Source organism: Arvicanthis niloticus, chromosome 4, assembly GCF_011762505.2.
Source record: "Arvicanthis niloticus isolate mArvNil1 chromosome 4, mArvNil1.pat.X, whole genome shotgun sequence".
NCBI lineage: Eukaryota > Metazoa > Chordata > Mammalia > Rodentia > Muridae > Arvicanthis > Arvicanthis niloticus.
The window spans coordinates 81,148,170-81,292,348 of NC_047661.1; the positions used below are offsets into that span (position 1 = coordinate 81,148,170).

At 45.2% G+C, this 144,179-nt stretch overlaps 2 protein-coding genes and 1 pseudogene across 3 annotated transcripts; 1 reads left to right on the forward strand and 2 right to left on the reverse strand.

The window, feature by feature from the left end:
- The first annotated feature begins 508 nt into the window (after nucleotides 1-508).
- On the forward strand, nucleotides 509-61,315 carry Casq2 (calsequestrin 2). The gene is made up of 11 exons (XM_034501372.2): nucleotides 509-928; nucleotides 23,599-23,683; nucleotides 26,176-26,276; nucleotides 30,065-30,176; nucleotides 33,255-33,328; nucleotides 39,623-39,753; nucleotides 41,102-41,147; nucleotides 47,278-47,332; nucleotides 57,026-57,126; nucleotides 58,972-59,046; nucleotides 60,025-61,315. The coding sequence occupies exons 1-11, from the start codon at nucleotides 653-655 to the stop codon at nucleotides 60,247-60,249; spliced, it is 1,281 nt and encodes a 426-aa protein (XP_034357263.1). The 5' UTR covers nucleotides 509-652; the 3' UTR covers nucleotides 60,250-61,315.
- On the reverse strand, nucleotides 41,805-42,607 carry LOC117707830 (ribosome biogenesis protein NSA2 homolog pseudogene; annotated as a pseudogene).
- Nucleotides 61,316-68,348: 7,033 nt separating the features above from the next.
- Nucleotides 68,349-119,065, reverse strand: Vangl1 (VANGL planar cell polarity protein 1). Of its 2 annotated transcripts, XM_076933033.1 has the most exons (9): nucleotides 118,904-119,065; nucleotides 111,160-111,352; nucleotides 103,591-103,729; nucleotides 97,643-98,250; nucleotides 80,828-80,961; nucleotides 79,916-79,954; nucleotides 79,501-79,633; nucleotides 77,968-78,202; nucleotides 68,349-72,980 (listed from the first exon to the last, which is right to left on the reverse strand). In XM_076933033.1, exons 2-9 carry the CDS (start codon nucleotides 111,228-111,230, stop codon nucleotides 72,720-72,722), a joined length of 1,620 nt encoding a protein of 539 aa, XP_076789148.1. In that variant the 5' UTR covers nucleotides 111,231-111,352; nucleotides 118,904-119,065; the 3' UTR covers nucleotides 68,349-72,719. The 2 variants fall into 2 exon arrangements, with proteins under 2 accessions (XP_076789148.1, XP_034356604.1); XM_034500713.2 differs by lacking the exon at nucleotides 79,916-79,954.
- Between the last annotated feature and the right edge of the window lie 25,114 nt (nucleotides 119,066-144,179).

Genomic DNA, 144,179 nt, shown 5'->3' on the forward strand with positions numbered 1-144,179 from the left:
GGACATAGTGCTGCCAGCACTGGGCTTCCAAGAAGACCTAGAAAGGCATGTGGAGAGCGTGTCTGCCCTCCGAGGAACAGTGCAGCTGGGGAAAGAGGCTGCATGGCTGTCCTGGAATTGAGCAATGTATGTCTAAGTGGGATTTTTGATGCTCTAAGCATTCTGTGTTGTTATTGGCTTCATTACCCCTTCTTGCTCTCCCTTCTCACTCACCCCCATGAGTTTCCTTCTCTTCTTTGACCTTTGGTTCCCCTTTATTTCACTTGCATACAGTTCCTCCAGACCCCTCTGCCTGCTGCCCTTCCACCGCTGACACACTGTGTGGACAAATCCCTCAACGGTGTTATATCTGACTTTTTTTCTTCTTAAAAAAATTATTATTCATGACATGATTTATTTTTAGCCCGAAACAACTGCATCCTAAAAATGGAGTTCTTAATGAGACAGAGGCTGGGACAGCTATGCAAGGTATCTAGGGCTTGGCCTCCCAGCCTGTGCCTGGCTCTTGCTCTGTGCGCATGTGTGCATTAAGCCTCCACAGCTTGTTCTGAGCCCACGACTACACAGCTGCAGGACCAAGGAGGGAAGAGCAGCCTCTTTGTTCCCTAACCAAGCTTAGCAACGTCTCCGAGAACCTTTCATCCTGTCTTCCATGATGTCTGTTCTAGGGACTGAGAAACAAGACTTTTCCCAAATGAAGAGGATTTCCCTGCTCTTGGTGGGGTTTTATCTGCTATCCTTTAGTGGGGCAGAAGAGGGGCTGAACTTCCCCACATACGATGGAAAAGACCGAGTGGTCAGCCTTTCTGAGAAGAGCTTCAAGCAGATGTTGAAGAGATATGATTTGCTCTGTCTCTACTACCATGAACCTGTGTCTTCAGACAAGGTCGCACAAAAACAGTTCCAACTGAAGGAGATTGTACTGGAGGTAAGTGAGCGGGGCAGCAGCCACCTGTCTGAGTGAGCATTGGTGCCAGCGTGGCTTTCACAGGGATGTGGGAACAAGGGCAGAGAGAGTATGTGCAGAGGTCTCATGCGTGGTATCCTCACATAAACACAACTTTTCTTCCCTGCAGAAGTGGACTGTAGGTCAAACTCTTAAGATGGAAGGTAGTGAGGGGGTGCACATTGATCCTTCTTTATCCAGGGAGCAGAGCGATCATTGCTCAGGACAAATAGCTGAGGCTTACCCATGCAGCATCAGTGCAAGGCAGTATGGGAGCCTTAGCAGCCAAGCTCCAGAGAGTTGATCTAAATTTCTTCTTTCACAAGTTCTGATTTGTCAGGGGTTCTTGTCCCACCTGTCTCCTTTTTTTTAGAATATTCCATCTATTTTTAAAACCACTGGCTTAAAGGAATCTGAGGGGTTTCCTGTGAGTCCCTTCAGTGCCAGCTCCCCATGCTCTTTCCCAGGCTTTCTTTTGGATCCTGGAGAAGCCAGGGTCCTTTGACCTTGCCTCTGCTCTTGGTCAAAGGGAGAGTGACCATGTCATTTTTCCCAGTCAACTTTAGAGTGTGGGTGTGTGCTCTTCTGGCCTGTGTATTATTTAACAGACAGGATTTTTTTCCCTCAGAAAGTTTTTTATGTGAGTTTTGAGCCCACACTGAAGTAATTTCTTATTTTATCTGTATTATACAACCTGTTGGTCATCTGGCACTGGGAGTGAAGGGATTTCTAATCCTTTGCAAGTGCCACAGAAAGACTCTGCATCTCCTCCTGGACAGCTAAAGGCTACTGACACTTCAAGAACACCCAGGCTGCCAAGATTCCTTCCCAGTCCCATGGCCAGCTCAGCACACAGCTACAGGACTGTGTGAGAATTAGCCAGGCAGTACTTCCAGGACACTCCGGCTAATCGAATAATGCGATTAGCAAACTCACCATAGGAAAAAAAACAGGAAGATTTAAATTCTCAAAAAATGACTATAATAAAATCCAACAAACTACCCAAATATATCAAAGTCACATTAAAAGAGGGAAAATGCATGTCATAATCAAAATGCCCCCTAACCAGCCGAGAGTGGTAGTGTTTAAAAGTATCTCCAGAGCCACCAGCGCTGAGCACTGGAGGCAGGTCTCAGGAGCAGGAAGGAGGCCTGGACTCCCTGGGTGGGGTGGGGGTGGGGGAAGGGTACACCTTTGTAGGACACCTGTCTGATTTTCATAACACAGAACAAAAATGGCCTTGGAAATCCTGTTGGCACCAAGAGGAGTTGATGTGGGCCCCTAAGTTCTCTTCTTAGTCAAAACTACCATTTGTTCTAGGTTTTTCTCCTGTACTTCGAACTTAAACTTAGAAAGAGGTTCTTCTAGCCCTGGGGGCTGCGGCTATTCACTGCAGATGGGACAGTGCAGTCTCAGCCATGATTCTGGGGAGCTCCGGAGAGCCCAGATTCCTGTCCATCTAGTGGCTTAGGAACATAGCTTCCCACATGTCTCACTCTGTTAATCCTGCTTGAACTAGATCACACAGACATTCACAGCACCAAAACACAGGCTTCGTGGGGTGATGCTACTACTGGGGGATACTTGGATTTCTTAAGAAATCAATTTCCATTTTCAGATGGTTCTCACAGTTTAAGAGCCCAGCCCGACCTATGAACATCTCACCTTTCCATTCCCAGTGGAAACAGCTGCAGAATAAATGATTCAGGACAGGAGGGAGGAGCTCTTAGCTTATCACACGAGGGTCACCACATTCTGTTAAAACTCCACATTCACATGGGCACACATGCGTATCTTATCTGTTGTTCTTAGGGAAGACACACACACACACGCGCACACACACACACACACACACACACACACAAAAGGCCCAGAAAAAGCCCCACTCCACACAGCCTGGAGAGGGGCCCTGGAGTACTAACTACTACATGCTGTGGATACAGAGCAACTAAAACACTCAGATGGCTCACAGATTACTTAAAAGGTATAAAACGGTAACAACCGAGGGACAAGTAGTTATCGACCCTCATCTCTGGAGATGCATTTCAAGGTCCCCAGTGGAAGCCCAAGTCTGTCTGTGACAATGTGTCAAAACAGGTCCTGTGTCTTTGGACTTGGCAATTTTCTGGCCTTGCCTCCTGAGTTCTGGGGTCATAGATAATTTGCCATCTTTATAGTATGTTTTCCCATAGGTAACTTCATGCCTGTGGTAAAGTTCAGCTTAGAAGTTAGGCCCACTAAAAGATTAATACAACAAAGAATAAAATGTAACAACCACAGCAATGTTCTAAATGCTCTGTTACCATATATACTGCCCACACCTTTTCCTTCCTCCCTAGATTCTTAAGGAACCTGCCCTCTTTCACTTTACAGCACCTCTCGGGCATGTCTTGGTTGGCAGCATCAATGTTCTTTCGAGGAGAGGCCTCTAGAATGTAAGAGAAGAGTAAGAACAGAGTAGGCTACCATCACATTCAGTTTGCTGAGAAGGCTGGGCAGTAACTGGCAGACAGGTAGTGTATATATCATGGAAACACTGATTGAAGGAAGGAGTCTCCCTTCATGGGCACAAGGGAGCAGTACAATATTTCATCCCAATACTCAGAATGGCATGCGGTTTAAAGTTTATTTCTATTTAAATTGCCCATTTCTGGCTATTTACAAGCAGTGTGGCTGAGAGCTTAGAGAAAGTTAAAAAAAAAAAAAAGTGGGGGTGGGGGTCAGGGAGGGATTCCTGTGTAAGGTTTTCTGGGCATGCCCAGTAAGAGGAACTTTGTGTGGTTACATGGATGGTTTGACAGGGGAAGGCTGGTCATGAGGTGAGTAGGAATTTCCCTGTGAAACAATAAGGGGAGGGGAGGAGGGAACAGAGAGAGGAAGAGGCCACCGCTCTGAAATAGCTTCTGTGAGCTTTTCCTTAAAGTTTATCCAGGGAGCCCTGACTGTCTTAGAATAAGGGTGTTTTTGGTTTTGGTTTTGGTGTTTTGCTTTGTGGTCTGGGTCTAACTCCCAGGCTTTGGGTCAGTGCACACATGATGTGCTGCATGGCTCCCTATGCATGCTTGAATGGAGGAAACAGCTCAAAAGGAACCCTCTAGATTATTCTGCACACCTCACTTCATGGATGTGGCTGTTACTGGAGTTATGTCAGAACCTTGGCCCTGAGAGCAGTAACAACCTATGCTCAACTACCAGTCATAATTAGCCCCATTAAAGAGACAAGCAAAAATGAGAAAGAGAAAAGGGAGACTTATCCAGCGTGGCCAGACTAGGAAAAGGAACAAAGGGATTCAGTGACACCAAAATTTCATCTTTGGGGTCCTGGCAGGAGGTTTAGGTTTAAACAGAAGGCGAGAGGCTAAGCAGTCCCACTCAGGGTGAGGTCTCTCCATCATCACTGACTGAGATCTAGGCTGTCCAGCAAGGGGGTGTGGGAAGTTGTCAGAAGCATGTGAAATCACTTCCTGAGACTAGGATCCTCGCTGGCTGGCACCAGACTTCAGTGTTTTTCTTTTTCCAGACTACTATTCCTGGGGAAATGCCCGGTTTGGGGGTCCATTGTTTCAGTTGTCTGACAGTCTTCAGGAAGAATATCCCAGGCTCTTTTCAGAGCATCTTCTCCCCTAGGAGAATGGTTGTATGTCCTTCACTTAGATAGTAAGCTCATTTCCTGTCTGGTCTCTTATTAACCACGTAGCACAGGCTTCTTTAGAAATTCAAAATATAAAAAAAATTAAGTGGATGAAGGATGCCATAAAAACCCTCATGGCCAAATGAGCATGGTCAGTACTCTGACAGCTGTTCCCAGAGCTTTTGCTATGCCTAAACATGCAATTCCAGTCAGAATTGCAGTATTCACACAGCCTTGTTTCCTGTCTTATTCTACATCACTAAAAAGTTTGTGTTTGTAAACATAAAGTCAGCACCAGCATAGTATTCCGTTGTATAGCTACACACATTTCAAAAGATAGTTTTTCTATATTTTTAGGTTCTGGAACAATTTTCAAAGCATTTTTAAAAATTAGTCTGTTTAGATTTTCAAAGTTTTAATCAACATTTTTGGGTTTTGTTTGTTTGTTTTTGTTTTTGAGACAGGGTCTCACTTTCCAGCTCTGGCTGTCCTGGAACTATGTAGACCAGGCTGGCTCTGAACTAACAGAGATATGGCTGCCTCTACATCCTGAGTGCTGGAGTTAAAGGCATGTGCCTCCATGCCTGGCTTGAAAATTATTTGCCATTCATGTATTTTTTTCTTCCATAAATGATTTATCTATGCCATTTCCCCGTTTTTCTATTGTGGCATCAATATAAATTAAGGGGAGAGTTGCAGCTTTGTGTGCTGTGTCCTGTCGGGAGATCTGGAAGGTGGGAAGAAACAATAGACCAACCTACAACTCAGTTGCTAGGTGGTGGTCTCAGGGATTTCACGGGCAAATTGATGCTTTAGACAATGAAAACGAGCATTGTGGATCCCTGGATAGACATATCCATCCATCCATCCATCCATCCATCCATCCATCCATCCATCCATATTTAGTGCTCTCAGCAGACACAGAAATCTTAGTGTGTCAAAGTGAACATGGGGGTGGGGGATGGGTGATAAAGAACCAATGCTTTCCTTATCGTGAACAGTTAGAACTGGTCCATTTTTTTCAGGGGTGAACTGGGTCTTCTGGGCTGACCAGCAACCTAGGGTTTTGGCATAGAGGCCAATTGTTTCCGTGGCATCTTAACAGGCTATATCTGGGTCCAAAGATTTGGGGATGCTCTTCAGTATCTCTTCTGAGAACACACCTGTACTTACTGCTTATGATGGTCACCTTGTAAGAAGCTGTGTTTGCATCTCTCATAACAGTTAATGGACATTAAATGGTGTACAACCTATAATTTTTGGAAATGGCCTATTGTAGAGCAAGAAAATCTGTTCTGATGACTGATTTTCCAGAGCTACAATACAGGCAATGCCTGTCTACTATGGTTTTTGTGTGGTCACTCTAGCATAATTTCCTACAGGACCCCGTGGGGAAGTTGGAGGTTGGTTCTATGATCCATGGGTAAAAACAGAACATTAGTGTTAAACTGTGGATCTCAGGGTTCTGCAGCTCTTAGACGAGTCTCCTAGGCCATTTTGCCTAGTCTTCAGTATCCCTCACAGTTGAGTTCCCCCTCATAAGTATGTGTGTCAGTTCCTGTGATGGTTTGAACATGTTTGGCCTAGGGAGTGGCACTATTTGGAGGTGTGGCCTTGTTGGAAGAAGTATTTCCCTGTGGGCATGGGCTTTAAAACCCTCATCCTAGCTGCCATTGGAACAATAAGTGGGACTCTTAGCTCCTCCAGCTCCATGTCTGTCTAGATGCTGCCATTCTCCCACCTTGATGATAATGGGCTGAACCTCTGAACCTGTAAGTCAGCCTCAATTAAATGTTGTCTAAGAGCTGCCTTGGTCATGGTACCTGTTCACGGCAATAAAACCCTAACTAAGACAGTCCTCGTTTGATCTGTATGCCAGTGGAAAATCTTTAGCTTAATGTTACCGGAGTCTCCTCAGACACAGCAATGCATCTAACATCATTGATAGGTCTCAATGTTTTGGTGGTTTGAATAAAGACATCCCCCCCCCCCCCCGCCCCATGTCTCATATGTTTGAATGGTTGGTTCCCAGTTGGTAGAACTGTTTGGAAGGATTTAAAAGTGTGACTTTTTGGAGGAGGTCCAATGTCACTGGGAGTGAGCTTTGAGGTTCAAAAGCCTGCGCCATTTCAGTTATCTCTTTCTGCTTCATGGTTGTTGCCTAAGTATGTAAGCTCTCAGTTACCGTTCCAGCACCATGCCTGCCTGCCTGCTGCCATGCTCACCAGTGATGGCCACTACTTTACTCCTCTGAAGCCATAAGCCTTAAGTTAAACACTTTCTTTTGTAAGTTGGTTTGGCCCTGTGTTTTGTCACAGCAATAAAAATGTAACCAAGACACATTCATGAGCTCTAAGAACACCAGCACCCTTCTATGCCCATCCTTGTGTGCAATAAGGAAGCCAGAGAGCTTGAACTCTGTGTTGTGTACTCATTACCTGATCAGAGCAAAGCGCAAAGATTCACCCCCTTAAACCACATCTGTAAGATCAACCATATAGCTTTAAACACATTGAATTAAAAGAACCAAGTGAAAGCAAACGAGTAATCAGAAGCTCAAGTACACACGAGCTTCTGTGCTATCGAAGCTGTACGGGAATCGGTGTCTTTGGTTATGCCCGTTGCAGAGAGGGAAATTCATCCCTGTGCAATACAGCTGGTTTCACCCAAAATGGATCCTTCATCTGCTTCTGGAATTTTCCAACATCATCCTAGCCTGTTTCAGTAATTCTCAGCTAACACCTAAGGAGCTTTTATTAAAATACCCACAGTTCATGCCCTACATTCTGTTTCATTGGGATAGGTAAGGGAGGATGTCTAGACACTACATATTTTTTCATATGTATTTATTTATTTGTGTCTGTGCACACTGTGGTGTGTGAGAAGAAATCAGAAAACGACATCTGGGAGTCAGTTCTCTCCTTGGTGACAAGTGCCTTTACGTGTTGAGTCATCTTGGCAGTTTCCCGAGTTTACTTTTTATACTTAAATTTTCTCACTCTGAACAAAGTACATACTTTTAAACATTGTTTTTAAGTTTAGAGGTTTATTATATTTATTCGTGTGTGTGTGTGTGTGTGTGTGTGTGTGTTGTGCCTGAAGAGACCAGAAGACAGTTTCTGTTCTCTAACAGCTAAAGTTGTAGTTGATTTTGAGGCACACAACATGGGTACTGAGAAATGAACTTCATTTCTATGGAAGAATAGCAAGAGCCCTTAAATGTTCAGCCATCTCTCAATCCCCTTGTTATTTGTTTGTTTGTTTGTTTGCTTGCTTGCTTTCTTATTTATTGTGTGGGCACGGCCCATATTAGACAGTGAGCATGCAGAGGTCATTGGACAAAGTGTGTGAGTTCTCCCTTATTATTATATGGATTCCAGGGATGGAACTCAGGTCCTCAGGCTTGGTAGTAAAGGTTTAACACTGTGCCATCTGCCCAGCCAGACACCACAATTTTTGAGCGTGGTTACTCTTGTATGTCCAACTGTGAGTGAAGTAGAACATTCTCTGGGTGATGCTAACGTAGAGCCAAGTTTGAGGACCACCTAAGTTTTGCTACTAAACACATAAACCTCATGGCACTGCATTCCTCAAGAGTATGTTGGAAACAGAGGCTTTCAGAGCCCATTCTAGAATCAGAATGTATTTAAATGGGATTTCCAGAATATTTGTAGGCACACTAAGGTTTACAAAGCACTGAGTGGGTCTGTTGGGCTCAAGAAATTATCTATATAACCAAACATTCCGTTGCATCTGTTTGACTTCTGCTCTTTGGACTCCACTGAATGATGTCGGCCTGCTGGTATACCTCTGGTTTTGTATGTTAAGCTAGGTCTTGGGGGTACAGTAATTCAACACGACTGTGGAACTCAGCCAAGTCTCTCAGGTTTCTCCTATTGACCCCTACCTCATGGTTGGAAGAGTTTTCTCAGAAGAGAATAATATGGGTATTTAAGGAGTCTTGCCTTCTTTGAGATGTTTTCCATTGAATTGCCTGTATTTCTGGGACCAAATCAGAAGGTGACCTTCAAAGGGTGCCTTAGGGAGGACTCAGAAATTAGCTGAGAAAGAGAACATGTCCGTTTGGCTGCTGTGCCTTTATATTCCTTTCCCAAGACAGAGGAAGCATCTGAGGACAGTGGGAACATGTGCATGTAGGACATGAAGATGCCTTGATGAGTGATGGGGACATGAAGATGACATGATAACCGATGGGAATTATGGGGAGTGGCTTAGGGAAGACTGGAAAGTGCTCTGTGGTATGAAGCTAAGTTGTCCTTTCATCTCTGCATCAAGTAGTCATCTCACCTGCAGAGGCAGGTGACATGGCCTCTGATGTCTATGAAGTTCCTCTTGTGTAAATGATAAAAAGCAGTTTCCTTTAGATATATGTTTAAGTGTCACTGTCTTAGTCAGTGTTCCACTGCTGTGAAGAGACACCATGACCATGGCAACTTGTTTAAATGACATTTAGTTGGGGCTGGCTTATGGTTTCAGAGGTTTAGTCCATTATCATATGGCAGGGAGCACAAGAGCATGTCGGTAGACATGTGCTAGAGAAGTAGCTGAGAGTTCTACATCCATATCTGGAGGCAGCAGAAAAGAGAGACTGAGCCTGGAATAGGTTTTTTGGAACCTCAAGGTCCACCTCCAGTGACACACTTCCTCCAACAAGGCCAAAACTCCTAATCCCTCTCAAGTAGTATCACTCCTTGACGACCAAACATTCATTAATATGAACCTATGGGGGCCATTCTTATTCAAACCACCTACAGTATCTTATCAAAGAAGTCACCTCCCTGCTCATGAATATACACACACTCTCCAAGATGCCTCCTCTTCCTCCTCCTCCTCCTCCTCCTCCTCCTCCTTTTCCTCTTCCTCCTCCTCCTCCTCTTCCTCCTCCTCTTCTTCCTTCTTCTCTTCCTCCTCCTCCTTCTCTTCTTCTTCCTCTTCCTCCTCTTCCTCCTCCTTGTCCTCCTCCTCCTCTACCCTTCTTAATTTTTCCATAATACTTGGGTGACATCTTTCGCTCAGTGTGATACTTTCTATAGCAAGTGAAATTTACAAAGTTCAGGACTTTTTCCTGGTCACCAGTTCCAGCATCTGGATCATGGTCTAATATTGTGGGTATTCTGCAATATTTTTAAACAAATATTGAAGAAAAGGAGGAGAAGAGAAATAGTATTGAATGTGTTTTGGAGCCAGGCCCATGGCAGAGCCTTGCATATAGTAGCTTATATAATTCTTGTATTCCCACATTACAGAGAAATCAGAGGGCCGGGCGGTGGTGGCGCACGCCTTTAATCCCAGCACTTGGGAGGCAGAGGCAGGCGGATTTCTGAGTTCGAGGCCAGCCTGGTCTACCGAGTGAGTTCCAGGACAGCCAAGGCTATACAGAGAAACCCTGTCTCGAAAAACCAAAAAAAAAAAAAAAAAAAAAAAAAAAAAAAAAAAAAAAAAAAAAAAAAAAAAAAAAAAAAGAGAGAGAGAGAAATCAGAGAGTTAAGGAATAATTGCCCAAATTGCAAAGCTATGAAATTACAACATAGCATGAAGCAGGATTTAAATCAAGACCTATTTGGTTCTGACAGCATGTGAAAGCATGTTCCCTCCACTACCCCACAGAACAGCTGAATGAGATGGTTTCAGGTTTGTAAGCAGTACCAAGTTATGACAGTACGTGCCCGATACTTTGGATTTTCACCCACACATAGAAATACTAAATTGTACCCTGGCCTCTGTGTGACTGACTCCCAGGTGGTTACTTAGTGTAAATGGGTAAGAGCTTAACCCCCAGCTAGACTTGAATGAATGGATGATGATGGATGAATGGATGGACACATGGAGAAGAGATGGGAAAGCAGAGGAATTATACACATGTGTGTACACCTGTGTATAATTCTTGATTTCTTTTTTAAATTAAATTATTCATTTGGCGAGTATATACCATGGTACACAGGCCAGAGGACAACTTTTGGCAGGCTCTTTTTCTTTCTATCATGTGTGTCTTGGGAATCAAACTCAGGTCATCAGGTTTAGTGGTTAGTCTCTTTACAAACTGAGCTGTCTCTCCAGCCTGAGTGTTTGTTTTTGTTTGTTTGTTTTATTTTTTTAAGTACAGACTAGAACAAGAGGTCGAATCTGTTAGATCCTGGGATCTGTGTGCTCTCCTTTGCTTCTTCCCACTAAAAAATGGGTAAAACATGTTTTTTGTTTGTTTGTTTGTTTTCCCAAACCTTGGGACTCTCAGTCCAGCATGTATCTGTGCACACGGGCAGAGAGCCCCACGCTTTTTAGGCTGACCCTGCATTCCGAGCCTATTTAGCACTGGCAAATGTCCCAGTAGCTGCTCTTCCAAACCCCAAGGCAGAATGAAGTTGCTGGAGTCAAGTAGATCTACAGATGGAATGATGTGGGAATACTGGGCAGAGAAGAGCAACACACACAGGACTCGGGGATGTCTTCCAACTTCTCCCCGCCCAAAGACTGCCCTCTTCAGTCTCACACCTGCTCCACTCCGAACCAAATCGATGAGCTCAGGCTTATTTTGGGTTTTGGCTTTGAGAACGAGTCCTCGAAGAGAGCCTGTGCTATCCCAGGAGAATCATTTTCCCTCACCACTCCCCACCCCCAGCTCTCTGTTGCCGTGGGACTAGAGAATGGGCCTTTGCTGGGCACTTTATATAGTGTAGGTGATCCTGGGGGAGTACGGATTCAGTTGACCATAGTTAAGCCTTCCCTGTACAGAATCAATGAAGAAATAAAGATTTTACAAATGGAGGACTGGCAAAATGGCTCAGTGGTTAAGGCTGATTACCACATAAACTTAATAATCTGAGTGTGATCCCTGGAACCCATGTAAGAGTGGAAGGAGAGGAAACTGTCCTCTGACCTCCACATGCATAGTGGAACACATGAACCCCATGTGCCTCCACATGTATTGTGCACATGCACACACTAATAAAAACAATTATTGATGAATGGGAGACACTCTGAACTGACCCGCGCTGTATTTAGAACCTTTACACTGCTCCCATCCTGCAAAATTCCTCGGTGACACTCAGACCTAAGCAGGACGTGTAAATCCTGCTCTGTTCATCAGAACCATAGTTCATCTAGAAGCTTCTCCATCCGGGAACACAGTCTTGTGTTCTCAGGGTAGACACCGCACTCACACGATTTTAAATGGGGCCATTTCCGGCATCACGAAAATATGGTAAGAATTCTTATACTACAAAGCAGTCAAAGAAGAAGGCACAGGGGCTGCTGGAGAAATCAGAAGACCTTTCATCCTCGTTGCAGCCCTGCTATCTTGCAGTGGGCACTTTGCAGGTTGGTGTGGGATATGTGATGTGACCATCAGTCCCAGCGTACAGGTAAGATCACGTGCTCTCCCTAGAAAGCCAGTTCAGCCTGAAGAGCTGACATGTTTGAAGAAGCCTCAGCAGCTTCCATGGTTTCTAAGCTTCATGCAGCAGGCATGAGTTATCCATGAGAGCTGTCTCTGCTTGGACAGCCACTCAGGAAGGCATCCAGCACGCCATCTTGCAATGTAGTGGACTGGCAAGACATCGAGTGTCCAAGGTGCCTGGTTCCAGGAGCTCCCTCCTGCTGCCAGGTACCCAAACCAGGCAGCCTTTCCTCCCCATCTGCTGTGTTCTGGGCTGTCCCTACCAGGCTCATCTGCCTCGGCCTTAACCCTTCCCCACAGCCATCCTAGTTCAGCATATCAAGCTATTAGATGATCACACACCTGCAATTTACCTATGTAGCAAATGAGTTCGAGTCTGTGTGTTAGCAGTGTGGCTGCAAGCAGGACAGGATTCTCCAAGGCTGAGTACTTGTTTTATAAAATATTCCAGTGGCCACAATATAATGGTCACTTATAATGGTAAAACAGACACAAGACACATGTAAACTGTCTCACATAAGTTTGGTGCCCAGTTAAAGACTGCTTTTGAATTGTCCATCGACATCCCATAAAATCTCCCTCTCCACATAAGCTGGCTTTCCATGTTATCTGCTATCATTAGTAGATGCTATCAGAATATTCTAGTCAGAATTTGTTGTTGCTGTTGTTGTTTTGTTATTTTGATTTTGGAGACAGAGTTTGCATATGTCACCCAGACTGACCTTGAATGTGTCCATTGGCCTCAGCCTCCTGAGTGCAGGGATCCAGGTAAACTCAGCATTTCATAAATTCAGCCAAGCAGGAACAGACTTCTGCTTTTCAATGTCCACCATAGACAGAGAAGTTTAAGTCATTCATGTATGTGTAGGAGGTCTCTCCACGGGTGGGGGACCTGCTCCTTCCCTTTCTCATGAAGGATGGTATAAACCAAGAAAAAGTGATTCAGAAAGAAGTCTTCTTTATCTGCTCCCAGAAAGGCTCTGGGTTCTCTCTCTCTCTCTCTCTCTCTCTCTCTCTCTCTCTCTCTCTCTCTCTCTCTCTCTCTCTCTCTCTCTCTTCCTCCCTCCCTCCCTCTCCCTCCCCTTCCCCCCATCTGTGTGTCTGTGTCTGTGTCCGTGTCCGTGCCTGTGCCTGTGTCTGTGTCTGTGTATGTAGCATGCAGGGGACCCTCCTGCCAGACTGTTCCTCCATAGCCCTCAAGAACAGAGCTCTGCTAAGAGCATTAGGAAAGGGCATGGCCTAGTCCCATGTTATTAAATAATTAATCAATTTATTTATTATATGGTGTTGGAGATCAAGCCAGAGCCTGGCTTATACTAGGCAAATGTTCTACCACTGTGTTTCTAGCTCCAATTATTACTATAAGATTAATTTTGTAAAAAAAAATACCTTTGTTGTTAGCTTGTGTGTGTGTGTGTGTGTGTGTGTGTGTGTGTGTGTGTGTGTGTTTTAACTGGAAATCAAACCCATTTTTTTTTTTTTCTGTGAAAGGCTCTTGTTAGTATAAAATGGATAAACAAAAGCTCTGACCTCCAGGGACAGCCTTCCTCATTCTGTCATATTGGATATCACCCAAGGCTGTGCAGCGAGAGGCTGTGCTCATATACTAGAAGCCGTGTAGAGCAAAGGCTCTCACCATATGGGGGCCCAGGGCTCTGCATGAGATCTGATCAGAAATGTTTGTTCTGAGGGTTCCATCCCAGACATGCTGAGTGAGAAGCTCTGATTGGGCTCCATGAGTTGTGTTAGCATCAGTTTTCCTTGCAAGAGGTGCTGCTGTGTGCTTGTGGCCAGGGTAAGGCTTAGAATAGAGCTTCCCCTGCAATAGTCTGACAGGAAGTAAGCCATCAGTGAGCACTTGCATACAGGTTGTGCCAGCAACAGTGGCTCTTGTTTTTTTTTTTTTTTAGAAGAGAAACGTGAAGATCAAGGAAGCTATAACTTGCTCAGCTCACAGCTGGTCATCAGTAGAGCCAGGGCATGGGCTCGGTCTCTCTGGCTCCCTCTGCAGAAGTAGGTTGCAGTGGAGGAGAGTATAAGTTAAGTCTGGTTCTTCCTCCCCACCCCATGCTCCCAGAAAGAAGACTCAGTCTCAAAATATATTTACAAATACCTTGGCCATATAGCTAGGTTCTTCTCTGACTAAATTATAACTTAAAATAATCCACTTATTCTAATCTACAATTTGTCACATGGATGGTTACCTGTGCTCAGGCACTATACATTTGTCTGGTTACATTTCTCTAGGCCAATATTCCTGCCTGGCACTATCCCAGAATCCTTTCTGCCTCCTAGACGTTCCACCTCCTATTTCCTGCCTAAGCCATCAAATTTATTATTGACAGGGGTCACATCCATACAGGCACAAAATATTTTCTTTACAGAGAGCTGGGATTCTGGAGCAATGTCAGGTCTGGGCTTTCAGTGTGGTTGCTTAAAAACTCTGGACAAGTTGATTAGCCTCTCTGTTTCTCCATTTCCTCATCTGCAAAGCTGTGTCTTGGGAGACTTTTATGAAGATTCCAAAAGGTAGTTGGTGCTGTAGTTGGCAAAGTGAACACCCATTTAGTGCTATGTTTCCTTTTTAACATTAATTATCTGTGTGTGTGTGTGTGTGTGTGTGTATGTGTGTGTGTGTGTGTGTGTGTGTATGCGTGTGTGTGTGGTGTCTGAGAGGGAGTGAGAGAGAGAGTTTATGTGTGCATTCATGTGTTCATGTCATAGTACATATATGGAGATCAGAGGACCACTCTGTGGAGTCAGTTGTCCCCTTCCATCATCTGAGTACTGAGGATCAAATTCAGGTCCAGCTTAGTGACAAGTGCCTTTGCCACTGAGCCATTCCACTGTTCCCCTAATTGGTGCTTTACTGTAGTTGTTTTATAGACTTTCAGCCTGGAGAGAGACAGCAAACACACCCCAAAGTGCCAATAAAGCAAACCAGCAGCCCCCCCCCCCCCCCGCACTTCCAAGAGCTACCCAACACCAGCTTCAAAAGGCTTCAGTGCGTGCTTGGTTCTCATAAATAGCTGCCCCCTTCCCCAGCAGGCCTCCTTGGTGGACATAATGTGTGCCAACTGCCAAGTTATACATAGCCCAGGCCTTGGTTGAGAGTGGCCAAAAGTGAGAGATTACGGGAGATAAACGTGGGCTCTCATGTTTCAGGGGACACACGGATTTGAATACTTGGGCCTGTTGCCAGATAGTGTCCGGGAGAACAGGCTTCTCCAACTCTTGGCTTGCTTGGAAAGGACAGCAGTGTAGCCAGCATATTTTTAATGGCTGGCCCGAGGGGCATTCACTTTGAACAGAGATCTGCAGAACCCTCAGGCTCCTTATTTTGATGTTTGTGGAATCTTGAGACTGCAGAAAAGCACAGCCGCATCCCTCTGAGTCACCCTCTCCAGTGTCCCCACTGGTCACATTACCCGCAGCCAGGAAGGACATATCTGTTTTTGTCCATAAAGACAGGTCTTGGGAAGTGTCTTCATTTCTGCCCCTGTGTTAGAGCTGGTAAGTCCTTTAAAGGGACTTGGGATGCCCACACAGACCTGTTGGATGCCCTGTCCTCTGAGGCCCAGGGTCAGGCAGCAGGGGGGACATGCCCCGTCTCACAGCATTGCTCACTGACTTCCTTTAATGGACAAACTTCTGGAACAAGCAAGCCACACCTGCTGCAGCCTGTCCTCACCACCCACTAGACTGTCCAGTTCCCTGCTTTGGCTTTTGTCCCGGCTTTTCTTTACAAGGTCATTGGTGACTTTCCAGTTTAGAAGAGAGACCTGATGGGGGTCCTGCCCTTCCTGGACTCCCGGAGATGCCATGCCTTAGTGACTTTAGAGTCAGGGTACCACAGTGATTCTTTCATGCCTTTCACCTTATGAACAGCCTCCTTGCACAGGATAGGTGCTTCTTCAGGCACACTGTCTCTCACACAACCAGCTCCAGCCTCCGGCTTTCTCATGACTAGCCCCAAGAATGCCTCCTCCTCTCCCATCTCCATTTTGGGTAGCTTGAGTGCCTTCTGTGATCATGAATTCACTGCAGTTCTATCTGTTCTGAGAAGCTAGTCCTAGTTCTGGAACATTCTCTTGCTGTTACCGTTTGTCCTTTATTCTATTTTCTGGGTAGAGAGCCTGACTCTCCTTATGTCCCCTCTCCTTTGTTCTCTCTCCCCAATCTCTCTCTCAAGTCAGTGAAGAGCCTCTGGTGAGTCCCAGCTCACATGACCCACCACATAGGCAGTTGCCTCTCCATGATTCCAGCCCTTTGTCTGAGACCAGAGCCAGTTCTGTCTGAGACCACAGCACCTGCCAGCCACCTGGATGCCTATTCCTTCTTCTGTCTGGCCTGGGACCTCAGATCTATTTTCTCTGAACTCAGATCAGCCTCGCTGTTCTACTTAGCTCCAAATTATAACTTTCAACCACAATATCCAAAGTCTTCATTCTCCTTTTTTACATACCTTAAACATAGGATCTTATTTTATTTTACTGGTTTTTGGAAACAGGGTTTTTCTGTGTAGTCTTGGAATTCACTCTGTAGACCAGGCTGGCCTCGAACTCAGAGATCCACTTGCCTCTGCCTCCCAAGTGCTGGGATTAAAGGAGTGTGCCACCACCGCCCGGCTAACACAGACCTCTTTTTAGCTTCCTCAAACACAGTCTGCTTCACTCAGTTAGCTTGTTCTGGTCCAACCCTTAACACGCGCACCTTCAAACCTAGGCTGACACTGTTCCTAACTCCTGGATGTACACACTCCTTCTGCTTGTCCTATCCAATGTCTCACTGGCCTCTGCTCTTACAGGGAATCTCCCTTTTAATTTGCTCATTTATTTGAGGCACTAATTTGGGGATCAGCCCAGCTACTCTCCTGAGTGTTAGAGATAGCACGGGGAGGAAGGCACACACAGCCATGGTGGAACCTGCAGGAGCAAACACCAAAAGAAGAGAGACAATAATCATGGGCAAACAAAGGGATAGCTGCAGAGGAAAAGCTTGCGGCACCCGAGTAAGCACTGAATTGGGAGTGGGGGTCAGGGGACCCCTTCTGGGGAACTAACATATCCAATTGTACTACAGAGGTAGCAGCATTGGTAAAGAATGGTGAGAGGGGTCTTCCGGATGGAGCAAAGGGCACATGCAGATGCAGGGAATGGTTTTGTGTCCTTGTAGTGTACTACACAAGATGCGGTGTTCCCAGTGAGGCCGAAGGGGCAGAAGGCCACACGGTGCTGGGCTAGTCACACCCAAAGTGCATGGAAACCAAACCCACAGCACTCATCACAGCCTGCCAGGCTCTGCATGGTTTGCCAGCCCCACCCCCACCCCTGCCCACAAGCTCTCTCTTATGAGACTTCATAGCCTTTAACTTTGCCTTGCTGTTCTGGCTGCCCCCCCCCCTTACTAACTCGTCCTTAGCTAATGATTTTTACTCTTCTGATAATCCAGGCTTTGGCATCTGGGGATCAGTACTGATCCAGAACCCTATTCAGCTATCATACTACTAAGGAGGAAGTTTAGCATCTATTAAGCTCCTACTGTGTGTGAAGAACCATGTCAAGCACTTCATATGCATTATCTCAGTTAATCTTCAAAAGAGACCTGTGGCATAGATACTGATACTGCCTCGGCTGGGCAGTGAAGTCACAGCATAGGCTGGTGACAAAGTCAGCAATCCGGGAGATGACACTAAGTCCCAGGCTCTTCATCACTGGGGTCTAGCAAGCATAGTCACCCACTCATTTAAAGATGACACGCACGTGGACCTCATCATTCAAGCAGCGTGATGAGTATGGTATGATGACTATCTATAAAATATAACACCAGAGAGAGAAAGATATGCCAGAAACACACACTTAGCAGTTTTGAATTATTTATTTATCATGTTATGATAATGTTTATATGGGACTTGGTTAGAAGTCTGTTTGTGTTCAAAGAATCAGCAAAGTCTAGCCAAATCCCAGTGTTTCTGAGAGAGTGAGCAATGTTTCCATTCTGGAAGCTACACATAACCAGCCAACAGATGGGGCTAGTCCCAACGATAGACTCTCAAGTGAGACTATGAAATAACTCATCAATCAGCCCACCAGGGCAAGGCAGTTCAGGAATGGCTGTAAGGGAACAGGAGAAAATCACAGTTGTATATACGGAGTATTCCAGTTTATGGGCATTTAGGAAACATGGAGGCGACCCTTTTTCTCACATAGGACTCAGTGATAACTGCTTCTTGCCTCTCTGGCTCACAAACCATTTGAACTTGTGAAGTAGTCTCACCAATCCATCCAGGAACCCACAAAAGTGCTGACTGTCTCCAAGGAACTGCACAGAATACAGAAGGTGCTTGTTTTTCTCCTTACCGAGGAAAGGGTCACAGTACAGAATCAGGTGATTACACACTGGGTGCCTGAGTTCACTCCTGGGGATGGACCACTGGAATTCTAGGAAGGAAAATGGAGTGAAAGAGGATCTGGGGCTGCTCTCATCATTCAAGGTTGGCTAAGGCTTACAGGAGAGAAGACAAGTTAGGTGGGGGGCTGGGTGAGATGGAGGAGTGTGAGATGTGGGAGTGGGATGGAGGGAACCAAGCCACAGACCAGAAGCAACAGTGACCTGTTTGCCTACTCCAGCCTCCCCAGACATGACTAGTCCTCAGGGACCCAGTTACATAAAAGTAAGCCCAGAGGCCCCAAGTCTCCACCAGAGATACTGGCTCCATTCAGTCCCACAGTACTCTTAAGTGTCTACTAGCCCTGGCTACTGTTGGTTTCAGCTTGTTAAGGGTGCATGCTAGAGCTGATGATAATGAAGCCTAAATGGGCAGGCATTGGGTCTAGTGAGGGTGGAAGTTGGTAGTGATTCAGGTGCTGCAAGGATTGTGAGTCGGGATGCTGAGGAGGAAGAAGAACAGGGAGGAGGAAGGTACATATCAGATAATGTTTTTTCTGGCCCATCTGTGACAGTCTGTTCTGTCTATACATATATGGCATAGGACAGTGATAGGTACTTACCACTCCAGTATGCAGAAGTTCCATATAGATATTGAGATACGAAAGAGTATGTTTTATGTGCCCAGGAGAGGAACACATTTGTGCTTACCTAAAGTTGCCATTCTTTTCTCTCTCTCTCTCTCTCTCTCTCTCTCTCTCTCTCTCTCTCTCTCTCTCTCTCTCAAATTATTGTTAATATTCACCTCTTACACTACATGGTGAGAGATCAAAAGAAGCCAGGATGAGCCCACACTTGGAACAGTGCTGTGTAGCTTTCAGAAGTGACAGTCATTAATAGTTGTGCTTTCCAGAGCCTGACGTGAGAGCTGAGGCATCACAACCGCGGGTGTGGCTGTGCGGTTTAAGAGAATGTGCATTCCTGAGCCCCGCCCCAGCTCTATTTTCTATAGAAGCACCATTTTAACAGAGCCCCAGGTCATTCTTGTGCATACTGAAGTTTAATAGCTGCTGTCAGAGAGGCGCAGGCTGGAGAAGAGAGACTTTACTGTACTGCAAGGCTGGGTCTTGTGACTTTGAATGATTGACAGGGGAACATTCGTTTACGATTTTGACTTCAGTAAATAGGACAGTGTGGCTGGAAATTTTTAAAAAAGGGATTTTATTAGGAAAATAAAACACAACATGGTCTGATGGATCACATGCAATAGTTTATATACCCAGTATTTTTGCAAAAACACTGGCTTGGGGGACCTCAGGAAAGTACGCAGTGAAACACAGCACGGTTCTAGTCGTGATGACTCAGCCTTCCCAGTTTCAGACAAATCCAAGGAAAGAGAAAGCTCTAGGGTGGGCAGGGTGTCATTTGTTGCCTGCTCCTGGGGTCCACCCTGACCACCTGCATTTAGATGACATTCTGTTCAGTATCCTTAGTCTTAAGAGGAAGGGGAGTGGTTTGGAGTCAGAAAAGAGAGAAAATAAGACAGATGACTAGGAAGCATGGATAGGCCAAAACCGACCTTAGGCAGTCTAACTGGCAAGGGAGTAAGTAGAAGGAGGGGAAGGCACAGGAACGGAGGAGGGCAGAGCCACAGAACAGAGGGTACTAGGACTTAGCCCTTGCAGAGCCAAATAGTCTATGAGTTACTCGGTGGAGTTAAGGAACCCCAAAAGGGTTGTAGATTGCACAGATCAAACTGCAAAATACAAAATAGAATTAGAAGGACGGAAAGGGAAAATAGATATATCAGTAAGACAGATGCAAATAAATAAAATGGAACAAGAATAAACAAAAACACCAGATAAGAAGCAAGGTACTAGCCTCAAAAAACAAACAAACAAACAAACAAACCCCCAAAAAACAAAACAAAACAAAACAAAACAAAAAAAAAACCCAAAAAAACCCCAGGAGAGTTCTCACTGGTTGAGTAAGGAAGCCTAAGGAAATGAAAGGTCAGATGAATGGGAAAGAATCAGGTTTCTCCATGATTAGCTTTTCTTCACAGAAAGCTCCCAAAATTCCAAAGAAAGAAAGATGTCTTAGAATCAATGAGTTCAAGGTGAGAAAGCTACACAATAAACATAAAAGTGCAATGATATATTCTGTACTAGAAAGAGTACAGATTCAAAAACTAAAAATACACCACTATGGTGCAAAGGACTCCCAATATTTAGATTAAATTTAACAAAACTTGCACTAGATTTGCATGCTGAATTGAGTGTGTTGGTGCATATTAGTAGTCCCAGCACTTGGGAGGTGGGGGCGGGAGAATCAGAAGTTCAAGGCCAGCCTGGACTGCATGAGACACTGTCAAAAAACAAAACAAAACAAAAGGCTTATGTACTCGGAGCTGAAATGCTAATGGAAAAGTCATGAACAAATGGAGAGATACGGCATCTTCCCCCATTGACAGACAACACTCTGAAGACGCCACTCTATTCAACATGATAGGAGAGTTAATACAGTTATGTCTTATATACATGCATATGTACATACAACACAACATAATATAATATAATAATAGCATAGTTGTCCAAACCCTAGGAGGATTCCTTTTGTGTATAAATAAGATTATTCTGAAGTTTCTGTGTAAGACAAAAATTACCAGTCAAAGCAACCCACAAAAAGAATTGATTGGAAACACAACTCCTGTGTGTTTTTAGGACTTAACTCACAGAGGCTACATCCTGGCCTGTGTGGTGTGAACAGAAGGACAGACAGAATGGAGACAGCAGAGTTAGACACTCCCCCACCCCCACCCCACACACAGATGTGTCAACTGTGTCTTGATAAAGGCATGGACTAAGTGCAGGGGATGGAAGGTTATCTACAAATGGTGCTGGGGTCAACTAGCACAAAAGGAAAAAGGCCCAGACTGTCTCACAGCTTCTAGGACTTCATCAAAATAATCTGTGTCCCATAGAACAAAAAGTAAAGCGGTAAGACTTTTAGAGAAAAGATAGTGCTGTTCAGAATTTAGCACTTGGCCTTGACACTAAAAATTGCATTTATAGCCAGGCACAGTGACACATACTTTTAATCCCAGCATGTTGGAGGCAGAGTCAGATAGTTCGAGGACAGCCTGATCCACATATTGAGTTCAGCCATAGCTATGTAGTGAGATCCTGTCCAAGAAAAAGAAAAGCAAAACAAATGAAAAATTGCTAAATTAGACTTCATGGAAGTTAAATTCTCTGTTTGTGTGTTGGAGGTGGTGTGCATGTTTTCATGTGTGCATGGCTGCTTCAAATGCTTTCTGGCCTATTTTGTGTGTGTGTGTGTGTGTGTGTGTGAGAGAGAGAGAGAGAGAGAGAGAGAGAGAGAGAGAGAGAGAGAGAGAGAGAGAGAGAGAGAGAGAGAATGTCTCTTGCTAAATTTGGGGTTCAATGACTCGTAGACTAGCTGCCCAGGAAGCCTCAGGGATCCACTTGCCTCTGCATCCCGAGAGCTGGGGCTGCAGGCACACATCACTATGGCCAACTTTTATTTGGATGCTGGGGATCTGAAAGGGAGAAAATGAAAAGCTAATGTGCACTATAAAAAATGGGAGAACAACATGAAGAGACATTTCACAGAAGCAGACATACATAAACACAGCACGTGCTCAAATAAATGGTCTCAAAGCACAAATTAAAACCACAAGGAAACATTGCTGCTTCCCTAGGAAAAATGACTAAAATGTAACCGATGGTAACACCCATGGCTGCCAAGGTTATAGGGAACTCATACATTATTCATGAGGATGCACCACAGTTCAGCCAGGCCTGGAGAACAGTTTGGTGGTTTCAGTGAGAACTAAGCCTGGAACTCTCATATGAGTCACAAGTTATTCTCCTAGTCATTTATTCCTGAAATTAAGACTAAAGTTTAACTCAAAATCTCACAAAGCAACTCTGTTCATTAGAGCCAACGGCTGGAAACAACTCAGATACCGTTTGGTTGGGGAATGATCAAGCAAACTGGGGTATGTCCACATCATGGACATCTACTCAGCAGTGAAAAGGGTCATACCTGGTGATACATGCTGCAAAATGTCAGACCCTCTGGATGGATCATTATGCAAAGTGTAAAGAGTTATCTCAAAAAGGTACCTGCTACATGATTCTGTGTTTAGACAACATCATAGGATTGACAGCAGATGGGGGGAATTCCTGGTTTCAGGAGCTGAAGGGGGTAGGGGTGGGACAGCACACAGACTGTGACTGTGAAGGGCAACAGAGGGCCCCTTGTGGTGATGGACAATGCTCTATTTTAACTATTGTTGGCACTGTCCAGTTAGTGATATTGTACCTCAGTTTCACAAGATTTTGCTTTTATAGAAAACCAGAAACGTGTGTTTAGGAGATCTCACTTTTGTATTTCTTACAACTGCATATGAACCAAGACATTTTGAAAAGTAGTATTAGGGTTCAAAGTGTAGCACAGTGGTTCAGCTAATGGACCAGCATTTGTAAAGTTGCAGGTTCAATCCTCAGACAGCTCATATTTTATGATCTCCCCATTTCTGTCCAGCCCCCTTTTGAGATGGCAAGATGACAGAGAGACGACTCTGTATTAACTTAGAGTCCTTATTTGTTCACATCTGAATTTTGGGAAGCCTAGCTGGATACCGGTCTTACATACAGTGCCATCTCCTATACTGCTGACTGTTCAGAGTGGTTTTTAGCTAACTCTCCATCCAAGGCTCTGCTGCATCCTCCTGGATGTCAGGGTCAGTGGTACCTTCATCCTCAGACACCCCCATATAGTTCTTCCTCACTATGGCTGTAGAAGCCTCTGGATGCCAATGGGCACCTGCATCACAGCATTTCAGGGGTAGGAAGCCTTGAGTCCTCAGGACCCCTTTACTAAAAGGTGTGTTCTTTAATTGGCAACTACAAAGATAGCAAGGGTCCATACCAGGTCCCCACTGGGTGTTTGAGCACCCTTGGTTCCTTTCAGATTCTCTGTGCCCCAATTTTATCTTCTCAAAGGCAGAAAGAGCTCGTGGCCATGGATGCGTTTTTCCAGGGCTTCTCTTCTTAGCCTCTCAGTTTCCCAGCACTCGCCTGGCTCATCTGTGGTCAGAGTGGCAGGGAGTATGAATGGTACTCACACTTGTGATGGCACCTGCCATCTCTCTTCCCTTAACTCATTTTCCCTACCTATTTGTCTTTTCAGCTTGTGGCCCAGGTCCTGGAACATAAAAACATAGGTTTTGTGATGGTGGATTCAAGGAAAGAGGCCAAGCTTGCCAAGAGACTGGGTAAGTTTGAAATTTAAAATCTGTTAGGAAGAAACAAATATATCTTATATAAAAAATGAAGTTGTTTTTTATCTTGCATAGTAACTGGATTATTTTCAAACACATATTAAAAGATAGTACATACACCATTCTGGGTCGGAGTAGAGCTCATTATAAGAGAACCTAGACCTCAACCTAATGGTTTGGCTGGAGTCGAGTAAATTATCTTTGCAGTAGTATCAGGCAGAGAGAACTTCTTGCAGAAACTAATGCTTGGCACTTGAGCCCTTATTGAGAGTTCCCACATCAGCTAGAAGTCCAGCTTTTCCATCTTCGTGCCTCAGTGGCTTCAATGGACTTCCCTAGGAACATTGCTGCAGCAGCCAGGGCAAGCTGCATTTACAGCAGGGTGCGGAGGTCTCAGAGTTCAGGCTGACCCCAGCTGGGAACCTTCAGCCTGGATGGATTTAGGTCAGGGACAGTAGAGAGACAATACACTGGGAGCCTTAATCTCTCATGTCAATATGTCATGATCAAGTGCCCTTTACGACTCCTACTTCGTAATCCCAAGGAGAAAGGGCACAGGGAACCCCTCTGCTTTCCAAATACCACCCCCCAATGGTGTCCATTTAGGTTTTTCTGCATGACCAGTGGAGAATGGCTATTAAAAATAGCAGGAGGTTTTGAAACAGTACCTTTGAAGAAAGGTTAATTGAGTTTGGAGTAGTAAACACAGAAAAAGAAAAGAAGCTTGGTGGTGGCTCAGTGGATATCAGTGGTACATGCAGGTGCATTATCCCAGGTGCATGCTGGGGCATTATCCCAGGTGCATGCAGGTGCATTAGCTCAGTTCCATGCAGGTGCATTAACCTAGCAAATTAAAAGCAATTCTTTCCTATTTTATTTCTTAGAAGACCAGACATTTTTAAAAGATAAAATCTATATTATGGAATACTACTTAAGTTAGACACAAAGAAGAACTCATGCCTATAAAATGGTGGCTTACTGAGAATGGCTGGCATTTCTTTTCTTTTTTGCTAACATAATAAAAATACCTTCTCTGCCCAGAGCATGGAAGTGAAACACGTTCAAGTCTTCCTAGAGTCAAAAACAATTTAATGAGCCCTGCCTTTTTTTCCTAGCAACTCACTGATTCTTGGCCCCCCCCCCCCCCCCCAACCTGCTGCTGTTTTAATGAGTAGGTGATATTTGGGAACATTTTTAGGAAACTTTAAACAAAAATGCTAGAAATATCTAAATCTAGGCAACACAAACTGAGCAAGAGGACTGGCCAAGGGCATGATGGGATTTGGTATGTCTAAATACATTCTTCTCTAAGCTGGCCTTGGAGGGATGAAGCATCTGCCCTTTAGATATTGGATTGTAAGGATGTGGTTGTGTTCTTTGAACCCTCCCCTTCATCCTTATCTCCTCTCCTGGTTGTCTTACTTTGTCTATGGCTAAAGCTGCAGGTGAAGCTCTGACCTTGGGAGTTCATCATTTGAGACAATCCCCCAAGCAGGACCCGACTGATACTTCCTGGGACATATTTTAAGATCAGATGTCACAAAAGTCAAGAATACTCTGGGTGTCCAGTGCTGGGATGTGCTGGGATCTCCTTAGGCGGACCGGACCACGGGACAGCAGGCCATGCCCAACCCTCTTGCTCTTGAGTGTCTTTTGTAATTCATAGGAGAAAGCACTTCCTAGGTAACAGAGTCTGAAAGCAACTAATCTGAAGAATTAAAGATGCTGTGGAGTTGTCGCATCAACCTTGGCTGTTTAATACCAGCCAAAAGGACGCCGTGTCCCAACGAGGTCTGGTTAAAGTACCCTATGCTGTAGCCAGGGTGCTGGGGCAAAAGTGAAGCTGTGATCTGCCCTCCCAGAATCCGCCAGTGACCTCAGTGAAGAGGCGTGTGACTCAGAAGGGCTGTCTCTCTGCATGTCCAGGCTTTGTGCAAGAGGCTGGGCTCTGGAGACGATGGCACCCCTATCGTGAGACATTGTCTTATTAGAGCAAGCAGCAGCAAGCAACGGGAGCAGGAGGGAGACATCAGATGAAAATGAGCCCGAAGCCAGAACCTGAAGGAGTCACCAAGATGGAGTCAGGGATGGAGGCCACTCTGAGTTTAGAGAAAAGGAAAGAGGTGTAAAGCCCCACTCTATGCCTCTTGTTAAACACCCTTTCATAACAGCATGCAGCCCAGAAGGGAGGAGAGTGTCTCAGGGATGAGGAGCCCTGGCCACGGTGGGTGGAGAGGTAGGGCTGAGGTTAGCTGACTAAGGGACTTGAAGCCAGAGTAAGGCGACAGGTAGACGGAGAGCGTTATTACAGTGGAACTCAAGCAGTAGCAGAATAAAGAGCAGCTTTTGAATTCAATGCCGACCCTGACAGACTGACCTGCCTGGTAGTTCCACTGATCCTGGATCCTGACCTGACCGCCACTCAGGGCCTAATGAAGTTAAGATTTTTCTGCACCTGACTGACTTTGGCCCCTTGTTCCTTGTAGGCTTCAGTGAAGAAGGAAGCCTGTACGTTCTGAAGGGTGATCGCACCATTGAGTTTGACGGGGAGTTTGCAGCGGATGTCTTGGTGGAATTTCTCTTGGATGTAAGTATTAACAAGTGGCTTTGTGCGCAGCTGTCCCAGATAGGAGGGGCTGTAGCTCTGATTTAAAAAGAGAGGAGCCAGAGAGCCTGGCGTGACCTAAGACATTTATCAGGCTTCCTAAAGAGAGAGGAGATATGAACAGCACTTGTGTTATAGTGCAATCTTTTCTAGAAAGCAGGCCCTTAAGTCACCACAGAAGTTGTTATAAGTGACCTAAGGGTAGCGTGTGTGTTTGTGCGTGTGTGTGTGTGTGTGTGTGTGTGTGTGTGTGTGTGTTAGAACATGGTATTCTCTTTCCCGTTACATGCTGATACCCACTGGCATTCCCTTGACATTGGTACAGCGACATTGAGAGAGAGCCAGGGAAAGGTAGGAAAGAGGGGTGGAATAGTCACCAGAGATGGAAGTAGGGACCCACGGGCTCAGTCTCCCCAAGTCATCTTCTGACTGTATAAAGGAGAGACCATCTGTTGGTGAGATGGCTCAGAAGACAAAGGCACTTCCTGTCCAGCCTGGTGACCTGCATCCAATCCCTTGGTTCCACAGGGTGGAAGAGAGAAGCAAATCTCACAACTTGTTTTCTAACACTCTCCATCAATGCTCCCAGCCCCCAATGCGCCCCCCCCCCCCGCCCCGTCACTGCTGCACATGTGTGTGTGTGCACACACAATGGCATGCATACACCCTTTTACACAAAATAAGCAAATGTTAAAACAAACAAACAAAGACAGAGCTAAGGAACACCCAGGGGTCACCCTCCCCCACCACAAAAGTGTCACTTTCAGCCATGGAGATGTCACATCCTCAAATCCGTAAGTTCTAACAGAGGAAAAAACCCACTATATTTTGGCCATGTATAAAGTCACACTTCTGGTCATAGCTACGAGGCTAAAGGCTTTGGATAGAGAAATAACCCAATCCTGCCAGGAATGGTGATCTACCTGTTACCCTGGCACTGGAGAGGCTGAGGCAGGAGGATTGTAGATGAGACACCAGTCTGGGTGGGGTAGCCGGGGCTCTGTGGGGTGACTCTGTCCCTAAAATAAACAGCAACAATAACACAAAGAACTCACAGCTGATCACCCACACTGGCAATTCTCCAGTAGACACCAAACAAGTCTATCGATTTCTCTCTATACCCTCAAAAGCCAGAGAAGAAAAGAAAGAGACTGTCAACTATAGTGTCCACAGTGTCTGCTTGACTATCTTATTGACGCCCACCTAGAAGTCCTAGGGAATATTCAAGAGAAACAACATTGTAGTTGAGGCCAGCCTGGCACCATTCCAAGCTAACCAGGTGAGAGCCAGCTCCTGAAAGTAAGACTCTACATGCTTTAAACAATTAATTGTGTGATTGTCCCACAGCAGTAGCAAACCAGAGTTAGGGGCAATTTTTAGATTTACCTAACTGGGATTCCATCTCTGCAAACCACAGATAGTTCTGTTCTCAGTACGTAGTCTGTCTTAAGATTATTACTGCTGCAATGAAACATCATGACCAAAACAACTTGGGGAGGAGAAGGGTTGTTTGTTTGTTTGTTTGTTTACATCACAGTTCATGGGAAACCAAAGCAGAAACTGAAGCAGGGTAGGAACCTGGAAGCAGGAACTAATACAGATGCTATGGAGGATGCTGCTGACTGACTTGCTCCTCATGGCTTGCTCAGCCTGCTTTCTTATAGAACCTAGAACTACCAATACAGAGATGTCACCATCCATGATGGTCTGGGCCCTCATCCATCAATCACTAATTAAGAAAAGGTTCTACAGGCTTGCCTGTAGCCTGATCTTATGGAGCCAAGTGGTTCCTTCCTCTCATAATCATAGCTTGCTCAAGTTGACACAAAACTAGGGTAGCACACGGCCTTTGTCTTCAAGGTGGGTGTTTCGAGGTTGATGATGAGATGAGCCATATCAGGACCCTGCTTATCACACATCCTTACTCATATCCACGGAGAGAAGAAAACCTGTCCCCATCATTTTCTTAAGAGTAAAGAATCATTTTCTCAAGGCCTTTTGCAAACTTAGCCAGAAGAAGGCCTCTGTCCCATTCTTGAAATGCTATAGAATTAACAACTTAACTAATGAAAATGACAAAAAATGTTTTGTTTCTAAGACTCTAGGGAAGAAATTGGAGAGCATTAGGCTCATGAGTTTGGGCACAAAAGGGCACATACCATACATTGATCAGTGTGATGAACACTTGGGGGAAACTATTTATTTGTTTATTTATTTATTTATTTATTTATTTAAAGAGGATTTGCTTTGGCTCTCGGTTTTGGAGGTTTCAGCCCAAAGTCGGCTGAATTGATCATATTGGGCCTGCGAAAAGGCAGAAATCAGGTTGGCACTGACACAGGGCTGAGGCTGCTTGACTCCTGCTGGCCAGAAAGCGGAGAGAGGGGGTGGGGCAGGCTCTGGGGACCAGATTCAGCCTTCAGGGCATGTCCTCCATGACCTACTTTCTCCCCTCCTAATTCTTATCAGGACCCAACAGCATCCGCTTCATCAGAGTTTAACTCCATGAGTCATCAGAGGCTTCACACTCTAACTACAGCCCAGTGAGGGAAGCCTGAGGTGTGGACCAAGCCTTCAACACTTGAGCCTTGTGACAGACACATCATATTCAAAACACAGGACATGCTTTTACTTACATGTAGAAGCTAAATAATCCAGTGCCTTTTTAAAAGAAACAAACGTAGAGAGCCTACATAATGCTGGTTATCAGGCATGTCAGGCATGGGGTCGAACATGAGAAGATTGTGATCCGAGTCTAAGCAGGCAGGAAGAGTAAGTCTGGAAGTATAGGGTGCACAGTGTGGTCAGAATAGCAAATACAAACCTACATCCAGAATTGCTAAGAGGATACACAAATATTCTAACCACACAAACGATAAGTAAGTATTTGAGGTAATGGATGTTAATTGGCTTCATCTGATTATTTCACAGTTTATTCATAATTCTTAGCACTTCATGTTTCAGGAACACAAACAGTTATGAGCTGAGGTTGAATCTCCAAAACCTTCATAAAAAGCCTGTCATGTCTTCTTGTACCTGAAACCCAGCACTAGAAAAAATTGACAGGCAGTCCTGAGAGATGCCTGGCCAGTAGCCTAGCCAAAAAGGCAATCTCCCAGTCCAGTGAGATAGCCTGTCTCTAGGCAAGAGAATGATAGAGGAAGACACTGATATGTGCTCTGCACATCTGAACACATGGTTCTCTCACACACATGCACACTACACAGTCTCTCAGATTCTATATCTCTTATATGTTTGTATGTATGTACGTTTGTATGTACGTATGTATGTATGTATGTATGTATAGTTATAATTGTCCATTTATAACTTAAGATACAATCTAAAATAATGTAACTGGCAAGAGGAATATAATAGCCCCTAGGACAACCACCCCAAGTTAGGACCAAGTCTTCCTGGGGGCACTGTGGTGGCCATGCACACTGGAGCAGGCTGGGATGGGTGTGCTCAAGACCTTTGCCTTTGTGTCTGCATACACAATCACACATACATAATCCCGCATACAATGATGTATACAATTACACACACACACACACACATACACACACACACCTTCAAGGCTGGATGAAGAACATGGCCTGACTTCAATGTTCTTTCTGTCTCACTGTCTATCTTCTACAATTTGTGTACATGTGTCCTTTCCCTCCAAAGTGCTCTATCTTCCTACTGGGGAGAGATGATTTCTCTGGTTTAAACATCTTCATCTCTTTGTGTGTGTGCCTGTGCGTGTGTATGTGTGTGTATGATTTCAGCTCATTGAAGACCCAGTGGAGATTGTGAATAACAAGCTGGAAGTCCAAGCCTTTGAGCGCATCGAGGACCAGATCAAGCTCCTTGGTTTTTTCAAGAATGAGGACTCAGAATGTAAGTTGTCTGTCAACACAAGCCTGTGGGTCTGAGGGCTAGCTCCTAACAAGGTGTTCCAGGCTACCAACAGAGGGTGTGGCTTTAATATCTCTTTTGCTGGATTTCTTCCAGTTGCCTGTGCAAAGGGACACATGCAGAAATCGTGCAAAATAGACCATTATGGTTAGGCCATGTTCTTTAGCCCTGAATCAATCTCTCTCTCTCTCTCTCTCTCTCTCTCTCTCTCTCTCTCTCTGTATGTGTATGTGCTTGTGCATGTGATTGTGGATTGTATATGTGAATGTGTGTTATTGTATGTGTCATTATGTGTGCATGTGAGTGTATGTGTGTTACACGTGTTAGTGTGTGTAAGCATGTATGTGTTATTATGTGTATGTATTCTACTGAATAAATAAATGCCTTCTGCTTTCCTCCACTCTTCCTCCTGTCTATCTCCCCATCAATCTCTTCTGTGAAATGGACACACAGTGACTGTCTCCCTGATGTTGCCAGTTCCTATGGTCACCAGCTGAAGAATTCCCCTGTTAGCTGGAGAGGATTAAATGAACTTTGGGTGGGAATGGTCTCAGTAGTTGCTAGAGAATATGGAAAATAGCTGGCCGAGCTCAGAGCTGGCCATCAGTCTATGCTTATGATGCCATATGTATTTTGGTTCTCTCTCTCTCTCTCTCTCTCTCTCTCTCTCTCTCTCTCTCTCTCTGTGTATGTTTCCATGTATGTGTGTGCACATGTGTACATGTGCAGGTATACATGTGTGTGTTCATGTAGATGTGGGTGCTTGTGTGCATTACGTATACATGTGTGTGTGTGTGCGCGCGCGCGTGCACACACACGCGCGCTTGTACTTATGTAGGTGTGGGTGCAGCAGAGAACAGATTTTATTATTATTTTTAATTTTTTTTAAGAAACCAAGTCTTTCACCAGCCTGGGACATGCCAAGTAGGGGCCACCAACCTCAGGACTCCACTTGTGTCTGCTTCCCCTGCACCAAGAGGACAAGTACCCATGGCTGTGCTTGGTTTTATTATGTGGGTTCTGGGGACTGAACCTCAGACTCAAGTCCTGAAGTTTATCAGGTAGACACTTAAATAACTGAGATATTTGCCCAAACCTGTGACTCTTAAAAAGCAGGACCCTTTCCAGGCTCAGGCTCTTGACATTAGTGTTTGTCTTTTCAACATGGGCATTGCCTGATCTGGCCTTAATCTAAAACAATCTACGGTCGAATCTTATACAAGTCTGTTGAATTCAGGAGTGATATGAAATTCAATGAAACTGAAGAAGTCAATCCACTGAAGAGTAAACATAGGCTCAGCATTGCAGGGTTACAGAACTTCTAACAAGTCCCACCACTCTCCTCCTGAAATGGAAGGCCTGACTCCAGACACTTCATGCGGTGTAGTAAGCACAGTATTCTCACTTGGGTGTGGTTTCATTCTTCCGTGACAAATTTGGATACATGTTTGAAACCAGAGTCAAGTATAGGCTTGGTTTAATTAAAATAATCTTCTCAGAAGATCAGGATTTAAAAGTAACCCCTTTTTTAGTCTTCGAAAATTTTATAGATGTACACAATGTATTTTTCATCCCTCACTGCCCCCCTGAATCCCTGCCAGGCCCCCCGAATCATATCTCATGTTATCAAACTGGCTTCTAAATATGTATATTTACAGAACATTGTGGCACAGTATTTAATCCCATCACTTGAGATGCAGAGGCAGGTTGGATCTCTATGAGTTTGGGGCCAGCCTAGTCTACTTAGTGAGTTCCAAGACAAGTCAAGTATATATAGTGAGACCCTGTTTCAACAAACAAATCAACCCAAAACAAAAGCAAACAAACAACATAAATCTGAGAAGCTCCCAGATCTGGTCTGGTCAAAGCTTCTTATTGCAGTAGGTAAGTTCAGAGAATAAGAGTGAGTGTTCAGTGTAGACAAGGCACCTCTATGAGTTTTCAGTGTAGATGGGACATCTCTGTCAACCCCTGTCCCCTTCTGCTAGTGCTGGTCTGCATAGGTCCGTGTGCTGAGGTATAGCTGGCAGCTAGGAGACAAGTTGGGACCACTAAGCAGGAAGTGGCTGCGGTCAAGTGCAAGCACCCAGCTGGTTGGGCTGGGTGGAGGTCCAGCTTCGGGAGAGAAAGCTCTCCCCTGGAGTGAGTGTTGCAGCTCAATAAGACAGGCACTCTCAGAGGATCTTTAGTGAAATAACTCATATACTTTATTCCTTATGGATAGGACCTTATAAACATTTGGTGGTGGGTTGAGAGCTAGAGGCAGGTCCTTTCTATTGACTTGGTCTGGGATGTTAAGGATGCCTCATCTGCATGTGAAAGGACTTCAGACTGTCCCTAAGTGACTAAATGCCACAGTCCTCTCAGTGGGGTGTCATGGTCACATGGTCCAGGGCAGGAACCTGGTTGGGAGTAAATTAAAATACCTACCATTTTCAGTTATGAGAGTTGTCAGTGTTCCTGAATCTGCTGGACCTTACTTTACCAGTTTTCTGTCTGATGGCACGGTCCACTGCCCTCTACCACAGGGCTTGGGAGCATGCTGGGAAAGGGGGCAGACAATGTATGATCTGGAGGGTGGAGAGGAAGGCTATGAAACTAAACTGCTTTTAAAAAGGGAAAGCAAACATAAGAAAACTAGAAAAAAAATAAGCAAACATAAGAAAACTAGGAGCCCTCCTTTGGAGAAGCTTAAAGTACTTTACTGGGCAGTGTTTTTCTCCTAGTTGTAAACACAGTGTGGTAAGTTTTCTTCCTACCTAGGGCTCATCTATGCAGAAACTGTGAGTTCATCAGGTGCAATTTTAACTTCATGCACTTGGGTGAAAGAAGGGTTTTTTTTTTTGGGGGGGGGGTGTCCATATTTTTTTCTTCTTCTTTTTCTTCAGTTTCCTGCTTTCTGTCCACAAACCTGTGGTGGAAAGAGGCTCTTCTTGAGTCACCAAACACCAGTCAATTTCAACTCCAACTATTTTTTAAATGGTATTAAATAGCTGTCTAACACCATTCTCTTTAAGTGAGCAGTTTGCCTCTTGCAAACGTTTCTCTCTTCCCTTCTAGATTACAAAGCGTTCCAAGAGGCAGCTGAACACTTCCAGCCTTACATCAAGTTCTTTGCCACCTTTGACAAGGGGGTAAGTACCCATGAAAACCCCATTAGAACACGTTCGGAGGCGCGGGCAATCAAGGAGTGAACTTCACCATCCTTCTTAGCCTCTTTGTCAGGAAGTGTTAGAGGATGCCGGGAAAACGCTTCTGAGAATACAGTCCCTGTCTTCCAGCCCAAAATCCAAAAGGAAGGGCTAATGATTCCAATGTAATCTAAAGTCGAAGGAAGTTGCCCTGATTGGTTGAGGTTTAGAATCGATAGGAAGAGGGTGAGAAAGATCATCTCTTAAGTACTTACTATGGGCAGGGACCAATCCTATCCTCTCAAAGACCCATCAAAAGAGGGCTAGGTATTCTCACTGTATAGAGGGAATAACCAAAATAAGGAGTTCAGATGCATTCAAATGAAGTCACATAGTCAGCTACTGGTAAGACTGGGTATAGTCTGAGTCCCGACTGACATGAAAGACTGTTCTGTACAGCTGTGCTCAGAGAAGGAAGCTTCAGGTAGTGTGTGTGTCTGGAGCTTGGCCATGCAGTATATGTCAGCCAGCTATAAGAACTGCTGTCAGTAAAAAGACATCTAGACCCGGGAGGAGGTGTCTAGACAGGATATTAGGCAAGGAAGAGTGCTGAAGCCCGAATTGGAGATTCATCATGGCCTCTGGTTTTGCTGAGCCAGAGGTGACTATGAGATTGTAGGGTAAGAGATTTAAGGTCTAGGGATGTAGCTCAGTTGGTATAGCACTTGCCCAAAATGAACCAAGCCCTAGGTTTGATCTCCAACACTGCAGAAGCATTGTACTGACAGTTATCCTCAGCTACACATCGAGTTCAGGCAGCATGGGCACTTGAGACCCTATGGCAAAGAAAAGAACTGATCTAATAGAATCAGCCCAGGTGATCATAGACAGAGAAGCAGTTAAAGGAAGTGTAGAGCTGGAGAGATGGCCCAGCAATTAAGAGCACTGGCCAATTTTCCAAAGGACCCAGGTTCAAGTCCTAGCACCCATAAAGTGCATCACAATTGTCTGTAACTCCAGTTCCAGGGGCTTCTGATGCCCTCTTCTGGCCTCTCCAGGAATCAGGCTCAGAAGTGATGTACAAAACATTTAGCATCTTTACACATGTGATGGCTTGTATATGTTCAGCCCAGGGTGTGGCACTATTAGAAGGTGTGGCTTTGTTAGAGTAGGTGTGGCCTTGTTGGAGTAAGTGTGTTACTGTGGGTGTGGGCTTTAATACTCTCATCTTAACTGCCTAGAAGTCAGTATTCTGCTAGCAACCTTCAGACAAAGATGTAGAACTTTCAGCTCATCCTGCACCATACCTGTCTGGATGCTGCCATGCTTTCACCTTGATAATAGTGGACTGAACCTCTGAACCTATAAGTCAGCCCCAAATATATGCTGTCCTTTTAAAGAGTTGTCTTGGTCATGGGGTCTGTTCACAACAGTAAAATCCTAACTAAGACAAAACATGAAATCAATAAAATGATATATACACATAATAAACTTTCTTCAGTCATAAAGAAGTGTGAAGTTAAGTTCTTTGCAGGAAAATAAGACACAATTGGCAATCATCACATGAAGTGAATGGGGTCAGTCTAAAAAACACGGTTATCACGTTTTCTCTAATGCACGAGTTCTATATTTTATGTAGATATAGAAAGACCTGTAGTACACTTGACATGAAATAGAGGCTGAAAACAGAAGGGAATGCAGGGAGAGGCATTGAAAGGCGGGGAGGGGGTCAGTGAAGTATGGAGAGATTATACAGATGCATCACGGTGGCCTCATGCAACCCAATGTAATCTTAAAAAAATGTAAAAAGAGGGTTCATCTGAAGGGATGGAAGCAAGAACACTTTGTAGGTAGGTGGGCTTAGCTAATCACCAGGGCCCTGGTCTTCCAAGGGACATGCTTTTCCCAGTTCAGTTTAGTATTTGTTTGTAACTTCCAGTACACCCAGAGTGTGATTCTGTGTCTGTGGCTATGAAGAAGGAGAGGCCAGGGAACCTCCCAAGCTGCTTTACTAATAATTAAAATAGCGTCGGAAGTGTGACTGTGCATGGAGCCTTGTGTGGATACCTTTGGAAAGTAGAAAGGTCGTCTCTGCACCTCCCCATAAAACACAGAATGGGGACCAGTCTAATGCCACCTGGGACTTGAGCCATTCCTGCAGACTGTGATGCTCAGTGGGAGGTGGTGGGATTTAGAAGGCACGGCTGCAGCCTCAATAATGTCCAGCAGGGGGCAAAAGAGCTGAAGACCAGAAAAAAAATAATAAAATGGGAAGCAGAAGACAGTCCTGTTTGCAAAAAGGGCATTTGACCACCAATCAAGAGGAAAATCCCCAAATAATTGAAGATTGCAAATCTAAGCTTTAAAAAAAGACTTGAAGCTATCGAGGACATTGAAAGGCCTGGGAGAAGCCTCTGTTAGGAACACAGTTTGGGTCCAGTTTTTCACACATCGAGAAAACATTCAACCCAGTGGTTTTTCTTTCATGGATTTAACAGATTCATCTATTCATTTAACAAGTAACTTCTTGGCTCCCAAAACACAACAGCATCAATCAAGACATGCAATTGGCCTTGTAAAATTTAGAGTTTAATGTGAGAGAAAAAAATGGAAGAGCAGAAAATTAATAAAAACCCAGTAACAAATCAAGAGGTGAATTGTAAAGAGGACATGGTTGCTGGTATAGATTTGAAAGTCAATAGTTCTCAACTGCAATCAATTGATTTTCGTTCCTCTAGTGAGCTTTTAAAAGTCTTGGTGTGGGCCAACGAGATGGCTCAGCTGTAAAGGTGCTTGCTGTCGAGCCTGTGAACCTGGGATCAATCCTGGGGACCCACACAGTGGACAGAAGAACTAATTCTTATAAGTTGTCCTCTGACCTCCATATATACCCATTTCGCATACACACACACACACCCAAACATGCATACACACAAATAAATATGATAAAGAAATTAAAAGAAAAAACCCCTAATCTATGGGATTAGTCTAGGAAATTTGGGCTTTTTGTTTGTTTTTTGAGTTGTGACAAGACACAGGAATCTGAATTAGCTTTTTATTTTTTTAGTGTGTGTGTGTGTGTGTGTGTGTGTGTGTGTGTGTGTGTGTGTGTGTATGAGAGAGAGAGAGAGAAAGAGAGAGAGAGAGAGAGAGAGAGAGAGAGAGAGAGGCAGAGAGAGAAGAGAAACCCACAGACATCCAAGGCATCAGACCCCTTGGACCTGGTGTTACAGGCGCTGTGAGCCTGCTAACACGGGTGCTGGGAACAGATCCAGTCCTCTGCAGGGGCAGCACATGCTCTTAACTGCTGAGCAATCTTTTTAGCTCTAGGAATGGAAAGTTTAAAACAAAACCAAACAAACCTAAACTCTTCCCAGGAAACTTGTCAGGACCCACACAGATCCCTGTGGTATACATAGCTCAGACTACCCTAAAGCTCAACCCCTGTGAAGAGGCAGTGGGAGCAAGAGACTGGAATCTACTTTTGCAGCCAGCAGCCTGAGAGTGTCCGCTCTAACCGGCTCTAACCATCTTCAACCACCCTGGCCTGCACTTCTCCTTCTGCCAGAGGAGCAGTGAAATGAAAACTTAATCAGTTCTGAATCACACCGGAGCCCGAAGGAGCTGACAGAGAGGACAGATGTGGAGAAAGCCCAAGTTCCTGCTCAGTTGATTCTTCATTGACGACCACAGACCTAGCCTGTTAAAATGCAGCAAAGTCATGACTCAAAACCTCTGTGTGTATGAATGCCAGGGAAACGCTGATTGTCCTTGGTAGCTGGCTTGAAAGTTCTCAAATTTTATTCCAACTAAAGGAAAAACAGAAAAGTATGGGCAGTTTTCTGTTCTGTGGAACTGTCTGGTATCCGAGAGCACATGAATCATTAAGTAATTGCAACACCCATGAGCCAGGTTTTGCTAGAGTCTTGCCGTGGACACAGAATACCCAACTAAAAACATACCAACAAACAGAACCAATCCACAGCCTGTCTGTCCACTCTCCTTCAGTCCTTGCTATCTAAGATGCAAGTATACACAGCTGGAAGAAAAGGAAGTACAAGGAAAGGGCGTTCCATGGAGAGAGAGGGAGGGAGGGAGGGAGGGAGGGAGGGAGGGAGGGAGGGAGGGAGGGAGGGAGGGAGGGAAGACCCAAGAGACTGTTGGAGATCTTTACTTAGGCTCTTTCAGTCTACAACCCAAGGCCTCAACCATCCAATTTTACACGCACAGACTTAGCATGGCAGACCCTGGCAGTGGCATCCAGGGACGAGAGACGCCATGCACAGGGATATGCGCACAGACAGGCAAGCACATGCTGCTTGACACGTGGTTCTGGACAGCTCTCTCCCTTAGGAGGCCATAGTTACTTTCCCTGACTTGGGATGGATTAACAAGAAAAAAACGATCCTGTTAGTTAGAGTGTCTGCTGCCAGTGCAGTGTTTATAGAACATCTGCAGACTTCTTTCTTTGCATAGTCAAGGACAAGGGAATTCTCAAAAGAAAAAGGATGCTTGGAACATGAGAAACTAGAGAGAGAGAGAGAGAGAGTGGCCCTGCACATCTCTCCATATATGATTCTGATGAATCGCTCACCTAAGTTGTTCTTTGTATGTAGAACAGAGCAGAGTCACTGCTCTGACCATGTCCAATCAAAGTGAGCATCACACAGTCTAAGCTGTGGCCAGCACATAGCAAACAGGCCATGTGCCTGACAGTACTACAGTCTTTGTTCATATGAATCATTTCTCATTCCCTGGAAGCCTGTTCTTAGAAGGGAGTGAGTGAGGGTGTGAACTCAGAGAGCAGAGTCTTGTCATTTTCAAGCTTGTTGTACCAGAGGTGGGTGTACAAAAGATTGTGTCAATACTGGCCCTGGCCTGTGTCTGTCTCATTTGTCTCCCTGTCTCTCTATCTCTCACACTTTGTGCTGGGGACTGAACCTCACACATGTCAGATAAAGTAGGTCTTTACTACCAAACTCATTCTCAGTCCACTTTTTAACTTTTTATCTTAAGATAAGATCTTCATAAATGAAACTAGCCTTGAACTCATTCTAGTTTAAACTAGAATGAGTTAAATGTCAGATTTATGATCCTCCTGCCTCAGCCCCTCTCATGGGGCTGGGGTTATGGGCTTCCACCAAGGCCCAGCCTGACTACAGCTCCGATTGCTTTAACTCCACATAGGAGGTTGGAATTAAAATACATCTTTTGGACTATAGTGATTAATAGCAAGTGATGGTCCTTGTGGATGTGAGTGTTTCCACAGAGTGGGCCTTCTTGTGTAAGAGTTTATATAACACTTATGCCTCCCCTACTAGTCCCAACCCCTGGGTTACTGGGTCACCACACTGTGGTTGCCACCACAAGGTGTCAGCTCCGAGGCAATGCTGTGTGGTTTAAAGGGAGCCATTGTTCCATCCTGTGCTTTCTTGGACCATGGCTCTGAGCTAGAGAAAAGCATTTGGCTTCCCATTGAGCCCTGCACATTCCAGGCCTCTCAAAGCATGTCACAACGAGAGGTCCTGAGCTCAGCAACTTTGCAAGCAAACACAGCAACCATTCTGTCCTGACAACTCATTGGTGTGTGGCCTCTTTAACCAAGAGAGGCAATCTGTCAGGCCCTGGGCACTTTCTTTGAGGTTAGTTATAGTGTGAAACCATTCATCCTGATTTCCTGGGAACAATCCAGAGTCTAGCACTGAAAGTCCCATGTCCCAGGAAGCCTTTCTCTCCTATGCAAAGCATGATGGTTAGTTATTTTTCGGCTGGGAAGTCCTTAGGGCTCAACAAAACACCTAGCAAAGTTGGTACAGAGACTGAACCCTAGTATGTCCCACCCTTCAGATTAATTAGCGATCAGAGGACAGGTGAATGGATTGGCTTTGATTCTGTGAGCCTGTGTGCTCTAATGGGTTTCATCAATTGCCTTTTCCATCCAAACTAGCTCCATTAAAACCACCCAGTGAGCATGTTCTTTTACCGTCTGCTCGCTCCTCCGGCCCTGGCAAACACAGAAGAGGGAAGATAACCATGCACTGACCTTCCCCACTTTTTACTTCAACCACTCCTTGACACTCTTAGGCCCTCATTCTCCATACGAGTCTTTTTTTATTGAGCTTTCGTTGATCAAAGATAACTCCAGCCCATACCGCTACTTCAACATTTAAGTTAAAATTGCCCATAATCTTGCATGTTGTTACCAAAGCACACAAGCACCCTCTCTTGGGTAGATAGGCCACTGCTACTCTGAGCTAGCATTTGAATGAATGATCATCTGATTTCTGCTTCTTACAGGTGGCAAAAAAGTTATCCTTGAAGATGAACGAAGTTGGCTTCTATGAGCCATTTATGGATGAGCCCAATGTCATCCCTAACAAACCTTACACAGAAGAGGAGCTTGTGGAGTTTGTGAAGGAACATCAAAGGTGCTCTAGAGGACATGTGGAGGATGGGGTGGGTGGGTGTCAGGTCCAGGTAATTAATGGGTAAGAGCTTCTCAATGTTGACAATCCAGAGTCACGAAGAGCATCAACCACGTAGACACGTAAGACACCAGGTAGACACCACGTAGACACCATGTAAGACACCACGTAGAACAAAACTGGCCAACGTGGCTTTGTCCATCGTTGAGCAGTCTCAAGGATGTTACCACTTCTGAATAAGGCTCTACACTTGCAGGTAGGGTTAGAGTACCTCCTTCTGGTGCATACCCCTCACCCCACCGCAAGCAAGAGTAAGATACAGATGAAACTCTATACTTTCAGCGACAACTTCCTATATGTGAAACAACATTTCAGGTGCTTTCTGGGAGCAGCTTTGGCTACTCTCCAACCTTATGAAATGGTTATTCTCCCAACATCACAGCCGTGAGATAAGTCTTGAGTAGTTAAGTAATATAACCAGGGACAATTCCTCACACTCTACAGATAACTCCTAGGATAGCGATGTTTGCTAAGACTCAGAGCATGTCTAGCAGGGGATCCACAAACTTTTTCATTGAAGAACCACATAGTAAATATTTACACAGTTCTGGGGGCAAATGGCCTTTGTTGCAGCTGTTCAGCTCTGGGCTTAGATCACATAAGCAGCCTTGCTCATGTGTAAACAGATGGGTGTGGCAAGGTCTAGTTATACAAACAAGAGGCCTTGGCCTGGGCTGGCCCACCAGCTGGAGTCCTCAGCCTCTGCTCTGGAGGGAAGAGCTATCTGGGAATATGGGACATGGTAGTGGGTCCACTGTGTCACCTCTCCTCCCTCCCTATCATGGACAAATGTGTTCAATGGACCTGAAGCACCACGATTCCTACATTTAGACAGTCTTTGATTCCTACACTTAGAGAGTCAGTACTGGGAGGGTTAACATGACATCTATTGTGTTTTTGATGGATGATCCTGGTGACAAAACCTGGCATTCTGTATTTGAGTAACTGTTGTCTGTCCCATTTCCTTGTCGTTTGGCTCTGGGCTTTCAGGGGTGGTCTCTATGTATGAGGAGAGGACACTAGGAAGGTGCTGTCTCCCTTCCTTTTGACCATCCCCATACCCTTGGTGTGCCCTGGATCTAACAAGGCTATGAGTGGGATGACTGGGTTTGGGCCTATCTCTCTCCTGACAGGGCAGGTGGAAAAACTCTGCTTCTTTGTGGGCAGAGATGAAGTCAGGGTTCCTTAGGCTCAAGCAGAGGAGCCATAGTCTCATTTGCATGGGGGGGGGTGCTGAGGCTTAGTTTCTGCTGCGGTGGTCCTTACTCAAGGATGCTCCTCTGTTTTACAGACCCACCCTGCGTCGCTTGCGCCCAGAGGACATGTTTGAAACATGGGTAAGAAAATGGCAAAGTCTTGTGACATGTGTCATTCAAGAAGGGTGTCCCCTGACTATGAAGTCTTTCTGAGTGGGGTGGACATTTGGGAGTGAGGTGTTGGGAACATGGACAGCTTCGTCTTCATATAAAGACCAGGTTTCCATGGATTCAGTATGATCTTCCTGAGTGCTACTTACTAGGTAATATTACTCAAATTTATTTCCCTTAGCCCCTGGCTTCCACTCATGTGCCACCAGTGACTTAGGGGAGCCTAGTGGAAGAAGCCCAAGTCTACAAGGTCACAGAGTTGTGGGTTCAAGTCCAGCATTTGCCATTGAGCACCCTTGTGTCTTTATCTTGCATGTGCTCTTTTTGGCTTTTGTCTACACAGTTAAAGCAGGTTTTTTTTTTTTTTTTTTTTTTTTTTTTTTTTCATAAGGACAAGTGGGATGGAATGTCCAGGGTATAGGAGATGCTTGGTGACTGAATGGTACCTTTTATTTTTTTTAAAAAAAATGGGCAGTTTTTTATTTTCCTTTACACCTTAATTCATACTTCTTGATGACAGCACATGGGGTAAGACTGCTTAGTTGTTCAGAAAGGTCACAGCAATGGTGTTTTCCTGACAGTGTGTAGACTTCGGTAGTGAGTGGAATGACTTGTATAATGTCACTGTCAAACCAACAAGACTGCATTTATGCACCCATCATTTTCAGGATTGTTGGTAACTTAACTTGGGCATACTTTCCCCAAATAACCTTGCCACCTTGTGTCACAAGGCCCAACTCTCTCACATTCACTTCAGTAACTGTACCTTTGGTGATTATATACAACCCAGGGTTGTATATAATGGGGATGATGGATTCTTTTTCACACTGAGTATAGGCAGGCAAAAAGTCGCTTTCAGCTCAGGGTGTGTGACGTGGGCTTGTTTGAAACGTAGACCCATTGGCCTAATGAACCTGTCATATTTAGGTGGTTTTCTTGTAAAACCATCACCAACAAAGCAGACTTTAGTAACCATTCTCTTCCATGCCTTCTGTTTTCTTCTTCCTGTTGAAACAACTTTCAATGCTTCTGTTTCTCCTCAAGCACGAACTTTGGGTAGAGGGACCTCCCATTTTCCTGCCTTTTCTTTTCATTTCTGCTTAATCATGTTGGAAAGTACTTTTGCTCTCGACTGCTCCTCTCTGTCCAGCAGACAGGCAGGGACTGCTCCCTGTGGAGTCTTCTAATCATCCTTCTGCTTGGTGTTTCTCTTTTCATGCATCTTAATTGTCTTTTTCATTTGTATTTTCTCCACATGGCGCTGTTTATCGTAGAGCTTAGCCTTCAGGACAATTTTTTTTTTTTTTTTTTTTTTGCCTTCTTTGAACGTTCATGGCCTCCCGACCTTCTTTCTTTCTCTTTTTCTCATGGTAGTCCAAACGATATCCATATCGTTTGTGGTACAATTCAATATATTCATTTTGTGGCATGATGACAGCCGGAGCAGCTGTCCATGACCTCTCAGGTTCCAAAACTCTCTTAATTTCTGGGTGTCACTGACCCATGAGCCTGGTTTGCTCAGCGAATGATACTTTTTAAAGTGTATCACCTGAAGACAGTAGAAGGTGGTGAAGTTAGCCTCTCCACTAGGCTGGTGTCCTGAACTGTCACAGACTCTGAAGCTTGGAGAGGCACCTTGCTCCCACTGTACCTTCAAGTAGTGTCTATGAATAAGAGCAACCAGGGTTTGTGGGACACTTTCTAGGCCATTGCTGCCACCCTTTCACTTAGACTGACCAGCTCTCCAAAGTGATGTAGGACAAATACTATTTTAGCCCATTTTACACAAAGAAAAACTATCACCATCCTAGGTTAACTACTCAAGGACACATGACTAATAAGCATTGGTTCTTGGGGTGCAAAGCTATCTGGACCCAAGTCTCATGTCTTCTCCAGTATCTCTTCCTAAAATGGCCGTGTCCCCACAGGCTGACACTGTGGTATTGGTGTTTATGTGTGATGATGTAGCAGTCAAATGGAACTTGTAGGAGTTGGTTTCTGTCTTCCACCATGTGGGTACCAAGGACTAAATCAAGTCATCTGTTAAGTGCAAGTGCCTTTACCTGCTGAGCCATCTCACCTGCCCCAGCAGTTTCTTCTGGAGGATTCTTCCCTCTATTGTATTGGAGAATAATTTATAAGACAGGACTAAAGAGCCTTCCATTAGATGCTCCAAGGTAGTGCCACTGCATAAGAGGGCTATATCTTGTTTTCTTTATATCTGTTCATTTGCTCTGAGGAATTTCAATAAATGTGAAGGAAATATAAAAATAAGGACAGTGGTAACATAGATGGTAAGTAGTTGGTAACACTAGTTTATTCTAAGTATGGCTGTATGTTCCATTTTTCACTGAGTAAGAGTTTTATAGACTTGGGCCCTTTTGAGTTGTAGAAGCTATGTTAGTAAGACTCCGTTACACTGTGTTAAGAAAAGAGTTGGTAAAGTGAAGGCTGTTCTTCCAGCTTTAAGTACTAAGGGTTGAATAGAAGAAACAGTCTGAAAGCAGAACACCTCAGGGCAGGAGGAGTGGCTAAGCTAGGTAAGGCAATGTTCAACAGGCCTGGGAAGCTGGGAACCCTCAGAACCCACATAAAGGTGTCAGAAGAACTGTCTCCCCAAGGTTGTTCTCTGACCTCCACGTTCATGCTGTGGCATGCTCCCTTTCCCACATCATAATCAAATATAATAATAATAATAATAATAATAATAATAATAATAATAATAATAATATAAAAACCCACAACCCCAAACCTGGACATTTACTGTAAGGCAGGAACATATAAAAATCTCAGGAATCTACAGGAGAACATAGAGGGTCCCACAGCCTCTGGTGCATGGCCACTGCATATGTAGGCTCATTTTAACTTCTTTATGCACATTCACAGAACGCAGCAGCATTGAGTTTATTCAAACAGTGCCATTCACTGTTGATACCATGGACTATATCTGTATCTCACCCAAATTCATGGTTTGAAAACATGATGTCAAGTGTGGGGACTTTGGAAGTTCATTGGTCACAATGTCAGAGCCATTGTAGTTAGGGTTGCCCTTATGAAAGAAGTCTCAAGTTGGGCATGGTGAACATTGTATGTACATGCAGCAGGAGGCTAATAAGTTTGAGGCCAGCCTGGGCTACATAGTGAATTTGGGGTCAGCTGGGGTTACTTAGGGAGTTGCTATCCAACAAACAAACAAGTAAACATACACACATACACACACACACCCCAAAAAAGAAAGAAAGAAAGAGAGAGAGAGAGAGAGAGAGAGAGAGAGAGAGAGAGAAAGCAAGAAAAAGAGGTGGAGGCTCAAAAGGACCAAAGACTAAGCAAGCCCTCATCTGACACTGAATCCACTGGTGAGGAGGACACCTTTGGCTTCCCACCCCCTGAACAGTAAGACATAAGCCTCCTGGATTCCCCCTGTTAATAAGCTACCCAGTATATGGCCCTTTCTTATGACACACAAGATGGAGCAGCAGAGGGCTCTGGGCTAGATAGAACCTGCCAATTGCACTTAGATCTCTGCTTGCCCTGTGGCTTTAGTAAGTCACTGGGATTCTTTAAGAACTGAGTAGGAACATGATGTGCATTTGCAATTCAGAGTCCAGGGATCACAAGGAACTTACCAGTTCTTCTTGCACTCATGTGGTACACAGACATACATGTAGATCTCACCAGTTCCTTTGTGGCCAGTGGTAGAGATTGCTGCCATTTTGGCGGCTGCTATTTTAAGGCATAGTGACTTCTGCCAGGGAGCTTATCATCTGGTCAAAGAGGGAAGATTCCTCCAATGGAACGAGAACTTCTAGCTGGGAGTGGTGACATATCCCAGCACTCAGAAGTAGAGGAAGGGGATCTCTGTGAGTTTGAGGCCAGCCTGGTCTACACAGGGAGTTCTAGATCAGTCAGAGAAATATGGTGAGACCCTGTCTCAAATAAAATATAAAATAAAAAATAAAATGAACAAAAGAGAATTTCCATGACACATTGAAACTTACTGCTTGTAAACTAACTTAAATTTAATAGGAAGAAAGAAAAAAGAAAAGAAAAGAAAGAGAACAGAAAAGAAAAAAATCCAGGACAGCACTGTCTAAAGGCCAGTTGAGTGATCTACAGAGCCCAGGCTTCTGGACTCAGACAAAACTAACACTCTGGCCCTTGGCACTCTTTCTGTCTGTGTACACTGATTCTTACCGAGCAACTGACTCATGAGCTTCATGGGCTTGCATGCAGATAATTGCATTATGGGTTTATTAAGGAAAAATCCCAGCACTTAGCATGGGCCTCGCGTCTCCACAGGTGTCCAGTACAGACTCATGCCCCCAACCCTGAGAGGCTTGCATAGAGCTTCTTTGTACCTCTGTTACAATGCACCACCTAGGACCCATCTCAGCTCAGAGTAGTGACAGGCATACTTGGAACAGCCTGTCAGAAAATAAATATGGATTCTTAATTCTAAAACCAATTTCCAAGTGCAGTCTGGAAGGGCAGGCAGAAATGAAGCCTGCTTCACAGAGTTATGGGTGCTCAATTCCAACTGATGGCAGGCGACAGAGACATGGTACCGCCTAATGAGACCTGATCAGGATAGTCTGCCTGGCGATAATAGCAAATGTACAGCAGTGAACTTCAGACTCTCTGGTCACTGCTGGGTTTTCCTAATAACCTGGTGCACACACATATATGTCTGTAGCATTCAATTCCCCAGGGAATCTGGCCAACCCAGAGCCCACTCTTGTTTTTAATAATAATATTTTCTATTTAATCTATCTCGGAATTTTTGGAGGTTTTGTTCATCCCAAACTCAAAGGGGAAGAATTAGCATTTAGATAGGTTTGCAGCAGCATTAAAATCAATCGAAATGGAAATGGGGTTGGAGGGGGTCAGGTCCCCACCCCCATAGGATGACTCTGTTATGACACTGGGCTTCCCAGTGAATACCTCTCTCTTGGCAGCTGCCATCAGCTTGCACTTGGCTTTGTTTCTCCATCTCATAGCATGGAGTCTCCAGAGGGTCACATTTCCTATACAAGAGACTGCTCCAAACTCTCACTCGTCCTTCCCCAGTCATAATCCACACGAAGGCAGGCTTCCTGTCCCAGATGTACAAATATGAAATGCTCTTTGTTGTCTGACAGGCTTCCTAGTTTGTTTTCCTTGCTCTGGCACTCCCACCCAAGACACATCCTCAAACCACCACAGTCCCAAATTCCAACTTCTCCTTGGAGCTCCCCACATGCACAGAAATGTTCCTGTTGAGGGCTGAGAAGATGGCTCAGTGGTTAAGAACACTTGCTGTTCTTGTAGAAGACCTGGCTTCTGTTCCCAATACTCATATCAGGCCACACACAGCTACTGTAACTCTACTTCCAGGGGATCTAACACCCTCTTCTGGCCTCTTTGGAATTCATGTGGTGCACAGACATATATCTAGCAAACACTACTTACACACATAAAAATCAGGAGGTATTACTGATTTGCTCCATGGGCTCTGCTTCGCCAGAGTCATGGGCTAAATTGTCATCTCTAGTGTGGACACCAGTGACCCAAATCCTAGTTGAGCTGAGGGCTCTTTGCTGCCCTCAGAGGGTTTAGTATCTGCCAACCGTGCTCAGAAGTCCCTGTAATCTGGTCCATCCTTAATGATAACTCCTGGTGGGGTGCCTCAAAACTCACATTTGCAAAAGAATCTTGAAACTGTCACATAGATAGAGCTGTTTCCAGAGGTTTTGTTGCCCCTGGAGCCTCTGATAAGCCAGACTCATGCTCTTCCCAATTTTCCCTTTGCCGCTGCTCTTGGGACTCGCCAGACTACAGGGGTGAGACATATTTATTGTTAACTCTTGTGTCTGTTGTCTTGTCTTATAAATCCACTGATCCCAGTCCTTTATTGAAGTTTCATGTGTTGCTACCAAACACCCATCAGCATCTGTTTCCTTTATGTGTACCCGTCCTGCTCATTTGTGCCTGGGTGTTCATCCCCTGTCCATCCCTTGTCCATCCCTGTCTCCCTTTCTCTGCCAGCTTCTATGTTGTTGCCCCTGACACACATTGTATTTCTCTCCTCCCAAGAGCAAACGTTGACTCTTTTCTCTTTCAGGAAGATGACTTGAATGGGATCCACATAGTGGCCTTTGCAGAGAAGAGTGACCCAGGTAGGATACCTTCCCCACCCCCAGCCCAGCTCATTCCCACCCTGCACCAAATCTGCTTAACCATTGGCAGGAACTTTTTACCCTTCCAAGCCCTCACCATTCCAGCTCAATTGCAAGATAGTGATCACCTAGCAGGTAGGAGGGTGTCTTCAGTTGTAAACTCAGCTAAGGGAATGTAGAACTTCAAGGGAAGGAACACAGCCAGGTGTGCAGTCCCAGCTTTGGGGAGGAGACAGAAACGTCAGCAGTTCAAGGCTGTCGTGGGCAACTTGAGACCTTTAGTGTTCAGCTTCTCAACTTGGGAATGAGCACATAGTGAGCACACGGTCTTACAGAGTGAATGAGTGTGTGTGTGTGTGTGTGTGTGTGTGTGTGTGGGTGTTGTTTCTGTTTGCATTAAATGTTTATTTGTCAGTTTATTATCAAACCTATATAAACCAACCCTATTTTAACATAGTGATAAATGTATGTGTTCCTCAGTAAAACCCCATCTGTGCGTAGGAATGGCCTAAGGATATCTGCCAAAAAGTGAGGCCAGGGTAGAGCAAGCAGCCTGCTTTCAGAGTGCCACTGACTCCCTGCCAGTGGAAGGGTAACATTGCTATTCTTGCACTGTGGACAACTTTCTGGTTTCCCTCTTATGAACACCATGGAGAGAGAAGGGAGAGAATGATGAACTGTGAAAGAGGCAAAATGCTGGTTCCTGTGACAGGGATCCCAAGACAGGCCCCTGTGGGAGGTGATAGTGCACATAGGAGGAGTGTGTGGGAGGCCAGAACCATCCAGAATGCCATCGGGGTAGTCTAGCTGCCAGGCTCTGGAGATGAAGAGTTGGAGCAGGGTTCCAGAACCTGACAGATGTGCAACTATGACAGCAAAGCCACCTTAGCCTGGCTCAGACAACACCTCAGAACCCATGGTTTCATGGGCTCTGCTCGGCATCAAGTCATGGTGGAGCATCAGGCTCAGGGACCACTGCTCAGGGAAATGTGGAATTACGTGGAGTTTTTCCGGGAACTTCAGCTATTGCTGTGGGGCAGGAACAAGAGAATAGCTCCAACAGAGCTTCGAACCAGGACTGGCAGTGTTGGCCGAGCATGCACAAAGCACTGGGCTCCATTCCCAGCAGTGCAAAACCTGGGTGTGGTAGTGCAGACCTGTAACCTCAGCAGAGGGGGGAGAATCAGAAATGTATGGTCATCCTCACCTATGCATCAAATCCAAGACTAGCCTGGGCTACATGAAGCCCTGTCTCAAAACAAACAAGCAAGCAAACAAGCAAAACAACAAAAACAAAATTAAAAAATCACTACCACCCCCCCAAAAAAAAAAACCAAACAAACTGAGAGCTGGAGAGGTTCAACTCAATCCAAAAGAATACCCACACTGTGAAGACGGGACCTATTGTCTCATCTATCAGTATAAGCCTGATTGCTCACAGTGACTTGACAGGATTGGTGCCCAGAGAATGTTGCTGGAGCAAGTACTTAGACCTTTCTTAATTATGTGATTTTTTTTTTTTAAATCAAGACAATCCACACACCATAACAGTCACTCTTTAAACACAATATCCAAGTGGGTTTTAAACTGTGCAGGTTTAGACTGTGCAGATGTCAGCACCACCTCACCAACAGACCTTTACCAACAACACCCACGAGTCACTCCCATTGTGGACCCACTCCACGCATGACAACCACTAATTGTTTATTATCGGTCTATCTGTTCCAGATATTTCCTATAAATGGAGTCACATAATGTACAGACTTTTGAATCTGGCATTTTCTTTAATACAATGATATGTAGTATATACCTCATATATGTAATATATTCACTATATAATACCTGTTATAATATCTACCAGTACTTAGCTGCTTTTAAGATCAAGTGATATTCTATTACATCAAAATCAAATGATCTGTGAGCTAGTCTTTCAAATGTCCATGAATGAGCCAGGTTTCCCATCATAGACTTGCAGAGCTGGGAACGTTCCTCAAGGGGAATCTAGGGGTTTGGTTTTGTTTTACTGTAGTGTCAGCTGCTTTTTACAGACCTGGCATCCTCAGCTCCTCAGGTTTACAGGCCTTAATCAGACTGAATCGGATCCTTGGTGCTGTGTGATCAGAATTGCTGCTGGTAGCTGCCTGTTGGCAAGACTCCAGGGGGCTTCCTTCCCACCCTACTGCCCCCTTTCAGGGTTGCAGGGAGGCCTGTCTGGCTGTCTGGAACAATAGAACAAAGAGGTCTTCCTGAACTGCAGAAACCTGTTTGACAGAGATTGCTGCAGTAATGAATCAAGCTTCTGAAACTACTTCCACCTCCTCCCTGTGCAAACACCCCTGGGCCCTGGAGCTCTGCCTTTTCTCCAAATCCCAAGCTGAGGCTTGTCTCTGGGGAGCAGAGCAATGCTGGGAGGTGAGGTCAGGAACGTGGTCTTTCAGCAGCAGGGGTGCCTTCCCATTCAGGGCTCCAACTGAAAGTTGTTCTGATGAAAGTCTCTCCCCTCGACTTTGTGGTCAGGCAACATTTACCTGCTGGGCAGTGGTGTGCACACTGGGGCCTTAGGCTGGGTTGTGGTCTTGGAGAGTGCATTCTGGCAAACAGTTACTCAGATTCCTTTCCTCTTGCTAATAGGTCACACACAACCTTATGGCCTAATCATACTGCATCCACTTTCTGAAAGAGGAGAGTGGTAAGTCCGGGATGCTTCTTAGAGAACTTCCATGTTGAGGAGCTATGAGGAGAGAACCATGTTAATCCTGAGGCCACTCTGTGATATGTGTGTAGTGATTATTATTTATTACTCTGATGTTGGATGAGAAAAGTTAATCTTAAAGACTAATTGGACCACATTGCCCAGTGTCTCTAAGCCAAGGTTGACATTGCAGCCAGCCCTTATGACACCCATATGCACCAGGAGTAACGACAAAGATGGCACTGATGACTGTTACTGTCACAACAATTGAACAAGGAAGTTCATTTTTAGTCTCCTTTTACAATTGAGGATGCTGAGGCCGAGGGAGGATGCCAAGGCTGAGGGAGCACGGGAGTGTAGGGTGTCTGACTTTCTAGCCTCAGACAACATCTGACAGCCGGGTGAACGTTCAGCGTGTCTCCCTCCTTCCGTGCTGCCCTTCTCTGCTTTCAACATTTGGACCACAAGAAAAGATGGACACAGATGGTTCAGTGGTGTGCACAAGATCACAGGGTTACAGGCACGGTAGGAAAGCGAGTTGATGTTTACTGAGGGCTTCCCTTGAGTGTGGTCCTCTCTCTGATACCACTTCCCAACAGTGACCCAGCTGGCTCTAAGCTTGTGTGGGGCTGCTGCAGGGCTGAGGGGAAGGGGCAAGGGCTGTCAGATCAGAAGAGCATGACAAGGAAGTGAGACCGGAGCTGAGCCACTGGGCAGCTTCAGCATCTCATTCATGACCAGTCATCCTCCTCGGCCCACTGATGTTCCTAGATGCAGACTGAAATTATAGTACAACAGCAGCACCTGTCTATTCAGTGACCTGGCCCCCAAGAACTCTCCTTATAGCTCTGACCTTTCCAGCCAGGGTTTGTATTCTCCCTTGGCAGAGGGCTCAAGTGGGAAGGTTCTCTCTGACAAGAATCCACTTCTGCTCTCTGGGCTCTGTAGCATGACCGGTAGACTTCTCTCACTGTGAGCTTTCTTCTCTGTGCCTATAGGCAGGCCTGGCTGGGAAGGACATGAGAACATTCCCAGACCTTCTGTACTTGCTGGTTGCCTGTTGCACCCCACCCTCCTCTGCACACACCTTCTCTTAGGCTGCTTGTGCTCAGAGCAGAGCTCTGTGACAGGTTTGAAAATGAAAGATTCTTCCTTGCTGCTCCCAGATGCGTCTGCACCGGGCTGACATCTTCTTTAGGATATTTGATGAAAGGTTTGCCACGCGGCGTTTCTACATGAGCGCGCGCTGGATGGAAACCCTCCAAGGGCATTGGGAATATTCACACTAACAAGCTAGACACATGAGGATGGCTGCTGTCTGCAAGCACTGAACAGATTTAGCAACAGCCCTGGAAGGATGCTTCAAGCCCTGCTGCACCTGAGCTTTCCCTGCCCTGGGATTCTTGCAAAAAATGAATTGGAGACAAAAATGGATTGGAGGCAAAAATGGATTGTCTCAAACAGGAGCACTCAGTGCCTCCTGGAGCTTTATAAATTTAAATTTGATATACTAACCTCACTATTTGATTATTGCTGGGTGTTGAATGGTACTTACACACCCAGCAAATACCAGTCCTGCAGATCCTGACAGTTATTGCATATTCCTCTGTATACAGAGGCGGGAGCATGTGTACGGTGAAGGAATGAACATCACCCTCAGCTCTCATGAATGGTCAGTGGGAGAATTAGAACTCCAGCCCAGCAGTGGCTTTTATACTGAGTGGTCATCTCGATGCTGCAGATGTTCTTTGAAATGTGGGGCTCCCAGTCTTGTGGCTTCCCACTCCCCAGAAGGCCAGGTCTACAGAAATCTGCTTTGGGTGAATTCTATACAACTAAAGACCAATGGGGCTTTTGGAGAGAGGGCCCCGGGGTCCTGCTTTATTCTAAACCTCTGTATCTCAACCAGGCTGTAGCACGGAGGCAGTCAAAACACACCCAAGGAAACAAACAGATCCTTCAAGACAACCTCTAAGCTGGATAAAACTGGCCTCCAGCCTGCCTAGCTTCCCACCAGCCACATGGACAATGACAGGATCCCACAGTAGGACCACAGACAGAGCCCTTCCGTTCATAGCTGCACATAATGTGGGGTCAGAAAGGGCATCTTTCAGTCTATGTGGATTGAACATAGGTGGCAACAAAGAGGAGGTTGGGAAGAAAGGGCAGAGTGGGCAGCATAATAGGCCTGTTTGCTCCTGGGCCATGGCTCGGTCTGAGACATAATCACCTCTGCAAAGGGACCTTTTCCTAGATGGCTGTGAGTGACCTAGAACTGGTCCCCTAGGGCCTGGTACAGGCTCATTCCCACCAGCCTCTGCCAGGGAAGCAGGAAAGGATAATGACCAGGTTCTCTTCCCACAAGGATGTAATTCCCAGTGGCCTCTTGTTTGCTGTGGGAAACCTCGCCAGAGACACACACGCCTCAGCCCTGGGTCCTGAACTTACAGACCTGCAGCCTAGGGCCTGGGAGGGATTTGCAGTTCTCACAGACTTCTGTATTTAGGCCATCCTGGAGACTCCAGATTCCCTTAAAGCGTCACTGCATTGACCAATCCCTACCTCTACCCCCACCCCACCCCACCCCCACCCCCACCCATGGCAGGGCACAGCTCAGGAGCCTGTTCAGAATCAGGGCAGGGACTTTGTTCTTTCTATCAGAAGAGCAGAGGCAGCCCCCAATCCCTTCTACCCCACCCCCATCTCAGCATCAAGGCCACACTGGACATCTCCTCTCTCGCCTAGCCTGGGCCTCCCTGAGGACAAAGTTTCACAGAGGGTTTGGGAGTCTCAGGTACAGAATCAAGGAGGGAAGTTGGCAGCAATGTGGTAGGAAAGCTGAGACCGCAGAGGGAGGACGGGGAGCAAACCGCTGTGGGTATAGGTTGAAGACCCGAGATAGATTTGCGGCACAGTTGCTTACTCATGGATGACAGCAGCAAGTCTTCTCCATCCAGCTCTCTGGAAAGTGAAGGCAATAAAATCTTCTACGCAGGCAAATGCAAAGATGAAACACAAACACCTTACTCCAGAAGAGCTCAGCATAAATTCCCTTAAGAGCGGGACTGAGTGGCATGTGGCAGGCTGTCCATCAAAGAAGGCAGTGTAGAAAGGGGGATTTGTGGGTATTAGGATTAAGAGCTCTGGGGTCAGACTTTGGGAGGGGCAAGGGACCTACTCTGGAAATAAAAGGGAGAGAGGATTCGGGCAGGGGCTTCCCCCCCCACACACACTTTCAAGCTTTTTGCCTGCTTGGGGCTGTCCACAAGCTTGGTTACTGGGGACACTGAGTCCCTTGTGGCCTTGGGGATTTCTTTGGGTGTACCTCTAGAGTTGATGCTAGACAACTTCAAGCCTCAAAGTCTTTAGCTAGCACCCTCCCTCCCCTCTACCTGCTCACTTCAGATTATGGGCTATTGCTTCCGTAAGGCAGATGGTTGCACTCTAAGAAGGCCTTCAATCTAGATCACCGATATAGGAAACATATTTGCTTGATCATTACTGGCTCCCTTAACTCCAGGGGTCCCAACCATGTGATCACTATGCTTGACAAAGGTGAAACAAGCCTCTTGCTCCTGCGCCCTAGTGAAAGAGGGAGAGCTATGGCAACCCATTATTTAGGCCTTGTTCACTGTTTTGTTTTTTATTTTATGTGTGGGTGTTCTGCCTCCTATGTCTGTACACGTGTGCCTGGTGCTCTAGAGGCCAGAAGAGGGTGCCAGATCCCATGGAACTGGAGTTACAGACAGTTGGAGCTGCCACGTGGGGGCTGGGAATCAAAGTTTTTAATCAAACTCGGTGCTCTTTACCACTGAGCCATCATCTCTCCAGCCCCCAGATGAAAAAGGAGCCATTGAATTAGATCCACTCAAGTCTGAGGAATGAAGAAAGTGGAAGCCAGAAAACCCTTAGTCAGGAGTGCCCAAGCAGGCTAATGCTTTACAAGTAGTTAAACCTGGCTTGCACGGTCACTGGACTAGTGTTCTCATCTCCACAGCACCTGCTGTGGAGAACAAGCAGCAGGAGTCAGATGTTCCACCACCTCCTGATGTTTTGTCTTGTAGGGTAGTTTTCTGTGAGCATCTGAGACTGTATCTAACCTTCTCCTGGAATCCCGGTGACCCCACTGACCTACGAATGAACAAATGAATGGCTGGGCTTAATGGAGGGTTCAGCTGCTCTCTTGCATTCAGATGTAAGACTCACAGATTCCTGAGGGAAACTCATGACTGAGCCTTCCTGTGCCAGACTCTAAGTATTTCAGAGACATTCATTTAATGTACAACTATCTTATGAAATAGCTATTACTGGGATAGGGGCGATGGCTCAGTGGGCAAAGGCACCTTTGAGTGCCTTTTGCCACTGTTAAGCCTGATTTTCCAAGTTCAAACCTTGGGATCCATGTTACAGAAGCAGAGAACTGAGACAGAAGGTTAGCCTCTGGTGTCCATACACACAATGACAATATGGCACGCGTATGACGCCCTCCCACATGGACTACACTTGTGTACATGCACAGGAGATAGGCAAGTAAAAGTAAAAGCAATTTTTGAAACAAGTAGTTATTATTGTCACGATCCATTTGCTCACAAGGAAAGGCAATAGATATTGCCTTATGTGATTGGGACTGAAGTCACTTGGTCCTAAGAGCCATGTGTTTAAGTATGACACAAAAGTGAATGAAGACCCCCAGAGCCACAGGCAGGGGAACATAAAGAATTTCTTAGCCTTGACACCCCAAGGTTGTTCTTAGATCTTGATGCAGTTTCTGTGCTGTTAATGTAAACTGTATTCATTTTGTTCTGGGAATAAATAATATTGAGTTTGCCTTGCTCTCCCTATAGCATGAAAAACATTCTTTTCGAAACACACACACACACACACACACACACAAACAACCAACTTTCACAATCTTAAACATGGAAATTAAGCCATTTATGCATTTGTTTGTTTAATACAGATTGAATGCATCTTTTTTAAGAACCCAAATTTTGCTCCTTTTTCTCCCAATGTCTTAACCTGCTCTAGGATGGAGGGAGACTGGAGCCACAGTGGACTCTTGTATGTAATATTCCTTTAAAGAAATCTCAGCATCCGTGAGCTGAACAGAGCATGGTAGTGCCATAGTGTGTACTCCGCTGTAGGTCTGGTCACAGGCCAGGCCCTCTGTAGCCTTGGCATGGGAGTCTCTGCTCTCTTCAGTGGATCCTGCCTCACATTTACTCAAGTCTACTTGAATATCATGGGTGTTGTTGAACCTTGTTCTCTTTGTGACTTACAAACCTATCCAGGTCCTTTTCACATTTGCATCTCATCTACCAGGGAATTGGCCATGTCACCTCAATTATTGTCCCTTCCTTCTCCAAGGCATGGAATCACAACTGAAGGTGTCTGAGAGAAATTCCCTCTTCTGGTCTATGCATCTGAAACCATAAATCCACAAATAACTCTTCATGAATTTCCATAGTTCCCTCTCCTTGGACATTACCACATGTCTAGAAGAGGAGTTATGGTGTAACCCAAAACAAGCAAGGACATTTGAGGCTGAAGGAGGGAATCTGGACTTTTCCAGTCACACCTACACACAGCAGATACAGAGTATGCTTTTTTTCATCGCCATTCGCCAAACAGCAACCACGTGAACTCTGCAGAACAGCCCCAGTGCTTGTACAGAGGGCATGACTCTCAGGCCACAACTCAGCTGTCATGTAACTTTTATTTAGAACTAAACTTAAAATTTCTCTCTTGAGCCATACACTACTGAATGGTGGAAGCTGGTCTGACAACTGGTCCTCTAGTCCCACCCAGACACCTTGGTACCCAGATGCGCTGGATGGGATCATTGTCATCTGCACACATTCGCATCTATTGAGAAGTCTGTTATTCTGCTGGCTCTGTGGTCCTTGTTCCAAGCAAGTCACCCCACCCTCCTACTCCCACCTGCAAGACATCATCAGATTTGCCACCTTGATCACATCTCTGCTCATGTTCTAAGACACACTGGCTGCCGGTGGCTCACACATCACTTTCTTGCATGAGTGCTAGGGGTCTTGCTAAGGGCTTTTTTGATTTTTTTTCATTTTTCCTTAATTTAATTGCTTAACAAAGTCTGAGTTCTCTTCTAGATTCCCTGAACTTCCAGAGACTCATCATGCATGTAAATACATGACTTTGGTCTTCACATGTATGCAAACATACACATATGCACATACATATACACACATACATAAACACACACTCCCATGCTCACAGAATGTTTATTGCCAGGGACCTACCAGGATCAAACCACTTGTCCCTGCTCTAGTTGGGTGTGGGGGTGTGTTTAGGGTTTACAGTATCACTTACTGAATGTTCTTGCAAAAATTTTGCTTATGGAAAAAAATTGTATACTGCAGGGCTTAGGCTCGACGCATGGAAGGCTTGTCTCTGCTTTTCCTATGATTCAGCTCTCCTCTCTAGGGCAGACAGCTGCTGACAGAGGACAGGGAAAGCTGTGTGTCCCAAAGCTTGTGCTGGAGTACTGGGAAGCAAGAAGCAGATCTTGATGTAGAGGGATGCCGACCCTATTTGAAGGTGTTGTGAATTCCAGGTTGCTCTTGGTCTGCAGAGGAGATGTAGGAAATCCAGGAATGGCACATGCTTGGAACATGCAGGATCACTGGGGACAGGCAGCCAGCTTCCTCTGCTCTGGGACTGGCCTTTATCACCAAAGCTACTCAGTTTTCATCTCCAGATGAACAAATGAAGGTGGCCCTTCATTTAGAATGGGGCCTTTCCGCTGTGACCTTTCAATGTCTTTGTTTAAAGTTGCCATTGTTTTCTGTGCCGAAAGCTCCTTTGTGTCTGCGGCTCTTCATCTGACCCATTTTATAGACCCACTCTGTAATTGAGGGTATGTACCAGATGGCCAAGAAAGCCTTGTGGGAAAAAACATGCCCTGGAGCTCCTCGTGAGGAGCTATGTTCATGCTGTGCAACTCAACTTTCTTGAACCCTGTTCAGATGGCTATGAGTTCCTGGAGATCCTGAAACAGGTTGCCCGGGACAACACTGACAACCCTGACTTGAGCATCTTGTGGATTGACCCAGATGACTTTCCTCTGGTGAGTGGCCCAGGCTAAAGCCCCCCACCCCATCAAGGCCTTCACCACATATATTTGTGTTTAGCACAAAGCCTTCAAGTATGAGGGACAAACTGAAATAGTTTAGATGCTTGAAGAAGCCCAAGAGGCTACTGCATACAGAGTGCATGCATATACTTTTAATACAGGCTATAATCTCATGTGGTTATTGTTGTGACCAGACTTCCCACTCTCCTCACTCCTGGGATACTAAGAGGCAACTACTCTTAGAGAGGTCTACCCCAGGGGAGCCAGAAACATTCCTTTTTTAAGCAACAATATGGCCCCTTTGTGTCTCCACCTATCTCTCTGTGAGACTCTAGAAGCAACCTAAATTATTAGGGAATAATTACAGAATTAATAGCAGAATAATTGCAGAACTTGAAGCAAAGGAGTGACTTGAGGGCAGAAACCATGCCTGGCTTGTCTGTCACAGCTCCGTGGAAGGCACAAGAGTTTCACCACCATGGTGCTAGCCTGTGTCAATGAGCGATCGAAAGAAAGCTTTGCTATTCTTAATTTTAGACAAAGTACATGGAGTTCATGCCATGCATGAACACAGTGATGATAAGGTTGGAAGCCACATCCTCGGCTCCTACAAATGTTCCCTATTGGCCAAGTTCAATGCTGCACCAAGAGCCAGGATCCCCAACACTACATGAGGTAGAATCTGGGTCTCTTCAAGTGCTTTGAAGACTAACACATAGGTACTGAATTACAGTTATTTACTTGAGGATGTCCTCATAGCTCATTCCCTCAACGGCCCTAAAACAAAGTGCTATTATAATCGCATCTCATGGAGAAAGGGCAACACCTGGCAATGTTAAACCAAGCAGATGTGGAAGCCCCCACCATGACTCATAGTGAAGTCATAGCTTGATCTATTGATTGTTTCTGTTAACTGCTAGTGATTATACTAGTTTGGTTGTTCTCTGGCTTTGAAATACATAAGCCATGATTTGTGAAACTGATTGGACAGAGAAAACCAACGTCGTATCCTACACAGAGAGAGACTGGGTGACCCAAAGGCACAGACTTCCATGGTAATTGAAGCCAATGGCATAATTCTGGGTCAGCATAAGAAAGCCATGGCCATATAAGCATACAGGATTAACCTGTTGATGTACATTCTGCTGGGGATGTTCCAGTTTCCCTGGATGGCTTCATTATGTCAGCTTCTAAGTGGTCAGCCATTCTTTGGGGCAGTTCCTCATCTACCTTGGTTCTTGCAAAGCAATTTCCAGGTAGTTCTAATTTCCAAATCCCATCCCAGTCTGTTTTAGACCCCGCATTTACCAGGGAGACCCCTGCCCCTGAACATCTCCATCTTCTTAGCTTTATGGACTCTGTTAGCTCAGTAAGCCTGCCCCAGATGTAGCCTGTGCTGGGCTGAAGACTTTTGGCTCATGTCTGCAGTTTATGCCAAGTTACAGCCTATCAGAGTTTTCCCAGCCATCTCATGTGGCAGGGAGGCACTAGATAAGGGCTTTTAAGAATGGAACATTGAAACAGAGGTAGGGAGAAATAGCTCTTTCATTACGCACAAACTATCAACGAACAAGTCATAATTTGGTATCAGCCATCTCTGTGATAGTCTCTCAAAAGCACTTATGGTGTATGTTGGCACAGCTAGTGCTACAGTATCTTTTACTTAATACTTTAAAGTACTCTAATGCTGGAGCCAGCCTTCAATTTCCTAAATGTCCACAGCTGTTTTAAAGGTATTCAACCAGTTGCTATCCGGCTACTACAGTAAGCTGGCAGGTGGGTCTAGCCACAGGGAGAGCCCTCCACCCATGTCTAACTTGGCCTTTTTTCTTGCGGCAGCTTGTTGCTTACTGGGAGAAGACGTTCAAGATTGACCTCTTCAAGCCACAGATTGGGGTGGTGAATGTAACAGATGTGAGTATTCCTACCAAGGGCTGGTCAGATGGTCTCAGCCGCCCTGTTGGCTGCTATGTGGGCATTAGCACAAAATCTCTCAGGAGTCTACGGCAGCAAGAGGAACTCTTGGGTTTTTTCCAAACTCTTGCAGTACGGCCCAAAACTGGGCTCTAGCCAGTCCCAGTATTCTCTAGGAGTACATTTCTTTGCTCATGGAGCTAGCCCAACCCAATTCATTGACCTAGGACTTTCCACCCAAGAACATTCTCTTGTACCCTCTTCCCCAGCTAAAGAACAAGACCTTATTACACAGGCAACTCATGCCCAGAGCAACCATTGCCTAAGGGGAATGAAGAGATTGACATCCAGAAGCCCATGCTAGCAGCCACCCAATCTGCAGCCAAGTGACCCTGATAACAGAAGGGAAGCCTCCTGACAGAAGTGTACGCACTGATGATCTAAGGGTGGGAAGGGCTAGTGAGATGATCTGACAGAGTGGGAAGAAATTTAGACTCAGTCCAGACATCTGGTATGCAACAAGACAGAAGTGGGGCAGATTCAATGAGGCTAACAGTGGGGAGAAAGAGCTTTAATGAGGGCCCCCTGCAGCTAGTGCAGGCAGATCCCTTGTGAATAGGACCAATTAGCGATGTCTTTTCAGCCCCAAAGAAAGTACCCTAGCAATCTACACATTTCTTGATTTTTGTGAACCACTTTTAAAATCTGAATGAAAATTACTTAATAATTAACTCTGTGTGTGTGGGGGGGTGCACATATGCATTCTCTTGGGTAGTAGAATACAGATTTCTTTTACTGTCACTGAAACAATACTGCAAAAGACCGTTCTGCAACTTGGCATTTCCATCTGTCTATCTGTATGTATTTCTGATACGTCTGAGAGACTTGGAGGCCCATTCAACACAGCTTCTTGGAAAATGCTGCTCTGTTTCATCCACCACCCATTTACTCATTGGCTTGTTCTGTCCCTCGTTGCAGGCTGACAGTGTCTGGATGGAGATCCCAGATGATGATGACCTGCCCACAGCCGAGGAGCTAGAAGACTGGATTGAAGATGTGCTTTCTGGAAAGATCAACACTGAAGACGATGACAATGAAGATGATGATGGTGATAATGACAACGATGATGATGATGACGATAATTCTGATGAGGATAACGATGACAGCGATGATGATGATGATGATGATGATGACGATGAGTAGCTCCAGCTCTGGGTGATTCTGATGAGAGTGACATCACAACCACCCGTACCATACAGGCAGCCCAAGGGGGCAGCAAGCAATGGTGCCCACACCTAGTCAGCTCTTTTTCTTTCTCCAGCATCTCTTTCTAGTCCATTCTAGAGAGGTACATTTCAGTGAATGCCTTTCCAAACCCAGCAGGCCCACTCTGCAGGGAGTGATTCCCACGCTGACGTCTTTTAACCATTGAGGAGCAAACAGCTCTTACTCTTTGCTAGACAATCAGGGGTCATGGAATTCTGGGAGTCTGGGGACTATATTTCCTGACACCTCTACTCAAGTTTACTTACTGTCTTTGATTCAGATGGTGACAGAACTGACAGCTTGCTATCAGTTCACAAGCAGGGAGTGGCCTTCTAATCAGAGCCCAGGAAGGCCACATGATTATCTAATTCAGCTCTCAAACCTAGAGCATCTGTGGACTCAGATTCAAGCCTTTGGATGGTGACTAGGAATACCTTGAAATGTGTGGGTTCTGCCATCATTTCTGGAATATTAGGATGCTGTGTGTGGGTCATCCAGCTCTATAGACATCCCGTTAATTGCCAGGCCTCATATGATCACCAGCAGTGAGAGAGGAAAGAGGCTGAAGAATAAAATGCTTTTCATTTTTCTGATGGAGACTGTTTAGGTCTCTGAATGGGTCTGCTGGCTGTCTAGAGTGAGCTGGGAACTGAATGCACCCTCTCTGCCCCCATAGTGAGCTGTCCCATTCTGAGTTACAATTGCTTTATCCAATGGTCAATTAACTCTCCCCATTCATCAGCACTCCCACAGTTGACCAGGGCAGCGATCATTTAGAGTTCACCATGCCCCGAGGCACCAAGTAAAAAAGAATCCCCAAGTGCCTTTTGAATTGTCTGAAAGTGACATTGTGCTTGGTAGTTTTAGTTGCTAAGTGTTTTAATTTATTTTTGAAATCTGTTAACATGGGGAAGACTCTGTGTGGTGGTGTTTTTGAAACTGGGGCAGTCCTTTTATGGCATAGTAATAAACTAATGGACATTAAACTCATGTTTTGAAAAGATCGAGCCTATCTTGATGATCCTACTGGGTCTTCTGGAGTTTGTTTGGTTTTGTCTGGCTCCAGTTCTACCTCTCCGCTCCTTTGTCTGCCCTTCTAGGTTAGCTTTTCACTATGTCTCTCAGTGCTATCCATGTCTCCAGGCATGAACATCCACTACCCAAGTGTTAACGACCTCCACTATGGGTCTCTACCCTTCATCTTTGGACTTTAACTTTGGTGTTTGATCCACTTGGATTCTAGCTGCAAACGTCAAATTCAACACAACCCATTCCCTTTCCCCTCTAAGCTTGTCCTGTTCGTGAAGTCCCAGCCTGGATGAGTGCTATTACTATCTATTATCTAGGTGCCTGAAAGTGCCTTGTTCACCTCTGCTCCCACAGCACTGAGTGCACACCCATGGTCACAACACTTACTATTTAACTGATAATGCATTGTACAGCCACCCTTTCACTAAATGCAGGCTTTAAGAGACAAGACATCTACTTATCTTTGTATTCCAAGCACTTGGTACCTTGCTCATCACAAAGCGGAGCTTACTGAGTCAATACTTGAGCACTGGTCAGGCAAAGCAGCTGTCATTCCCTAGCTGTGTTGGGCAGTGGAGCTTACAGGGTATATAAGGTGCCTCACACTGTGTTAGGTAGCAAAAGACTTGAGAAGAACAACTTAAAAGAGGGGATTTTACTTCAGCTTACAATATCAGAGTTTTAGCTTAAGATCTGACGCCTCCACGGCCTGCAGCTGGAGTTATGGCAGAAGGACACTATGGCGCAGCATTTTGTAATAGGCAGCCGCTTGCCTCATTGCAATCAGGAATCACAGAGAAAGAGGGAGGGACCAGGATTCCAAATTATCCCTTAGCGTTCCTCCCTCCAGTGACCTACTTTCCATTCTCCTAATAGTCCACACAGTTGTGAACTCAGAATGGGCCACGATGAGTCAAGTCCCCTCACAATCTGGTCACCTCTAAAGCCCTACCTCTGAATACAGCTGCGGCAGGGATCAAGTTTTCAATACACAAGTCTTTGAAGAGAGTCACGTGCACACAACAACAGAAAGCCACAGTCTGGGTGGCTTACACAGCAAAAGCCTGCCTTTCCACAGTTTAGACCAATGCCAAGTTGCCAATTGTGTTGGTTCCTGCTGAGGGCTCTTTTTGTGGCTTTTCATTCTGTTTGCACATGGCAGACAGACAGACGATAACTGATAGAGATAGATGATGAAGAAGATAGAGCTATAGTAGTAGATAGACAATTCTCTTCTAGAAGGATGCCTGTCCTGTCAAATTAAGGTCTCGCTACTATGACTTCATTTAACTGTAATTAAATGCATGATTTTGGGGATACATAATTCAGTCTATAGTGCAGGGGCTCAATATAATTTTCTCTCCTCACAAAAGTAAGCAGGCTGTGCTGTGTTCCACTCACCCAAGCACAGCCACAGCTCAAGCAAACTCTTAGGGAAGTGATTGTCTCACAAGGTCTCAGTGCTAAAACTTTCAAGTAGCCAAGAAGTTGGGGGGTGGGGTCCATTGCAAAAGTGGTCTGTTTCTCAGCCCAGGAAGATCGGGTGTTCTCAGAGGCCTAGAAATATGTGTGAAGCTGAAACTGTGCTCCGATGTTCCTGTATTAGGATCTCTGGGAGTCTATCTGGTTCTGCCTGGACGGTGCTGTGTAGTAAACACTAAGCCCTCTAAGCTGATATGGAGTGAGCACTTTCTTACATGCCCAGAGTACAGTGCTAAATGCCTTCCATGTTATCACAGCTAATCCTAACAACACATTAGAAGATTCTTCTGGTTACTTACTGTCCTTAATAAAGAGAGGCATAGAGGGCTCCAGCAACTTCTCAGGATTACACAAACACTCTGCAGGGTCACAGATAACACTTCGTTTTAGACTTAAAAGGATTTGCATTAAGGACCAAAAACACTGCATTCTTGCTCCCTCAGAGCATGTCTGAAGACAGATCCAAGTGAATGTCCAATAACTCTTTTTATTGCTTGAACCCATTTATCCTCCCATTCTGAGTTCATAATCAACTCAAACAAAACTAAAAATGTGAGCTAATTAAAAACACAAGATCTGCTATCCTGTTAAAAAGAAGAGTAAGATTAAATGTGTTATCTGGAACAAAGAATCCCTTTCAGTGTATGTTGATGAAACTCCATCTCAGAACTTGAAAAGATCCTGTCATTTTCAGAAGAGATTGTGACCCCTACGGTCGTTGGGTCTTCATGTTTGTCACCCTGTGAGGAGTCATAATTGTATCTTGTGCAGAGTATACATAATCTCGCTTTCATTGGTACATGTTCCTCACATATAGGCCTGATTGCCACTTAACTCTGCCCAAATTTGGGTAGGTAAGCAATAAATCTTGTGACAACTTTGTAAACATTATGATACAACTTGACCTTCATGGCTATTAACCCATTAAAAATACACAAATTAAACCCAGTGATTATTGAAAGTGAATATTAACCAAAAGCTTTTGGTAGCATGGCATCAGCTGCTTGGATTAGTTTAGGATAGCACACTGCTACAGAAACAGGACCAGAGAACTTCCTCAGCCCTGTGAGGATGTTTGCAATGTAGGATGAACTTTTTCCTCAAGTGAGCAAAGTCCTTCAGAAACACAGTCCTCCTTTGTGAGGGACAGAACAGCATCTCAGGAATGAGTATGGAAATGTCATGCCATGTGGGAACAGAATGACCACAGCCACCTAGTAAAATGAAATACATACTTGCAAGATGGATTAAGAGGACTCTTCAGAATCAATGTGATATTTAATAATCTTAACTCTATGGATAACTATCAGTCAGAGTGATAACCCTGGGACCACCATCAGCCCTGACACTCCTCCTATGTGTAATCATGTGAGATTAGTTTGTGGTCAGCGCTTTGATGCTGAGTGTACCTCATGTTCTCATTCATCCACTCACCCATTAAAAAGTACAGTGTTTTTTTTTTTTTTTTAACAGTCTATAGACCAATAGGTTCCTAAACTTTGTTGCATTAAAGATTAGGGAAGGCAAGAATGAGCAGGTTGTAAATGGGGCAGCTGAGCAGAGAAGCAAAAGAGGAAAAACAAATGTCTGAAGCACCCAGCTTTAGTTCTGAAAAATGCACCTTCATATTTCCTGAAATATTATGAAGTCTTAGATCACAGAAACACCTTTGGACATTGACCCAGAAAGCAGTGCCAAAAGTCAGCTCTAATTTTGGACCATGAGCCTGTAACTAGAGGATGCTCCCACGGCACACTGGCACTAACGGTGAGTAGCCTCCTCTCTCCCACAGCTGAGATCCTGTCTGTGCACTCGACTGCCAGCAGGCCCTGCCTCTTGCTCTAGGATTTCCCTACTGTTGTCTCGATGTCTTCACCCCACTTCTTTAATATGATAGTTTATCATCTGAGATTCTCAAAACTCCTCCACATTCTGCAGCTACAACCCCGGGAAAGGGCTGAAAGAGAAAAGGGCCTTTGGCTCCCATCTGCATGTGGCTTTAATTTTTTTCCAGAAGGTTTTGTTTGTGAACTTATGAACTGTGAGCATCTAGGCTGATGGCCCAAGGAAATAGCTTATCATTAATCTGTACGATGAGTATCTCCGAGTCAATTGCTTTCTCTGATCCCTGTCCATGCAACTGGCAAGAATGTGTGTGCTATCAACATTCCATGGAAGGGAAGGGAAGCTGAGGGTAGAGGCAGAAAGCAGCAACATTTTTTTCATCAACTAATCTAGTTCCCTCATCTAAAGAAGTCAATAATTTAAAATCAATTATGAAGGTAAAACGAATTACCAAACAGCTGTCTGTACACCTTACTCCCCTATCCAGTCTATGGCAGGTCTCCTGCTTTCCTCATCTCAAATAGGTTTTTTCTTTTTTTTTTTTTTTTTTTTTTTTGGTTGTTGTTTTGTTTTTGTTTTTTTGTTGTTGTTTTGTTCTTTCTTTTTTATTTACTCACAAGGTTGGCTTCCTTTCCAGGTTTGAGATTCCAGGTCTAAGGATTTCATCTTTCGCTATATGTTCACTTAGAATTTCTCTCCCCATAAAATGACTGACATCTGCTGGTTTCCACTACTCTGATCACTGCCCCCCATTGCCCTCCTCCTCTATCACAGGTCCCTTGATTGTCACAGGAACATGTGAGATCGCTGGAAAATCAAATCAAGATCAAAAATGTTCCCTGAGGAGTAAACAGAGCTCAAAAGTAAGATGTTCACATCAGAAAGGGAGACGATGGACAACTTGAATCTCAATGTCTTTTCCAAGCTTATAGCATAAATAATGTGTAAAATGCTTTGCAGTTCATTTGGAAGGCGGTGAGGGCATCAATGAAGGACCCAAAAGAAACCCAAATAACGTTGCATCCTAGGTACAGCCTCTCCACAACATCATGATGATGTCCATTTCATACAACAAACCTTCCTGACACAAAGACACTTGTGCACACGGCAAGGAGCCATGTAATTCAGTCATTTATAAGTTCAACAATGTCCAGTTGGGGGGGGGATGGGGTAAGGGGATAACATCTGAAATGTAAATAAAATATCCAATAAAAATGTCCAGTTAGAGTGCAACATACATTCAGGTGTTGTCATATATGCGTGAAATCTGCTAAGTAAAGGCTGAGCCAACACTGCCTCTCTTAGTTACAAAGTGCAACACTAAAGTATTCAAGAATAATATGGTCTCAGGCTACCTGTTTTTTTATTGTTGACTATACCAGATAAGGATCGATGCTGGGTTCAAAATTCAGAGATTAAAATCCTTGCTAACAAAAGCACCTGTCAGGTAAACTCTCTCCTAAGGCCTGGCTCAGGTATCTCTGGTCTGGTCTTCATCAAAGTTCAATTCATACCCTTCGAGGGACAGTGTCTGTCATTGCTGCATCCTTGCTGGTGTCCTGCACTCTGGGAAATACTTGTTGTAATTAGTAGCCACTTAGAAATTAACTTCCGTTAAGCAGGTCATAATTTCAGAGTTCCAGAGGAGCTGGAAATTTAAATCATGTTTCAAACCGAGGGGCAACAGCACCTGAAAGCAAGGGCTACAACTCCCTTCTTGGCTCCCAGGTATGCGGCCTGCTTCCAGCTACAGTACTTATAGCACAAGTTGATCTGAACTTGTCACTGTGCGTCAGGTGTCTCGATGCCATAACGAATTCTCTAGGCAAAGGTCTGTTGTTTGATGTTTTTGTAGGATGTCCATTTGACAATGCCTACATCAGAAGTTCTCAACCTGTGGGTCATGACCCCTTTGGGAGAGGGTTGAATGTCCCTTCTTAGGAATCTCCTAAGACCAACAGAAAATACAGATATTTACATTACGATTCATAACAGAGCAAAATTATGGTTATGAAATAGCAACCAAAATAAATTTATGGTCTGGGATCACCACAACATTAGGGACTGTATTAAAGCCTTAGGAAGGTTGGGAATCACTGTTCTACGTGAATGAATTCACCAGGGAACGCACCTAGCCATGCCTGAATGCTCAGAGAGACAGAAAGACAGGCAAAGCCAGACATTTTGCATGCTCAAATGCTTTTATCTGAATGCTGTTTCAGGGTCAAAAGAACCTGAGACTCAAGATAAAAGCCTGGGAGGTTGTTACATTTGTCCCTGGGAGTTAATACAAAAGTGTCTTTATGCCACTGAATGAATCATTGGACTTTTCTGAGAAAGCCACTTTGCCTGCACTGCCTCAGGCTTCGGGAATCTCTCCATGGTGCTGGGAAACTTGATTCCACAGTAATCCACCAGTAAAGCATGTTTCACAGCAACCTAGGTAGAAATGGGGCAGGATGGAGTAAAGGCGCTCAGCATCCTATGCTCTTGTTCCATCAGGAGTTTTCCACTCTCTGTCCACCCTTGGAATCTCATCTTAATTCCCAAAGCAGTGACTGTGTGAGCACCATCCCAGTGACCGTGTGAACAGCATCCCTCCATCTCTGTCCATCTTCCCCTCAGACAGCACAACCAAAGCTAACTTACAGACGGTGGGGCAGAGGTAAAACAGGTCTTCTTTTCTTTCCTTTTGACCCTTGGGTTCTATTTTATGTGTACTTTGCCCTCAGACCAAAGGGTAGGTATGGGGAAGGGGAGAGAAGCTGAGGACAGAGTCATGGTGCCAGACCAAAGGCTCCAGGAGCCCCATGGGCTGCAGCCAATCACATATTGCACCTCAGCTGGGCTAACTTAGCTCTCTCACCTAAAAGAGCCAACTAAGGCCCCTGTGCCCAAAGCCAAGTAAGCCTCTTGGCCTGGTCAGGTCCAGCAGGGAGAGGCAGAGGTTCAAGGCAAATGGCCTTGGTTGCTGGGAGCTCCTCTGCAGCGGCCCAGGCCTGCCAGGTTAGTACTTTCCTGGGAGGAGAGTTTCTTAGGTTGTTCTCATTATATATCCCAATAGGGAAAGAAATGACCTTTCTCCCAAGGAATTCTCAGTCTCAGGCTCCCACTCAAGGTTGGTGTCTCCAGGTCCCTCCTCCACACACAGAAATGCCAAACCACTTAGATCATGCTTCTGGGGAGAGTGGGTAGAAGGGTTGGGCTCTAAGCATTTGCTGAAATCCCATTTACCAACCAGGCAAGTCTCTTCTTTCAACTTTCTTTTTTTTTCACCTGCAAATGAAAGGATCCCTGATTAAGACACTGTGGGGAGGGGGAAATTGTGCTGGACAGTGTCTGATGTGTAACAGCTGGGGAGTACTAGCACCCTTCCCTTTCCTTCTCCTTCCCCCTTCCTTCCCTTCCCCCTTCCTTCCCTTTCCTTTCCTTCCTTCCCTTTCCCTATGACCAAAATATAATGTTTTGTCAAAATGGGGACTCTATTCATTTCATTAGAATAATATAACAATAAAATCTATCACTCTATACACTAACCCAAAAAAGTTAATCATGAAATGTGGTCCCCAATGGGATTTTTTTTTTTTCTTGAGCACCCATTCAATTAAAGGTGGTTTCAATGGAGTTGAACTGGTGTCAGCTCATGACTCTGAGTACCATTCAAGAACTGCACTGTGGGCTTAAAAACAAGGCATATTTTATTTATAATGGGATATGATAAGGTTACATATTAGTAAGTTCACAGTAGTGATTTGTTTGTTTTTCTGATGTAACAAGATCTATAAAGAGCAAAAATTACCCAGAAGTACATTACGCTGCATCATGATCGTAGGGTTTCTGCTGCAGGGATCTCTTCACATGATCATTCCTGTCAATTTTAATAACTAATCACTGGTTGTTTCTTTTAAAGGTTGCATTAAATAAATGCACAGGAGGCTTCCAGTGAATTTGAACAGTAAACACCCCCTCCCCCTGCCCTTTTTTGGTCTTGTTTCTTGCTGTTTGTAGGTTGTAGAGGTCCTGATGCAAGAAAGAAATTAATGGGCATGCCTACAAGGTGACAACAGACACCTACAGACAGGTTCTTGTGGAGAAGCCAGGACAAGGAGTAAAGGAGAGTACAGACAAGGAGCCAGCTCTGAGGAACGGCCTTGAACAGAGAAGTAGAGAGTCACAGGCTCAGGCATACACACATGTGCAAATGAGACACACAATGACCTGTCACTGGTCACATGGATGTTATGACTGCTAGCATGCAAGCATGGCAACACACACTCAGAGAAATTCAGGTGGGAAAAAGTTCTCCCTTTCCCTGATTTCTCTTTCTCCTGTAGGGAGTCCTGCACAGCAGGGCCACGGCTGGAGGGCAAACCAGTGAACTCTGCCGGTTCACTGGGTCAGTGATTGGCAGTGGGGAGGGTGGGTGGTTAATTTCCATGAGTCCAGTATGTTGGTAGGAACTCACAGACAGAGCTGTGTGCTGGATAGTTTTATGTCAATGAGACACAACCTAGAGTTAGAGAGGAGGGAACTCCAATTAAGAAAATGCCTTTGTAAGATGGGGCTGTAGCTAGGCCTGTAAGGCATTTTCGTAATTAGTAATCAATGGAGGAGGTCCCAGCCCACTGTGGATAGGACCATCCCTGGGCTTTTGGTCCTGGGACTATAAAGAAGCAGACTGAGCAAGCCTTGAGAAGCAGGCCAGTAAGCAGCACTCCTCCATGTTCCCGCCTCCAGCTCCTGCCTCCAGGTTCTACCCTGCTTAAGTTCTTGTCCTGACTTTCTTGATGATGTGGAAGCATAAGCCAAATAAATCCTTCCCTCTCAGGTTGCTTTGGTCATGGTGTTTCATCACAGCAATAGTGTCTCTGACTAAAGCAAGCTATTACATTTAATACATGCACTCCAGAAGATGACATAGAAAGTAGAACTGGTCACCACCACCTCTGACTCAAGGGATGGCAAGGGTGAGCACCCTAAGCCTTTCTAAGACTCACCTGCATGGCCAGACTCCCCATTCATTAGAAAGCCCTATAGTCCTAACAGTGAATTGTGACGAGGCAAACATACCCAGGCCACTGACTTCACACTCTCCGCTGTAAAGAATCTGTCTTCTTGCAGATCTCAAAAGGGAGAGTTAGAGGAAGGAAGGAAGGTGATAAATGATGGTTAAGCATTTTCTCTGGGGCTTACTTTGTGAACTTTAGCTAAAACCTTTTTGACTCCATGGATAACCTAAGGATGTGTGAACCTCATAACCTTAAAATCTAGTCTAACTCCCACGGTGCAGACTTCTTGCACATTCAATTGGAGGACTATTAAAGACTTTTTTTTTAAGCACACACTTCTGAATAAAAGTTGTCTACTTTTGTAGATAATGAAAATCACCAGGGGGAAGACAGCAATCTCAGACCTACACTCTTCACTGAGTTCTTTCACAGTTAATCTTAGAATTTTAATAACTTAGGTTGAAAGTTATAGGGAGAAAAATCTATAAACATTTAAGGTAATGGAATCCCGTGTCCTCTAATAGGATCATGCATTGTACTAGCCTTGGGGAGCAATTTACATCCTTTAAAAAGAATAGGCTATGAGGGTTGAAGAAATGAAATAAAAATTTATTGTCTTCAGTTGTGTGATGTAGCTTTTTGCGACTTCACATTTCTTCTGCAGACTCTCCTTCGCACCATTCCCACTTCGACACAGGCTGGTAAAACGCTGGGAGCACAAAGACCTCAAAGGATCCTGCTTTTAATTTTTGTTTTTTTCTTTCAGGAATCGATGCAAACTTAAGCGTTTTGAAAAAAAAATCGATATTCAATCTACAACCAGTACAATAATTTTAGGAAGTCTGAAGTTCCTATGCAAAGTAGATGGAGAAGGGTCAGGCAGGAAAATAAATTAATCCCTTAATTTCAACTTTTCTTTGCTCTGCTGGGAATGCACATACCAACACATGACTCCAATTTAACCCCTTGGAGATCCATAATTTAAGCCAGGGTTGGAAACACAGTATTTTAAAATGTCACTGAGTAGTGTTACCTTAACTCAACATTATTTACATTTATGGCACTTAACAACCACATGGTATTCATGGCACAGCTGCTACGCTGTGACTTTACCCTCCACACATTGCCAGACTCTCTCAGACTGCCCACCCCTTACCTTAGCTCCTAAAATATTTCCTGAGAAAGACATCCTGAGGAACTTCCAGTAGAAGGGACCTAAAGGGAAAAACTAAGATTAAAGCACCCAATTACACCGTGTGAGTCTCAATCAGAGCCACACTGTTAACATGGGGAATCCTGGCTCTGTGTCTTGTCTACAGGGTTCTCTTCCTTTTCTAGTACATCTTTTTGAGCTAAAAGTTACTGAACAAAGAATAGCATTGGCTTTTCTAAGCACAGGTGTATCACAAATATTCCATGCCAATTTGTTTGTTTTTTTAATGACAGACAAAATCGTGTGCTTCATGGAATTCGTAAACAGAAAGGGGTACACGTATACGGGCACAGAGATGATGACAGCTTTCTCCTTTCCTGAAATGAGATCCCTGAAGCCGGGAAAGGAAAGAGTACTTGGTGGAGCATTGCTTCAGATGTAGGCAAGCAGAGACAGGACAGCCCACTGCAAGGTGTGAGGAAATGGCTCCTTGGTCACACCCCTGCACAGGGCTCTGGCAGGGGGCAGCTATGTCTACAAATGGGACATCAAGGGGATAGTCCTCTGAAACCAGCTACAACATGCTGATAGAAGGAGACTTCTGGACTGCACCGCTGGCTGCCTACTCTCCCTTTCCCCAGCTCTGCAGCACTCTTTTTTCCTCTCTCTTCCTGACCAATAATTAAGGGCAATTTATACAGCAAGGGCAGAGTGACCCTTTTCCTTGCGGTAAGTTGCACAGTGGTGGTGGTCACAAACCACAGGGATGGGACAGCAGTAGTTGCCAGGGTGGTGGGCATTGTTTGGTTTCCCGTGGCAGGATAGCTTGGCACATGATCTTTGTGAATATTTGTCTCCCTGGGAAATTAGATGGCTACAAGGTGCACCTGCCAACTGGGAGTCACAGTGTTGGTCTCTCCTGGTTTGTGTGAAGGAGGACTGGGTGGATGGGTTCCTGCGGTAGCCTAAAGAAGCCGCTGCAGTGGAATAGATCCCCAGGGTCATATCCTACTTCTCTGGAGAAAGACTGTGGGAGGGGCTGTGCAAAGAGCTTGTGGGCACACTTGGAAAGCCAAGTCCCTTGTCTGCTCTGGAGGGCCAAGCTAGCCTGGCCAGGGCTGCCCACCAGGTACAGTTGTGGTCCAGATGCTCAGGAGAGTGGATGCTAGAGTAAAGCCCAGGTAGGCAATCCCAGGGCTAGGGAAGGGCTACCTGCCTCAGGCCAACAGGAGCAGGGCTAGAAATAGGACAGACAGGCTCACTCTCTGGAAAATGGAAAGCCAATCACTTAACAGCTGCAAACGAGCAGTGTGCATTTTCCATCGGGTTCTTTCTCTTTGCAACATAAGGCAACAAAGAACAAAGACTCGGGCGTGTGGACATTTCCTGGGCTGCCCACCACTCCCCAGGGTGGTGTGGTGATGTGTATAATTACATGTACAAACACATATGTGGTCGTGTAGTGTCTGATTTCCTGAAGCAGAATAAACTGAGTCCCCCTAGAACCAATGAGGGGGTTGACCAGAAGTACAGGTGGGTATGGTACCGGGCCACAGGGAGGGACCAGTTGTAAGGCAAGGCTCCCAAGGACACAGCAGCTACACTTTGGTTTACAGCTGTTACAGAAACTCCAGGGAACAGCTTCTTCAGAAGTCCTATCTATTAAAGTCAGATGCCACCAGTCGCTTGTCCGGGTGGACATCTGCTTCCTTCCAAATAAAGTGCAGATGGTCGAAGGATACTGGTCTATCCTCTGCCAGTCTGAGTCAGCATTGAAGAATTAAAAAAAAAAAAATCTTTATAAAAGAACTTCCCCCTGGACATATATATTTATATATATATTTATATATTCTTCTTTTGTTTTTCATAAAGCCGCAAGTATAGAAATTTTAGACTGATGTCTCCGACTGTAAGCGAAGAACAAACTTGTGAGATTTGGGGTCTATGAACTCTTCTGAGAGTACAATGAATGGGATTTTCTTCACATTGACCACGAGGCTGAAGTCCAAGCATTTAAGGACGAAAACAATTCCATCCTGTAACCCGTTCGTCACAGGCTCATCACTAATAAGTCTCCACTGTGTCGAGAGCCATCGATCCTTGTCATACTGCAAGGTGGGGCCCGCACTGAGGTATCGTTCAAGGAAAGCCTGAAAGCCAAGGAAGAACATTGGAGGAGTTACAAGGGTTCCTATGCTTTGTGGCCAGGCGTCATCTTTTTTATCCCTAGAAAATGTTACCCAACTACACTGATACCTTAGACTAGAGTTCAGCTTCTCATGCTGAAGCCCCATGAGACCCTCTCTGGGGAAGGAAGAGTCCTTGGATTTCTGAATTTTCTTTTGGCAATTTATAACCAGAGGGTGAGTTGAGGAAAGTGGATTGGGTACCACTGTTGATGTAACATGTCACCTGAAGACACAGGTGCCTCCCCCCACAAAATCCCCTAGGCCAGCTGAGCGCCTGGAATAGGAGTTGTCAATGAATCCAAGGCAGACAGACAAGGACAAACACACAGACAGAACTGTACAGTCTATCACCTGCTGGCTGTGTGACTTTGCTCAGTCATTTGCCCTTTCTCCGGGCAAAGGTTCAGTGTGCACAAAGCACTCACAGTAGGCACACTGTGAGTGCTGTCTGTCTTCTGCAGACCTGATGCATGTGTGGTCACTGCTAGGTATGCCCAGACCCATGTCCCCTCTCCTGAGCTCTTGCTCCAGGGACACCAAGGATACTGAAGTTCTGTGATTTCACTATATCCTAATGTGCCATTCCTCCTGCTGAGAGCTGTCCCACAAGCCCTACCTTTCCCTTCACATCTTAAACTATCTCCTTGAAGCTCTCAGATGGATCAACATGTTCTTCTGCCAAAGCTCCTGAAATCACTGGCAATGACGTCACGTCATAGTTCACTTCCTGAACTATGCTGACTTGCTGTCTCCTTCCCACAAGGCTTCAAACTCATAGAAGATAAGAACTACGTCATCACTGTCTTCTCCTTTTTAAAGTGTGACTTTCTAATGTATTCTGGCATAGAATTAAATACATAAATCGGTTTAGTTGAGTGAAAGAATGAACCGATAATGTAAATTGAAGAATACTGGCATGTATCCATTTGGTCCTAGGCCAAGGTCAGGACCTTTTCAGTTTTTATGCAATCCTCTTTCATAACTCCTCCACTCTGCCTGGCAGTGCAAGCAGCTGTAACCATGGTGATAGGCACACAAGAAGGTGTGGCTGTGCTCCAGTGAAATCGGAGTCACAGAAACAGCCAACCCCTGGCTTCGACCCGTGAAATTTAATTCAAATGTGTATCAACAGACAAGAGGTACAGCAAATCTACATATCTGGTGGAATCAGGAACAGCTATTCACAGTGGAAGAAGCTATGTGAGTCAGATCTGTGTGCATCGAATGAAAGATCCAAGAAGCCTTGAGCGAAGAAAGCAGGTGTCCAAAATGCAGGGGTGTCTAGTATCAAAGCATCTCTGCCCGAAAAACATAGTTACAGCTGAGAGAACACACATCAGCTAGAACTGTAAGGAGTGGGGGATGGGGGTCATAGTGGGTTTTTTGGGGGGGTGTTTCTAATTACTCTCTCTCTCTCTTTCTCTCTCTCCCCCTTCTCCCCGTGTGTGTGTGTGTGTGTGTGTGTGTGTGTGTGTGTGTGTGTGCGCATACATATGCATGCCATGGCATGTGTGTGGCTGGAAAACAACTTTCAGGAGTCAGTTCTCTCCTTCCAGCATGTAGTTCTGGGACTTGAACTCAGGGCTTGGGGGCAAGCACTTTCATTCAAAGAGCCATCTCACCAGCTCTAGTTTTGGTTTTATTCTTGTTTGATTAGTTAGCTTTCTTTCTTTCTTTCTTTCTTTCTTTCTTTCTTTCTTTCTTTCTTTCTTTCTTTCTTTCTTTCTTTCTTTTTTTTTTGCTTCTGAGAAGATTTCCGCAAGGTAGCACAGGTTGGATTAGAACTTACTACATAGTCCAGGTAGCCTTGAATCCATAATCCCCCTCCCCAAACACTCGGATGACAGTGATAATCTACCACAGCTGGCTGAAAACATAACTTTCTACATTGGATTTTTCTTTTTATAAATAAAATTTTAAGAAAGCATACATTTTTTTAAATGAAATGGGAAGACATCAGACAACTTTAAGAAACCATGGAGAAAGAAAAACAGCTGTCCCTGAAAAACAGTGTGACAGGAAAGCTCTTTGCCACACGTGCTCTTTGCCACACGCTATTACTCCGCACAAAGGTAGGTTTCTATTTGCCACCTGTGGTATTTGGACTTTTGTGACTAAATATTCAAGTTTTCACCCACAATTCAACAGATGACATACCACAGCATGCCAGACACTCTAGCATTTGTAAACGATTTCGAGGTCGCAGTTACACAGAATACTATTCTGGGGATGAACTACCTGCATTTAATGTAGAGTTGTGCATAGAGATAATAATTGAAAAGCTGATTCTGGGATGCCCCTCATATACCATAATCTGATGTTCAAGTCTCTCATATAAACTGGTAAACATTTGCATGTAAACTGCGGATATCTGTGCATAATCTCCAGGTGCCTTACAACACCTAGTACACAGTGATGCTCAGTAGTGCTACACTGTGCTGTTCAGGGGACAGTAACAGAAAAGTGTGTCCATGCTCACTGTGACAGGGAAGTGTGTGTCCATGCTCACTGTGACAGGGAAGTGTGTGTCCACGCTCACTGTGACAGGAAAGTGTGTGTCCACACTCACTGTGACATGGAAGTGTATGTCCACGCTCAGTGTGACAGGGAAGCATGTGTACACACTCACTGTGACAGGGAAGCGTGTGTCCATGCTCAGTGTGACAGGGAAGCGTGTGTCCACACTCACTGTGACAGGAAAGTGTGTGTCCACAATCACTGTGACAGGGAAGCAAGTGTACACACTCACTGTGACATGGAAGTGTATGTCCACGCTCAGTGTGACAGGGAAGCATGTGTACACACTCACTGTGACAGGGAAGCGTGTGTCCATGCTCAGTGTGACAGGGAATCATGTGTCCACACTCAGTGTGACAGGGAAGCGTGTGTCCATGCTCAGTGTGACAGGGAATCATGTGTCCATGCTCAGTGTGACAGGGAAGCGTGTGTCCATGCTCAGTGTGACAGGGAAGCGTGTGTCCATGCTCAGTGTGACAGGGAAGCGTGTGTCCATGCTCAGTGTGACAGGGAAGCGTGTGTCCATGCTCACTGTGACAGGGAAGTTTGTGTACATGCTCACTGTGACAGGGAAGCGTGTGTCCATGCTCAGTGTGATAGGGAAGTGTGTGTCCATGCTCACTGTGACAGGGAAGTTTGTGTACATGCTCACTGTGACAGGGAAGCGTGTGTCTATGCTCAGTGTGACAGGGAAGCGTGTGTCCATGCTCACTGTGACAGGAAAACACGTACACACTCTTAGTGTGACAGGAGTACATGTATCCATGCTCAGTGCAGAGGCACATGTTTCCATCCATGGCTGGCAGACTCCACAGGTGAGGATCCCATGGATACTGAGCTGTCTATGGAAGTGGCTGTGCTGGATATTTTCCTGGGTAAGCGACTCCTGAATCAAAGAAACAGAAAGCCTTACAGTTTCTCATTGGCTATTTCTGTGTGACTTGCTCAAGCTGGTAGTACGGACACCTGTGGGAAGTGTAAGAGTAAGATGTCCTTACAACAAAGAGTGATGAGATGTCACCTGTGCCTCAATGCCAGGGTCATCCATGCTTCAATGGATTTACGCGTTCTGTAGCTGTCCTCACCATCATCGCTCACACAACTCTGTGAGGCAGATATCCCTGCTCTATACGGGAGGGATCAAGTACAGCCAAACTCTTGCACAGCTACAAATCAACTAGTGGTTGGGCGAGAATCTGAACCCACCACGATACCTGCTGCATCCACCCTTTCTCTTTTGGCCCCCGTCCTCTATTAAATAACATTGATGATTCCCGTAATATCTATCCCTTACACTGTACTAACGCCATGATCCAAAAGACGGTGCGATAAAAACAAAGTCTACAACATCCAAAATGGTGGCATCGTTTCTACCAAAAAACCGACAGCTGTTTAGTCAGACTTTATCAAATGATGAGTATGGCTTTATCCCATGAATTAACATGAGGCATGAAGAACATCCTCAGTGCACTGGTTAGGAAACTGAGGCATAGTACCAGAAGCTATTTGCTTAAGATTGTACAGCCAGACAGTTGGTGGAGGACCAAGGTTAAAGTGGGTCACTTTAGCATGTACTCAGGATGGACATGCTTTCCTGTCACACCGAGCATGTACACCTGCTTCGCTGTTACACTGAGCATGGACACACGCTTTCTTGTCACACTGAGTATGTACACACTGAGCGTGGACACACGCTTTCTTGTCACACTGAGTATGTACACACTGAGCGTGGACACACGCTTTCTTGTCACACTGAGTATGTACACACTGAGCGTGGACACACGCTTTCTTGTCACACTGAGTATGTACACACTTTCCTGCCCATCCTCTCCACTACTCTGTACAGATTCGAGGTGGAATTTTTTCCTCTGTTATAGAATCTAGAAGCCTTCAAATCATGTATTTAAAAAACAATTGTTCTGGGCTGGGGAGCTGCCTCAGTGGCTACAGTGCTTGCTGTACAGTGCTTGAGGATCTGTGTTCAGATTCTTAGGACCCCCACGTGCAGTGCTGGAGAGGAAGAGAGGGGAGGATCCCAGGGGCTCACTGGCCACCCAGTCTAGCAGGATCATTGAGTTCCATGTTCAGTAAGAGACCCCGTTTTAAAAAATAAGATGGAAGGGCTGGAGAAATGACTCACTATTTACAGAGACTTTATTGCTCTTCCAGAAGACCCAAGTTAGGTTCCTTCTGGCCGTATTAGGAGACTTACAGTCACCTGTAATTCTAGTTCCAGGGGACCTAATGTTGTCTTCTGGCCTTTGCAGGGGGCATCCAAACACACATGAGAGATGTTCACACAGAAACACACAAGGACATAGAAATCAAAATAAAAAGTAAGTTCTAAATGATGTGTTGAGCAACAGTGGAGAACAGGATGTCATGTGACCGGCCAAACCTGTCGGCCCTAACCCCGACCCCAGCAGCGCACCTTGGGGGTCATGCTGTTGGTGATGCAGAAGGCCAGGTGCTGCAGGATGCTCTCCATGCTGTGGTAGTGCTGCTGTCGTGTGGTGCGCAGGTACTTCTGCAGCGCCCTGGCCATGGAGGGGAAGATGGCCTGGGCTGCCTCTCTGGGGTCCATCACCTCCCCAGGAGATTTCTGCTGCTCCTCAGCCTGGAGACGCTGAATGTGGATAAATGCTTCTTCCACAGCCACCACCAGTCTGGAAGGAGATTTGGGACAGTCAGCAAGGCAGTGTCCACTGCAGGGTCTGGGGATAGTCCCGTAAGACCCAGAGGGCCTTTGTTCACTGCAGTACCCTGGCTACCACCAACTTCCCCAGGTTCTGTCATACTGTATCACTCTAGGGGGTGGGAAGAGCCTGGGAGAAAGAAAAGCAACAGCAGAGATGGGAGTGGGTGGGTGGTGTCCCTGGGCCTCCCAATCCTGCCAATAAAGAGCCCAGAAAGCTCACTTTAACCTGTGCTTTGATTTCTCCAACAAAAGGTGAGTTAAAAAAGACTTCTGCTCACACTCCATCTGGAAAGAGAAAGCAAGTGTGCAGACCCAGCTGCTAAAAAGCCAGAGCTTGGGGGAGCTTTAGTTAGCAGAGGCCTTGCCTAGCACCACAAAGACCTGGGAGGAATCCCCAGCACCACATGCTCATGCCTGTATCCCAGCACTCAGGAGGAGGAGGCTGCACAAGAAGTCAGGCTGACAAGATGGCTCAGGGTAAAGGTGCTTGCGGCCAAGCCTGACAACCTGAATTTGACCCCCAGAACTCATGTGGTAAAAGAAAAAGAACTAATCCCCCCAAATCATGGTCTCTACATGTTCACTGTGGCATATGTACATGTACACATACATGTACACACATACACACATGCATACACACACATACACACACAGAAATAGATGTTTTAAAAAGTTTTTTTTTTTAAAAAAAAGAAAAAAGAAGTTCAACATCATCCTCAGCTATACAGAGGGTTTAAGGCCTGGTTGGGAAAAAAGGAAGAAAGAGAGAGAGAGAGAGAGAGAGAGAGAGAGAGAGAGAGAGAGAGAGAAAGAGAAAGGGAGTGAGCTTCAGCCTCCTTGTTCCACTTCTCTCCAATCCTCCCCCCAGCAACTCAGGAAAGGGAAGAATGAGGTGGCAGGTTTAAGGGAAGCCACCTTTGTCACCTTCAGTTCACATGGGAAACAGTGTGGGTAGGGCTGGCCCCCTCCAAGGCCAGCAACAGAAACCCTCTGGAAATCTGCTCTAAATGCTCATTCCCAGGCCCCAGCTCAGACCCACAGACCGTGAGGTAAGCTTTGTGAGTGGGCCCAGGACCTGTGATGGGTGTTTAGAGGTATGTCTGGTGGTGATTACACACAAGGTCTGAGAAACCTGAGAGTAAAGTGGTCTATAAACAGTCATACAGGTCATGCATACAAACAGAACATTAATTCTGGAAGTTAAAAAAAAAAGCGAAAATAAAATGTTCAATGGGAGGAGGGCCCAGGCGTGCAAGGGTCACAAACCTTGCTCTCCGTTTCTTCACTCTCCGTTCATGTTCAGCCTCTTCATAATACAACTCGTTGTGGCTGGAGTCCCTGCGCCGAGCGGCTGCGGCAATCATGGCTCGGGACTGACCAGTGGCATTGTTACTGGGCCCTTTGATGAAAGGAGAATGGTAGATAGCTTTAACCACAAACGCCAGGAAACAGACAGAGAACCTGCTGGTACTCTCCTACCCACCCCACTACCGAGCAAAGGAAGAGCCTAAAAGTAACTTCCTGCGCCTGCGCAGTACTCCACATTCACAGCAGCTAGGAGATCTAACCCCAGTCTGATGCAGAAATGGAAAAAGAACTCTGAAGGGGCTGCAGACTGCTCATCCCTGAAAATGCCGGCCAAAACCAACACCCGCCGGAGCGTGCCGAAGAGGTCACTTACCATCTGCTACACAAAGTTTCAGTTTGGCCATAAGGGCAGCTGGGACATCGCATGCAGCGGACAATGAGAGAGAATAGGCAGGATGGGAGAACAAGGACAGACAGAGAAAAAAAAGACGTCAAGGGACACTTACAGTGATCACACACAGGAACACAAGCTAAGCCCAGCAACCTCAACGCGCCCCATGTGTGAAGCAACTTAGAAGTCCTGTGTCATCCTGAGCATGACTGGACTTAGCTTATCACAAAGACACAGCTAGGACTGAATGCTTTCTTCTAGGTGACTTGGAGAGCTAAGTTTTCCTATCAAGGGTAAGGCTTACCAGCCAAATTAAAAAAAAAAAAATTAGACCCAATACCATTACCAAAAACTGACACCTATGTAAACCAGCTGACTTGTTGACAACATGAATCTCTTTGGAAGTCTGCAAAGCCCTTGTCTTAGCCCAGGTACCTAGCAGGACGTGACAGAGAGTCCTGTTTCTCACATTTGAGCACCTGACACCCTGAATGAAACTGGGCTCTGACTTGGTGAGTCTGGCTCCTGCTTCCGGTTGTCATTCAACTCCTGCTCCTGGCCAGGACTGAGAGGCCAGTGAGGAGCTCCCAGATACCTGCCTCTCAACATTTCTAGGCCTAATGCCCTCTGAGAGACAGCATCCTCAAGTTTATGGGTAAACTGTTCAGATAAAAGTCTCCAATGATGGACTTGCCATATATGTAGAACGTAAACTGACATTCCCCTGGGAAACATGTTCATCTACATTTAAACTAAAAATAGAAGTTGTTCTGAAGAGAGAAAAGAGCATAAGGCAAGCACAGAGTTCAGGTAGAAGCAAATGTACTATGAGGTTTGAGCCACAGAGCCACCTGACTGTGGCCCCCACGCCCCACAAATGTTTCAAGCACATACCGTCTACATTGTAGACCTTCAGGCCAGCCATGTGCTTGGCTGCTCGGAATTTGGATGCTGTTAGGAGGTTCGGGTTATAGATGGTGAAGTCCTTGTAGTAATTTTCCAGGACCACCAAGGCTGCTCGCTGGATGCTGTGAAAAGAGGGCAAAAAAAAAAAAAAATGAGTGCAGGGGTTTTCACGGCATACAGTGGGGCTCAAAATGAGAAGTCTGTTTGAGTCAGGTCAATGGCAAGTCAAGATAGCCCTCCCAGGGAAGTCTGCTGGCTCCTGCACTCCCACTGTTATGGCTTCCTCCCTTCTTCCAGGCTCTGGCATTCCCCATATCCCATCCAACCAGTAGCTGGAAGTGGAGAAAGTTACAACCTGTAACTGAGATTTAGGTTTGCGGTACACAGAGCTTTTCTTGTTTATTCTTAGTTTACAAAAAAGAGGAGGAGGAGGAGGAGGAGGAGGAGGAGGAGGAGGAGGAGGAGGAGGAGGAGGAGGAGGAGGAGGAAGAGGAGGAGGAGGAGGAAAGATGGAAGGAAGGAAGGAAGGAAGGAAGGAAGGAAGGAAGAAGGGAAGGGAAGGGAAGGGAAGGGAAGGGAAGGGAAGGGAAGGGAAGGGAAGGGAAGGGAAGGGAAGGGAAGGGAAGGGAAGGGAAGGGAAGGGAAGGGAATTGAGGAGCCCCCTCTCCGAAAGGTAAGAGGCTTGATAATGCTGCTCAAAGGAATCATAAATGAGAAGTCAAAGCTTCTGAGGCCCTCATTTAGTGATTGGTTACACACACACACACACACACACAGAGGACCCTCTCCCAGGTCTAAGGAACTGGTCTCCTGTGTTACAGCAATGTCCTCCCTGTGGAGCAGAGTCCTTCAAATGAGGCTTCAGCTAAGATATTCTGGGTCTTAAAATCCTCAGGAGCTCCTGTACTTCTACTGCTATCTTGGACACTCAGCAGATGATAGCTCCAAGCTACCATTTTGGAGCCCAGGCGATAACACTCATACCCAAGGAGCATGCTGGGAGCTGAACAGAACACTGTGCCTCAGATGCAGAATCCCTGCTGTTTCAAAGATCAACCATCTGCAACATGGAAGGGCTTTCACTTCTCTTATCACATTTGACCTCCATGGTCACAAACATGATACAGAAAACCACGAGCCACACAATGGCATAATATGAGTTATAGTCTGGCTAGAATTCTAGTGCGGATTGACAACCTAGATGCTGGCCCTTCACCCTGTGCAGTGTGTCCTGACATCTGCAGCTCCTGAAGCTGTTCACAACCACGCTGTACTAAATACCACAGCTTGGTTTTATCTTGCCCTTCTGAGTCTCTTTCCCAACACTCTGCTAAGATAATGGGCTTATAAGGATTATTTACAATAGCCTGAATGCCAGGACAGGGACTGCCTTGGATTCCTGGAGGACTACGTGGCATCCCAGGGCTCTCCCAGAGGCTCAGAGACCTTCACTCCCTACTGACCGAGTAACCCTTAGCCAGACAGCTGAAGCCCTGTACTGCCTCCATTCCCCAAGACTCCCTTTGTGCTCCACTTTAAGAACTGAAAACAGGGCTGGGGATGAGTCTCCAATGGCAGAGTATTCTCCTCTGCACTATGTGAGAACCGAGCAGCCATTAGGACAGTGTGGAGTGCAAGACTAAGGTGGTCCTTGAGGTAAAGGGCTTCATTTTGATCTTTGTGTTGTTCTGAGTTCTGCTCAATGCAATTTCAATCTCCTCCTTGTCCTCTGCTGTGACCTCCAGAGAGGGACAACACATGCAACCTCACACATGTGCATCCTCGCACACGTGCAACCTCACACACGTGCATCCTCGCACACATGCATCCTCATACACATGCATCCTGGCAAATCGCTGATCTTCTGTCTCTGCTCACACACTAATTTTTGAAAACCCTAAGTGTGAGAATCAGCTTGGTTATACACAAGCACACTGGTTCAAACTAGTTCATCCTGTGCTTTTATACCAGCAGAAGAATTTCTCTAGGTGCTCAAATTATAACATGTCCCTCACCAAAAGTTTAAGAACTGGTCGGGAGAAATTGAGAGATGGCTTAGCCATTAGGCATTGGCTGCTCTTGTAGAAGCTCCAGGTTCAGTTCCCAGCACCTACATGGCTTATAACCACATATAGCAGGGGATGCAATATACAATTCTGGCCTCTGTGGTCTGCATGCCTGTGGGTCACATTATAAATAAGCAAGTAAATAAATCCCCCCCCCTTTAAAAAAAAAGTTCAGAGTTTAAAAGCAGTTTCAGAAGTTATCCTCAGACCCATCTTCAAAGCAAACTTTTTTTGTGGTGACTGTTGGGCTTTGTTTTTTATCCAGGTCACAAGGAGGAGCCCAGAGCATACCATTGGCTCAGTCCAGGGCCTTCACCTCCACATGGGCCATCTTTAGAAGTGCCTTCTGTCCTTGTCTCACTCTAGTAGAGCTGCTTCCCTGCCACCTTCTAGCATAGCCTAAGACAGGGTTGAGGCAAGGCCCACAGCTGCCAACATTGGAGCAAAACTCTAGGCATCCCCTAAGGACTTCCCACGGATAGGCCTGGTGCTGGGGACAGAGACCCGGGGCTTCATGCAAAGCCTCAGTCTTCTCAAAGCCAGAGAAGCCCATTTCCCAAGAAGCACAGAAGAGAAGTGCAGGCATCCTGCTCCTTCTCCAACCCCATGATCGTGCAGAGCACCAGGGTGACTCAGAGCCAGGCCCGGTCCTGGCCGGATGCCCAGGCTGACAAGCTAATGCAGGAGCTGAAGTACTCTCACGCCAAGTTTATAAATGCCTCCAAGAGCTGTGCATACTCTCGCCTACAGAGAGCCATTTGTCCGGCACTCAACACATCAACAATACGAGGGAATGAGAATTTCCACAGAACTAAGACAATATATAACCAATGTGCCCAACTTTAAAAGGTTGCAGTCATTTGAACTAAAATCCAACATCACTACGCTTCATCTTTTTTACAGAGTAAACCATGTATTACATGCCCTAAGTCTTGCCGAGACCCAGGATGGTGATTCCCTGTGTTTATAGCTGAGCTGTGCTTTGTACATAACAGCCGGAAGACATGAGTGCGAACAGCAGGCAGAACATCATGGGTGCCCATGTTCTACTGCAGGCTACAGGAACATTCTAAACACTCAGAACTCCATGGTTGATGTCATTTTTTATGTTCTCCTTTGCTCTTAGCTAGCAAAGTCATCTTAGTAGTTTAGGTGCTGGCTAAGTCATAGACGCACAAGACCAGCACATAGAGTGCATCAGTTCCTTCAGTCGGTGCCCGTGATCAGACACCTTCCTTGCCTCTGTTTCTTTGTATCCTCCAACTATGGTACCACACAGGCCTCTGTCAGGAAGACTTTCACACTCCCTAGACCCTATGGCCTGTCCCTAGACTCAGAGCACCCCCAGCATAACACAGAGTGGTAATGTCCTATAAGGAGGTAGATGCGCGACCCCTGCCTCTTCAACGTCTTACAGAAGTCCCTCTCACACAAGCAAGGCCTCCTTTAGTTCCTCCACACATAACACTTGTTGGCTCAACGTCTATTTTAGAAAACCTTAGGACTCCCATAGGTTTAAGATTAAGATCTTAAGGTTTAAGGCCAAGAAATATTTCATAAAACCATTAGAGGCATGGGGGGGTGGGTGCTGAGAGATGGTTGAAGCAAATCTTTAAACTAGTCTTGATGCCTAGACAAGATCATCTCTGGGGAAAGAGAGGGGCAAGGAAAATCACACTGGTGAGGAGCTTGGCACCATGTCAGCATTGGATTCAGAGGAAAGGCAGTGAGCTGGTCAAACCATTCTCAAGCAGAAACCCTGGAGTGCAGGCTCTGGGGACAACCCCATCATACTCCCAGAAGTCTAGAAATAAAAATGATCTCCTTGTTCTTCCCTAAATCCAATAATCAAACAAATCATAATTCAACTATTCCAATTTCCCAATCTATGAAACAATTCCGCTGATAATACCCCATACCCCAAACAACTTCAGCTTCTGGAGAAAGAAAAAGGAGGAGGAGAGAAGAAGGGAGGGAGGCAGAAATAATTTTATCTTAAATTTTTCACTTCTTGAAGTTTTTTTTTTTTTCTTGAATAGGGTGGGACTAATAACCCAGAATACCTGGCTCTGCCAAGGTACATGGGCTCTAAAACACATATCTATGAGGTATATCACTGGAAGGTGAATGAAATGAACCTGTCAGGTCAGTGTAGTTAAAAATTCCAGTGAGACGCCCTGAGGTTCGACTACATTGGGCGCTGGCTAAGGCTGGCATCAGTTTCTGAGAGCTGTCTCTGAAGCTTCACAGCTAGTGGGCAAATTCTGGACTCTGACTTTCTGAGAGTTCACTTTAACTGACATTGAGGCTGGGGGCAATGTTGGAGATTTGGGTGTTTGCCTTCTGTCTTCCACACTTTGACTTGTTTGGTTGGTTTAGGCTTGGCAAGATTTTATAAGGTAATATAATTTAAAGGGCCTGGCCTAAGGCACATGCCTCGTGACTGATACCACCATGGCCATGGGTTTCTATGCCCACATGTGTGCTGGGGAGGGTAATCTGCCTTGTGTGCATCTGTGCCAATCTCTCTCTCCAAGAGGGACTGCCTTTGAAATCGAGCCAAGGTAGCTTTCCCTGGAGATCGGAACCGTAAGGACCATAAGGTTACAGCATTCCTTGACAACTCCCAGCCTCTTGACAATCCAATTCACTTATTGGGAGGTTGCCATGGCTCACAGGTGGAGAAAGCATTGGCCTAAGAAGCAGAAAGTCTAGATTCCATACCTCATCCTGCCATTCTGTTACTTTCTAGAATCTTGTTTCCTTGTGGCCTGTGATGGAGAGAAAACCAACTGCCTTATGCGGTTGTCAAAAACATCAGCTGAAATCTTGCCAGTGATTGCATTTACAAACCATAAAGCAGCATACAAAATCGTATCATATTATTGATAATGGACCCAAGCATTTTATAATAGGGAATGCAGTTCATTGGTTCATGCCTTTCCTGGGCATAAAAGCATGTTCAATATCCATTTATACTAAGTGACTTATTATTTTTTGTATCTTTAATGTCCCTCACAAACACTATGTACAAAAGGCTCAGTTGTCAGCCTGAGGAGCTGTGGGGAAACACTGAAACCCTGAGGAGGTCGCACCTCAGAGAAGGAAGGCAGGTCACTGGGGTATGGACTTGCCTATCTGCTCTCTTTTTGCTTCCTGGCTGCTGTGAGTAGAACAGCTTTGTCAGGCTGCATGTTCCCAACCACACTGATCTACCTACTATCTACTGCTGCAAGTTCAACGTGCTGGGGCTGAGTGAGGGTGTGTAAAACAAAAAGAAACAAACAAACAAAACCTGAAATTGGGAGCCCGATTAATCTTTCCTTCTTAAGAATTGATCATCTCAGGTATTTTGCTTCAGCATTACTGACCAACACACTCCCAGAATTCTAGAAACGGAAGTGATCTCTGTGTTCTGCCAGAGATTCAGGAATCAAAGAAATCAGAATCCATTCCTTTGAGAGTACCCCAGCCTCTGAAAGGAGGCTTCTGCTATTGGTCCTTACTGCTTCCTCTAGAGACATGTCCCTATACTTATGAAAATATCTCATACTTGAAGGAAACACTTTGGCTATAAACCATCTCTTTTTTTACCCCTTTAAGTTGCAGAAGGAGGGACTGAAGTCTATAAAAGTATGCATTCTCACACACATAAGTGTGCACCTCAACACACATGTGCACCTCCACACACACAAACGTGCACCTCTGCACACACATCCATGGGCTCACACACATATACATGTGAACCTCCACACACATACAAGTGCACTTCTATATACACATACATATGCACCTCCACACACATACATCCATGGGCTCACGTACACATACATGTGAACCTCTATACACATACAAGTGTACCTTTACACACATCCATGGACTCACACACATACATGTGTACTTCCACACATACACACATACATGGGATCACACACAGACACACACATATGTGTACCTCCACACACACACATGCATGGGTTCACACATACATACATGTGAACCTCCACACACATACAAGTATACCTCTATACACATTCATGAGCTCACACACATATATACATGTGAACCTCCACAAATATGCATGTGCACCTCCATACACACATATATGTGCACCTCCACACACATATACATTGGATCACACACATACATGTGTACCTCTTACACACATATACGTGCACCTCCACACACATATACATTGGATCACACACATACATGTGTACCTCTTACACACATATATGTGCACCTCCACACACATTCCTTTGTCTACTATTCATTTTCTGTCCCCTTGATTGTGCCTTCTGCAGACAAACCTGTACATATGACTGAATTCAGAAATTAGCACCGTCTTTAGGATGTATCCAAGCTAAAGCACTTACATCCTCAACTCTTCCCCAAGAGGAGAGAACATAGCCAAACAGGTAAGACCCTCTTAAGTTTCAGCCTTTTCCAATATAAACTGGACCCATATCACTTGTCAACAAAACAGCTTTCTCCATGAGTGAGAAATGAGAGCATCTTTTTTACATGTAACTGCCCCACATCCGTGCTAGGACATTATTCTGATTACCTTGGCATGTGCTGACAGATAAAGCACTAAATAGTTCTCATCACAATAAAATCTGGGAAGACTTCTGCTTAGGGTATGTAATCATTATCCTTTGAGCCAACTCCGCTGACGTCCAGAAAAGGTTCAGCAAAGGATGAATAACCAGCTGCCCCACCCCCATCACAACAATTGCAAACACTGTTCACCTGTGACATTCCAGATGCTGAGCTACAAGCTGGGCTTATAAAAGGATGTTCACTCCCCCAATATATGATGATAATCACCCAAAAGATGAGAGTGCTTAAAAGATTCAGACGGGGGGGGGGGGGGGGTTAGAAGCAAACATAGGAAAAGGGAGGGGAGAGGATGGGGAGGGGATGGGGAGGGGATGGGGAGGGGATAGGGAAAGGATGGCAGGGGTTTTAACTGAGGTCTACACAACAGACAATGCTACGTGTCTGGGCTGAGTCTAACAGGTCACAGGTTGGTTCCATTCTGTGGACTCTGGGCTCCAAAAATTCCAAGTGTAATAAACAGTGTGAGCAGAAATGGGTGTTAACTGCTGTTCTGAAACATCCACAGTGTGTGTTGGGGGGTGGGGAGCAGGGTCAGTGTTCATCACCAGAGAGAGGATGCGTGTATTTATTGTATATCTTGTGTATTTATTGCATAGATGCATCATCTGTCAATTAGAAAGCCTGTGGCTTATGGCTTAGGCAGGACATATGAGGTGGAACATCCGGGAGGCAGACAGAATCCTGGGAGTGTGCCAGGAGGGAGACTCACCAGGAAGATGTGACTAGCAGACTCATGATGCCTGAGCACATGTAACCAGCCACGTGGCAGAATATAAGTTAAAATAAATGGGTTATTTTAGTGACGATCTAATAAGAAAAAAAAACTAGCAATATGGCCAAGTTATTCATAAATATATTTTGAGTCTGAGTCTTATTTCTGGGAGCAGGAGGCTGGAAGGAAGACCTGTGCCAAACTTCTAGAAAAGCCTTTCTTCCTTAGGGTGCTTTTGTTAGGTATCTGACAGCGGCAACCAGGTAAGTAACTAATACAACCATCAATGCCCCCCATTCAGCCAACTGTGAATTCTCCCCAGCAATATTGATGAAAGTCGAGTCACTCTGCATGCATGGTCATCACTGCCCCAGACCAGGAGCAAGACACAGCTGGGGCCACACGCAGCAGTATTTGTGTGAGTCTCAGAGACGCAAACATAATTAGTTACCCTGCCCCCAAGTGCTCTTGCCTCAGCCAGGCACAAACTGTGTTTACATCTCCAGAGCTTCTGCCTTTTAATTAAGATGTTTGTACTTGGGAAGGTAGCTTCATCAAGTTCTATACAGATAACAGGGAACAAGGTGATCTTGAACCATGGGGCACACCTCCACAGGAGGGAACCAGATCAGTGGTTCTGGCTGGCTGGGGAGGCTGCAGAAATCGCTAGTCCATCACTACCTCGATTCTGGTGATCGATGCCTGGCAGCTCTAAACCAGACTCAAAGCACATCCTCAGTAGTGCAGGGAGAGCGAGCAGATGGGAAGCCTGGGATGCTGATGCCAAACCTCTAAGACAGAACAGGACTGAGTCACCACGGAAGGGTCTCCAACGTGCGGGCTAGGGGACACCGCGAGTGCTTCCCCATGCTCTTACTATCCCCATTTTAGGTTTATGGTGAAAGTGAAGCCCTGAAAGACACCCAATTTCATACTGTGAGTGTAACCACAGTAGGAGAAACCTGCCTCTTCTGGTCTCAGGAGAGAAACAGCACAAAACTACCATGGGTGTGACACTCCTTGGCCATTATGCATGATCCTGTGCAGGGCCTTGAGTGTGCTGATGGTGCTGACAGACATTTTCCTTCTGAGTCTGATAAGTCACACCCAGAGCCAGGGATACAGGAGCCCTCTCCCACTGGGTACCCAGGAGACCTATTCCTATAGGCAAAAGCCATGTCCCTGCCACTAGCTCCACAGAGGGCCCCAGGTCTGCTTCAGGCTATGGTACGGAACCCCATCATACTGTCATCTCCCTGTACTGTCAGTTCAGTCTGGCTACAGTCCCTATCTTGGATCTAGCCTTTCTTCCTTTCACACATTACCATGGTGAATCACACAAAGATAAGCACCAGAGACCTATGGATCAAAGAAGTGCCTGCCTAGTGTGTTTGAAAACATCTCTCTAGACAGAGGCTAAGAATGCCTGCAGACACACACCCGATAGGCTCTGCTGGCCTTCTCTTCCCTGTCGCACCTTCCTCAACATCAGCACTGCTAGCTTTGGGAAGATGGGAACACAGATGGTAAGTCTGGGTCCAGAGGTTAACAGTTACCCAATGGGATCTCTGATCACAAAGACAGGGCTAAGTTATACCTGGAACAGAGCTGAATGCCATCCGATGAGTCAGAAGGACGCCTCAGTCACCACTTCCCACTTGTCAGTGCTGTGACAACACAATCACACCTGTATTTATGGACGGGAGCTGGAGTGTGAGACTAACCCACATGAGCCCTTGAGGAAAAGGCCTCTTGTTCTGGAAGCACAGCTGTTTCTCTTCAGAACAGCTACCTTCACCATCAGGGTCCTCGGTGCTCATACTAACCCTGCCCTGAGGAAGGTTCTCTATATTAGCATGGCCCCCAGGTAGGCTGTCTATACTGGCATGGGTCCCAGGTAGGCTGTTCATTCCAGCAAAGACCTTAGGAAAATATTAGTATGACTTCCATACAAACACGGTACTCTGGAGGGCCTTCCACATCAACATGGCTCCTAGGAAAGTATATTCAGGCACTGCCCTTAAGAAGGCATTCTTAACAGCCACACGCACACACACCCCAAGGGACTGGAAAGCACCTACCCTTCCATAGTGCACTGTACCCTGTGAGAGGTGAGTCTTCTGGCCTCAGCATGAGGCTGCAGGCAGCTGCCATGCTCAGCAAGCCATCCCAGCTGTAGAGGCTGGCAGAGAGCAGCTGGATAAACACAGTGCTTCAGTGTCCAGAAACTTACACTCTCATTAAAGCCACTTTTAAGAGGTACCACAGCACCAGACCACAAACGGCAGCTCCGAGCTCGCCTTGAAATTCTCCTGCAGCCTGAATAAACCCTTCACCCTCTAGTCTTAAGCTTGCATTCATCTTTATCCACTGCTTTTTTAACAGAGTGGGCATGGGGACTGGTAAAATACCGTTATTGGAAAGTAGTTACAAATGAAAACACCCACTTCTAAAAATAACAGTTTATATATGAAACCACGATAGTAATAGCATGAACCCAAAACTCCAGTAAGCATTTAAAAACATTCCTCCGTGTCATGGCCAATGGGTCTGAGCCTTCAGCAGCCTCCCAAGACCATTGGTGTTAGTTTCCAATGTGGGAAAAGAGGCCTGGGCCAGCCCCACAGCTGAGCCAGATCTGCAGCCTGAAGACCAGCTTGGATACTACCGGACTCAAAGTCAGGGATATAAGACTTCCCAGATGCTGGAGTAAGCTAACCCTCTGTTCTTGTTTTAATTAGAAAATCATAGAATAAGCAGGGAAAGAAAATTCCCCTACTCATGCCTGGAGATGTGTGCGTAAGCCACCCAGAGGACAAGACCAGCCTTGTTTCATTAGAAACCAACTGTGCTTATTGACCCCACGGATTCCTGGTCTTTAGGGTAAAAATTGCTAGTACTGATAATACTATCATATTGTCATAGCCCTATCTTAACTTGGGCTATGACAATATGTACGAGTCTGGGTAGATTACACAAGATAAATTCTCTCACAGTTCTGAGAGCCGGAAGTCCAAGATCAAAACCAATTTGGTTCTTATGAGAACTCCTCTTCTGGTTTTCAGAGGACTGCCTTGGCAATTTCTCACATGGTTTGTGTATGCGTGCACATGAAAACAGAGTAGGCTTTCTGGTATCTCTGTGTGCAAGAGCACTAATCTTATCGGACTAGATTCTTAGCCTACGACTTCAAGTAAGCCCAATTATTTCCTTAGCAGCCCATCTCCAAATTAGCCACACTGGGGTGAGGCTTCACCACGCATGTGGAAGAAGGAACATAAATATGTCTTTTCAACAAAGCCATCCAACAACTTCGAACAATCAATCATACATTCCTATGGTTTAAAAAGCAATTCCAGGGTCATTTCTTTTCAAGCATAGAAAATTCTCTGGTTAGCAACCAACCCTGTGAAGAAGGGGTTCATGCTCAATGCCAATTTATAAGATGCTCATAATCTTACTGAATGAAGCATTTTAAAAAATACAATCGAAACCCACAGTGCTGTGAGTTGTGTGGGCTTTTGTGGGTTCCTTTTCTGTTGAGGTTTAGTCTATTGCTGTGTATTGGGATGCTAAATACTGCCCTCCCCAGCCCCACCTGGTGAGATGGGACGAGGAGATCCTCACATACACCATGAGATGTCATATAACCTTGCTCCTTAATTTAAAACTATTGGTTGAATAAAGATGCCTACAGCCTTTAGCTGGGCAGAAGAGAAGCAGGTGGGGCTTCCCATCCTGGGCTTCGGGTCTGAAACACAGACTATGAGAAAGAAGAGGAGAGAAGAGAAGAAGAAATAAGATACCATGGGGTAGGTGAATCATGAGCACATGGCCATGAGGGCCAGCATGGTAGAGCAGGAGAGGCCCAGGCAGAACATGGCAAGTTGTATCTTGGGGTTATTGACTGAGAAGTAGACAAAATAGCATAGAGGGATAATACCTGTGCTTTTAAGATTTATTATAAATATAAAGGTTTTGTGTCTTTTGGGAACTAATCTACATGATCTAAAATGGGGTGGAAACCTCCAATTTCCACACCCAATATTTACCACAACACTTTTCTTCTTCCTGTGGGTAATGATCAGCAAGGTATGTACAACCTCAGAACAGCACTTTGTCACCATTTGTAACATAGAAGACATTAAATATCAGAACTATATGTAAAATAAAGGTAAGGAAACTAGGACTGAGGAGCCTGAGGTGCAGATGTTGACAGGGATCTAGGACAGTAGTTCTCACCCTTCCTAATGCTGAGAATCCTTTAATACAGTTCCCCATGTTGTACTGACCCCCAACCATAACATTATTTTGTTGCTACTTTGTAAACGTAATTTTGCAGTTATGAACCATAATGTAAATATCTGATATACAAGATATCTGACATGTGACCCTGTGAAAGGGTTATTTGACCCTCGAGGGATCGAGACCCACAGGTTGAGAATCACTGATCTAGAAGATCCTAAGACACAAGCCTGTAAGAGATTATTTAGATTAAGTTAGCCTCTGAGCATACCTAGGAGAGATGGCCTAGATTGAGTTAGCAGAAGTGGGAAGATTCACTGTAACTGTGGGCAGTGCCATCCCCTGGGTGGGGTTCTGGCCTGAATAAAGAGGAGAAAGTTAGCTGAGCACCAGCCTTCATAACTCTATGCCTCCTAACCAGGGATGCAGTGTGACCACCCACCTCAAGCTCCTGCTGCCATGACTTCCTCTCTGTGACTGATGACATGCTCAAACTGAGTCAACATACACTCTTCAAATCTGGGCTTGCTTTAACCAAGAATACACAAAAAGTTGTATTTGTGTAAAGTTGTTGCTGGGCTGGCTGCACACCTCACTTGAGAACTTCTACTGGAGCATCCTTGGAAGCCTTAAGCTGCCACTGGCATCTAGATACTGATGCAGGAGCAATGAGTCCATGTGGGGATGGAGAGTATCTCAGAATACGCAGGTAAGGACCAAAGCTGAGTCAGACTGGCTCACTATGTGTGTATAATTACACAGGGACCCAAGCAGGGCTTACAGAAGACCCACCCAGCAGAGCAAACCCATGCTGCAGAAACATTTGATGTAAAATAATGGTTGTTTTAAGGTACTGTATTTTAGGCTAGATATTACACAGCACTAGGTCAAAGATATCTTTGAAATAGGTAGAGAAGGCTGACCAGAGAGCCTCAAACCCACTGTTGCAGCCCCAAGGACCAGTCTTGGTCAACTGGCCAATTAAAGAATTGGTGGAGCTAAGGGACCAGAGAGAATAAGCCAGCCATCGCTGGCACCTGCCACCTGCCTCCTATCCACCCAGCTGTAACGAAAGAGCCAGATGAATATAACATATACAACATCAGCTGGTACCTGCTGATGTGAACATGGACATATCCCCTCTGTTCCGGGCCAGTATAGTGTGTGGGTAAGATCATTCTGAACCCACACCATCAGGGCTCAAGCCCTGACTCTCACAATTACAAATGCCACAAGGCTTTACAGAACTTCCTGAACCCTCTGTGCCTCTGTTTCCTCATCAACCAGCGAAGAAGACAGTGCCCACCCCACCCGATTGTCCTGAATACTGAGTTCTGTGTTCAAAGCAAGAAGGCACCTGACACCCCCACCCCCAGTAGGAGCCAGCTGTGGAGCTGCCCACCGTCCGCTGCGTTAGTGTCTGCACCAATAGTTACTGAGCTTTGCTTCTAAGATTTCAAATCAAAGAAAATACTGCAGTTATTAAATGTCATTTTAAGATCTGTTTTCCATATTTAGCTGGGTTTCTCCCCTCATACAGTCAGTTAAAAGATAAATTATACTTCTAGTAAAGTTAAAGAAAATTTAGCAAATCACTGAGAAACATGACGAGTGGGGTGTGTATGGGCTGAGACCCTCCCCCCCTCCCCAGACCCCAGGAGCCATGGAGAACATAGGTGGGCAATGAACAGCACGGTGCTGCTACCTGCTGCTGACTGCAAACAGGTCCCTTAACCTGTCCTCAACTGGAAAAGATGTTAGCTGCTGTCCCACCTGTCCTGACCCCCAGAGGTGGGGTAAATTAAATCCAAACATGAAAAGCCCTCGAAACTCCTAAGGCATCAGTTAAAGGCTAGGTCACATCTTACATCTATTTATGGAATTTCACAGTCTGCAACAATATTCTCTTCCATTTCTGAACGTTTTCAAATAAACCCCAAATGATCCCTGCCCACAGCAAGGGCTTTTTATGGGTGCTAACACGAAGCCCATTTTCTTTATGAACCTAAAGAGTAGGCATTCTTTTGAAAACTCTCAAAAATAGCTCAGACCATTCAGGAAAACCTCCTTTGAAAACGGGAAGAAAGAACTCTGCAGCACTCCACACCTAAGCGCAAGAGGTCACTCAGCAGCGAAGGCTTTGCATAAAGGGAAAGCGGAAGGGCCTGGGGTTCTGGTTGGATCTGCTGAAGACCTGCTATTCTGATGTCTGGGGCTTGTTTTGTCCTTCCTGCTCCCCCTTCCCTCCTGTTTTAACAATTTACAAAAGGGCTTAGAAGTTATATTTCTGCCCCACTGATTCTTGCCACCACAGCTGGTCTTGGACCAGATTTAGCCCACAGAGCAGCAGATAATGCAACCTGCTTATGGCCAGGAGGAGGTACCAAGCCTGCTTCAGCTCCCTCACCCTAGTTGTCTGTCATAGGTCACCTAGCGCTGCCCAAAGAGAGACAGGACACTTTTCCTCCTACCTCAGAATTTAGAATCACCATGTAAGGGTCAAACCGACCCGATAAAAGAGGAGAGTGAGGAGCCAGAGAAGAAATTCCTCTCAAATACTTCCCTCCAAGCCTGTTAGACATGTCACTTGCAGTTTTCCTGGGACTTGAGGTGACTGCTTTTGCAGCAGCCCAGAGCAGTCTGGTTTCTCCCACCCAGTTCTGCCTCTGACCCACATAGCTAAGCAGTGAGGTAGCCAAGCTGCTGACAGGGATTCTTTTTCTACTTTCCATTTGCACCCAGGTCTCATGTGGGGGTGAGGTCAACCTGTTTTAGAGAAGGGTGGGAGCCCAGAAAGGGCCATTTGTCCCATCAACCTGGACTGACCTGGACTGACCTGTGGAGGATATTACCCTTCTCTGTGCAATTGGGGGGGGGGGGGCACTACTCAGAAGGAAGGTGGGGACACAAAGCTGCAGTCAGTCTCCCTCACAGTCTGTGGTTGCCACAGTCCCAAACACTACTCACCTGCTCCACAGGTGATCACAGGTCAGGTCGGTTTGCACAGCATCAATTACAGCAAAACCTGCTTTGGAGCTGGGCTGTTTGCCAATTGGCTTCATAGCTGTCACTGTCTGAAACTCCCTATCTTCCTGTGCCCTGGTCCCCATCTCAGGCTTGGCAGAGCAGCTGTTCACTTCAAAACCATATGCCAGTCTCCCTCCAAGTGCCCAGAAAACCCTGGGCTTGGGATCTGTGCGAGATCATGTGGGGGTGGGGTGGTCCTTCTTTAGTATAAAGACTGGGAAGAAAGTTCCCTAGGGTTCCAATGCCCTAGTGACTTCCTGGCTTCCATAATTTTACTCGAATCTGTGGAGGATTTGAAACCAACTTATCCTGCATGGCACATTAATCCAAAGAGAAACTCCCCTGGGACTCAATCATGGTGTCAGCAGCCTCAAACACTAAACCAGCCTGTCCTCAGGCAGCATGAGCTGAGCCAGATGAGACTGTATGACAACAGGACGCTGGATGGGTAGTGGGATCGGACTCCAACTGGGGCTAGGCCACCTGTCTGGACAATGGCTAGAACAATGACAAAGCCAGTTATTCTGGTGCCACTGAGGTGTCCTCACCAGTCCTGGCTGCTTTACCATGTGACATATCAGCATTTACTACTCAGGACACTGAAACTTTGAAGCCAGGCATCCAAGGGCATCCAATATTTTTATTGCTGTGAAGAGATACCATGACCAAGGCAATTATGGGGGAAAAAAAGCATTTAATTTGGGGCTTACAGTTTCAGAGGTTTAGAGTCCATAGCCATGACTGTCATGGCAGGGAGCATGCAGCTGAGAGTTTACATCTCTCAGGCAGAGGCAGAAAGAAGAGAGAGATGATTAGAAATAATAAATAAATGGAAATAGATGGAATCCACAAAGCCCACCCTCATTGACATACTCCTCCAACAAGGCCACACCTCCTAATCCTTCTCAAATAGTTCCACCAAGTGGGGACCATGCATTCAATACATGAGACTATGGGGCCCATTCTCATTCAAACTGCCAGTGGATCAATCACCCAGGAACCACATGGCTGCCAACTGTGGCTCATGCTTCATGCCAGGCACCAAGAATACCAGGTGGAATAAGACACAGCTTCTATCATCAGGGATCTTAAAATATATGGAAGGAAACAGATGGAAGAGTAAGATACTGCATGGAGGGAGAGATGTCATAACTGGATCTCATTCAGCCCAGTCGCATGACATTCAAGGGATACCAAATAAAGCTGGGCATGCATGGTATGTTGTGTAAATTACTAACATTACCCCAAGCTCTACATCTGTAACACTGGGATTAATAAAATTACACAAGGTTTTACAGTGATAACCAGCATAGACAGCTTACCTTCATTTATTTATAAAACAAAGAAAAAGACTCACACCCTTTGAGTTAACCATGTAATAATGCACTAAAATTATGCAGATATGAGTTTTAACCTTTCTCATATTATACAAACATTTTTGAAACACTCAGTCCTTAAATATTTGTAGTCTGTAGCTGGTGTCTGACTCTTTCTTTCTCTCTTTCTTTCTCTCTCTCTTTCTTTCTTTCTTTTTTTCTTTCTTTCTTTTGACAGGTTTCTTTGTGTAACCCTCGCAGGTCTGGAACTCACTCTGTTGACAAGGCTGGCCTTGAACTCACAGAGATCTGCCTGCCTCAGCCTCCTGATGCTGGGATTAAAGGCACTGACTAGACTATATATATGTTATATGTATATATGTATATATCTATATATATATATCTTTTTTAACTCCATTCATCTGCTGGTGGACAACTAGGATGATTCCAAAACTTGGCTACAGTAAGTACCTGATGCATCATTTTGGACAAAATGGAAGTACTAGTTGCTTCATCCATTATCCCTAAGCCAAGTTCACAGTCAAGGTAGGTAGCCGTCATTTGTGTCTATCTTTGGGAACTGCCATCGAGGTAGAGGATGAGTCTAACACAACCCTGAACCTAGCTGAGAGCCCCACTGGAAAGGCATGAACATCCCACAGCTCACACAGCTCCAACTAAAACCTGAGAAGGGTCAGGCTCCAGGCGTAGCATCTGCCTCTAGGACTTCACCTCACCCCTGCCGACTACTAACCAGCCGTCTTCTAGAGTTATTGGTCATCCTTTCTGCTTACTCAGTGTGCATGTCCCTTACCTTAAATGTCCCAAGCTGTAGAAGCGCGACTCTCCGTCAGTGGAGCGGACCACCTGCAGTGTGAACATGGGTTGCAGCTGCCTCAGCTCCAGCAGGACGATGGCAAGGTAGTGGATGAAAAGCAGCGCGTCCACAAGAGAGACTGCATATTGCACGATGTCTTTGTAATTTTGGTCCCGAGAGTCCAAAATGCGGACCCCATAAAAAAGCCAATAAGAAACCACAAAAAGAAAGATAAGGACCAGTAACAGCGCTCGGAACACAAACACCCGCGGCACATCCGCTCTTTGCTTGCGGAAGAAAAGTGCCCAAGTTCCGATGAGCAGGATAAGCAGTTTGAACGACACGGAAATGAGAAGTCCCTCACAAATGGCGCCACAGGGTTTCAACTCCTCCCTCCACAGGATCTGGGGTAGCAGGATGAAGGCAATGGGAGTGAGGAAGACGAGTAGTCCAAGGAACGAGGCAACGGTGAGGCCCAGATAGCGCTTGCAGTCCAGCCCCACACTGTCCTCCATGTCCTTGCTAATCCTGGCAATGTCCTCTTGGGATATACTGTGCTCTGAGGTGCCTGTGATGGCTGTGGTGGTCTCTCCCCAGTTGTCATCCTGATGACAGAGAAGACAATGAGGGTGATTTATAAAAGCTACAACAAAATAAAACACTTCAGTTACCCAACTTTCTTGGAAATGTACATTGAATTACATTTTTAACTATAGCTATTTTCATTGAAATTTTCAAAATGTATTTTATTTTATATTTGCCCTTTGAACCCAGAAAACACAATTTAACCTTTAAATTTGCTTGGGAGATTTCATTATTATGATACATTGTCATCCCTTGAATTGAAAAATTCTGAGAAGCCTGGGGGTCTGGGCCTTTCGGCTCTGACATGACAAGTAGCTGTTAGACTGAGCTGTGGTGACTCCACTACAGAACAACCACCCTTCCAGCAGTAAACCCCTCTCATGCTAAGTTCCAGGCTTACAAAGCCCAAATCTAGACCCTCCAGTAGCTTCACAGAGCAGAGAGCATAAAACAGGAATTCCCATCACAAAGAGGGCAAACTCACCCACGGCTGAAACACATTACCTAAATTTCTGTATGACATTTATAGGACTCACTTCAGTAAGAAGCAGCATTAAGAATTCTTTGACATCATTTCTCACTGACTAAATAAAGAAAATTGAAAACTTTATGGCCAGAAGAGCTCAAAAATTCTTTCTAGAACATGTTTTCATAATAAACTGAGTGAGGTCATAGGAATATTGGGGTTATTACATCTTTAACTTCATTACTTTCTCTCCTTTAGGGCTTCTAGGCAGTTACTGGTGCGGGCACTTGGTCTATTCATTCAACAAGAGTCTGTTGCTAGGTTGTCAAATGCTTCTGCTGTTTCACTGGAAACTAGGACTCCATCTCAGAGCACAACAGAGCCAGGAAGCACCAAAAACCATGTGAGCTCCATGCATATGATTTAACTAGGAAAGAAAATCCCAAATAGAGCAAAGTGTTGGAATGAGGACATCGGCTTATGATAGAGTTTCAGTTCATAGATAAAGCGAGAACATAGATCACTCATAACCAAACAAACCACATCACACTCATATGTGGACCCTGGAGGTGAATCTTTGGATTTGTGTGCTTATTTGGAGTAACGTAGAATCTGAGAAGCTAGAGAGGAGACCCTTGATAGAGGGGAGGAACAAAGGTCGTAAAGGGAGAGAATGTAGGACACAGGTTATAGGAAGGGGAAAGGTGAGATGAAAGGGAAATTTAAGTGGGGAGAAGAGATTGGGGAAGCGATAACTACTATTTTATAAACTTCACATATACATATATTCATATAAAAGACTTTAGGGCTGGAGAGATGGCTCAGTGGTTAAGAGCACCGACTGCTGTTCCAGATGTCCTGAGTTCAATTCCTAGCAACCACATGGTGGCTCACAACCATCTGCAATAGGGTCTGATGCCCTCTTCTGGTGTGTCTGAAGAGAGCAATGGTGTACTCATATACATAACATAAATAAATAAATCATTTAAAAAAAAGACTTTAGTTGGAATCACCCTACACAAGGCTCAGATTACCTTACACCCAGAAGGCTAAGATTACCAAATAAAAAGCCCAGTGTTGGATGTGTCCACCAGAACTCAATAGTAAGACCATACTGCTGAAGACAGCACACACTCTGGTCATAGGAAACGGAGAAATCAAGTAGGTGCTGACAAGGAATCTCCCTACCTGCTGGCTAGTTTCCACAGTAGAGTGGGAGAGTCAGCAGTAGTCTTACTCACTGTGAACTCTATGAGCTACAGTAATGACCAGTGTGGGAATCGATGTTCATGGCTGCAGTAGTGGCATGAGCAGTATGATGGTAACCAACTGCTTTCTGTCTGTATTTAAAGCCTGCTCCACAAGAGGAAACACACCTAGTACTGCACATCTGGTCAAGAATCCATGGCTGGGGAGCTCACAGATCTCAGTGGTGTACAACTGCCATTATTCTGCTCAACAGTCATAATATATCTCTCTACCTAGAGGTTAGTGTAGCTCTCAGATCTCGTCAGAAAGATTTCTCTGTAAAGTAGGAGGCAATTAATACAGAAATTCAGAACTAGTTAGATTAAAAGGAAAAGTGAGTCAGTCACAAATGGGGCATCTTGCATCAACACCCCTTCCCTTCTGTGTGAGGGTCAGGGACCATTGCAGAGGAGGGGATGAAAGACTATAAGGGTCAGAATTCAGGCAGGGCCCAGGAAAAAGAGTATCTTTGGGGACATGATAGGATGCTGCACTCATGAATTCACTGCAGCTGTGGCTGCCTGCACAAAAACAACTTAGTTAACAATCCAGTGTGGAGTGGGAAAGCTCTCATGAGTCCCCCTGCCTAACTGAGGAGCTGATAACAAATAGTTCATGGATTCTGGAGGAGGGAGAGTCAGTTTGGTTTCTTTAAAGGTTTGGCCCATGGCAGGTCGACAATAATCCAGTGGATGACTCAGACCAATACATAGATTGGACTAGGTAAGTGCTTAAAATTGGACATATAACTGGGAGCAGGTGAGAAAGTGAGGGTGGATCTGGGAGAAACTATTAGGAGGGATGAATATGATAAAAATATATCCTATGCATGTATGAAATTCTAAAATAATTAATACAAACATTTACTTTTTAAAAGATCCAGGAAAAAGAAATATTGTTTTATCATCAAAAATTATAACTTATGAAGACATGAGCAATGTTGGGAGTGGTTAGTAAAGATTTCAACCTAGGGACAGAGGCCATCAACTTAGGAAGTCAGAAGTATCCCAGAGCATGAGAGAATCACAGACAATAGTTAGAAGCAGCCAGCTCCCTCAGGCACTGCTGGTAGAAGTTTAAGATGGTGTAACACCACCTGAAAACTAGCCTGACACTTTCACAGTGATTTAGATATGCATTTAACTATAAAAACCAGCAATCCGACTCCTAGATTTTATCAAAAGTTAATGGAAAAATGTTCACAAAAGACCTATAAAAATATTCACAAGAGCATAATCTACCATAGTTAGAATGTGTGTACCTCAAATATCCACCCACCAGAACAGATACCAAACTGTGGTCAATTCAGTGGAACACTAGTCAGCAAAAATAATAGAGTGAACTGTTGAAACACATAGAACATGAATAAATATCAAAATCATCATGCTGAGTGGGGAAAAACTCATATGATTCCAATTATATTCAACTCTACAACAGGCAAAAACCAATCCACTGAGATGGAAATCAAAACAGCAGTTGCCCTGGAGAAGTGGAGATGGGGGTAGGGATCAACTAGGAATAGGGAGGGTTTTTTTTTTTTTTTTTTTTTTTTTTTTTTTTTTTTTTTTTCCTGAGGGGTGTGGGTTCATCTGTTAAAATTTATCAAAGTATACCCTTGAGAACTATTTGGTTTCTGTGTGTAAGTACATCAACAAGAGAAAACAAACCACAAAGTCATACAACTTGCTTTAGTATAAGATGAGTTCACAGGCTATAGAAAACAGTTGGCTTCAGAGTAATTGTCTCAGAGAATCAAATGCTGGATTCTACACATGTGATTGATAAATCCCTGCTGAGGTAAGCATTACTAATATCATGTGGACATTCTGTTGTGTAATATCACTGCTCTGACTCAGCTGTGTATCAACTTCCTGCCAGTGCACTGCTAACTAAATCTCTGTTCATCTTAAGGACATATGTATATCTTTGTCTAAAAAAAAAAAAAAGTGGGCTCTGCAAAGGCTTCTTTCAAAATTGAGGTCTTCAGGGGTTGGGGAGGGTGGGAAATGGATCTGAACTTGACCAATCTAATTCCTTAGATTCTTAGAAGCTGGGAACAACAAAAGTTTAAATACCCAAGTCAACAGAGCTGCTGAAACATACAATCTCCAAAGGCTTCCTTATCATACCATCCTGCTGTAAGCATCAACAGCTTCCCAGGGAACTCAGGGTACAAAGAAGGAAATGCTTTTCACAGTGGGTTACTAGCACCCCTCAATACCCACCTAGGAGGAAACTGACCTGTGAAGCTTTTAAGAATGAGACTGAGATTGACCACACCCATCCCTCATCCATCCATCCATCCATCCATTCATCTCCCTACCATCCATCCATCTCCCTATCATCTGTCCATCCTCCATCCATATCCCTACCATCCATCCATCCATGCATCCATCCATGCATCCATCCATCCATCTGCCTTCCTAAAACCCAAGCAAGCAGCTCAACAGCATTAAAGGAATTTGCTCACTACTGAACAAACCCCACATTCAGTGAGGAAGCATAGTTATGAGTTTCAATGGTATCTGTATCCTTGGAGGGACTGTAGTTCCAGTCTTCCTATCTGATTACAAATGTCTCTCAGGTGTGCATGGATACATGCTTATCTCTGTTCCTGTATCTTTATAGCTGTGTATTCCTACACAGCTTTGTTTATATGAGGCAAGGCTGGGCATGCAACATTTCAGGAGATGGGGTGGGGGGAGGCAGTGCAAACATACTTCTGAGTATAGCTCACGAATTTATTTAAATCAACTAGGCTGCCAAACAGTTGGGGCTCAAAGACAATCCCACACAACTTTCTTTTATTTTTTAAGTAATAAAGTGCTGATGTTTTAAATCTGATTGACTTCATTTGAAGTCCTAATGCTAATATTACTTAAACATGCAAGGCCTAGCAACCCCAAATTCCTGCAGTCCTGAGTGGCTGCAGTCTAGACCAGAGAAGCTGCTGGATCTTGACAGAGGAAATCCATTTTTCAGATTTGTCCCAGTCCCAACCTGTGGCCTTGACACTGGTGTACCTCAAAGACCACCACTATTAACCCCAAAGTTTGCTGGATGTACTTCTGCCTCGATCTTCAACTCAGTATTAGCTCATCCACCCAGATTTCCATGCTTTCCATCTGAGTGCCAAGGCCTTGATTTCTTTTATATACCTAGTTTCTGGGCTGACTCTTTGAGTCAATGTTAAGCCTTGCCTTATGGTGCAATTTTTGTTCTGTTTTTGTTTTTGTTTTTTTGTTTTTGTTTTGGTTATTTGTTTTTGAGTGAGATTCCTGCCTGCTCCAGTCCTGCTCCATTTTGGAATGAGTCTCCAGGGACTCTTGCCTGTAACTTTTCCCTTTTCTGACCTGTCATCAGCCAATATGGCTTCTTGCCAACATCGTTCAAAGGAGGCTATCCAATCTTAGGGCAGAAAGGCCACCCCCAAGTCCCCTCTCCCCCTACCCCAGCTCTTCAATGGTAGGACATGTTGTCTTTAGACCAACAAGAAAACCAGAGAAGTAGACAAACTCATTAAGATGCTAGAAAAACAAAGATTAAAAACCCAAGAGAACTTAGTGCAACAAGACTTAGGAAAACGTTTGCAGGAGAGGGGCTGGCTGGGCGGCAGCTGGCTCTCTGCAGTGCCTTTGATCCTCACCTGAACTTCCGATGTGCCTGTGCGGGCAGAATCATTTGCCAGCAGGGGTTCTCCAGTGGGAGCCTGGATGGTGACAGACTTTTCTGACCCTCTGCCATCTTTATTCCGTGGTGATTTGTGTCTTTCTCTTGTTCTTTCCCTGGGGGGAAATAATCCAATAATCAGACACTAAACTTATGCCAGGTTAATTACTCTCTAGTTCACCAGAAAATAAGTTTTATTTTGACTTTAGGAAAATTCTGTGCCTATACCCCACCCCACCCCAACCCTCACACTGCGTCCATACCTACCCATCCCCACAGCCTGCTAGGAGTAAGATGGTCTTAAATTCCCAACTAAGTATTTTCAAATCAAAGACTGCTGCTCCTCCACCAACAATGGTCACATTTTTTTTCAGAGCCTAGTTTTAGAAAGCCTATGGCTGGGGCACATTTTACTGTAACAATTACTCAGTTGCTTTGGTTATCATTTGCCTACACTAATTAGGAATTTTTTTACTGGACAAACACTACACTGTAGCATATCTAAACTTTGATCTGAAAAAAAAGAAAGAAGGAAAAGAAAAAAAAATCTGGGACATGATATCACCCTACAGTTTGGGACAAGAAGAGAAGAAAGGAAATCCTAAACCAGGACAGAGAATCCTGTACTTATCTTTCTTACAAATTCAACATGAAAAGCCATACTGTGGGTTTTGACTGAGCTCAAAGACACCACTAGAAACAAAGAAGGTGAAACAAATGTTCCCAAGGGGTGTGTGTCTCAGGCCACCTAAGAGAAACAGGCTTCCTGTACTTCCACTCCGGAGGAACTTTGTGGGTGGTCTTCCAGAGACAGTGGGAGGACACCCTGCTGTGTTCAGTCTTAAAACTACAAAAGGCATCAGCCACACTGGCCAAGCCCTAGAGGTCACAAACTAGTCAATAAGCGGTAAAGAAGAGAGGCACCAAAGCAGCCCTGCAGTGGCCAAAGTCAGTGTGTCTCGGGGCCTCCTGTCTCCATGTGCGACCTGACATCAGTTTTTCCCATACCCTCCTGTCCTCATGCCCAAAGTTTCCCATTCTGTGTGCAAAGTCAGTCAGCTTTCTCATGTGTGACCTTGTACAGGTTGTTTGACCTCAGTTTCTCTTTGTGGGCAACGGAATGGTGGCCATGGTGCCACATACACAAGGGAAATTGCATGTGCTCAGTACAGGGGTGTGGAGTGAGCGCCCAATGTACAGCAGCCATCATTAGCCAATGGCAAAAAATGGTGTCTGAACTTTGTGAAGGAGAGTGTGATATCCCAGAGAATGTGATGTCCTGGAGAGAAGGGCACAAAAGAGCCATGAGCACACCATGAGCACACCACCAAACCCTCTTCCTGACTACACATATATCTCCTACTACCCTACTACTTAGCAACAACAATGAACCCCTAAAACAAATCAAATGCATAGCAGATCTACTGCCGGACTCCTATCTTGGGAACCCCCTCCATTGGATAAGTATTGGATAATTCCTTCAAGGAACAAAGGATTTCCCGGAGGCATATGGTTTTTCAATGACAATAGCTCCATTCTTAGCCAGATAACTAGAAATAAATGCGTTCTTGTTGTCTGTGTGTGGTTCCAGACAGGCAACTGGGGGACAGTAAAATAAGCAGAGAATCTGATTGTTCACCCAGACCTGTATTGAATGACTCACTCTCCCCTCCCCTGACCCCTTACACAGCACTTGGCTGTGTTTGTGACTCTATTAGCTCCATTCAGTTCTAACAAATGATTCTGAGGCCAGTATTACTGTCCCATCTCACAGATGAGAGAACTAAGGCTCAGGGAGATTAAGCTCCTTCCAAACGTTGTGGTAATTAACAGAACAGGAACTGATGCCAAATCTGTTGCCACTATTTCTATTCAAAGCCTCTATGTGACACTGTTTTGTAGAGCAATTTGATTTTTTTTTAAAAAAATAGCATATATAATTATATAAAACAATGAGATTTTGCTATACTTTTTATATATAAAGATAATATACTTTGGTTAGGTTCACCCTTCTTTGCCCCTCCCCCACTGGTCTCCTTTCTTTCTTAAATATCCAAAAGTTGGAGACATCATAGAGTCAATATTCCTAGTTCTCATCTTCCCACCCCTATAGAGTCGCACTGTTAGAGTTATGAAATGGCTGTGGCCATGATAACCTTAGTTGTGTGTACTGGGTTGTCCAAAACCAGCACTCTGAAGGGTATTCTCTGTGAGCCACAGTAAGCAGTGTAGGAGATTCCTGCTCCCAACTTGGTTAGTCTTCAGAGTGAATTTTAGGCTAGGTCTAGAACTGCTACTACACCAGGTCCCACCTGCAGCCAGCTGGATGGCCCTGGAATGATCCCCACCCCTTCCACTTCCCCTGTGATTCTCCATTTGTCACTCTTGTTGGCCATCAGCCTAGTCACATGCTTATCTAACCTGGCTCTCTCTATTGAAAATTCCTGTGACAGGTCAAATCCTGTGACAGCAAAGATTCTACTGAAACAGAATCCTTTTGCTCTGTGCCAGTTCCTGATTCCTGAACATCATGGGAGTGAAAAGCAGGTGGAAACCAACCAGGATTAAGAATGACCGCACTCCTCTCCCCTGAACCACCCAGCTGGGTTCTTAAAGGACCCAAGAGCTCTGAGATGGGAACTTCTTTGTCTCACCTTGGATAACACCTGAAGTAAACCAGGCCAGAATGTCTTCTATAGGAGGCCAAAGAACAGTCCATCCTCCAGCACCTGCTCTGCTACACCAGTGCTCTCACTTCTCAGACCCCTAGTACAGACAAACCACCAGGGGTGCAGAGATTGGATGGCCCTGCCCTCAGAGAATTTGTCTGAGAGGAAGATGAGACAGGAATCTACATATTCTCACCAGCACCCCAGGTCATCAGGATGCAAGGATTGTTCAGAAGACTTTCCCATCCCATGTTCCTGGGGAGGCTGTAGGAGTCCCTGCTTAGAAGTTTGTGTGTATGTAAACACCTTGTGAATGGTAGAGGGTCAAAATCATGGGTAGCACCGTAATACATAGTGTGTCATTATTAACATAGTAGGGCTAAAGAGATGGCTCAGCAGTTAAGAGCGCTTACTGCTCTCCTAGAAGATCTGAGTTCTGTTCCCAGCATCCCACATCCAGAGGTTGGTAATTCCAGTTCCTGGGTTCCATCGGCACCTGAAGACACTTGCACAGACCCATGAATGTAAATAATAAAAACAATCCTTTTCTTTTTAGTCTTGCATGGATAAAGCATGCAGTCCTGACTGAGTGTAACCCAGAATAGTGAGGGTCCTATCAGCGCTGCACCAAGAAAGCTGCTCCTTGTATTACCTCACCGTGGAAGGGAGTGAGACTCACCACATGGCAGTTACAGAAATCACTGCTGTTAGTTACTGCTCTGGGCAGGTCTCCAAGCCTAGCCAGGACTTAGCAGTGATGTCCAAGAAAAACACTGTTGCTCACCCATCCATCCAGTGCTTTCTAGTCTGTAGAACTACAAACCTCTAAGAGGTCATTTGACTGCAGAACATACCTAAACACTCATCCCTGTAGCTGTAGAGGCAGTAACAGGGAGGGAGAGATGCAGCTCAGTCAGTAGAGTGCTTGCCTAGCATTCCTGAAGCCCTGGGTTCAATCCCTAACACCACATAAACCAGACATAATGGTGCACACCTGTAACCCTTGGTGACATACAGAATTTGAGGCCAGCTTGAGATAGCAAATTGATGATGCAAGTTTAAGGGATATCCATCTATGGCTGCCCATTATCCTAGGAGAGGGTTCCCCAATGATGAAGATGTGTCAAAGAGTGTAGAAATAAGAGTCCAGGGGAAGTAAACAGTTTAATAAACCAATAAATGGAGCATTAGGACGCAGCCAAGATTTAACTGCCTAAGTGGTCAGAATCACCTGGGGGCCCCTTTCTGGGAGAGCCTCGACACCCACAGGAATCTGTGTCTTTATCACTGAATCTGTCTTCCTGCCTCCTTGGCCCACAGGAGTAAAGATAAGTCTATCAGTGCAAAGATAATTCTGTCAGTGCAAAGATAAGTGTATCTGTGCACTGTATGCACGCATGCATGAGAGGGTGGGGAGAACAAGTTGTGGCGTGCAAGAGGCAACTGTGTGCGCAGGTAAATGCATCATCGTTTAGGTAATTTGTTAGCCGAGCCCTGGGGAGCTGCTGCAACCCCCCAAGTTCAGCCAGAACGCCTGCAATTCCCACACTGTCCCTACTTACAGTCAGCATTTCCTGGGCAGGCCTTTTCCTCCTGCTCCATTGCCTGTCTGTTTCTAAATGGGGAAAGCTATTCGACCCCCCTTCCCCCTTACTCCTCCCTTTCCTCCTCTCCCACCACCCACTCACTACCTGCCCGCCCACTGGGGGTGGAACAAACAGCCTCTGAGTCCTAGGAATCTGCCACTGCCCAGGCAGCCCTTTAGAACAATGCATTTTATAGCACATTAGTCACGTTCCCTTCATGTTCTCAAAGGCAGCATTCTCTTCCAAAAGACCTGCAAGCCTGAGACTTGTAGAGGGTCTTCCTAGCCTGCGGTATCTGGGAACCATGGTTCTCCCTGTGCCTCAGTTTCACTACCTATAAAACAGAGCTCCCAACTCTCGCTCTGCCAGAACTGTTGTAAGCATGGGAAATGGGGACCATGAGGGACCTTGAAGGTACTCCCAAATGATGCTTAATTCTTCCAGCTGCTGCAGACTACAGTTTAGCCGAGATTGGTTGTAGTCTGTACACTCTCTCAACAAAGCTAACTGGACACTCTCTGGGGACTGCAGGCATCAGTGACCTCTGTCAGAAAACAGGATTGGACGGTGGCCAACCCTCTACGACAATCAGTGTCATCAGGCACTTCATTACTCCTTTCTGAGTTGGAGCTGTGCTAAAATTACCAAAAGACCAGGTCTCTTTCTTTTCCTATGCCTCCCTTTCAACTCCCCACAAATCAAGCAGAGAAACCTTCACAGGGCACTCCTGGGACAAGAAATGCTTGAGGCAGCTGGCGCTCAAGCCTGTGGAGGGCTCCTTCACTGTCGGATACTCTTCTCGCCTGGCTAAGCATTCCACAGCACCTACTGTGAGTGTATTACAACGTTTGCCCCTTAGTTCTTATGACCTAGGCGGTCCTCCCTCAAACAATTCAATGCAACAGGAGGGGGGGGGGCGCTTCAAAGATCCACCAAGTGCACACACAGCCCTACAGCTTAAACCCCTCACTCAGCGCCACTTGGAATAGGCACTCAGAAATATTCCCTGATCAACTGCCGAGAAGCTGGAGCTCCACTCAGCCCTCCTCTCAGTAGGCGCTCTGCAACGTTCCTTGATCAATTGATTAAAAGCCTCAGCTCCAACTCACATTTGCCAAGTACTTTCCACAAGGGATCAAGACAGAACTAAGTGTTCTGCATGTCATCTTAATTGAAAGTTATAGTCTCTTACAGTTCCCATAACAGCACTCGAGAGCCATTTCTGGGTCCCCAGGAGTTCCCGGGAAGCAGCAGCAAGCAGCAATGGGCCTTCAAGTGTGTGAGTCTTGGTGGGCGTGCAGATGAAAGAAGCCAGAGTTGGCTCCATTCAGAATTCTGAAAGCCATCCTCCCTACTTACTCCCAGCCCCAAAGGAAACCCAAATTCCTATTCATACCATCTGGAAGAGGAAGCCCTACACCCCAGTAAGCCAGCTGCTTTTTCCAGTTAGGCTCAAAAAGCAGGTATTTGAAAACAGCTGTTTCTGGTATTTTACAATAAATCTGTCAAGTTTGTCCACTGATCGAAATCTGTGATTATTTTTAAAACCAGGGCTCTCTCCTGGAATCTGGGCTGTAGAGTGTCACTAAAGGCCCCTGATGCAGCCACACCTTCTGTCCTCACACCTTTTGTCCTCACTGAGCTCCAGCATAGCACACAAACAATGCAGGGATGATTAGAAAATAAAGCAAAGTTTCTAAGAGAGCCAGACAGAAGCCCATTTCCTTAAAATACTGGCGTCTCGAGAGCGTTGTCTTTAAAGACCTTTCCTTTACACGTTCATTCCACCCACTTTATTGTCTTAAAGACACTGTGTCACTGTGTAGCCCTGCCTGCCTGCCTGGTCTGGAACTTTCTACTTGCTATGCAGACCAGGTTGGCCTCCAACTCACAGATACCTGCTTGCCTCTGCCCTCTGAGTGCTAGGATTAAAGGCCCCTTATCACTTTCACTTTAAAAAAAATTTACAAAGTACAAGTTTGTACAGAAGAATAAAGTTTAAGTGTATATAACTCTTCATCCATTTAGTCATCACTGCCTTCCCTGAAGATGCCACACCTGGCAGCTTGGGAAACACTTCCAGGCTCCTTTCCAGGTGTGGCCACCCACACAGAGTCCATGAAACCTACATCTTACTCTGAAATCTTGTTCTGGGTACAGTTACTTATATGGTTGGTGATCTGCTCACAAAGAGAAGCAAACACCGGGACAGCCAAGACTTCCACACAACACACAGCTGTGGTCACAGCTGGGTCTCTGAGCTGGGGTCAGATGTTACCTTTGAACAAAGGTGCTGAAACACCAAGACAGGAAATAGCATTAACATAGCTACAAGAGAGGGACCTCCTCCTGGGGGCAGAGTTAATCATTTCCCAAGTATATTCCATTCAGCCCTCACCAGGTCTAGAAGGAGGAGATCCATATACCCATTTCACAGAGGAGACACCTCTTTAATTGCATTCTTACCCTGCACAGTGTAGTACCACCCATTTCATCACTTATCTGTTCATTCATCCATTTGTCTCTCCACTCAGCGAGCACTCTGCCCCTCAGAATGCACTTGGCCCTCTGAATAGCAATGAAAGGAGAATAGCAGAGAAAGGGGAATTTGGTCCCACCACTCAGTTTTCAAATCCTGACTCACTTGGAAGACTAGTTGAAGAGAAATTAGATGCCTGGCCAAGCAAGTATGTGCATGTGTGCATACATGCGTGCTTATATGCATTCCATGCATTCGTGTGTATATGTGTGTGTGTCCATGTGTGTATATATATATGTATTTGTATGTATGTCTATGTGTGTGTGTCCGTGGATGTGTGCATGTATATATGTGTCCATGTTTGTGTCCCTGAGTGTGTGTGTGTGTCCCAGATAGCCTCAGGGCAGATGCTTAATAGCCAGTGAGTCAGCAGCTTCAGGTGAAGCAACGAATTAACACCTGCTTTTTAACTTTCGTTTACAGTATCAGTAAAGCTCAGAGAGAACACACACCTATAAGAAGTACTTAGAAATGAGAAACATTTCCGCTGCCAGGGAAACTTTAATTTAAAACCAATTGTGAGAAATTAAAGCTATCAACTCTAATGGCAGCTATAAAATGTAAATTGGCAGTACAACGATTCCCCAAGCATGCCAACCGCCCTTACAGCTTGGCTTCTCATGCTCCAGTGGACTGGACCTTCAGCATCCTGAGCCCTTCAGGTGGGCTGTTGTAAAACTGGTTCTCTAACAGAAAGTTCTCCCAATCTACAGGCACTCTTACGCAGAAGGATGGAGTGATCACTTACATACCCTTGCCTGTGAGATTTTTTTGAATGGCTTGAGTAGTAGGAATATCCAGAATACGTGGATTCGGTATCCATAGCAATGGCAAGCTTCCTCTGATGAAGGAGCAGGGGCTGTTCTCCCACGTGCAGGCCCACCTATTAGCTCTGAAGGCCTCTGAAGGCCTGAAGGCTCAGAGACACTACTCTTCAACAGGACTCTGTAAAGAGGAGAAAAAGGAGAAATTAATCCTCAAAGTCAAAGGGCTGAAAGATAAACCAACAACAGCCAGCTCTCCTCGGGGGTCCCTGTTATAGAATATGGGGTGAGCATAAAAGTCAAGCCTCTAAATGTATCACTCACCCAGGAACAAGCATCACAGGTGTCTGAGAGGCAAGCGGGGTGCTACCAAGCAGAACCCCAACACAACAGGAGGAAGAAGGTTTGGACATTGAGACATTTATTTCCTAAGCACAGCCTTACTCCCCTCATGGCTTTGTTTTTAGAGTAGTAACCAACCCATAGCCATGTGTCCACCTCACCCAAACTGTCAGTTATAAAAACACCACTCAGGGAAATCCCTTACTCAGCAATTTGGCTGTCATTTTCAAAAGTCAATTAGTTTTTTTTTTTTTTTAATCTCTTTGAGAATCCAAACTCCTAGAAATTTAGCTTCAATAATTAAAACTCAACAACCACCATGGATGACTTGCTGCCTATGATAATAAAGAGTCAGCAGCAATGTAAACACCTCCCCAAGCCAAGGAATAAATAGCTGGAGGAAAATAGGATTCAGTCAATCAAAGAAAATATCATGTATCTGTACAAAATGACAATTACAAAGAACTGAGATTTTTAATAAGCAGGATATGGGATTGCAGGTAGCCAATGAATTTATAGACCCATTGGAATGATGTAAAATAACTTATGGAAGGGCCGGGACCACAAGGGACATCAGCAACAGTGATTTATTAGTTACAAGGTCCTAGGTCCTTCCCCACTTCCCTCTAATATTGCTCTGCAATAAAAATAAATTAGAAACACTTCCAAGTACATTCCGGAGCCTCCACAGGCTCAGCCTTCACTCCTAGAAAGTCAGCTCTAAAGTTCTGCCTCTTTCTGAACCGCCCTCCCTAGGCTGCTCTAGGCTCAACAGGGTTCCGCACCCGGCAGGGTCCGGGAGGATAAAACTGCAAACAGAGCCAGAGAGATAAGTGGGAAGGAAAACAAAGGAATTGCAAAGGCCACACCCCTGCCTCCAAAGGGAGGAGATTCCAGCTTCCAGACCCCAGCAACAGCTAAGACCTGGAGACATTTCAAACTGGGAGCCCAACTGGGCTTGGAAGTCTCATCTGCATAGTTACACTGGTCTAGAGGCTAGAAGTAGTATTCTGTTCCTTCCAAGGTGAAGGGAAAAAAATTGTTTCTAAAGAGACCCTGTGCCTAGGGGTTACTCTCCCTGTCCTAGATGTCTCAACTGACTTCACTGGTAATTTATCTTATAGCACTAATTCTTCAAGGAAAAACATTATCTCCTCACTACAGTGATCAAATGCTAGAGGCACAATGAAGGGTCCCCAAACTCAAAAAATAGGAAGGAAACATGGTTCAGCTCTACCAAAATTAGCATATATTTGTAAGAAATGATAATTATGGAGTTAACTCCAGAGGCCACCATGCACTCACTCATCCATTCCATATCCATGTTTCTAAGTGGCCAGGAGATCCCACTCAGGAGTGCTAAGGGCACAGAGAACTCACTGCTCTCCTAGGCCCTCCTGGTGGCTGGGGCCATTTCCACTTGATGGCATGTGTAGCATTTCTCTTCCAACCCTTGGTCCCCTTTCTCCCTATCTGGTTATTACTTAACAGCCTTCTGCCATCAAGAGCCGAAGCCTAACCATGGGGAAACCTGGAGTCCAGCCCAAGCTTAGCCACCTGTGATCAGCCTCTTCTTTGCCTTCTTGAATCTCAGTCTGCTCACTTGTCAGTCAGGAATCCAAGCACCTCACTGGCCACCATCTCCCAGGGTGAAGCTATAAACAGACACAGACTTGACTCACTTCCTAGCTCTAGGACCTCAGTCAAATGATGCAATATCTTTGAAGTCTCATCTATAAAATGAGAGCATCAGGAGTGCTTTGATGGCTATCTGAGCTGGCAGTGGTGATGGTACCCAGCATGGGCACCATATGCACGAGGTAAGTAAAAGTGGGTGGTCCCTTCAGTGGTTTCTAAACTCCATGATCTCCTTGTCTTTCTCAGCAAACCGAAAGCTTGGAGGGCAGCAGGGTAGAGAGCCAGCACCTCCCTCCAGGCCATCCCACCCAAGGTTCACCTGCTGTGTGCAGAATGGAGCTGCCCCTTAGGCTGCCTGCTCACTCACCAGCTGTGTACTGAACATGGCAGTTTAATCTCTCAGAGCTGTGGATTTTCCATCCAGTAAAGAAAGACAAGCAGTCTGCTTGGGAGGAAGGGGGTGATTATAAAGACTAAACATGAAACTAAGCAGGCATCTCTCAGAACATTAGGTTGGCTCCTGAGCCCAGTCTGAGTCTTTTTCTTCCTTCGGTCTCACAGGGCTTTCAACAGCCATTCAGTGAGCTTTCAGCACACTATGCTCTCCCTTCCTTTCTGCTCTGGCCTGTGCTCTTTTCTCAGTGGCCTTTGGCTGGCAGACAACCAACCTTAGGAGGTACAGTCAGGATCTAGGGGAAAAGCACGAAACAATCTTCTTTCCTTGATACCCAATAGCGGGACTCTTGGTTGACCTGCAGATTCCAAGACTTGGCACCTTCTTCAGAAAACTGATCGTTCTTCTCTAGATGCATAATTAACCCCTCTCATCCTGACGAGTGTTTCTGCCCCCCAGGCCTATAATGCCTGTCCTAGATGGTTCTCTCCCACAGTTCCAGCCTATGCTCACTAGAGAAGGAAATCTATATGTGTGATCGCTCCCTTCTTTCCTCCCCAATGCCACCATATCTGCCATCTTTTTTCAGCCACTGAAGAAGCTCTAAGTTGGCCAGAGACTGCCTTGACTCAAACCTAAATGTCAGATCCTTACCCTCTTTCTGCAGACCCTTCGTACCCCATTGATTTGCTTCCATATTTAATGAGTAGCCACCAGACCCTGCTCAGTGATGCTAGGGAGATGGCTTCAACTGGGGTACACGACCTGACCTCATTAAGCTTTGCTGACTAGCTTGATGGCATGTGTGCTGATCCTTCTCTCGCACTCCTTCCTCCAACCCTCTCTCAAGTTATCCCTTAACACTCAAGACACACTCCCTTCTTCTTCTTCTCCATCTCTGGGGATAAACTCCTGAGTCAAGAGGAATGGCCCCCTCCCCCAAATATTCTAACCATAACAAACACTTCCTCAAAATTAAAGCCAAATGCTCCTTTTCCACTTGTTCAACTCTCTCCCACAGCCACTCTCTTGTGTCCTGGCTTAATCTTTCTAATATCTGCTTTCAGTAATGCTGCTACCCTGTCCAGTAGAGGAACCCACTCTGCTGTTTTGAACACTCTCTCCTGTTCATCCGTGCATCCCACTGCCACCAAGCTCTCCCCATCCTCTCCCAGTTCACAGCAAGAGGATAACCTAGAGAACACTGCCAGGCTCCCTCTCCTGCCCTGGCCCACACAGAGCCTGGTCCCCTCTTTCACCATGGTTACCAACTCTTGCCTCATCTAAGATCTAGGGGAGGAGTCAGGAAGTAAACTAATAAAAAAGCAGAGTGAGCTCCTTCAAGAAAGAGCTTGACCTCAGGTAAGGGCTCCCATTTGAGTTAGTAAAGACACATTATCTGATGCTTATCTCTGTGAGGATGCACAGAGAAACTAATACAACTCCTGACAGGGTCAGAATGTTTACCTTTATCAGCAAAGACAATCAAGCAAGGAAAAGGAATCAATTTCCCTGGGTAGCAAACTAATGAATTGTTGCTGTGTCCAGAACGGGATACAGGCAGGGAGGAAGAGCGCATAGGCAATCCTAGAACTTGCAAGGTCTATCACACTGGCCCCTGACAGAACCTGTATTGTGTTTGGTCCAGGTCAGGCAGCAGCCAGGCTCACCTAACCTTCTTGCTTCAAATCCTCCCATGGTATCCCCTGAACTTTGAAACATGGAATCTTCCATTTGATCAACACTCTTGCCAGCTGTCCCAATTCCTCGGGGCCTGGTTCTTTCCAACCTCAGGACCTGAGCCCAGACCAGTATATCTGCTGAGACTCATTCTCTCATGTGAACTATTTGGCTAATTCCTCTCAGTTTAAACATACTTCTTTTAGAGAGACCTTGCTGACCCTCAGTTCACACCTGGCCAGCCCACCACCTGCATTCTCCCTACACTTAGCTCTTCCAAGTCACACGTTCATTTGTGTGATTATTGAGCATCAGGCTCTTAAGAGGCTCCTGGGGTGCAGGGACCACAGTCCTTTCTGTCTCCCTGGCTGCTGGCAAACAAGAGGCACCTAATAAATATCTGCCGAATGAATGAATGAATGAATGAATGAATGAAAAGTCTTGTACCTATCTCAGGACATGGAGGCATGCCTTTACCTTAGAAGAAAGCTCACAGAAGATTTCAGAACTATCCTGAACAAAAAGTGGCTCTGCTGGTGCAATGCACAGCTTATTCAGTAACAGAACATATAGTCCAGATGTGCTCAGGGAAGACCAGCACCACTTTTCAGTTAGTGCTCCAGAGCATCCTGCTCCAGTCTGGTTGGATCCAAGTACACCAAACCACACAGCATGGGGAACTCTGATGCAAGAGTATCTTACAGTGTGCAATGAATTTCCCTATCACCCTGTACTAAAACAAGCTGATAGCCAGTGACCCCACGGAGAGTCTTCCCCTAAAGTCACATCTACTCTTATAAAATACACAACTCCTACTTGAAAGAAAAGCAGTGGTGTGTGTGTGTGAAATAACAGGTTATGATAATGACCATGGTAAACGTAAGCTAACTTTTATGAAAAGGAAGTTATAAAAACATCAACAGCTCCATGTAGAGCTACTAATTAAAGGGGTTCTGCCTGGGGAGTTAGTAAGTTACTGCATAAGGGGTCCAGAGAATAGCATATGTGGGTTTACTTGGGTTAGGAAGGATGGTACCGAGGGATGTGACAAAGCCTGAACTTGCATGTATAAATCGTAAAGCATCATCCAAGTCTGTGATGTGAGGCTCTGCAGGGCTCAGATACCTGGGACAAGTCAATGATCCACTTCTAGCAACACAGGTCTTCAAGATGTATGGCTGTGGGCCACTGTTTACCAGGAGAGAAAACGCCAGCCTCATTTTACCTGGTTTGCCAATGAGTTCAACTCACATTCCCAGACTAGCTGCTATTGGCCAGAGTCATTAATTACCTCTGGAACATCCCTGGCAGCTGGATAAAAATTGCTGAAGAGCTGTGAATGGCTACTGTATCTATGACGCTTCAGACACAGACCATGGTGCTCTAAGTGGGATTTGGAGGGACCAGAGTGGAGACAGAGTAACAGAGGATGTAGGCAGTTTGCTTCTGGCTTCATAAGAACATAAACTATCAGAGTCCAGCCATAGCCACTGAGTCTTGTCCTCCTTGTCTAAAGTGGCACAGTTAACTGGCCACAGTTACTAGCTCACTCCACAGAAATGGTTGCAGTTACAGTCCTTCATCAAGGGCTTACTGTGTGTTAAGACTGAAGTCACTTGCATGAAATAGCTCAATCTTCAGAACAAGTCTTTCAGGGAGACAAAATTGAATGTTATAGCACAATTAAGGGAACAAGGTCACACACACACAAGCAAATGCCCCATATGGCTTTAACCTTCAGGTGACTGATTTCAGAGAGGATGGAAAACTGAAAGCTATGCAGCAATTACCAGAATTGTTTGTTTACTTAGAGAAGAGGCAGGCAACAATAGTGAATTGTTCCAAACCACACATAACCTCACAAAGGATCCTGCCGTTTGACTCCTACTCATAGGCTCAGTAGAAGAGAGAGTGTGTGTGTGTGTGGGGTGGGGGAGGGGGCACTTTAAGAAGAAAGAAAATCTCAAGCATCCTTCAGCCCAGTTGAGACCTATGATTATTAATCAGCATGATGAGCCCCCCCCCCCTCCAACCCAAACTAGAGCAGATGCAATGCAAGGTGTGTCTTTAGATATACATCGGGGGATAAAGAGTACTTGCCACATTCAACACATTCTTAAACTGCCGGTGTCATGGAATTGTTGCTTGGTAAGGAAACTTTTCAATTTCCTGTATGGTTCTATCCTTATTGCTCAAGAAATAAGACAATAAAACCTTTTTTGAGACTTGGCAGGCAGTCTCAAAAATATGACAGTTCTCATTTTACTTACAAATGAAGTTGCCATCAAGTGACACTGTCAGCAACTTGTATCCCAGAAAATTTCACACTGGGTGTTTTGGCTAGTCATAGTGGGAGTCGCCAACCTTTAGAAATGCTAAATGCTCCTGGATATTTCTTTGAAATGTAGAATAAAACAGTTTCCTCCCACACATCAAAGCCCCAACTATATCACACTGATTTAATTCAATTCTAAAAACTCTAATTAGTGGTTACATAAAATGGCTAATTATGCCTCCCTGGGTTCAGCCGGTTTCTGCCATCGCACTTATAGTCTAGGAGCTGTGTAATCAACACGCCCACTAGGAGAAGGCTAATTAGTATTGTTGATTGGTGACATAACTTATAATATTTTTCAGCAAACCCTGTAAAACGTATAAACATGCCAGTGAACACACTAGTCTTCATAGCTAGCTTTTGGAATTCGCCTGTAAGGACGCCCGCATTCTGACCACAGTCCCCTCAAATGGGTTCAAACTAATGCACGCGCCAACCACACAACCACCACGATAAAGAGCCCTGCCACCTCTCCGTGAGCTTCAGAAGGAGCTCATCTTCGCGGCCTGGGCATCACACCCTGTTTAGAGACATGAAAATTGAGATTGTCGGGTTCCAACTTTCCCCTGCTCATCACTAAGCCACCAGGCTACGGCTCCGCCCCAACTCCTGCTTCCACCACCGACGCTTTTAATTTTTTATAAAGATTCACACTTCTCTGGGCGCGCTGCTTGGGGGCAGTTAATGGCTGCAGGATGAAATAAGGTTCTACTGGTGTCAAAGGCTGCCCAGGAGCAGTGATGTTGCCCAGGACAGGGACTCCTCCTCTGGCTGGGACTGGCTGCAAGCCTCTGCTCCGCCCCGGCGCTTTTGAAAGTAAACTACCTGCCTGTTGCGCTCCGCGACGCGCAACCGGCCGCGCCCCCCAGGCCTCCCCGGCTGCGGTTTTGTAAGCGAACAGAGAAACACAAGCCAGAGCCGTTCATGTACCCGGAGACCGGCCAGGTGACCCCGGGCCCTAGCGGGGACCCCGGCCGCGTTCTGCCCTGCAAGGCGCGTCCAGCCACTGGTTGCCTCCGACACGCCGTCATTCCCCAGCCGCCACCCCGGCACACGCACTCAGGGGCGCACTCCAAAGGCTATACAGGGCAAAGGAGCTTCCGAGGTAGCGCAGGCTGCCCCAGGACTCCGAGCAGTGGAATAGAGCTGAGAGATCCCGGGACAGGGATGGAAGGACCCGCGTCTCGGGAAGCACGACCTGGAGGAGCCCAGGGGTCTCCCGGTCCGAGGCCCCGGACCCGATCGGACTGCTGGGGAGCAGGGACACCCACAGTTGGCCCTGACCTCCCACCAAGCTCAGAGTTCCAGGCCACCGCGCCGCGCCCGCCTCTCCCGGGACTCACCCCGGCGCCGGCCCGCCGCGCTCCACGCCCGCGCTCTCCGCTGCAGCGCCCCGGCTCCGCGGCCTGCGTTGGGCTGCAGTGGAGGCACAGCCCCGCCGCGGCCGCTGCTCTCTGCTGCTTTCCGCTTCCTGTCCCGGCGCCGCCCCGCAGCCCCGGCCCAGCCCTGCTAGCCCGGCGCGGCCGCCAGCCAAGAGCTGCGAGCGCTGCGGGCCCCGCGGCCCGGCCCACCTGCAGCGGAGGGCGGGGCAGGGGCACACACACACACACACACACACACACACACACACACACACACACTCGGCCTGGCCGGGGACTGACATCTCCCCTCCCATGTGGACCCACTAACACACAGTACAACAAACCTTATCCTGAATTTCTGACTATATGACGCAGGGGTTGATGTCTCCACACCCAGCACCCAAACATATCCCCAAGATAACACACACACACACACACACACACACACACACACACACACACACTTACAGTTGTGCATAAAATCCAAGCCTTCTCATTGTATGCCATCACTAAAGCTCCAACCCGCATATTCACGTGCCTCAAGAACCAATTTCTACCCCTCCCCCCAACTCATACATTTTTCAGCACACATAATACACTTAAACTCCAATGTAGCCCAAGAGATGACCCAACCAGTAACCACCAACGCCCACAGTCCTATAGCAGATTCTCTCTGCTACTTTTCTACCAGAGCAGACAAGCCTCTGCTCTCTTGGTCTACTAGAAACTGCCAGAAGAGCGCATCTCTGAAGGCAGGCAGGGAGCCAAAAGTTCCAGACTGATCTCAATCACTTTCCTCGCTAAACGTTTCCCTGTCTGGACAGTGGTGAGGACTCTAATGCCCTTGAAGGGTTGAAATGAGAGTTATAGAAAGTGCTGAACAGCTGGCAACTGTTTTTGTGAACATTCTCACCATTCTTTCTTCGTTGTAATAGAATCCGTGCCCAGAATGACAGACCTAGAGCTGCCATGACAAAATGCTCCCGCGAAGGCACGCACAGCAGGAAGTGCTGAATTTGCAGTTTGTTTGCAGGAATGCTGGGGGTGATTTGACTTGAGAAACGCTGGCTCTTTGTGAAGTAGCCTTGTTTGGGAACCTGTAGCCAAAGGAAGCCCTCACTACCCACTGTCTGCTTTTTCTTATCCCTTCATAGTCCATTTTCTCCACCATCCAGGCCACTTCTTTCCATGTACACCCAGATATTCGAGGTGGCAGGATATTCCACACTCCTAGCCTCAAGACTCCACTGGCCCAAACTATCTGCCACTACCTGACCCCACAGCCTCTAAATGACTCCAGAGAGCAGATCTAGACTTCAGCAAACTGTTTCCTCAGGTAAATCTAGCTGTCTGTCCAACATGCTTAGCCACTAAGGTGGGGGTGCAGAAGTCTGGAAATGGAGTCTCATTTGCCTTACTATTTGGAACCTTCACAATTAAAGCAGAGCAAGACAATTAAAGCAGTTCACGTGTGAGGTTCCAGAGGAGCCCCATGAAATATGAAGTCCCACAGCAAATTTTCATGGAATGTAATTCCAGCTTGCTTTGGGTGATTAGATTGAGTAACCTTAGGACGCAAAGCTTTTTAGAGGGGACGAGGGAGAAGGATAGTCCAAAATAAATTATTGTAAATAATAAAGTCACCTCAAAATGCCATCTACTATTTGTTTTTACCCCCATTAACTTGAGTTTCAGAGTTGAAAAATTCAGTTGAAGGCATTTGGACACTGGGTGGCAGTCCACACAACTGTGCCACTGGCCATTCATCTGATGTTGATTCCCCCAGCTTCACCTTTATCAATAATGCAGGTGACTCTGTGGGTACCATCTGCTACTCTTTTGTTTTGCTAATCCATTTCTTTCAAACTGAATAGGGGAAGAGCAACACTATTCATTGGGTGTTCCCAAAACTTCAGCCTGCCTACCTTCTACCCAAGCAACACTGTCTTCCCTTCTTACATTCATCCCCAACCCCCAAGGCTTGTAATGCTCCACCTGCTGTGATCCACCCTGTCTACCAAGACCCAACTGTTGTATGACAAAACTTTTCCTGGAGAGATACAACACACACATCTGCTCGCCCCAGATAAGGAACTCACAGCAGAACAAAGAATGGATACCACCAAAGTACAACTTGATGAACCAGTGAGCTTTATAGAAGTTACTTACAGGAGTATGGGTGAGGGGTAACTTAACAGGAGCAGAAATGACTCAAAGGCAGCTGCATCACCAAAACCCAGCATGAGTGGCACTTCACAAAGCTGGGAACCTGGAACACACTGCACAGCCTACAGGTAGCTCAACGGATTGAAGAGTGTCCTTCCCAGGTACCTCAGTTGGTCTAAACCTCTTCCAGGCAGCTCAACTGATTTACACTTCTTCCAGGCTGCTGATCTGGCATCAGAGTCTTTTTTGCTGCTTAGCCTGAGATTGTTCTTTGAATCCTGGCTCTCTTTCTTCGAGAAGGACTCTCAGCTTTTATTGCTTACTCAGGCAGGGAGGAGCTTAGTGAATCTGCTTGGTTTCAGGAAGTTCCTGAAGCTATTTTGAATTGTGTACCTTCCTACTTAAGCTTTCCTAAAGGATGGAATACTTTAATTCCAGGGGAAACTTACATAATAACAACTCAAATCCCCAGCTCCAGAAAGTCCCTAGTTCTCCCCACCAGAATACAGTCTCTTTCCTGTTACCACTTCCAAAATTCTCTGGGCTTTTGTTTGTTTGTTTGTTTGGAGATAGGGTCTCAGTAGCCCAGACTGTCCTTGAACTCCTGATATTGCTCTCTTCACTTCCTGAGTACTGGATTATAGGCATGTGTTCCATCACACCAAGTCACTATCCCCATGACAGATTTTTCCCACATAGTGTGTACTTAATATATTTTAAATTACAAACACAAGAATGAATGTGTGTGTGTGTGTGTGTGTGTGTGTGTGTGTGTGTGTGTGTGTGTCAGCTGGAGGCTGGAGGATTGTTCATCTATGAATGTATTTGCCAGAGGAGTCTAGAGGAGGGTGTTAGATTCCTTAGAGCTGGAGTTGAAGCTGGGAAACTAACTCTGGTTTCCTGTAAGAGCAGTATGTGTGTGCTCTTAACCAATCAGCCATCTCTCCAGCCCCAGTCCTTGCTTTGTTATATTTAGCGAAGGAATGTATGACTATCAAGACTTCCAGCTTTTGAGAATAGGGTAATCATGGAACAAATGACTGAAAAGTCATGATGTCTGCACCTGAAGTTAGTTAACGGTAACAGGTGATACTACTAGTATACACGTTAAATGTGCTAAAGGAATACATCTATAGAAGTCACCTATCCCAGCTGCAGAACCCCAACACTAAAGAGCAAAGCAAAGCAAAACAAAAACAGGAGCTAAATGAGAAACATCTCTAATAGAAAAACTCAGGTGCATCCCAGTTTGTTTGTTTGTTTTAAATTATACACTATTGTGAGCCAACATGTGTGTTGTAAATCAAATCCTCACCCTTTGCAAGAACAAATGGTCTTAACCTCTGAGCTATATCTCTCCAGCCCTGTACAACCCAGTTTAAAAGGAGACAGACCTACAAATAGAAGACTCTCTTACTCAGAGACTACTTACATTGAGAATCAGAGGAAACCTCAAGAGGACCCTGGGAGTGTGAGAGCACTCACTGCGAGGACTATGAAGCCCCAAAGATCATTTTACTAGGTATTTCTCCTGGCTCAAGACTACACCCTAGGATAATAGCTAGTACACACAGAAATGAGCCGCACTGTAAATGTCTAGAAAGATGCTTTCTGAATTATTTAAGAAGGCAGGGATGATGCAAAGTAAATATTGGAAAGGTTTACATCCAAAATGTTTAAACTGGTAAACGGAGCTGCTCATTTAAAGAACCAGTTAATATTAACACTCATTTAAGATCTACACATATTTAAGGTCTTCTTGTTGTTGATTATGCTGGTGATGAGCCTGGATGGCCGGAGAAGGTCCCAAGGAAGGTCAGTTTGTCCTGAATAGTCACAGGTGGAGGGTGACGGCTGGAAGAGGCAAGGCCCTCTTGAGTGCTGAGTAAATGGGCTGTAGTGTGTCTGGCTGGGCATAGGTGTGGAGAGAACAGTTCTGGGATATGGCCAAGGGCAGGGAGTGATATGGAGAGACACAGGGAACTCAAAAGCCAGGGCTAGGATCAGAAAAAGAGAATAGGAAATTCAACCTCAGTGTTCAGGCTTTTAAAAGCAAGCTAGCTATGTAATAAAAATGTTCCTTAATCAAATAATAAATACAAGTTTCTGAATTACAGTGGCTCTACTTAGGAGGTTTCAGTCTGGGAAGATGGACCAGTCAGTAAAGCACTTGCTATGCAAGCATGAGGATCTGAGTTCAAATCCTCAATCCTCACATAAAAACCAGTGGACTATGCCTGTAACCTTAGTGTTGGGGAAGAAGAGACAGGAAAGATCTGGGGAGCTAATTTCCTCTGGTAGATGAGCTCCAGGTTCAGTGAGAAACCTTGTCTCAAAAAGTAAAGTTGAAAGCAGTGGAGGGAGACCCTACACATCTACCACTGGTCTCCACAAACACATGTGCACAGATGAACATGTACATACATGTATACAGAACACACACACAGATGCACAGAGAGACATTTCGGCTTTACAGTGCTACAAAAGAAATATCTATCCAGTAGAAATCGACTTTGAATTCTAAGTACTAGCCTTTACTCTGGCTAGCAATATGCACATAGTCACAAGGAGCCACAGGTCCAGGTCAACCAAGTGACCAGGAGGGTAAACAACACAAATGTAGCACATTATGCTGTTAAAACTTTCTCAAAGTATGTCTCCGCTAAGTCACATGAGATAGGCAACACTGGGTTGTAAAATAGGCCTTATAGTTGATGTTTTGTTCCCCCAGCAGTAAAGGGATAGAGGTTTAAGGCAAGCCAGGGCTAAGCTATGATGCTTTGGTAGACTAGGTTAGTTAAACGCTTTTAGGATGTTTTCAACTCAATAGGTTTATTGGGACCGTAACTTCATGGTAACCAGAGAAGCGTCTATACTTAGTGTGAGTTACTAGGGATATAAACCCAGGTGGTGTTGCATCAATCAGTGATTCAATAATTTATTCAACAAATATTTATTAAGCATTTATCACAATCCAGTCACTATTCTAGGCTCTAAAGACATATCAGAACCGACAAAAGCTTATGTACTCCTGGGAAAAAACAGAAACACAAGCAACACAGACATGTTCTCTTTAGCAAGGTGGAGAGCAATGTGGGATATAGAAGAGTATGGGGAGTACACAAGACACCCTCTAAGAAGCTCAGGCACAGCCTGGAAAGGTGGTGGTTCTCAATCTTCCTAATGCTGTGACCCTTTAATGTAGTTCCTTGTGTTGTGGAGACTCACACAACCATAAAATTATTTTTGTTGCTTCTTCATAACTGTAATTTTGCTACTGTTTTGAACTGTAATGTAAATATTTGTGTTTTCTGACCCCTGTTTGTAAATATTTGTGTAGGTGACCCCTGTTGGAAAAACCCATCTCAAGGGGTCGCGACCCACAGGTTGAGAACTAATGTTGTGATCTGGACCAATACAGCGCTATGACTGGGTGGGACTTGAATGCAGTGGGAAATCAGAGATTGAAGGCCCAGCTCAATCTGCAGAGGCTGCCTGGCCTCTCCTGGCTGTGTACCTAGGACTGGAAGGATAAGCGTGTGGTCCATAACAAGGAAGCGAGCGTCGGGCAAAGGCAGAAAAGTACTAGCATGTCCAGGAAAGTCACAGCCAGGTGCAGTGCAAGCTGCTGGCCAGCAGGGGTAGCGGGGTTCACTGAGGAGACTATTGCTGAACCGCAGGCCTGCCTGAGATGCTGGAGGTGGGACATAGGAGGATAGGGAGAAGCTGAATCTTGAAGCAGGATGGCTCTTCCGCAGGTGCCAGTCCGCAGTCTGGGCTGTGTGCTGGAGAACAAAGGGGGTCTGAGGAATCTGAGTTTCATGGGAGAGGGTAGATACAGGCCAGGAAGAGGTGCGGAGACCAGAGCTCAGGGGATATTAGTTTTATGTTAACACAAGCTAGAGTAATTTTGGAAGAGGGAATCTCAGTTGAAAAAAACTTCTGCTACCAGATTAGACTGTGGCCAACTTGTAGTGCATTTTCTTGATTGATAATTGATGTGGGAGACCCCATCTCACTATGGGCAGTGCCACCTATGGCCTGGTAGTCCTGGGTTTTCTAAGAATGCAGTGGGAGAAGGCCGAAAGGAGCAAGCCAATGCATAGTATCCCTCCGTGTCCTTTGCTTCCTTCCTATAAGTTCCTGCCCTGACTTTTCTTTGATGATGGACAGTCATCTGGAAGTATAACCAAAATAGACCCTTTCCACTCCAATGGTCTTTTCATCCTAACATCATATTCTACAGAGAAAAGATACAGGAAGGCCAGATCACTTGCCCAAGATGATTCAGCTGTTGGCAGCTGGGTCCAGGCTTAGCAGACCACAGATATCTATCTATCTATCTATCTATCTACCTATCTATCTATCTTCTGTGTGTGGTGGGGGCAAGGGAGGGAAAGAGAGAGAGAGAGAGAGAGAGAGAGAGAGAGAGAGAGAGAGAGAATGCATGTGCTTGTGTGTGCATGTGTGCTCTTAAGAGGTCAGAAGAGGGTGTGGGATCTCTGGCAGCTGACGTTATAAGCTGTTACAATCTGCCTAGTGTGGGCTCTGGGAACTAAATTCTGGTCTTTTGCAATAGCAGCAAGAGATCTTAGCCATGGAGCCATCTCTCCAGCTCTCAGATTCTTCATTTTTAATCCATAGAGCAATGTGTTTAAAAGTCATGAAGAGGAGTTGGAGGGATGGCCCAGCAATGAGGAGCACTTGATATTTTGAAAAGGACTAGAGTTCAATTCCCAGCACCCACAGAGTAGCTCACTACCGTCAGTAACTCCAGTTTCTCACTCTCTTCTGGGCTCTACAGGGACTGGGAACGCACGTGGTGTACAGGCAAAACACTCATACACGTAAAATTAATAAGTCTAAAAAGAAGTGTAAACACAGAATCTAGTGATAGAGAATATAGTTTTGGGACAGTCACTGTAACTCTGTATTCAGTAAAGAGGGGAGTGATGAAAGACCAAGTAGCAGAGAGATGTGAAGAAATATTGTCTGTGTAAAGCAGAGAGATAAGATAGGGGTGTGCAGAGGTAAAGCAGGTGTCATTGTTGTTTTGTTGCATCACAGGAAGCTCTGAAACCTTTATAGGCAGAAGTAAATTCAGAGAGGCTAAAGTTTAGAAAAGATGGGATAATTCCAGGAGACAAAATGGTCTTGTGATAAAGAGCAGAGGCACAGATAAAGTTGAGATGACCAGGGTCAGGTGACAGAGCCGCACCGTTCTGGATGTAGTAGGAGGCAAAGGCTCTGAATACGCAGATAGAACCAAGGAGGCTGAGAGATGGGGTCCGGCCAGAGGAGGAGGCATCTCTAATCGATTCCCTTTGAGAATCTGATGGTCAGTGAGGTGGAGTTCACAGAGAAATGGAACCCCACCCCAACTTTAGCAAGCCCTGTGAATTGGTTACAGACCTGAGGACCCCAACACCATGCTATATGGTCTCTTTCACATCTAAGGATTTCTTTCTTCCAAGCTGGGCCTTGAACCAGGGACAAGTGCTTTACCACTGAGCTGTGCCCCTGCCCTGCAGTTTCCATCGCTTTTCTCACCGATGTGGCAAGATGCATGATTAAAAACAACTTAAGGCAGAAAGAGGTTATCTCAGTTCCTAGACTGAGGGTGCAGTCCATCCTGGTGGGAAAGCCACAGTGACAGGAGACTGAGACGCATTTCTGCCATAGCCAGGAAGTGGAGGAGACAAACACCTGTGTCCTTTCTCCTTTATTCCGTTTAGCCTTCGGCAGGGGTGGATCTTCCCTCCTAAGGTAAATCTTTCTGGAATCACTTTCGTAGACACATCCAGAGGTGTGTTTCCATGGTTATTTTTAACAATGTGTAGTCTGTGGACAAGTAAATACTTCACCAGGGCCATGGCTGCATAAACAGTCATGGTCTGTAGACCTCCCCAGAAAGGCCAGCCCTTTGGATGCCTGAATGATTCTCTGCAAGTCCAGGCAGGCAGGCCAATAGGCTGTCAGGCCCAGGTACGGAACATGATGCCAGGTGTGTAGATATGTAGTCTCAGAGGCAGGATCCTTCCAGGTCTACAAACAAACCCTGAGCTTGGCCAGTTTTGTTATCAGTGAAAAGAGTATGAGTCAGGCCGATAAAGACATCAACCAGTGCACATGTTTTGAGGATGCTAGGTGTTTCCCAAATGCTTCCAATTGCCTAGGCAGGGTAGAAGGCTGTGCTCATAGGCAATCCTGGGCAGCGCTAAGCTAGGCTCGGAATACTTTCTGGGACATGGGACTTTCTTTTTTAATGCTCACTTTTAATCTGTGAGAGCATCCATGGCCGCTGTTTATGATTAAAAAAAAAAAAACTTGAATAACTCACTACATGTAGTGTTACGCTAATTATTTGGACTAACAGCAGGTGGCATTATTTTCCAAGGGTGAGATCAGCCTCTGGAACTATTAGCCCAGCTCAGACTCCTGCTGTGTAGGAGACTCAGACAAGGAAGAAAGGCCTTGACTTCTTGCCCCCCCCCCCCCCACCTGTTCTCCTCCTGACAGATGATTTGTGGGAGGTGAGGTAGGACAAATCTAAACACAGTAGGATAGCACAGCCATCTGAGCACACAAGGTTGGTATTAACATCTTAATATCAGTTCTCTCTCTCTCTCTCTCTCTCTCTCTCTCTCTCTCTCTCTCTCTCTCCCCCCTCTGTTTTTTGGTGATATGGTTTCTCTATGTAGTCCTGGAATTCACTTTACAGACCAAGGTGACGTCGAACTCAGATCTGCCCTGTCCCTGACTCCTAAGTGCTAGAATTAAAGGTGTGCACTGGCTGGGCAGTGGTGGCACACGCCTTTAATCCCAGCACTTGGGAGGCAGAGGCAGGCAGATTTCTGAGTTTGAGCCCAGCCTGGTCTACAGAGTGAGTTCCAGGACAGCCAGGCCTACACAGAGAAACCCTGTCTCGAAAAACCAAAGGGAAAAAAAAAAGGTGTGCACTTTCTCTCTCTCTCTTTAAGATTTTTTTGTTTGTTTTTATGTGTATGGCTATTTTGCCTTTGTGTATGTTTGTGCACTACCTGCATGCCTGTTGACCACAGATGCCAAAGAGGGCACCACAGATCAGACCCCCTGGAACTAGAGTTACTAAGCATTGCATGCATGCTGTCCTGTGGATGCTGGAAACCAAACTCAGCTCCTCTGCTGAACCATCTCTCTAGGCCCTAACCACACCTCTGGAATGTGTGTACTTTGATGTCTTGACATCTGTGGCCCTCTGCCTCCTTTCTCAGGTTCCCATGGAGCTCATCCTCTCTGGACCTCTGTTGTCTACTGTAAGCACCCCAAGGCCAAGTGCCAGATAAGCAGAGATAGCCCTTATCCTGGAGTCTGCTGGAATTATTCAAACTAGCCGATCCTGTCCTGTCTCACAAGATCTTCCTCCTACAGGAACCACAACAAAGCCTCTTATCCACATTTCTCAGGACAAAACATTACTCAACAAGAGGGAACCAAGAAATCAGGTGTGAGGCAACAGCAGACAGTGATCTCTGAGAGACAGGAAAGGAGCAGGCAATCCCAACCATTTCTCCAGCTTTCTACCTAGAGCAGCAGTTCTCAACCTTCCTAATGCTGTGACCTTTTAATATGTTGTTCCTCATGTTGTGGTGACCCCCAATCACAAAATTATTTTCATTGCAATTTTGCTACTGTTATAAAAATCATAATGTAAACATCCATATTTTCTGATGGTCTTAGGTGATCCCTGTAAAAAGGACATAGAGAACTCCCCATCCCATGAGGGGTCTTGACCCACAGGTTGAGAACCCATGGTCTAGGCTCAGTCTGAGATGCAGGAAGTGGGAAGCTGAAGAGTCTGGTGCCCTCTGAAGAGATAGAGCCAGGACTGTAGAGCAGAGTATAAGGTGCAAGGAAGGATTGCCTAAGTGTCTCCAGGGTTCCCTTAGATGCCCCACCCAACCCAACATGTGCAGTGCAGTTGTGAGAGGAAAATATCCTCCAAATGGCTGAGAGGGAGCGATGTATAGAACTCAACAGGGAGGAGATATCTATGCGGAGACAGGCTGTAAAGCCTCAGCATATATGGGACTGTCGAAGGGCCACCAGAAAAGTCTTGACAGTGGGACTAAATAAATAAATAAATAAATGGCTCCGAATTGAATGCTTCTCTGCTTGTGCTAGAGAAGGCTTCAAAAACCTGGAAGTGTCACACTGTTCCTAGTACTTTTAATCGTAGAACAACATTCCTATTGGCTTACAGACCCTTTCACTAGGCTCCTCCTAGGAACCTAGCAACAAAATGACCTAGACCCAGCAACAGCATACATCATCACCTGCACAAGGTGAGAGCCAGGTGCTGCAGCGTATAAAGAGAACTGCTCACTACACAAGCCACCCTAATTCTCATTCTCTCTCTCTCTCTCTCTCTCTCTCTCTCTCTCTCTCTCTCTCTCTTGCTCTGTTCCCACATGTTCCCGGCCCACCTCTCTTTCTCTAGTCCCCCCTCTCTCTTTTTCTGTCGTTCTCTGTTCTGTCCTCCTTCCCCCGTTTCTCTGCCTCTACCCCGTTTCCAGGTCCCTGGAGCTGGGGTAATAGAAGGTTGTGAGTCACGGGATGTGCCAGAAACCCAACTCATGACCTCTGGAAGAAAACCAGCCCTAGGAAAAAATATTCTTTAAACACAAGATGTCTTCCAAGTACTGGGCACTCTCCCTAGCTGGGGATGATATTTTCAGAGGTTCTGAGAACTGTTTGGGGGCGTAGGTGGGTAGGTGGAGGAAATTGGTTTGAAGATTATACCATCCCCCAGTCCCTTCATTGCTCTTTGCTTCCTTCCTGCCCCTTCTCCCTCTGCTTGTCCCTATCACCATGATGTTTTATAGCATCACAGGTCCAGGATCAACAGTCATAGCCAAGAGCCATGACTAAACTCTGAAACTAAGTAAAAATTAACTGTCTTTCCTTTAAGTTGTCTCTTGGGCGTCTGTGTAACAGTTTTACAGCAGTAACTGATACAGTTGTTGTTTTAAGATTTATTTATTTATTTATTTATTTATTTATTTTATGTATGAGTTCTCTCTCTGCATGTACACCTTCATGCCAGAAGAGAGCATCCGATCATATTATAGATGGTTGTGAGCCACTATGTGATTGGTAGGAATTGAACTCAGGATTTCTGGAAGAAGAGAGAATGCTCTTAACCTCTAAGCCACCTCTCCAGACACCTGGTAACAGTGTTTAACTTGTAATTCTATACAATGTGTCCGTCTCTATGTTGCAAGAATTAAGGTGAGGAGCTGGGGGTGTGACTCAGTTGGTAGATGCTGACTTAGCATGGAGGAAGCCCTAGGGTTGATCTCAAGCATCAAGCGGGGTACAGTGGTACAGGCCTGTACTCTCATTATCCAGAAGGGGACCGGGGCATCAGAAGTCAAGGTCATCCTTGGCTATGTAGCTATGTAATGAGTTTGAGGCCAGCCTGAGCTACATGAAACTCTGTCTCAAAAGAAACAAAAAACAAGCATCCAAACAAAAAACCTACAGTGTATCAAAAGTTTTCAGGTCTATAAAGTCTGAAAGAATTCATTTTCAGTTATTGCACAGTCTGAGCAATTAAGTTCCTTTATCTTTTCTCATGTGGCATCTAATCTGTTCCCAGTCCTTTTGTGTAGACTTGCTCATTTTAGAACACGTTTAGCCTTGAATTTTATTTCTACTTAAAGTTCTGTAAATGTTGATTTTGTCAAAATACACATTTTAATGGTCTTATCAGCTAGATTTAAGGTCCTTATGAATTCTTTTTCATTTTCAAGCAATTAACCCATTCTTTTCACTTAGATTCTCCTTTTCTGCTTCTTGACCTGCTTAGTGATTTTTTTTTCCCTTTTGATTGTTAAACTTTGGGCATTTTATCTTGGGTGTGTCAGATACATTTTCCAATTCTATAAATACTGTTAAACAGGGCTGGAGAAATGGCTCAGCGGTTATGAGCTGTTGTTGCCCGTTCAGAGGACCAGGTTGTTTCCAGCTCACAACCATTCTTAATTCCAGTTCTAGGTAATCTGATGCCTTCTGACCTCCATGGATATCAGATGTGCACACAGTCCATAGACATACATGTAAGCAAGACACATAAAGTAAAATAAACAAATCTAAAAAAGTAACTCAGTTCAAAATGTTATACAAAGTTTTAAATGTGTGTGTGTGTGTGTGTGAGAGAGAGAGAGAGAGAGAGAGAGAGAGAGAGAGAGAGAGAGAGAGAGATTAAACTATTGTCTCAGAGACACCACTAAGATATTTGGACACCATCTGCTCTCTTAGGGCTTGTTTTGAAGTGTGTTTATTAGTTACTTAGTGACCACAGCATCAGACAGAAACAACTTAAGAAAAAAGGGTTTGTTTTGGCTACCATTTCAGAAGCTATAGCTCATGCTGCCCTGGTCCTTTGCTCTTGAGCATAACGTCCTGGCAGTGGGCAGCTTGGGCAGAGGGCAGCTGTTGACATCATAACAGACAGGAAGCAGGGAGCTGACAGGATGGAGGGCTCTGCTACACCTTTCAAAGGCCCATTACTAGAGACCCCACTTCCTAAAATTTCCACAAACTCTCAAAGTAGTGCTGCTGACCAAGGAACAAGCGTTCAAAAGAGGAGCCTCTTGGCGGTGGTGGGGTGGGAGCTGCTGTTTAGATTCAAGCATATAATGAATGTTTTCCATACTTGCTTGGCTTTCGAGGTTTTCTGTCCTTCTGGTTCTTTGTGCCATCTCTGCAGCAGAGAGTCTCTCATGGAGGCAGTGAGCCTGAGCAAACCTAAATCTTAGCATATTCACTTCCTGTTTCTCAAGGAACACTGTAGTCAGTTGCCTACTATTCAGTATCATGAAAAACACCATATACAAATATACAATTTTGTATATAAAATATACAAAATCTTGTATATTTTGTACTACCTGTGGGCTCAGAGAGCTGGATAAATCTGTTCACTGTTAACTTATCTTGCTTAAAGCAGAGGTTCTAGATCATTTATATTTAATTTAATTATTTTTAATTTATTCTGAATTATATTTAATCTAATATGTGGTTGACTTTGTGTTTTCCATACTGCTGTTATTTTCTCCTGGCTTTATTCTTTTTTTTTTTTTTTTTTTTTTTTTTTTTTTGGTTTTTCGAGACAGGGTTTCTCTATGTAGTCCTGGCTGTCCTGGAACTCACTCTGTAGACCAGGCTGGCCTCGAACTCAGAAATCCGCCTGCCTCTGCCTCCCAAGTGCTGGGATTAAAGGCGTGCGCCACCACCGCCCGGTTCCTGGCTTTATTCTTCTTTCTGCTTCCACTTGTATTATTTATTTGTGATTAATTTTATTTGCAATGGTTCTTCAGTTACCAGCCTTAATTTTCTTCAGGGCTTGTCCCTAGGTTTGGCAGTCTGTATGTGTATTATTGTTGGGGAATGCGTTTGTGCACTGTGGATTTCAGTGCTGGTTTCTGTACTCAGAGATCTGGGTGCAGTCCTGACTTGGTATTGTCATTTTTATGGACATTTTCTGACTCAGTGTTTTGGTCTCCATTATTTTCTGATTGGTCAATAAAGAGCTGATAGCCCACAGGATAAGGTGAAATTTCTGTGCCTTGAGAGAGGAAGAGAGTCTCAGGTGAGCTGAGGAGTCCTCATGAAGACACCAATGAAAAAGGAGACCGGCATGAGACCGAGATGGCAGGTAGAGGACACATGGCTGGGAAACAGGTTGAGAAGTAGGTCAGGCCAGCATAGTCTGGTTTGAATAGCTCAGAACCTGGCCAGCCTAGTGCTACATGCTTGTAATGTGTCAAGTGTCTGTGTCATTATTTCAGAGCAAGGGCAGGGGTAGAAAGGCCCCAACTGTACATTAGAAAAGCCCCATACTTTACATGTTATTTTTTGATATTTTATCTTTTTTTTTTTTTCAAATAGTAAAATGTACTGACATTCCATTTGTCATTAGCTAGTCAGTTATCTCACAATACAATCCAGGTTAAGTAAAACCCTTCATTTTATATTATCTTATTGTCTACCGTATGTAAGTTCTTTCATGACTGTATTCAGATTCCCCTTTGCTATTTTTTTTTTACTCAAAGAGCTTAAATTTCTTATAAATTAGATCTGCTCCAAATTAATTTGTCCAGATTTTATTTATCTGAAACAGTCATACATTTGCCTCCATTTTTTTTAAAAGATATATGTTTTCCTGAGTATAGAAATTTAGATAGTTGGTCTTTCCCACCCCCGTTCTTTAAGGCTCACACTCCATTTCTCCCAGGTTGTGTTGTGTCAGACAAGATTGTTGTAGTGCTAATCTTTGTCAATACATGTTCATGTTTTCTCTGGCTGGCTCCAAAGACACCATCTTTTATTTTGGTATTAGTGATTTGGCAAGCAGGTACCTAGTTTTTGTTGTTGTTGTTTGTTTTGCATTTGTACTGTTGGGTTCTCAGTAACTCTGAGGTCCACAGCTTCATGTCTTCCAACATTTAAGAAAGACTTCATATGTCTTCAAATGCTTATTCTATTTTGACCTATCTTTGTAGTCCCCAGAGTTACGTGTATCTTAGCCCATTTGATATAGTCCCATAGCTTTGAATACTTTGATCTTACACCGATTTTTCTCTTTGTATTTTAGTTTGAATCCTGCCTGTTGACTCATATTCACTGTGGTTGATTTTTTTCTCATCTGTGTTTTCTCCACCCAGAGCCCTGTTGGAGAAAATGTTCCTAGCTGATATCATAGTTTTAATATTTAGCACAGATACATCCCTTCTCCCCCTCAGTCCTTTATACACTCGTACGTTATTTTCGGGCTGTAACAGGCTATCCAGTTACATTAAAGTTTCTCTCTGATAGCTCAAATGTATGAACAATATTTGATCATGACCTCTATGATCTCATCATCTATTTACAATAGGTTGTTTTCTCTTGCATAAACAATGTGTTGGCTCATTTTTAAAAAACTCAAACTGGGAGAATAACAGAGACTGGGATGAACAGCCTTCAAACTTTATAAGGCTGCTTAGGTCTGTGTGAAAGTTTGTCACCTACTCACTTATCAGAGTATTGAGTGTGAGAAGGCAGAATACCCCCACAATAAGGTACTCACAAATAAATACTAAGAATCATAGATGCCTCAGATCCAGGGCAAGCCAGTCCTCTGAAACTCAGAAAACCTATTCAGGGCAGATTGAGTCTCAGCTACTTGCACCCTGCACAGCAGAGGAGCCCCCAAGGACTCCACTGTGGCCATCCCTCAGTGCTCCACTGTGTTTTATAGCCCAGAACATGGGTGGAGCTTCAGCATTGCTCAGCAGCCTATTCTGGGAGCATTGAGGACAGAGCCCAGCTTCCCCCAGACAGCTTTCCTTCAGAACGCCTTACTCTTGACACACTTTAACCTGAGAATTGAAGGGACCTGCAAGGTATAAGTGTGTTAGGCAGTCATATGGGGCTTGGATATGCACACTTGGAGTTGAAATCATCTGTTTTCCAGTCAGATCAGCAGCTGTGATGGGGAGGTGGGGACTGTGGCTGTCTAGTCAGAACCTGACCTGGTTTAGGCTTCATGTTCTAATGGTGGGCCACCACTGGCTTGACACTGAGTTTTCCTTGGGGTTTATGCTCTCCGCTCAACCATCTGCTATCCCTCAGTCCTTACAACATGTGTGTGTGTTTGTGTGTGTGTGTGTGTGTGTGTGTGTGTGAGAGAGAGAGAGAGAGAGAGAGAGAGAGAGAGAGAGAGAGACATACACACACACACACAGAGAGAGAGAGAGAGAGAGAGAGAGAGAGAGAGAGAGAGAGAGAGAGGAAGAGGAAGAGGAAGAGGAAGAGGAGAGAGATTCCCCTCAGTTGTAGTGGTTTGATGCTCAGTTAGGGCTACAGTAGGGCAGGAAGTGATCCCCATTGTCCTGGAGTGGCCTCCAGGAAGTATGTATGTCAGGGCTTTGGGTGGGAAGCAGCCTTATTAGTATTCTTGCCATTCTCACTGTGGGAGCTAAGCCGTTTTGTGCCTAGCATTACTCTCAGATCTGTGGCCTCTTTCCAGCCAGTCTCTTCTCTATATCAGGGTAAGGTTCTGGAGCCAAAGGAAGGAAGGTTTTGCTTTCATTCTTTCCTCATGGAAGTGGCCCACAAGAGGGCTTTCTACAATTTAAAAAGAAAAGGGACTTCTTTCTCCTCTTCTACAAGGAGCCCAGACCTAGAAGGTGCACTGTCTCCCCTATAGTGGCTTACTGCTTTGCAGGAAGAGACCCAAGGGCATTGGCAGGCTCTGTGCCCATCTCCCCCTCAGCATCAGTTGCTTTCTCCCCTCTGTGTTATCATTTGTTTGTGAAATGCCTCCCACAGACACATGTGTTCAGACATGGCACTGGTTTTGGAGATTGTGGGACCCTTTGAATTTGACCACCAGCTGGCTAACTTAGGGCTGCAGTGTGTGTGTGTGTGTGTGTGTGTGTGTGTGTCAGGGGGGCAGCTTGATAGGTGGGAACAAAGTCTAGCCTGAGACAAAAATGTGAGCAGCTGCCTTAAATCTTCACTGCCATGGACAGGAACTGGTCCAGCCATCCCTTCCCCACAAGGATGGACTGTTTAGTCTTAAATCCATTCTGTCATAATGGTAAAAGTAACCAATACAGTGAGGTGGCCCTCCTCAGTCCCCCTCCCATCTTTGAGTCCATGAAGGAAAGCTTGCCACTGAAGACAACGTTCTGTGTCTACAACCCCCAGCACTGCATGCTAAAATGCTGGCTCACCCTCAACCTTTAAGGAGTTGTTAACATTTTAGCACGCTCTAGCTTTGTTTGTTCGGTGGCCTTGTTGTTTTCTCATACTCCATGGGAAGAGAGGTTGCATGTTCAGCTCCGCCTCTGAGCCTGGTCTGTCTCTGGAATTTGGTTTATTTGGAAGTTTTGTGACTGCAGCTTTCTCAGACCCTCCATAAAATTTTATCTGCCGTTTGTTCACTGTTAGAACGGGAACAACATTCTTTCTAGCTTTCTTCCCCCTGGGTGGCTAGATGCTCTTTAATAGGAGGACACGAATTTCCTATTTCACATGTGGAGAACAACATTCTCAGAGGTTACACTCCTTCTTGGGCTGGTGATGAAAACTGGACTCTCAGTCCTCACGACCCCTGCCAGATAGTGCTGGGATTGGGGGTGGGGAGACAGAAGTGGTTGTAGGGGTGAGTTTTTGAAGGGTTGTAAGTTGTAGGGGTGAGTGATGGGGACTTGCCTCCTTCAGAGCATCAGTGCTGCCTGGGTGGCTTTCAGGAACATCCCATACATGGAGGAAGGAGGACTTGAGAGAAAACCTGCTGCAGCTTCACACTGGGTCAGACTGGAGGCTAACACCTTACCCTCGGTTGCTTGCCATCTGCTCTTTGCCCAATGTGTGGCCAATGCTCCCAAGCCCACTCCCCACACAGCAACAGCACACCAGCCTAATCTAGGGATTTCTCCAATGCACAGTTTCCAAACTGCTGCTCTCCACATGCAGCTTTGCTTGCCTGGAGCTGAGCCTGGGGAGAAAGCACATGCAGGTGTCTATTAAAAACTTAGCAAATGTGTGCCTCATGGGTGAAGAATGAGCTGTGGCATGGATGGCACGCACAGCTTAGGTAGGGAGGACTTAGAGGGTGCTCATGTGTCTGGATGCTTGGTCCACACCTTTGCCATTGTTTTTGGAGATTGTGGAATAGGGGAGAGAGGCAGGCATGGAGGGACTGAGATCTTCTGAAGGTGTTAAATCAGCCCCACATCCTTCAGTGGGGCTAATGCTCAGGTGTTGTAGGAAATATTTAACCTCAATCATGGGGTTCTACCTTGCCTAAGATCATTTAGTTCCCAGATAAAAAACACAAAGCCTTTTTATTTATAATAAGACTTAAAACACTAGAGCTGGGCAGATATCATCCTTCCAAGCTGTTAATGTCAACTTCCCTAGCTAACACCCCGAGTTATAACTTGTTATATTCCATCTGGACAGCTCTTAACTCCAATTGGCCTACCCTATGGAGTCTTCTCTCTGTACTTTCTCTCTCTCCCTCATGGTCCTCCTTAGACCTCAAGCCTGGGAACTTTTCAAAAACTCCACCTACCTCTCTTCTGCGCAGCTATAGGCTGCCAGCATCTTTATTCAATCAATAGTTTTATATTAAGGAGCAAGGTCACACAATATCACTTGATGTATGTGAGGATTTTCTTATCCCTGAGGTAATGAGGTCAGTATTTAGCATTAAAATACATAGCAACAGACCAAACTATGGCACTCAGGTAAGGCCTGGGTGTCTAACTAGGAGAGGAATTAGCCAGTAGAGTAATAATGCCAGCACATGCTGAGACACCATATTGCATAGCATTTGCCCCGTCATCCTCGTTTGGCCACCACAGCTGTCCTATGACCCAGGCCACACAAGACCTGGCATTGAGCAGTATGGAGTTTTGTCTAGCCATCTAGTGAGTATGCCAGAGGAAAGAATTTGAGCCCATCTGCTCCAGGAACACATCCATCCTCTTCATAATGCCCAGGTCACCTTTTATGTGGTATCAGAATATAGGTATTCTATGCTATTCCAGGCTAACTATACAAAGGGAGCCTGGTGAGGGGCCCCATGCTGCAGAGTGAGCCAAGGGAAGGCAAGAGTACCTGTGTGCCATGGCTTGATGAGGTTTGATCCGGGGAAGATCTCATGCTGGAACAGATGAAATGTATTGTTAAGGGTCCAATAGTTCCACATTTTGTGCACAGTGTCATTTTAAAATTCAATTTCTAAAAATTTATTGCTTAGTTAAGAAGGGGTCAAAAACGTGTCACCTGGTGCTGGAGTTTTATAGGCAGTTGTGAGCTGCCTGATGTGGGTGTTGGAAATTTGTCTCATCATTGGGAAAAATGAAAGCACACCACTCAGCCACCAGGTCTGTTGAGAGGGTGAAGCAAAATAATGAAGATGGAACAGCCCCTGCAGTGTCCACTGCAAGAATCATCAGTTTGCTTTTGCTTATGTAGTAACCAAATGTCGATCGAGAAACTATGCAGTGTGATTTTGTTGGGGTGGGGCTCATCAAAAAACCAAAGGTTTCACTTTCATAGACGTCACATGCTGGAGCAGGAAATGAATAAATACGTACAGATCGTCAGAAGAGAAGTGCTCTGGAGAACAGTGAGGGGCGAGCAGAGAGGACCAGGGAAAAGTCCCTAATGCATGCTTCGCATGGGTGGGGGATGAGAAGGCCTCTGTTATGAGGTGATGTTTGAGTTGGGGTCTGCAGTAAGCAAGGAGCAAGCATCGGAGGTCTGAGGCAGGGGTAGCTGGTAGAAGAGAGAAGAACAAAAAGGAACTTCTTGAGTTGGTGGCATGCTGGGATCCAGCATGGAAAGTGGAGCTGATTGCTGCTTGATGGACAGGACATGGTACACAAGAACATGATCAAGGAAACAGACCCACTGGTTACCAGAGACACTGGGAGAAGCAAGTGGAGAAAAATGAACTCTGTTAGTTCATGTTTCGATGCTTGGTGCCCAAGAGAAAGGCCAAGCAGGGAGATAAACACGGGAAATCTGGCATGCAGGCGGAGGTAGGGGCTGGAACTAGAAATGGGCAGGTGAAATGGAAAAGTACCTGTAGAGCCATTCATCTTATTCTCGTAGAAGGCTCTAGAAAAGAGAGGTAGGGCTGTGACTAGGATTTACTCCTTCCCGGTGATGCCTATGCTTTGTGCTTAATGGTCCACAGAGAGTTACGTGAGACAACCTGCAGTCTGACATGCTCTACTTGCCTACCTAAATAAGGGCTCGTAAAGATTAAGCGACTTCAAAGAAGAGGTAGCACACCTAACTCATCATAACCAGCTGTCCTCCTGGGGAAGCAGGAGGAGATCCTGAGAGTTAGAACGCTCAATAACAGAGTTACAGCATGGCAGGTGGTATGCAAGTAGACATGGGTCGGGTAGAGCACGCTCTTCAGAGTAGAAGGGACAGTAGATGGCCTCCTAGTGCTTCCTGAACTGTTCTGAGGTTCCACTTCCCTGGATGTTTCTTCAGTAACTGTGGAGCCTACTTTCTTTTCAGCTCAAATTCTAAAACTCCAACCTAAAGGGTTTCTTAGGGCAAGTGTGTCCCTACATTAGCTGCGTAGCTCAGTAGAGGCTTCTGTCTTGTTGAAGGAAGTCTTTCTTGGGCCAGAAACTCCAACATCCAGTCTGTGATGGAAAGAATGTTTATGCTTATGTATCAGCTTGACAGGGATGTAGAATGTCCAGGTAGCAGTAAGATTTTATGACTGAACATGTCTTTGAGGGTATTTCCAGGAGAGGTCAACATTTGTATTATCAGACTGAGCAAAGGTCACTGTCACTAACATGGGTGCCATTATGTAGCTGAGGGATCCTGTAAAAAAGAAAGGTGAAAAAAAAAAGGTGAATGTCAAGACTCTCTTCTTTTGGACATTCATCTTTTCCATTGGAGATCAGATTCTTGATTCTTGGAGCTTTGGATGGTATGACATAGCCCAAGTCCTTTCCCATACCTTCCCTTCCCCACTACCCAGCCTTCTGTCCCAGTTCCTAGATGTTTATATTCAGAACCGCACCAGCTTTCCTCCCTCTCTCACTTGCAGATGACACATGATGAGGCTTTGTTGCCTTCACAATTTCAGGATACAGTCTAGAACACAATACATCTCCCCTGTCCACCTATGTGTATCTCATTTGCTCTTTGTCCAGAGAACCTGAGACAGTCAATGGCCTGATTAGGCAGAAACTTCAAAGTCAAAAAAGAAATTAAATACTGCCATCAGCATCTAAAACTGTCCAAAGGTGACACCCATGGGACAAATTGTAATGAAATAAAAACAAAACTAATCAGATTAAATAAGAATATAAGTCAAGTCACAGGCACAGGAAAATAGATAAAAAGTTTACCTAGTCAGCAGCTCCCTGGAAGTTATGCAGAGAAGAAGTAGCATCCCCTTTCTAAGCTACTCACAACCGAAGAGAAGATGCCACTTCTGTGAGTTCAAGAAAATGCTTAGATCTGAGAATCATCAAATGCATGGTTCTTAGGCACCACTTTACACAATAACTGTCTTTAGAACAAGTAGGTGGCAGGTCTTGGGAGGTGGCTCAGTAGGTGAGGTGCTTGTTGCATTAGCATAAGATCTGAGTTTAAACTGCAACACTCACATTGCAGTTTTATAAAAAAAAATGAAATAAAATCTAGCATAGAACATGCTTGTCATCTCAGTAATCCAAGAACTTGAAGGCAGAGAGAATAAGAGGCCTGGGTGTACTGGTAAACCAGTTGAGCTGAATGAAATCTCTTAAAAAGTAAGGAGGTGAGTGATTGGGAAAGGCAGCTGACATTGGTATATGGTTTCTACACTCAGGCACATACATGTGTATAATTGTCCCATGACATACATAAATCTGTACACGCATGCGCAAGCATGCATGCATGCACAAATACGCACATGCATGCACATGCATACTCCTCCCCCAAGAAAAGCAAAAACCAACCAAACAAAAAATAACACAACAAAAGACTTGTGTATATTTCTAGCTACACCTATATTTTTCATGTAGCCTGGGATTCTACTTTCATAGCAAGTACTCCAGGTGATTTTGTTTGAATGATTTTGTTTATTTGAATGGGCCACTACTGAAGAAATGCTGGAATTGGGGAGAAAACTTCAGTCAAGGAGGCCCAGGGTTAGGACAGAGGTTCAGAATTAGGGGAGTTGACAGTAGAAGCTGAATTCCAGATCTGTAGGCAGATCAGTAAGGTAGCAGTAGGATCAACTGCTAACTGGACCTGTGACAGGCTACCTGTACTGACCAAGTTTTGGGTCCATGTACACAAGCTCCTGAAATGACAAGCAGGACAGGGAAGAACTAAGAACTGTGGAACCAACAGTATGGGTGACTCCACCTAGAAAAACTGCAGAGTTTGTTATGAAGCTACATGGAATGACAAAATAAATTGTGAGGTGTGCATATGTGCCTGTGTGTGCTCATGTGTATGCATGCATGCGTGTGTGTGTGTGTGTATCCAAGTATTTTAAACATGGATACCTAATATAGAAGCACTGTTTACTGAAGATTTATGAATTAATTCATCTGTAGTACCCTTTGGCTGGGTATAAAACAATTGTATCACAACCATAAGTGAAATTATTTGAAGGAGACCACATTTGTGTGTGCAAACACCCCATATAGACATATCACTTCTATCTATGTCAACAGATGACTTTTGAAAAAGGGAATGATGGGACAGACAATGTGTACCATGCAGAGAGGATAAAGACACAGCTTAGACCAGACAGTGAGAGTTGGCCTATGTCTAGCTTATGTCTTGGATACGCTCATTCTACTGAGATGGTAATTTCCTCCCTTGATTGGGAAAGTAATTTATCACTGTAGACAGGTATCCAAATAAGTGTAGAAACCATGACAAAATGATGCACGATTCTTTCCTTTAGGCTGTGTTATGTAGGCTCTGTTACAAGTCTTGAAATCATTAAGCCATCATTCTGTCTGGCATAGACATTGTTTATTTTCCTGTTTTCGTGATGTTGGGAATGAGTAAGTTACTTTGCTTTATTATATTTACAAGATTGGTCTATTAATTTACAAAAGTACATAATTGCTGAGGATAATTTTACTTGCTAAATCTGACACAATGGGAGTTTCAATTGCCTGGGAGAATCTGACATGCTAAATTTGTGATTATAGTTTCATATGTCTCAAGGAATGTAATTAATTAAAAAGCAAGTAGATGAACATTGAAAGAGATTTCATCTGTTAAACTCAAGTTAGCTGAACATTGATCAAAGAACCAATAGAAAGATTTTTTTAATTATTTTTTTAGGGGATGGAAAGATGGCTCAGCAGATAGGATCATGCACTGCTCCTGCAGAGAATCCATGTTTGGTTCTAGCACACACTGGGCAGCTCACAACAGCCTGTAACTACAGATCCAAGAGATCCAGCGCCTTCTTCTGGCCTTATAGACACATGCACTTACATGCACAGACCCATACACTATTCCCACATGCATATCTATTAAGTTTTTAAAAAGAAATTCAAATTCTTTATTTTATTTTATATTTTATTTACATTTAAGATGCCATCCCCTTTCCACATTTCCCCTCCCTAGAACACCCCTGTCCCATGCTCCCCCTTTCCTTTTTGCTTTTATACGATTTTTTAAAAATGTTAATCAAAGGATTTATGTTTGGTAATGCTCAATCAGAAACGTAACCCAATACCCAACCTAGATATAAAAACTATCTTTGACTGGTGGAGACATGTGAACATCTGCCTCCATGCCCCCTCTCTCTTTCTCTCTCTCATCACCCAGCTTCTCCTCTTCTTCATCTTCTCTCCTTGTTCCATCTCTTCCTCTCAGTACTCCTTCCCACTTAGCTCCTCCTACATATCACTCTTCCTGTTAAAGTAGAACTTTTCTCTCAAAATACAATACAATTAGAGCATACTTATTCCTAATTGTACCAGTGAGGTACAAGATAGTCCTAACACCCAGTCCATCATTCTGTTCACTAACCAGAACCTCTGTCATCTCTTCTAACTAAAACATTTACTTTTGATCCTGGCTTTTTGGCTTTAGCATGAATGTCAGCTGAAAACCATCTACTCAGATCTTTTCTCTCAAAGTAAATAGCCAGGATTAGTTATGAGACTATAGGTCTTCAACCCCATCAGAAATCCAGAATGACTGAGTTAACTGAAGTTATGGGAAGCACTAAGCATAGCTTCTAAAACTTAGCCAATTTATAGAGACTGCTGAACACCTGAAAAGCCCCTATACTACCGAACGTTGGAGCATCAAATCTTCAGCCTTCTGGCCCAGAATCATCTGACAGACCTTAGTGATGCAGGATTATTAAGGGCTGATTACTCTGTCTAGGCAGATATAATCAGTCGACTATTCTGCATGTGTGTCCTTTTCTGGACAATAATTTGTCTGTAGATGGAGAGAGGCAATTCTTGCCTAGTGGCTGTCACCGCACAACTGGAGTATCTCCAAGGATGGTCAATTTCTTCTTAGAATCCACGACAGGAAGCTGTCAGGAGCAGACAGGTCTCTAATCAAAATGAACATTAATATATAAATATTTGTAGCATCAGTTCTATGGACTTCTGATGTTTTGAAAACCAACTATCCATGTAAGGTAACCTGGACTGTTGTCTGTTCACTCCTCTCAGCTATTTCTAAATAAAATATGGAAAACACCCTAACAATAAACTCAAAACCATGAATTTACTATAGTCCCTTAACTCATAGGTTAACCGTCCCAAATCAGTTAAAAAAGTTAAAAAAGGGCTGGGTCTAGGCATTGTATTCCTAAATGTGTTATATAGGCACAATGCCCATAAGCGTATCAATATTCATCTCATTTTTATATTAATAAGAGGCTCATACCAATGAAAACCTTAAATTTGAAATCAAAGTAAATTTTGTACCATTTAAGAAATTATAACTTCATCTTGATAATAATTATACAGATTTCTACCAATAGGTTATGGCTATGCAATAAGTCCTAGCTAATCCCCTCTGTTCCAACAAAACCACTACTTTTCCCTAGAAAGACAGACCATTATTAACCACATTAGTCCCCAAGCTCAGGGAATAGGGGCGCTGACTCTTCTTTAACTTCTTCAAGCTGATTAAGGGCCTTGAGATTTTAGAAGAGGGGTTGGGGGGAAGAGTAAGTTGATAAGCCTCTGATGCTGTGTCTTCACTGAATCCAGATGGAATTCCAGGACATTGGATGTTTGGGCAGGTCTGCTCAGTATGCTTGATGAGTAGATACACCAAGGCTGTGTATTCTGCAATATACAATTCTCAGAACAAGTTTTAGTATCAAGAAAAAAAATTTTCCCACCCCCAGGGGGCTGACATTTTTTTTTTAAAGATGTTGGTTCTGACGACTTTTTTTTCCGCTTGTTAAAATTGGTTGTAGTATTTACATTTCAGATTTTATCCCTTTACCCTACTTCCTCCCACCACCCAGAAACCTCCTATCCCATCCCCCTCCTCATGCTTCTATGAGGCAGTGACTGCA

Bases quoted from the DNA above. Each gene is read 5' to 3' on its own strand.
- Casq2 (XM_034501372.2), top strand. From the start codon at position 653: ATGATGTCTGTTCTAGGGACTGAGAAACAAGACTTTTCCCAAATGAAG. The intron at 23,684-26,175 runs GTAAGTTTGAAA...TGTTCCTTGTAG, and splicing joins CAAGCTTGCCAAGAGACTGG to GCTTCAGTGAAGAAGGAAGC. The intron at 47,333-57,025 runs GTAGGATACCTT...AACCCTGTTCAG, and splicing joins TGCAGAGAAGAGTGACCCAG to ATGGCTATGAGTTCCTGGAG.
- Vangl1 (XM_076933033.1), bottom strand. From the start codon at position 111,230: ATGGATACCGAATCCACGTATTCTGGATATTCCTACTACTCAAGCCAT. The intron at 103,730-111,159 runs GTATGTAAGTGA...ATTTCCCCCCAG, and splicing joins AAAAAATCTCACAGGCAAGG to GGAAAGAACAAGAGAAAGAC. The intron at 78,203-79,500 runs GTTTGTGACCCT...ATCTCCTTCCAG, and splicing joins GTGAAGAAACGGAGAGCAAG to ACTGGTGGTGGCTGTGGAAG.